At 54.2% G+C, this 136,995-nt stretch overlaps 5 protein-coding genes across 9 annotated transcripts in view; 3 read left to right on the forward strand and 2 right to left on the reverse strand.

Moving 5' to 3' along the window:
• Positions 1–31,928, forward strand: part of TSPEAR (thrombospondin type laminin G domain and EAR repeats) — a 132,991-nt gene extending 101,063 nt beyond the window's left edge. The window contains exons 2-11 of the mRNA XM_040249187.1: positions 8,430–8,668; positions 10,154–10,244; positions 11,257–11,413; positions 12,636–12,767; positions 13,445–13,671; positions 15,764–15,950; positions 16,888–17,117; positions 27,788–27,975; positions 30,316–30,417; positions 31,319–31,928. Of these exons, the coding sequence (XP_040105121.1) occupies positions 8,430–8,668; positions 10,154–10,244; positions 11,257–11,413; positions 12,636–12,767; positions 13,445–13,671; positions 15,764–15,950; positions 16,888–17,117; positions 27,788–27,975; positions 30,316–30,417; positions 31,319–31,472 (1,707 nt within the window). The 3' untranslated portion in view covers positions 31,473–31,928. The remainder of the gene's footprint in view (positions 1–8,429; positions 8,669–10,153; positions 10,245–11,256; positions 11,414–12,635; positions 12,768–13,444; positions 13,672–15,763; positions 15,951–16,887; positions 17,118–27,787; positions 27,976–30,315; positions 30,418–31,318) is intronic.
• On the forward strand, positions 4,664–5,896 carry LOC120869883 (keratin-associated protein 10-1-like). The gene has a single exon (XM_040249204.1). The coding sequence runs from the start codon at positions 4,704–4,706 to the stop codon at positions 5,571–5,573; it is 870 nt and encodes a 289-aa protein (XP_040105138.1). The 5' UTR covers positions 4,664–4,703; the 3' UTR covers positions 5,574–5,896.
• A 10,614-nt stretch (positions 31,929–42,542) lies between the features above and the next one.
• Positions 42,543–47,730, reverse strand: LRRC3 (leucine rich repeat containing 3). The gene is made up of 2 exons (XM_040232103.1): positions 47,584–47,730; positions 42,543–46,900 (listed from the first exon to the last, which is right to left on the reverse strand). The coding sequence occupies exon 2, from the start codon at positions 46,762–46,764 to the stop codon at positions 45,982–45,984; it is 783 nt and encodes a 260-aa protein (XP_040088037.1). The 5' UTR covers positions 46,765–46,900; positions 47,584–47,730; the 3' UTR covers positions 42,543–45,981.
• Positions 47,731–58,151: 10,421 nt separating this feature from the next.
• Positions 58,152–109,735, reverse strand: TRPM2 (transient receptor potential cation channel subfamily M member 2). 4 transcript variants are annotated; one of them, XM_040231640.1, is made up of 33 exons: positions 109,510–109,735; positions 99,291–99,550; positions 98,535–98,623; positions 93,904–94,072; positions 92,605–92,785; positions 91,921–92,081; positions 90,216–90,396; positions 89,629–89,690; positions 87,539–87,610; positions 83,519–83,621; positions 81,542–81,663; positions 81,013–81,348; positions 77,769–77,906; positions 76,380–76,509; positions 76,067–76,212; positions 75,106–75,218; positions 74,521–74,734; positions 73,919–74,037; positions 72,648–72,780; positions 71,993–72,164; positions 69,456–69,639; positions 68,254–68,435; positions 67,901–68,033; positions 67,141–67,228; positions 66,891–66,978; positions 66,129–66,286; positions 65,448–65,524; positions 65,162–65,263; positions 63,442–63,528; positions 62,906–63,011; positions 61,384–61,485; positions 60,090–60,206; positions 58,152–59,441 (listed from the first exon to the last, which is right to left on the reverse strand). In XM_040231640.1, exons 2-33 carry the CDS (start codon positions 99,462–99,464, stop codon positions 59,316–59,318), a joined length of 4,365 nt encoding a protein of 1,454 aa, XP_040087574.1. In that variant the 5' UTR covers positions 99,465–99,550; positions 109,510–109,735; the 3' UTR covers positions 58,152–59,315. The 4 variants fall into 4 exon arrangements, with proteins under 4 accessions (XP_040087574.1, XP_040087564.1, XP_040087584.1 ...); XM_040231630.1 differs by having other exon boundaries at positions 87,539–87,739; XM_040231650.1 differs by lacking the exons at positions 99,291–99,550; positions 109,510–109,735 and adding an exon at positions 98,821–98,955 and having other exon boundaries at positions 87,539–87,739.
• A 6,243-nt stretch (positions 109,736–115,978) lies between these two features.
• On the forward strand, positions 115,979–126,977 carry CFAP410 (cilia and flagella associated protein 410). Of its 2 annotated transcripts, none has more exons than XM_040231960.1 (8): positions 115,979–116,277; positions 118,054–118,072; positions 119,346–119,392; positions 121,920–122,149; positions 122,319–122,490; positions 123,594–123,687; positions 125,763–125,914; positions 125,987–126,977. In XM_040231960.1, the coding sequence occupies exons 1-7, from the start codon at positions 116,201–116,203 to the stop codon at positions 125,892–125,894; spliced, it is 771 nt and encodes a 256-aa protein (XP_040087894.1). In that variant the 5' UTR covers positions 115,979–116,200; the 3' UTR covers positions 125,895–125,914; positions 125,987–126,977. The 2 variants fall into 2 exon arrangements, with proteins under 2 accessions (XP_040087894.1, XP_040087901.1); XM_040231967.1 differs by having other exon boundaries at positions 116,014–116,277; positions 123,597–123,687.
• The last annotated feature ends 10,018 nt before the right edge of the window (positions 126,978–136,995 follow it).

Here is a 136,995-nt window from a genome sequence, read left to right on the forward strand (position 1 = left end):
GTGCTGGGTAGGCAGACACCTGCGGGGCAGTGTGAAGGGCCTTGACTTGGGGCCTCAAATGCAATTGTACCTATTATAATATGCATGCATTGTGCTGAGTTGCTTCAAGCATGTCTGATTCTTTGTGATCTCATGGACTGTAAGCTGCCCAACTCTTCTGTCCATGAGCTTCTCCAGGCAGGAGTACAGGAGTGGGTTTCTATGCCCTCCTCCAGGGGCTCTTCCTGACCCAGGGATCAAATCTGTGTCTGCTGCAGTTCCTGCTGGCAGGCGAATCCTTTACTGCTGAGCCACCGGAAGCCCAGCTGTTATAATAGCCACATTGAAAAGTGAAAAGAGACAGGTAGAGTTTATTTAATTACATTTTATTAACCCAATATATGTAAAATGTTTAAAGAGATGGGAATACCAGACCACCTTACCTGTCTCCTGAGAACCCTGTATGTGGGTCAAGAAGCAACAATTAGACCTGGATATATAACAGTGGACTGGTTCCAAACTGGGAAAGTGGTATCAGGGCTGTATATTGTCACCCTGCTTATTTAGCTTATATGCAGAGTACATCATGCAAAATGGCAGGTGGGATGAAGTACAAGCTGGAATCAAGATGGCTAGGAGAAATATCAACAAGCTCAGTTATGCAGATGATACCACCCTTATGGCAGAAAGTGAAGAGAAACTAAAGAGCCTCTTGATGAGGGTGAAAAAGGAGAGTGAAAAAGCTGATGAAACTCAACATTCAAAAAACTAAGATCATGGCATCTAGTCCCATCATTTCATGGGAAATAGATGGGGAACAATGGAAACAATGACAGGCCTTTATTTTGGGGGGCTAAAAAACCACTGCAGATATTGACTGCATCCATGAAATTAAAAGATGCTTGATCCTTAGAAGAAAAGCTATGACCAACCTAGACAGCATATTAAGAAGCAGAGACATTACTTCACCAACAAAGGTCTGTCTAGTCAAAGCTGTAGTTTTTCCAGTGGTCATGTATGGATGTGAGAGTTGGGAACTGTGGAGAAAGCTGAGTGCCGAAGAATTGATGCTTTTGAATTGTGGTGTTGGAGAAGACTCTTGGGAGTCCCTTTGACAGCAAGGAGATCAAGCCTGAATATTCATTGGAGGGACTGATGCTAAAGCTGAAGCTCCAATACTTTGGCCACCTGATGCGAACAGCTGACTCATTAGAAAAGACTGTAATGTTGGGAAAGATTGATGGTAAAAGGAGTTGAGAGCGGCAGAGGGTGAGATGCTTAGATAGCATCATCGACTCAGTGGGTATGAATTTGAGCAAACTCTAGGAGACAGTGGAGGACAGAGGAGCCTGGCATCCTGCAGTCCATAGGGTTGCAAAGAATTGGACTTAGCGACTGAACAACAACAACCCAAAAGCTTAGCATTTCAATACACCTGATATTAATGAAGTATCAGAACCTCACCAGGGTCACTGCCTGGGAAGGATCAGACACTGTATGTACCAACAGAACACTAAAGTCTAAACTCTGGCTGTTTAGACTTTTCTTCCTTTTCTTCTCACCTCAGTTCAGTTCAGTTCAGTCACTCAGTTGTATCCGACTCTTTGGGACCTCATGAATCACAGCATACCAGGCCTCCCTGTCCATCACCAACTCCTGGAGTTCATTCAAACTAACGTCCATCAAGTTGGTGATGCCATCCCGCCATCTCATTCTCTGTTGTCCCCTTCTCCTCCTGCCCCCAATCCCTCTCAGCATCAGAGAGAGTCTTTTCCAATGAGTCAACTCTTCACATGAGGTGGCCAAAGTATTGGAGTTTCAGCTTTAGCATCAGTCCTTCCAAAGAACACCCAGGACTGATCTCCTTTAGAATGGACTCTTGGATCTCCTTGCCGTTCAAAGCACTCTCAAGAGTCTTCTCCAACACCACAGTTCAAAAGCATCAATTCTTGGCACCTACACCTGCCTAATTCCCCTTGTGCTCCTGTATGTTACATCACTTGGGCCGTTTGTCTTCGTTCTTTCTGGTTTTTGTTTTTAAGACTTTTTTTTAACATGGACCATTTTAAAGTCTTTATTGAATTTGTTACCACATTGCTTCTTTTTTGTCTTTCCGTTTTTCTGGCTGAGGGGAGTGTGGGATCTTGGCTCCCTGACCAGGGACTGAACCCACACCCTGTGTACTGGAAGGTGGATCCTAAACCTGTGGTCCTCCAGAGTACTCCAATCATTTGTCTTGTTTCTTTAAATGTTTCTCCAAGAGGGAAACATGAGTCGAGTGTTTTCCAAGCTCTTCTTTATGTGAAAATACACTGCTGTTCTCTTTACTTGAGAAAGATATAAGGGGCTTCCCAGGTGGCAGTACTGGTAAAGAATTGGCCTGCCAGTGCAGGAGAAAGCTGTAATAATTTGAAAAAAGAAAAAATCAGCCTTAGTCCCCAGTGTTCCCCTAGAAGCTCTGTGTCTTTCACTGTTTAGTGGGAGAGGTTTGGGGTCCAAGCGGTCAGGGTTCATTTCCAGACTGTCAGCCGTTTCTTCCTGCCTGGAGATGGAGCTGCCCTTCATTCAGTTCATTTAAAAACTGCCAATGTATGACTAGAGTGGGCTCTAAAACTCCAAAGCTCTTGAATTCATGAGGCCCTTCCAGTCCAAACACACGCACCTTGGTGCACTCAGCTCAGAGTGGTTCGTGTTCAGTCCTGTCTTTACTGTTCTATCCTGGCTCTTCCTTCTTCCTTGTTAGCAACAGAGAGATCATGTTTGGTGTCAGCGAAACACATGGTCTGTTTATTACATTTTCTCTCATCATATTTGGGGATTTATGCTTTACCTCTGTTGGAGAAAGAAGTGGCACCTCACTCCAGTATTCTTGCCTGGAGAATCCCATGGACAGAGGAACTTGGCAGGCTACAGTCCATGGGGTCACAAAGAGTCGGACACGACTGAGACCCTGAGCAAGCATGCATACTTTACCTCTGTGGTTTGGAGGAACTAGCCGTGTTTGCGCTGAAAACCACAGAGTTGATTTTCTGTGGTGTTAATTTTGCTGTTTCCCGCCTCTGTTGTAAATTTTCAGCACAGCTGCCTGGTGCTAAATTTCCATGGACACATGCTTCCTTCTGCGTGTAGCCCTGAAGTTGGCCTGGGGCAAGGCCTGGGTAAGAGCCTCGATCCTATACAGATGGCTGGCGTCCAGTCCCAGTCCTGATGATGAAACGTTGTTGCTGAAGGAAAAGACCCCGGTATTCTTGGCCTCCAGAGGAGAAGAATTCAATCCGGGGCCAGAGATGAGGCTTGATTGCTCAGAGTTTTTGTGTAATAAAGTTTTATTAAAGTATAAAGGAGATAGAGAAAGCTTCTGACATAGGCATCAGAAGGGGGCAGAAAGAGTACTCCCCTGCTAGTCTTCAGCTGGATGTTATATAGTCACAAGCAGCCTGTTAATGAAAGAAAGGAATGTCTTAAAACTCAGAATGGCACCAGGCCCCTCACCCATAAGATGCATTTTGGGATAATCTCGGCACCAGATGCTTCATCCCGGGCCATAAAACAATTGACTTGAATCTTGTAGAAGGGCAGATTATCATACAAATAGTTTCGTTTACACAGATTAGGGGAACAATATCTGAGTATAACAGACTGGTTTGTCAAGTAGGTTCTGAGCCATTAGACAGAACTGACTTGAAGACAGAGTCTGGGGTAAATGCATAGAACATTAACATAGCTTAAGACAAACATTTCCATAAGAAAAATGCATTGGTTAACTCAAGGTTTGAGAATAGTTAACTTCAGGTGGAACCAAGTGTCATTATGGCAACACAGTATTTTAAGAGAAACCTCCTTTTAAATTTGTATAGAGAAGGAAAAAAATATAACTAGTTTGTTTCCTCCTGCCGTGGCTCCTGCCGCTTAAGAGAGATATAAATGTCTGACACTTGCAGCCTATTTCCTCCATTTGGAGACCCCTGGCCTTCCTGCCTGTTGCCCTCTCAATACTTTGGGCTGTGTGACCTGGAGATGGTTGCTTAACGTCTCTGTGCCTGAGCTTCCTCATCTATTTACAGAAACTTCCTTGCTGGAAACTTCCTTCCTTCCTTCCTTCACTCAGCATTGTTCCTGTTGTTCAGTCGCTCAGTCGTGTCCTGCTCTTTGTGACCCCATGGACTACAGCACAGCAGGCTTCCCTGTCCTTCACCATCTCCCAGAGCTTGCACAAACTCATGTCCATTGAATCAATGATGCCATCTAACCAACTCGTTCGCTGTTGTCCCCTTCTCCTCCTGCTTTAATCTTGCCAAGCATCAGGGTGTTTTCTAATGAGTCAGCTCTTTGAATCAGGTGGCCAAAGGATTGGAGCTTCAGCTTCAGCATCAGTCCTTCCAGTGAATATTCAGGGTTGATTTCCTCTAGGATCTTACCACAGGTATTTTCTGTGTCTTTTCTGGAGCAAACAAAGGAGAAAAGGGAAAACATCCTGCAACATGGGATATTTACGCTCACAGGTTTAATGAGTGAAAACAATTGTGGAAACTATGCCAGCACTAATGAGGGGCTCCTGCCGCCAGCTGTCAACCCCAACAAGGAAGGGAGGGCCTGAGAATCTCCTGTGGGGACAACACAAGCCAGGGGCCAGGTATAAAAGCCCTGCATCCCCAAGCACCCTACACACACAGCTCATACACTCACACACACTCAAACCCTCCTTCAACCCCACCGCCTCCACCATGGCAGCCTCCACCCTGTCCATCTGCTCCTGCAACCTGAGCTATGACTGTCCAGAGAGCTGCTGTGAGCCCCACTGCTGTGCCCCCAGCTGCTGCACCCCAGCCCCCCGCCTTACCCTCCTCTGTGCCCCAGTGAGCTGCGAGTCCAGACCCTGCTGCCAGCCAGCCTGCAGCAGCTCCTGCCCAGCCTTGTGCTGCCAGCAGTCTAGCTGCCAGCCCTCCAGCTGCACCTCCTCCCCCTGCCAGCAGGCCTGCTGTGAGCCCGTCTGCTGCAGGCCTGTCTGCTGTACACCTGTCTGTTGCAGGCCTGTCTGCTGTGAGGCCTCTCCCTGTTCTACCTCCTCATGTTGCCAGCAGTCTAGCTGCCAGCCCTCCTGTTGCACCTCCTCCCCCTGCCAGCAGGCCTGCTGTGAGCCCGTCTGCTGCAGGCCTGTCTGCTGCACACCTATCTGCTGCAGGCCCGTGTGCTGTGAGGCCTCCCCTTGCTCAGCCCCCTCATCCTGCTGCAGACCCTCCTCCTCCGTGTCCCTCCTCTGCCGTCCTGTGTGCCGCCCTGCCTGCTGCGTGCCCATTTCCTCCTGCCAGCCCAGCTGCTGCCGCCCGGCCTCCTCTGTGTCCCTCCTCTGCCGCCCTGTGTGCCGCCCTGCCTGCTGCGTGCCCATTTCCTCCTGCCAGGCCAGCTGCTGCAGACCCTCCTCCTCCGTGTCCCTCCTCTGCCGCCCTGTGTGCCGCCCCGCCTGCTGCGTGCCCATCTCCTCCTGCCAGGCCAGCTGCTGCCGCCCGGCCTCCTCTGTGTCCCTCCTCTGCCAGCCTACATGCTCCCGCCCAGCCTGCTGTGTCTCCATCTCAGCCCCAGAGCCCTGCTGCTGACCTGGCACGTCACTTGAGGGCCAGCCAGCCTCAGGTCCCACCTGTGACTCTGTCCTCCCAGCCTTCCTCTGTCCTGACCTGGGCTGGCTGGCTGCCCTCACTCAGGACAGGGTCCCCGATGTCTCCACTGTCCTGACTGACTGACCTCTCACTTCTGCTCCAGGAACCCCAACCTCACAGCTCCCAGGAATCGTCTCCAGCTGTCTCTGGGTCATTGCCCCCCTGCCCCTCCAGGTCCTCTGTCTGGGTCACTTGGCCTCGACTTCCAGCCTTGGGTGCATCCCCTTGGGCACCGGGATAAATAAACTCAGTTCGTCACCTGACCTGCTCCCTTCCTCTCACCTTCACTGAGGGTAAATCCAGGGTTTTGACCAGACACTGGTCTTCTCCAGCTACAAGTATTTCTAGGGGTGAGTGACAAGCCACTGGAAGGGCAGTGGCCTGACTCCTCTGGGCAGGCACACTGGGTGGGGCTCTTGCCCTCTCTGGGAAGGACCAGGTTGCTCAGGTCCTGTGGTCCTGGGAGGTGAATATGGGGGAAATGGAGGTGCCTGTCCAGCCCGGATGCACTTGCTGTGACATCAGCGTCTTTCCCAACCCCTGCCTTGCCCCAACCACCACCATTTTGTCCCACTGTGCCCTCAGGCACACACTCCTGAGAGCTGGCTCCTAGAGATCCCTTCTAAGGGAAGATAAGCGCAGGGGCCACGAGTGTTCCCTTGGTGCCAGAGTGGCCAGAGGCCAAGTGACCCAAACTGTTCACATGGATGTTACTAAACTAGGTGTTAATTAAACTTGAGGACCATGAAGGCTTTCTGTTTTAGTGTAATACTTGCGTGATATTTCACTCATACTTTCACATGGGCAAAGACTTGCTAAAAGATTATATTCTCTATTTTACATATCTGCTTAGCATGCAGATTTAACCACTTTTGATTCTTTACCTTTTTGTGATATTAGGCTAGAAATCGTTGTTCAGTCATTAAGTTGTGTCCGACTCTTTGTGACTCCATGGACTGCAGCATGCCAGGCTTCCCTGTCCTTCACTATTTCCCAGAATTTGCTCAAACTCATGTCTGTTGAGTTGGTGATGCCATCCAACCATCTCATTCTCTGTCACCCCCTTCTCCTCTTGCCCTCATTCTTTTCCATCACCAGGGTCTTTTTCCAGTGAGTCGGCTCTTCTCTCAAGTGGCCAAAGTATTGGCACTTCAGCTTCAGCATCAGTCCTTCCAATGAATATTCAGGGCTGATTTCCTTTAAGATTGACTGGTTTGATCTCCTTGCTGTCCAAGGAGCTCTCAAGAGTCTTCTCCAGCACCACAGTATGAAAGCATCAATTCTTCGGCACTCAGCCTTCTTTATTTTTAGGCTAGAAATGAACAGACTCTAAGTTGCATTAACAGACAGCCAAGTATGTATGGTGTCTCTGTGGTTCAAGCTGGAAAGTGACGCTCACCTGAGGTTGCTGGTGTTTGGAGATGGTGATCATGTGGGTTGTGAGAGGTTTTTAAAACTGTGGTAAAATACATGTAAAGCGGAATTTCCCTTCTAGCCCTTTTTAAGTGTATGGTTCAGGGCATTAAGGACAGTCACACTGTTGTGCAGTGATCACCACCGCCCACCTCCAGAACCTTTTTCATCCTCCCCAAAATGGACCTCTGCTGCTGCTGCTAAGTCGTTTCTGTCGTGTCCAACTCTGTACGACCCCAGAGACGGCAGCCCACCAGGCTTCCCCGTCCCTGGGATTCTCCAGGCAAGAATACTGGAGTGGGTTGCCATGTCCTTCTCCAATGCATGAAAGTGAAAAGTGAAAGTGAAGTTGCTCAGTCACGTCCGACTCTTAGCGACCCCATGGACTGCAGCCTACAGACACTGAATAATAGCTCCCCAACGCCCCCCAGTCCCTGGTGCCCACTCCACTTCCTGTCTCTGACTCTGACCCGTCAGTGGTCTTATATGAGTGCATTGCACACTAGTTGTCCTTCTGTGACTGGCTTACCTCACTCAGCATAATGTCCTCAAGGTTTATCCACACTGATGTCAGAACTTCCTTTTTAAGGTTGAGTAATATCTCATTGCATGAATGCACCACATCTTACTTATCCGTTTCTTCACTGATAGACATTGGTTGCTGTGATATTTTAACTATTGAGAGTAATGCAGGTAAGAACAGGGGTGTACAGTTGCCTCTTCCGGACACTGCTGTCCGTCCTTTGGGGTGTCTGCCAAAAGTGGAATTGCTGAGTCAAATGCTAATTCCACATACATTTTTTGAGGAGTCTCCTTATTGTTTTTTTAATTTCTTAATTGGAGAGCATATACACTGAGAAATCCACAGTTCAAAAAGGCACAGGTATCCCAACGTTCCTTTCTGCTTTTTATTAATATTACCACCTCTCCATTTTCCATCCCCACCAACAGTGCACAAGGCCTCCAATTTCTCCACATCCTCGCCAACACTTGCAGTTTTCTGTTTCACTGACAGTAGCTGTCCTCAGGGACAGGAGCGGTTTGTTTGGTTTTATCAGACTCTGGTTACTGCCTCAGGCACTACAGTCTGGAGCCCCGGCTCTCACCTGCCCCGACCTGCTCCCCTCCCCTGCCCCTTCACCTGTCCTGCTCACTTACCTGCTCCACCCCCTCACCTGCTCCGCCCCCGCCACCCCTCACCGGCTCCCTCACCTGGCACTTCACCCACCCTGGCCCTTTGCTTGCCCACCCCCAACCCCTCACCTGCCCTGCCCCTTCATCTGCCACGCCCCCTCACCTGCCTTGCCTCTCAATGCCCCGCCCCTCACTTCACTTGCCCCGCCCCTCACCTCACCGGCCCCACCCCCACCCCCTCTCTTGCAGAAGAACGAGTACTTGCTGGCGGTGGTGGCAGAGGAGCGGGACTCGCTGCTGCTGGGCCTGCGCTACTCGCCCACCCAGCTGCACTTCCTCTTCCTCAGCGAGGACGGGGCAGGCGCCTGGCAGACCCGCGTGTCCTTCCGCAGCCCGGCTCTGGTGGACGGCCAGTGGCACGTGCTGGTCTTGGCCGTGTCCGAGGGCTCCTTTTCACTCACTACGGACTGCGGCCCCGCCGTGGACATGTAGGTACTGCGACACCCTGAGAGGGTCGCTTGGGGCTGTGTGCTGCCTGGCAACGTGGGTCCACACAGTCAGCCGGTCCATGTGGCTGCCCCGGGACAGCTCGCAGTGCACTCGTGGACCCGGGCCTAGGGCCTGAGCCCTTGCGGATGCGGTCAGGCTGGAGGAGGAGCGCCAGGCTCCGCCGGTGGACCTGGAGCTGCCCCGCTAGAAAAGCGGTGGGTGCGGGCGCACGGGTGGGAAGGGAGCCGAAGCCTGCCCGCGTCCTGGCTGTGTGGATTGGACTTGACCGAGTGAAAGCACTGCTAAAGTGTTGGTAGCATTGCTTAAAGGCCCAGAGGAAGGTCAGGGTGAACTCTGGCACCAGGAACCCAAAAGGAGCTGCACCCGATCCAGCCCAGGGCTTTCTTCCCACCGTATGTATGTATTTATTTTTGGCTCTGCCTGGTTTCAGTTGCCCCAGCAGGGGGGATCTTTCCTTCTGGTGCAGGCCTCTGTCTAGCTGTGTCCCCCGGCTCCAGAGTTCTGGGGCTCAGTAGTTGTGTCGCACAGGTTTAGTTGCCCCTCAGCATGTGGGATCTTAGTTCTCAGACCAGGGATCAAACCCATGTCCCCTGCATTGGAAGGCAGGTTCTTAACCACTGGATGGCCAGGGAAGTCCTGAGGCACAGGTCTTGCTTTGTGACTTTCAACCCATCATTTAACCTCTCTGACTCAGTTTCCTTTTCTGGGGTGAGGGAATAAATAGTCAGCAAAACTCCCAATTAAAGGTGCAGAACAATCTTCATAGCTTTGACACAACCCCGGGCATGCTACAGACTAAAAATTGTTCAGTCCCAACTCCGGCCACATCTTCCTACACCCCCTGGGTCACCAACAAGGTGAACCCCCTCTAACTCTGACACCATCTGTCCCTTCGCCCTGGGCTCAGAGGAGGGGGGCAGGCTGGGGACCCCGTGTGGACAGAAGCCACTGGAGGCCTCTGTGAGATGGAGAGGGGCCACTGAGCAATTCTGCAGCACACGCTTTTGTAGAAGATCCTGTCCTGAGCCAAAGCACGTCCCCCAAATTCACATCTGCCAGACCCGGGAATGGGGCATCGTTTGGACACAGCATTCCTACAGGGATAACTGAGCTCAGTTGAGGTCACGCTGGAGGAGGGCGGCCATGGGTCAGTGATTGGTGACCCGATGAAAAGAGGAGCAGAGAGGCCACACGATTTGCTCAGAAGCCAGGAGCTCTGGGAGCTGAAAGAGGCTTCCCTCTAAAGAGGGGAAACACCCAGCTGACACCCTGATCTCAGCTTCTGGCTTCTGGCACCATGAGGGAACACACTTCTGTTGTTTAAGGCACCCAGTTGGTGGAGCTGGTCACAGCTGCCCCTAGACACTGATACAGCCTCTCAGTGCTGCCCGCTGTCCTTTCTGTGTAAGTGGGGCTTGAGTCTTCTCTCCCATGGCCCTAAAACCACGCTCCAATGATTTCAGAATGGCTGACATGCCCTTCCCAGCCACCCTGTCTGTGCGAGGAGCCCGGTTCTTCATTGGCAGTCGAAGGAGGACCAAAGGCCGATTCACGGTAAGGATGGAGGCACTGCCCACCAGGCCCTCCCAACACCAGTGCTCCTGGGGGCTGTCACCACTGGCCTGGCACCCTGATGCTCTAATTAAACAGTTGTGTGTGCCAAATGGGAATGGGGAGCGAAAGGGCTCAGAGGAGACCCCTGCTAGCCAGGCACACTCCCCTGCAGGCCTTTTGCACCTGCTGTGCCCTCCTCCTGGAGTGTGAGTCCCCAGTCCTGCCGTGGCGCACTCCAGTGACCTTGGGGCCTTGCCTTGTGCCCTTGTACCATGAAGGCTTTGCCCACCCCTGAGAAGATGCCCCCACACCCACCTCTCTCATCCCCTCTCTGGATGGTCTTTGTAGCCATGACCTCCTTCAGACCAGCTGTGTGTTTGGTCATTGCCTGCCTGTCTCCGCCTTAGAGTGTTGGTGGGGGGACCTTGCTCACTGAGGATATGGGCTTTTGTTTCTTGCTGTGTCCAGTGTTGAGAACCATGCCTTGTACATAAGAGGTGAGATCTGAATATTTGCCAATGGCATGCTTGGATGGATGGATGGATGGATGGACTGCTAGATGGATGGACAGAGTAATAGAAAGATGGATGGTGGATGGACAGATGAGAGGACAGCTAGGTGAACAGATAGATGAATGGATGGATGGATGGATGAATGGGCATTTGGGTGGGTGGATGGATGAATGGGTGACTGGACAAAGAGATGGGTGGATGAACAGAGAGATGAATAGATGGACGGGCAGATAAGTAGACAGTTGGACAGACAAGTGGACATACAGACGAATGACCAATGCACCCAGTCATTCTAGGTCAGTCCACAGGAAGAACCCGTTCCGTGGTGTAATCACCTTAGAACCGTGCACAGCTCTCAACCACTGCTCCCAATGCCCCCTACCTACAGGCAGACTCCTCTCTCTTGGTTACCCCTCCCTCAGGGCCTGGGTAGGCTGAGCCCAGGGGTTGCCGGGCCCTCCAGCAGCACAGGTCTGAGTGCCCTGGCCCTCCCTCTGCAGGGCCTGGTGAGGCAGCTGGTTCTGCTGCCCGGCTCGGATGCCACCCCGAGGCTCTGCCCCTGCGTGAACCCTGAGCTCGCTGTGCTGTCCATCCCCGCCATCCTGCGTGGCCTCACAGGGAAGCCGGAAGACAACGAGGTGCTAAAGTACCCCTATGGTTAGTAGGCCAAAGCTACCCCTCCCCACGCTGACGGTAGACCCCAAGAGCCTGGTCACCCCCGGGTTCCCCAGGCACAAGACAGGAGGGTGCTTACCATGTGGACGAACGGATAGCTGGGGCCTGATGCAGATGACCCCCTCCCTGGGGAGGCAGACGATGCTCTCAGATCCACCTTCTGAAGCCCCACCAGATTGTGCCCTCGACAGACCGCTCATCCTGCCTGGGACCCAGGGCTGAGCTGACACGAATTCCTTCTCTGACTCCCACTTGCCACCTGCTATGCTCCCAGAGCAGCATCTGGGGCCCGTTCTCCCCTTCCATCCAACAGACACCAAACCTCAACGCCCCCAGTGGGGACCCTGATCTTCATGCGGTTCAGTTCTATTTTCTAGGACCCCTCAGCCCAGAAGGTCCCCAGCACTGGCATCTTTCATTTGTGTTTGCACCTCTCCAGTGTAAAGTCGATGTTGACTTTATTTAAGCCATACCCCCTGCCATGGAGAATCCAAAACTCTCTCCGCCAACAACCTCAACTCCTACTCAGGAGGCGGGGAGACCCTGACTCCTTCTAGAGCATCACAGCCCTTGCTTCACAAGTCAGGGGAGCCCCTTGAGCAAGTCGGCTCTTAGACCCAGTCCTGGGCCAGCGTCCCCAAATTCCCAGAGTCTCATGACCTCTGGGGTGTTTTCTGGGCCTTGAGCAGGAGTCTGACCCCCAAGGCCTTTGCCGGGCACTAGGCGAGGTTGAGGATGCTCTATTTCACCGCCTGGCCACTGAGGTCTCAGCTCAGGAGTCCCTGTAGGGAAGCCACGTGGCATCATTAGGACAGGGCTGGATCTGGATGAAGCCGTGATGACCAGGAATGAGGGGGTCAAGGTGCCTGAGAACCAAGCAGTCAGAAATTAGCTGAACCTGTGCCAGTGAGTCTCAGATGGAGGAGAGAGCAAGGCGGCATGATTACTGAGGGTTCTCAGAGGAGCTGGGGTCTGGGGAAGAACTTGGTGGGCAGGCGGCTGGACTTCAGGGGCATATCTAGGTCCTGTGCACAGATGCCGAGGGCAAGCCCTGGGCTCCCGGGTCTCCCTGCTTCCCAGAAGCCTCGTTGACGACCCTGAGTGGTTCGTGGAAGAAGTGCAGGGGTCAGGGGTCACCTGACACCCTTGACTCTGCCTCCCTCTGGGGAGCACATGCTCAAAGGACATTTGTCGCCCCCACCAGAAACCGACATGAAGGTGACGCTGGGATCCCGGCCTCCGTGCACCAAAGCGGAGGATGCCCAGTTCTGGTTCGACGCCAGCCGCAAGGGGCTATACCTGTGCGTGGGCAGCGAGTGGGTCTCCGTGTTAGCAGGTGAGACGTGCAGGTCTCCAGGGGCCTAGGGTGTCTTCTCAGAGCCAGTGTTATGTAGGAATAGGGAATGAACCTCACAGAGCAGCGAGCTTGAGTGTTTCACCTGAAAACAAGCGCCTTTCTGGGCCTGACTCATGGGCTGGCAGGCTCTCATCCATTGTCCCAACTAGGGTAGACCATGGGCCTCCTCCAGGGTGCCCCATCCACTGTCCTCACCCTCTCCTCCCTCTCCAGTCAGATGGGATGTGATGGTGCCCAGAACCCAAGAGTAGTGTTGTTGGCAGGGAGGTAAGGAGAGGAGCCGTCAGAGGGTGGGGGTCCCTGGGAAATGGGAACTGGCTGCAGGGGGCTGTCCAGGAGCCACGGCCTCTACTCTCTAGTTCACATTAGGGCACAGCTTTTTGTGGAAGCCTGGAGCCTTGTGCAATGTCTAGTAAGGACCTGACATGTCACTTCCATCCAGCAAGTGTCCCTGGGGGCTCTGCAAGCCCTAAAGCCCATTCAGGGACCAGAATCTCCTTTGCTGGGCCTCCAGGTGAGGTGGCACAGGGCTTAGGGACACTCCCCTGACCTCAGGCCAAGGGTCATGGCCCAGGGCCCTGGGGTCACTCCCGATGTCGTCCATCAGGGCTTCTGTTCTGGGAAGACTTAACTGGTCTCCATGTCTCTATCACAAGCCAAAGAAAGGCTGGATTACGTGGAGGAGCATCAGAGCCTGTTCACGAACTCAGAGACACTGGGCATCGAGGTCTTCGTCATCCCTGAGACCGGGCTCTTTGTAGCAACCGCCAACCGGAAAACCACATCCGCCATCTACAAGTGGACCGACGGCAAGTTTGCTTCATACCAGGACATCCCCACGCACCAGGCACAGTCCTGGAGACACTTCACCATTGGGAAAAAGGCAAGTTCATGTGTGCAACTGTGTCAGTTTCTATCTTGAAAAAACTCACAAAGTCCAAGGGGTGGGGCTCCTTAGGTAGATTTTGGGCTTTCCTGGTGGCTCAGATGTTAAAGAATCTGCCTGCAATGTGGGAGACCTGGGTTCAATCCCTGGTTTGGGAAGATCTCCTGGAGAAGGGAATGGCTCCAGTATCCTTGCCTGGAGAATTCCATGGACAGAGGAACCTGGTGGGCTGCAGTCCATGGGGGTCTCAAAGAGTCGGACATGACTGAGTGACTTTCACTTTATGTAGGTTTTATGGGGAAAAGCATTTCTACTGGCTTCAGAGCCTCATACAGGTTCTAAATGGCTTTTGAATCAGACACACCTGCGTTTCTTGGTCTGGAATGTGACTGAGAAAATCTGTTCCGTTTCCTACAAAATGGACACAAGACCGCTGCTGAGACATTTCCCACTCTGCAGACCTGCCTCTGCCTCCTCAAAGCTCTGAGATAATATGACCTAAGTTCAGTTCAGTTCAGTCACTCAGTCGTGTCTGACTCTTTGCTACCCCATGGACTGCAGCACACCAAGCTTCTCTGTCCATCACCAACTCCCGGAGCTTGCTCAAACTCATGTCCATCCAGTCAGTGATGCCATCCAACCATCTCATCTTCTGTCATCCCCTTCTCCTCCTGCCTTCAATCTTTCCTAGAATCAGGGTCTTTTCTAATGAGTCAGTTCTTTGCTTCAGATGGCCACAGAGTTGGAGCTTCAGATTCAGCATCAGTCCTTCCAATGAATATTCAGGACTGATTTCCTTTAGGATCGACTGGTTTGATCTCCTTGCAGTCCAAGGGACTCTCAAGAGCCTTCTCCAACACCACAGTTCAAAAGCATCAATTCTTTTGGTGCTCAGCTTTCTTTATCTGACCTAAACGGGAGTGGAAATGGGGCTCCATCTTGGCCTCCCTCTATTGGCCCCATAAACATGGGGGACACGTGCTGTCCTGATGGAGGGGACAGGTAAGATGGTGAGGGATGGACCTGAGGCCTTGGATGGGAGAGCCTGGCAGGCAGCCCCCTTCCTTTCACCAGGACTGTGTTGAGCAGTAGCCCAAGGGTGGGACTGAGAGGGCTGCCCCCTTGAGATAAGCATTTCCTTCCCAGCTCCTTCTAGTCCTCCACTCCAAATGGCAGCGTCCCCGGGCCTCCTCCCATGCCTGCTCTCAAGCCAGTCACCAATGTGCCCAGTTCCAGCCCTGCACACCCCACCCCCAAGGCCCATGCAGTGAGGACAAATCTGTTTCCGGTCCCTGCTGACTGTCAGGGTCCTGAACTCCAGGGCAGCCTGGTGAAGGAATGACTAGCTCTCTGGTCTTATGGTTGATGACATTTTAAAGATTTTTACTTTTTCCTAATAAAAAATGACTATATATCAAAAAATTGGGAAATTCGGAAAAATAAGAAAAATCTGTCAGGTCCCCTAAGAAGACAGAGGGTCCCTGGGGCTGCTTCAGCCACAGCAAGTGAGCCCCTCACCCTAGGCTTCCGGCTTCTGTCACATCACATGACTCGCCACCTGGGCCTCTGGGTTGTGTCACACATAGGGCGTTGCCACATGGTCCTCAAGTGTGTGACACACACGTGCTTCTTGACGGATAGCAAGGTGATGAGATCTCTCCTCCTTGTGTGAGTGATGAACATTGCTGTGCATAAGGCTTTCCCTGGGTTTGGGAGACAGAAACACAGCTAATAGGCTGGTAGACACAGGGCTGGCTGTGGGTCTCAGAGTAATTAAGATCTGGAGTCAGTGCCACGTCCTGGGGCCTGCCCAGGCTGCCAGTCCTGGGCTCATCCTCTGTCCCGGGGCTCAGCCTCTGTCCCGGGGCTGGGCCTCTGTCCCGGGGCTCAGCCTCTGTCCCGGGGCTGGGCCTCTGTCCCGGGCTCGGCCTCTGTCCCGGGGCTCGGCCTCTGTCCCGGAGCTCGACCTATGTCCTGGGGCTCGGCCTCTACCCCGGGGTTCAGCCTGTGTCCCAGGGCTGACATTAAGAAGCCCAGAGCCCAGCCCCTCACTCGGATGGTGAGAGCCCTGTTCTGGTCCTCTCCCCAGGTCTTCCTGGCTGTGGCTAATTTTGAGCCGAATGAGAAGGGTCAGGAGTTCTCGGTCATTTACAAGTGGAGCCAGAGAAGGCTGAGGTTCACGCCATACCAGAGGGTCCCCACCCACAGTGCCCGGGACTGGGAGGCCTTTGAGGTGGCCGGCGAGCACTTCCTGGCCGTGGCCAACCACCGGGAAGGTAGGGGCCGTGACCTTGACTCTAGACTGGGGCGTGATCGCCTGCAGCATTCAGTGTATTTCATTAGAAATGTATAATAAACCTCACCTGGCCCGCATCCTCAGGCTCTGCTGTATGACAGTGGCGTCTGAAGGTGGACATACCTGAGCACCCTCTCACCTGTTCAGGTGGGAGGGGTCCCTGCCCCCATCCATTCTGGGTGCAAACTCTGTGAGATGCAATGGGTACATGGGGATAGGCCTAGGAGGGGCTGGGAAGCCTGGCTTCTGGGCCAGGTGACTGCCCCGAGTGACCGCAGAAGCCCTTTTGGGTGCTATAACTGGAGGGGGACAGGACCCTGGGGGCAGCTGGCCCTGCCAAGTGTCTCCAGCCTCTGCAGGTTCCAAGGCTCAGAGTTTACCTGAGTCTACAACCTGCCAGGGAGCTCTGTGGGGGGCTAGGGAGGAGACTCCACCACCACTCATGGGCAGAGGGACCCCAAGAACCTGCTACCAGGTATCTCCGAGGACAGTGAGTGTTTCAGGAGAGGCTGGCCCAGCGGGGTGTGTATCGGGGAGTGGAGGCCCTAAGGAGCACAGTGTCGGGGAGAGGGCTTCCAGCCCGCACAGGTCTGATCTCTGGGGGGAGGGAACATGAAGGGGAAGGCAGGCAGAGTGAAGGGTGAGGCTGCGGAAGCGGGGAGGAGTCCCACCTCCAACACAGGGCTCTGGAGGCCTCCAAAGCCTGGGCCACTGAGGGTTCTCATGGGGCACAGAGGCAGGAAGGTCACGTGAAGGGTAACGTGGCTGGGGACCCGGGAAGGGTGCAGGAGATCAGGGTCCGGCTGGACTGGACTGGCTGCAGAGCCTGGGGCAGGGTCTGGGGGGACCTGGTCCTAGGGCGCTGGCGTGAGGCTGCAGAAGCCTATCTCCCTCCCACAATGTCGCTCGGCTTCCAGGCGACAACCATAATATTGACAGCGTCATCTACAAGTGGAACCCGGGGACCAGGCTCTTCGAGGCCAACCAGACCATCGCCACTTCGGGCGCCTACGACTGGGAGTTCTTCACGGTGGGGCCCTATGCCTTTCTGGCCGTGGCCAACGCCTTCAACGGCACATCCACGCGACTGCAGTCCAACCTGTACGTGCGGCTGGGCGGCTCCTTCCAGCTCTTCCAGTCCTTCCTGGTGAGGACCCTGCACTCCCCATGGCACCCCCCACCACACACACACCCTTCCCACTCCCAGGCCTGTCCACACCAGGCGCCTCCCCAGAGGTCAGGTGCGGGAGCCTGCAGACGAGGTAGAAGGGCTTGCCTGGCACAGAGTTCCCACCGATACACGTGCTCGGATGAGTCCCCCGGCCCCGACGGGCCCCACAGTCTAACCGGCATTTATGTAGGTGTCAGGCTCTTGTCCTGAGGCAGCTGGCAGCTGGCCCCTGACCTGGCCAGCTGTGGCGACAGCACTGTTCACCTTCTCTGAGGTCTTGTGCCCTTAGCTGGTTCCAGCTGTTGTGGGCTGCCTGGCAAAGCATCAGACTGAGGCAGCGAGAGGCTTTATCAGGTGGGGCAGTGCTGAACGCCCCGGTGAACCATGCGTGTACTGACCAGTCCCAGGCTAGTGGGCAGTGTTGGCAGCCCCTCCTCAGGCCCCACTGTGGTCTAGGATGATGATATGGGGTCCAGACCCTCCTCTGCCTTCCCTTGCCCTCCTCCCTCCAGGCTGCCTGGCTTGTCCCTTTCAGTGTCAGACCCCAGACCAAGCCCCCACATGCTCAGTTGCTAAGTCATGTCCAGCTCTTTACAACCCCATGGACTGTAGCCTACCAGGCTCCTCTGTCCATAGGATTTTCCAGGCAAGAATACAGGAGCAGGTTGCCATTTCCTACTCCCGGGGATCTTTCTGACCCAGGGATCAAACCTGAGTCTCCTGCATTAGCAGGCAGATTCTTTACCACTGAGCCACCTGGGAAGCCCAAGCCCCCACGGATGACTAAAATCAACGGTCGAGGTTGGCATTTGCATCGTCCTGGCCACGTCATAAGCTCGTTCTTGCAGAGCCAAGGGTGCATTTTGACCACTCCCTTCTCAGTGGTGGGCTGGGACAACCTCCGGGCCAGCCCCTGGGGACAGGCCTTGCATGCAGGTCAGACTCTCTTTCCATGCCACAAGCCCACCACATGGCTCACTTCACGCACGGACCCCAGGTGCTGCACAGGACACTTTTCCACAAGTTCCTAGTTGCTTCTTCCCATATCCCTTCCTCCCTCCCTCCCTCCCTCTCCTTTCCTTTGTCGGGGAAGACTATCTCTGCACATGGTAACGTCCCCCAGCTTCTTGCTGGTTCTGCCTGTCCCCAGGCTCCTGTGAGCACTGCGTCCTCCGTGCCTCCTGGGTTTCCACCGTGTGTCGCTGCAAGCTCTCTGCTCAGCGTGTGTCCACGAAGGGCCCTCTTCTCCTGCAGCCCTTCCTCCTGGGCCGTTCTGCCTGTGCCGTCCTGGCCGACTGTCTCTAGAGCTGACAGTGGCCCCTTTTCTGGAACTTTCCTTTACTGCCATCTTTGGCTGGAGCCACCACGTCCAATTCTGATCTCCATTGTCCCAGTTGACCTCAGGTTTTCAGGTGATACCTCAGGGACACCCCCTTCCAGGTACTCCCCCATGCTCCCCAGCGTCCCTGCAGCTGAGCCAGGTCATGTGACCAAAGTCAGCCAATGGGTGTAGAGCAGAGCGAGCCCACATCAGATCTGAACTGAGAGGTCACAGCCCACCCCCACCCTCCGCAGCCACATGGGCCACGTGGCCTGATGGTACAACCACAGGCTGGGGGAGCCACGACCTCGCCAGCTTCATCTCAGTGAGAACCACCGTCTGTGGCAGGAAGTGTGGATGCTCGTGGTGGCCGCGTCCCTCGCCCTGCCTGATGAATGGCGTGCAGGACTTTAGGGTAGAAGCCATTCCCTTGAGAACACGGAGGGCAGCCCCCTGCCTCCCAGGACCCAGGGGTGCAGCGGCCCCCCTGCCCCCCGGGCGCCCCTCCGGTGGCCTTCTCTGCCCTCGGCGCCCACAGGTCTCTCGCAGTGGCTCCCTGCGCCTCCTGACTGCTTTGTCTCAGTGCCTTTTCAACTTGAAGCTGTGCTTTTCCAGGCCTGGGAGATTGTCTTGGTTTTTCTTAATCATTCCATGCCCCACCCCACCCCTGCACACTGGTTAGAGGGCTTTCGGATCTCCTGGGTTGAGTTATCTTTTCAACTTAGACTCTTTCCCTACCTTTATTCTCCGACCATGTTGATGAGCATCTTCTCATAAAGCTAATATCTTTCTAATATCCAAGAACTCTTCCTCTTCATACTGTTCTATACTTACTCTATAAATGCAGTATCTTCTTCAGTACTTTTGAAGATCATTGTAGTTTTTAAAAATTCTGGTTTGTTTCTAGAACCAGCTCGGTTTCTTCCAGTATGAGTTTATGTATATATTTTAGCCTGACTCTCATGCTCCAGGTCGTTTATCATACGTCTGGAGGACCCTTTGTTTTCTGTTGATATTTCCTGTCGAGCATGGCAGGGGTGGCTTTGTCACTGGTGGCTTGTGCCCCAGGGAGCACAAGGGTCTGGTTGAAGCCCTTGATGAGGTGCTATGATAACGACCTTCTAAACTGTCCTTTTGTGCAAACGTAGGAGAGGTCAGATAGGATGATAATCTCCAAACTGCACTCCCCGACCAGCTGCAGGAACCCTCTTCATGTCACGTGCCTGGTGTGACAGCCCAGCTGGGGACCTGTGTGGTTGACCAGAAGGCCGCATGCCGAGCCTTTGTGCTCTCTGGATACTATGGGGAAGCACTCAGCCTGAATCTCTCAAAGTGGTGTTCGTTCCTGCCACTGTCTCTCATGCAGGATGTCTCAGATCCCTTCCAGGTTCTGGCCCATCTCCTTGAATGCTCCCCAGTATCCTGGCTACAGAGCTGTGAGCCCCTGAAACTCTGTATTTTCAGGCAGCATCTGGATCTGGCTCCAGTCTGTGTCCAGCCTCGCCACAGGCCTCAGACATGGGGCACCCTCAGAAGGGAGACTGGGCCGAGGGGCAGAGACAGGCCCAACTGAGCCAGGATGGGGGACATCTGAGCTCCATGCCCTAAACCAGAGCCAGCCCAGGGGTGTGACGCTGGCCGGAAGAGTCAGCCAGAAGTGCAGGGCAGGGGTGGGGGTGGGCAGAACCACAGTGGCTGCGAGAGGGTGCATCTCCAGCTGGTGGGCAGAGCTGCCCCAGGAGCTGACTCTGGGGGCTGCAAGGGGCCATTGCTGATCCCTGTGCCCACACACACCTGAAGACCCTGCCTTCTCTAATGAGCCAAGTCTCTTTGCACCCAATGAATCCCTCAGAGCCCACCAGATCCCATTTTCATGTTCTGCCAGCTGTTTTTATATGGTGTTTAAATCCTCTTAGGTCCTGAAGATGCCTTCATATATTTGCACTTGGTTTGGAGCTTTGCAGCATCTCTCATGGCCTCACATGAGTTTGAAGCAGGAGTTGAAGTTTGAAGTGTGTGTAGAGAGGCGCCAACCTCTAGGAGAGCCCTTTCTGAAGGGATGGCCAGGCAAGGGATGCAGACTGCTGGCATTTTTGGCACTGTGCACACGGACAGCACTGAGAGGGGCACCAGGTGGGTCCCTCACTGGTAGGGTGAGTTCAGCTCATGAGGAAGGCTGTGCTCATGCTGGGTCTGCAGCCCAGGGGTGCTTGGAAGACTAGCTGTCCACCCTCAAGCATTCCCAGGCAACCCCTTCCAGACCTCCCCACCTCTCTCACCAGGAATCCTAGAATCTTCCTTCAGGTGGCAGACCACTTCAGGCTCCAACCACTTGGCCTCACCATCTTGGACCAAAGGAGGTAGAAGCTGGGTGTGTCGGAAGGATGGGACTTCCAACCTCCAGCTGCTGGGACTTCTGCGCCCTGAGCTGTCTGGCTGTGGGATCTGTGGTTACAGTCATCACGTGTAGACCTGGAGTGGAGAGGGTGGGGAAGGGGAGGGGGCGGCAGTGCCCCAAGACTGGGGGTTGTTGCTGGGAGGGGCCACTGGCAGAAATGAGAACAAAGGGCAATGGGGTATTTCTGGCAGGATGTGGGCTGAGGGCTGACAGGGTCTCCAAGAAGAGGGCCAGTGAAGCCCCCTGGGAAACCACTTATCAGGGCAGGGGAGGGACAGGTAGAGGAGCTGCCCAGAGTCATCAGTAGGTTTGAGGAGACAGAGAATGAAGCTGGGGTTTGTCAGAAAGGCAGTCTCCACCAAGAATGTGCATGCATGCTAAGTCACTTCAGTCATGGCCAACTCTGTGCAGCCCCCTGGACTGTAGCCTGCCAGGCTCCTCTGTCCATGGGATTCTCCAGGCAAGAATATTGGAGCGAGTTGCCATGCCCTCCTCCAGGGGATCTTCCCCATTCAGGGGTTGAACCCAGTCTCCTGCATTTAGGCAGATTCTTTACCGTTTGAGCCACCAGGAAAGCCCCAAGAATGTAAATGTCCACAAATGGAGGCAGCAGTCTGTAAGAAGGGTGTTGTGAGAGTGCCCCCAGTGGTCAGCCCTGGAAGGGACCGGCCCGTGTGCTCACCAGGGCCAGGGCACTTCCTCCTATGCTTCTGGTTTGTTCTGTGAGGCTGGAGCTGGCAGTGGACCGGGCAGCCCAGGGAGGAGCAAGGTGTGGAGGGGCCGCTGTACTGGGGGAGAGCTGGAGGGCACCCCAGAGTTGGCCAGGGAGCGTGCTGCCCCCTGCAGTCTCCCAGGAGGAGGCCCCTCTCCCACCGTAGCTGACTGCCCACAGTGTCAAGGGCTGAATCCCCCGGGGTCCTTTGGGACCTGCCTGTCTTCTCCTGGCAGTGCTCCTGGTCCTCCCTCCCCAGGCACTCCGAGACCTGGGTTCTTTGCTCCATCAAAGCCAGAACCCAAGGGCCTCCTGCCCAACAAGGAATCTGCTGATTACGGGGAGCCCACCCACCCTCTAGGGCACTGTCAAGCGCTCCAGGTGCTCTGGCTGCCAAGTCCCAGAAGCACCATCCTCCCTCGAGATGCTCCAGGCCCAGGCAGGCGCAGTGCCAGGGGATTCCAGGGCAGGGCTCAGGGGAATTCCACTCCTTAAAGAAGGGCAGGAATGGTCCGCCCAGCCCAGCAGGTGCCAGGCTGCCTTGCTCCGGTGCCAGGGAGGGCTTGGCAGGGCTGTTTGATGTGGGAATTTCTTCTTCTCTCCCTGACATGTCCCTAATGCGCTCAGAATCCAGGAGTGGCCTGACAGCGGGGCCTCAGGCCAGCTCACCCCTGCCCAGGCTGGTGCAGCCCTGGGCTGGGATTCTCCCCGGTTTACTTCCGAATGGGAGGAGCCCAGCCTCTGGCTGAGGGCGCAGGTGCCGGCCCCAGGCTTCCAGGGAAGCTCACTTCGAGCCAATGACTGGCAGTCAGGCGGCCCCTTGCCGGACTCTGCTAGCCCCTGGCGAATAAAATACAGGACACCTATTTCAGTGTGAAGGAGAAAGCAATGGCATCCCACTCCAGTACTCTTGCCTGGAAAATCCCATGGACAGAGGAGCCTGGTGGGCTACAGTCCATGGGGTCTCGAAGAAGTGGACACGACTGAGCGACTTCACTTTCACTTTTCACTTTCATGCATTGGAGAAGGAAATGGCAACCCACCCCAGTGTTCTTGCCTGGAGAATCCCAGGGGACAGAGGAGCCTGATGGGCTGCTGTCTATGGAGTCGCACAGAGTCAGATAGGACTGAAGCGACTTCGCAGCAGCAGCAGCATTTCAATGTGAAAACCAGACAAACAACGAATCAATTTTTAGTAAAAGCGTGCCCATACACATAGACTGAAACATCATTTTAATCTGAAACTCAAACTGAATGAGGCGCCCTGTACTTGCTGTGTCGGGCGCCCCCACCCCACTGGGTGCACAGAGCAGAGGAGAGGCGAGAGCCCATTAAGCCACGCCCACCTGGATGCTCCTCCACGCCCCCGCCGCTGGCCACGCCCCCGCCCTTCCTCCTGGGCTCTGGCCCTCTTCTCCCAGTTCCCAGGCCCAGACATCCCCTTTTACCGACCCTTGTCTGCAGGCCAACCCCTTGCTGGGGCTCAAGACCGGTGAGCTGAGGGAGGAGTGGCTTGGGGCTGAAAGGAAGCTCTGGTGATCTGGGGGAGACCCCCTTCTCAGACCAGCCCTGGCCGCTTGTTCTGTGTGGGTGTGTACATGTGCAGGTGTGTGCATGTGGGTGCTTGCAGTTATGTGCACATGTATACAGATACATGCGTGCAGGACTGTGTGTAAAATCGCATCCGTGCAGGTGTGTGCACATGTATACACAGGTGCGTGCAGGTATGTGCGTGCGTCTGCGTTTCCCACTGCGGTGGTCTCATCAGCAAAGGGTGGGGCAGAACCGGCGATTCAGTCTGGCCACTCCTGTGGTTTCTGCGACCTGGTTGGGCTGGCACGTGTGTGTCACTCTGCACATTCTTGTGGGCCTCTAACGTCGGTCCTCTGATGAGGCTGGAGGCCCCACGGGCCTGAGTGTCTCCCCAGCTCGGAAGTTGTGGCGTGGCCCCAGGGGACAGAAATAGTGCCACCTCCGAGTCGCGGTGAGGAGAGGATGCTAACCCAGGAAGGCTTCAGCCCAGCTCCTGGTCCGGCAGGGTCGGTGACGCCAGGTGCCCTGGTCCCTGTCCTTGTCCTGTGAGTCACTCTTTTAGCTTGAGCTCCCTTGTTTCCGACCCTCGGACGGGCCCAAGCCTGTTTCTCGGCGCCCGCGCCCCTCGGCTGCGGGACGGGGTTGGGGTGGGGTTGGGGAGGCTGTGGTGTCTGGTCTCCGCGCATCGGGCGGTAGATCGGGCAGCCACGCCCTCTGCTGGACGCGGAGAGAACACCAGGCGAGCGGCCTGGCGGGTACCGGACCCGCGGGGACCAGAGGCCGCCGCTGGGCGGATTGTACAAGCCGGAAAGGGACCTCCGAGGTAGGGTAGTCCGCAGACCCGTCCCCCGCCGGTCGGAGTAAAGGGAAACAGAGCCACTTCCCACGTGGACTGGGAATGCAATTGTCCCTCCAGCGTCGCTGGGCATCGCGGTGACCAGCTCTGGCCAGCCAGGACTACCTACCTCAGGGTAGGCACGGTGTCTCCAGGAAGCAGCTGGGTCCAGAAATTGATCGCTGTGTGGCTTTTAGGCTCAATTCTTTGTACGACCTGAGCGGTTTCCAGATTTTCACTATTATGAATAATTCTACTAAAAGCATCTCATACATGGCTTTCTGTGGGCAAATTGTTTTTACTTTTCTTGAGTAAAAATCTAAGAGTGGAATTCTAGGCCATGAGGTAGGCGGATGTTTAACTTCTGAAGAAATTGCCAAGCAGTTTTCCAAAACAGTTCTACCATTTCATACATTCCCAAAAACAGAGTGAGTGCCAGTCATCCCACACTCTAGCCAACACCCGGTTTTGTCTGTATTTTTAGTCTAACTTACAAGATGTGAAACAGCACTACCGTGTGGTTTTTAAGTCACGGTCCCCTGGTAACTAACGATGGCACATTTCCACCCACCTGCTGGTTTGCCAGAGTCCCTTTTGCAAAATGCATATTCAAGTCTTTGCCCATACTTTAATTTTTTTTTTGCCTTTCATTATTGATATGTAGGAGTTCCTTATACATTAGGTATAAAACAAGTTCTTTGTCACATACATAGCCTTTGATCCCCTTTTTTGTATTAATTCAGTTTGTTGTGCAGTTGTGTGCTTCAGCAATCACAAAATACACGTTCAACTTAGAGCAATCTATTTTTTATTGGAGTATAATTGCTTTACAATGTTGTTATTTTCTGCTGTACAAGGAAGTCGATCAGCTGTGGTATACATATATCCCTTCCCTCTTAGACCTCCCACCCCCATCCCACTGAACTAGGTCATCACGGAGCATCGAGCTGAGTTCCATGTGCTATACAGCAGCTTCCCACTAGGTATCTTTCTTCATGCATGGTGGTGTGTATATATATATATATATATATATATATATATATATCAATCCTAATCTCCCAACTCAACTCACACTCCTCTGCCCCATCCCATATCTACATTGCAATCTATTTTTTATTTTTTAATTAACCGTGTGTGTGTCAGTTGCTCAGTCGTGTCTGACTCTTTGTGATCCCATGGACTGTAGCCCACCAGGCTCCTCTGTCCATGGAATTCTCCAGGCAAGAATGCTGAAGTGGGTTGTCATTTCCGTCTCCAGGGCGTCTTCCCAACCCAGGGATTGAACTCAGGTCTCTTGTATTGCAGGTAGATATGTTACTGTCTGAGCTACTAGGGAAGCCCTTGTGTTAATATGTTCAATTCAAATTTTAAAATTTTTTTAAATTTATATTGGAGTATAGTTGACTAACAATGTTGTATTACTTTCAGGTATACAATCTATTTTTGAATTAATATACTTTAGATATAATGTGATAACCTCACAACTACATGATCTCATTTATCCTTACCTGTCCATTGGGCTATTGGGAGCATGTATAAACTCACATGTCTGCTTAAGGTATGAGCTCCATAGCTTGTCCTCTTGTTTGCTGTAAACAGTGAGTTGTCTTGACGCCCAGCTCATCATTCCCAGCGCCCTCTGTGTGCTTCTTGCAGACACTGTGCTTCTTGTGGAGTTTCACCCTCTGTAGCTTCCTTCAGGACTGCTTGTAAAGCTGGTCTGCTGGCAGTTCATTCTACCACTTTTATCTGAAAGTGACTTTACAGTGAAGGATGTTTTCACTGGTTGTAGAATTCTGGGTTCGTGGTTTCCTTTCATTTCCTTTAAAGATGTTTTTCCATTGACTTTGAGCTTCAGCTGTTTCTGATGAGAGGCTGGGTACCATTGGCACCACTGTTTCCCTATAGCAAATGTCTTTTTCCTCTGGCTGCTTCTGAAATCTTCTCTGTCTATCCTCAGATATTTAATATGATGTGTTGAGGTTATGGGGGGGTTGTATTTATTCTGCTTGGGGTCTCTGATCTTGGATCTGTGGTTTGTTGGTTTTAATCATATTTTGGGAAATTTTAGCCAACATTTACTTAAATGTTTTTCTGCCTCGTTCTCCTTTCCTTTCCTTCTGTGATCCAATTACATGCACATTGTTGTTGCTGTTCAGTCACTAAGTCATGTCCAACTCTTTGTGACTCCACGAACGGCAGCCCGCCAGGCTTCCCTGTTCATCACCATCTCCCAGAGCTTGCTCAAACTCATGTCCATTGAGTCAGTGATGTCATCCAACCATCTCATCCTCTGTCACCTCCTTCTCCTCCTGCCTTCAATCTTTCCCAGCATCAAGGCCTTTTCCAATGAGTTGGTTCTTCTCATCAGGTGGCCAAAGTATTGAAACTTCAACTTCAGCATCAGTCCTTCCAATAAATATTCAGGGTTGCTTTCCTTTAGGATTGACTGGTTTGATCTCCTTGCAGGCTAAGGGACTCTCAACACATCATTTCTTCAGTGCTCAGCCTTCTTTATGGTCCAACTCTCACACCCATACATGACTACTGGAAAAACCATAACTTTGATTATATAGACCTTTGTTGGCAAAGTAATGTCTCTGTTTTTTAATAAGCTGTTTAGGTTTGTCCTAGCTTCATGCACTAGACTGCATTATATTATCATCGAGGCTCTGTTTACTTTGATTGTAAACATTCTCCCCCTTTCTGTGCTTCAAATCAGATAATTTCTATTGGTGTATCTTCTAGTTCACAGATTCTTTCTTCTGGATTGTCTAGGTAGCTTTTGATCCCATGCAATAGATTTGTGAATACAGGCATTTTGCTTTTTAGGTACAGGATTTCTGTTTGACTCCTTTTAGAGTTTTCATAACTCTCCAAATCTCCCCACCTTATTGTTGATTACATACATGTTTGCCTATAGATTCTGATCGCAGTTACTATAAAGTTTGTGTCTGTTCACTCCAGTATTTGAGCTGTGTCAACCTATTTCTACTTGCTGTTTCTTCTCCTGATCATAAGTTCCCCTGCTGTCTAGCTCTCTGGTCAGTTCCACCAGCCGCTCAGCTGTTGTTTGTCCCTGGGTCCCTGGGGTCCTGTCCCCTGTGTGTGCACTTCAGGAGCTAAAATGGACTTGAGATAAGTTAATAAGGAGATACTGGGGCCTCCCCCTACTGGGAGTCCCTCCTTCCTAGGCTAGTCTCCTTTGGTTTCTAGATACTCTGCAAACCCCAAACGCTAAGCTTGGATCTGGACTCGTCTAGTCCTCCCCTTCCCCATGCACTCCTAGCCCAGCATCCCAGAGATGTTGGTCATAAACCTCCTGGAGGGCCCACGTGTAAATCAGCTCATGCAGTTCGAGGTCTGCGGCCAAGGCCTGGCAGCTGGCCATTCGTGTAAGTCCAGCCCCATGGGCCCATGCACACCTCACCCTCCAGGTTGATGAGTGATTTTAGAGGAGTAGCCTACACAGGATGGGCCTGTACAGAGAGCCAGAGGAGAGCCTCAGGCCAGGGAGAGTATGTAGTAGTAAGCAACTCCAGAGGTAGCTAGATGTTGCTTCTGAGTTCATAAGTGGAGGGAGCAGAGAGGGCTCCCTGGAAGAGGTGTTATAGCAGTTGGACCTCCTCCAGGGCACATTGGGGCCTGGGGAAGGGGCAGCACAGGCGGTAAGAAGCTCTCTAGGCAGATGGTCCTTTGACTGGCCTTGGAGGAGGCTGCGAAAGGGCAGCGCCCGCAGGAGGGGCGCCTGCTTGACGCCCGGAGTGCAGGGGCTGGAGCCGCGTGGCTGGCCATCCTGAGGGTCTCTGCCCACAGCGTGCTCTCGGCTTCCCTCTCACGGTCCCAGACGTTTGGCGCCGCAGACTGGGAGGTTTTCCACATTGGGGAGAGGGTCTTCCTCGCCGTGGCGAACAGTCACCGCTACGACGTGGAGATGCGAGTGCAGAACGACTCCTACGTCATCAACTCAGTCATATACGAGCTGAACGTCACCGCGCAGACGTTCGTTCGCTTCCAGGAGATCCGCACCTGCAGGTACGCGGGCGGCGGGCGGCCGGGGCGGGGATCCAGGGGCCCCTGTCCTTCGACCTCCGAAGCCGCCCAGACCGCAGCGCGCACCTGAGCATCTGTGGGGCCGCGGTGCCCACCCCCCAGCCCTCAGGTGTGAAGCGGCCTCGCTCTCCACCCCCGCAGACCTTCCACACGGCCAGCTGAGGGACCGCAGCTCCTGCTGTAGCCTTGACTCTAACTGCTTTTAAAAGCTGTGGTTTGTGTGCTTGTTTTTAGAATTAATCGTTTTTATTTTTTAAATTAAATTTGCATATGCGTACAACCATTTCCACGGTGACTTTAGAACATTTTCGTTACCTTGAAAAGAAACCCCACCCCTCAGCCGGTACTGCCCTCCGCAGCGCCTGGGGCCCACCAGCCTGCTCTCTGTCCCTCTGGGTTTCCCCACCTGGACACTGCATTCAGATGTGTCTGGCTTCTTTCACTTGTCATTTTTTCAAGGTCCATCCACATTGTACCTTAGTGCCTCACTCTTAATGAGTGAGTAATATTCCACTGTGTTTATTTATCACACTTTGTTTACTTTTCATCGGTTGATGGATATTTGTCTATTTCCACCATTTGACCAAACGTGTGTGTGGTTCTGAAGGATTAAAAATATGCTTCACATTACTGTCAGCAGAGTTACTGCCCTGATGCTTTGGAAGTCATGCCAGACCTTGATTTCCTACTGGGTTGAGTCCCAGCAGCTTCTGATGCGAGCATGGGGGCAGACGGTGCAGTCAGCATTTTGCTGCAAAAGCAAGGCTGTGGGCCTTGGTTCCAGAACCAGTTACAGTTGGCAGAATGCTGCGAGTGGGACTGCATGGCTGTGCCATCAGCCCACCTGTGCCACACTGCATGAAGCCCCCCAGTGAGCATGGCCACACTCACCACTTTTTCTTAATGATGAATCACAACTGGCCATGGCTGGAAGCGGCGGAGACAGGATTCCAGATAACAGAAGAAGGAAGAGTCAGGAGCCCCAGAGCCCCCACTCGCCTTGCCCCCCTGCCTGTCCCCAGGTACTTCTGTGGCTGTTTCACACCCAGGGTTCTGTTGGAGCTCCAGGCCAGCGCCCTCAGTGCCCCACTGAGAAGGAACCCAGGGTGACTATCAACCAAGAGAGTGTGACTGTGCTGTCTGAACAGGCTATAACCTTGAGGCTTCTGAATGCAGATGCACTGGCCTGGCCTTGGGCATCTGAGTGACTCCTGCTAGGCTGCAGCCTCAGTTTCCTCATCTGTAAAGTAGGCCCGCAGTAATTAGAGCAGTGACTGGGGACCACAGCTGATGCCCAGGTTGGCCTCCTGGGATAGTCAGGGCTCTAGGATGTCCTTCCCAGAAACCCTCTGTCAGATCCCTGAGAACTAAGATGTGTCTGAGCACAGACTCACCCTTAGCGAGTTCAGGGGCGTTTGTTGAAAACAGGATGCAGTGGTCTGTTTGCAGTAAGAACCACAACTTCCAAATTTAGGGGGATGTCTCTACCTTAGCAGACCTCTGCTGGCACCTGAACTGGAATCAGGGAAGAAGCATGTGACCTCACAGCCAGTGTCCTCAAGTTTTCACCTCCAGGGGGCGCTGCAGACTTTTAGGGACTGGCCACGAGTTTAGGGCTGTTCCTCTATTTCAACCTCTTCCAAGTGAACGACTTTTGCACCCATATTCAAGAGCTTCACTCTTCACTCTTGTTGCCAAGGTGTCCACAGACAGATGAATGTGGTCCATTCGTACAGTAGAATATTGTTCAGCCTCAAAAAAAGGACATCCTGACATCTGACCGCATGGATGAACCTTGAGGACATTATGCTCAGTGACATAAGCCAGACACAGAAGGACAAATACTTTATGATCCACTTACCCGAGGTCCCTGGAGGAGTCAGATCCGTAGGGACAGGAAGTAGATGGTGGGGGCCAGAGGCTGGCGGAGGGGATGGGGAGGGAGTGTTTCCTGGGGACAGAGGTTCAGTTTGGAAGATGGAGAAATTCTGGAGATGGATGTGGTGATGGTTGCATGTCAGTGTGAAGGTACCCAATGCCTTAAGCTTAGTGCTTAATGTCCATTTAAAAATGAATAAAATAGAAAGTTTTGTGTTATGTGTATTTTATTACAATTAAATTTTTTAAGTTTAAAAAGTGAACAACTAATTTGCATTTCCCTGGAATAGACCAACCAGTTGTATGACTGAGGAAACTGCTCCTCCTCCTGTGGATTTTGGTGGTGGGACCTAGCCCCCTGAATCCTGAGATTAGGGGGAGAATCAGCCCCCAAGTCCCCAGACAGCATCTCCAGGTCCTAATTCTGCTCACTTGCTCCCACAGTGCTCTGGACTGGGAGTTCTTCTCAGTGGGAGAAGATTATTTCCTGGTGGTTGCGAACTCCTTCGATGGAAATACCTTCTCGGTAAACAGTATTATTTACAGGTAAAGGCCATGCCCCTGCTAGACATCTCGGTTCAGCTGGGTGGGCCCACCTTCCCCATGAATGACCACAGGCTCAGAGCGAGTCACAGGTCACGGAGCCCTGTGGGTCGCCTGGCACTTGATGCAACTGAGCATGGGCTGAGTCTGGGTCAGGCCCCTGGGTCAGCTACGTGACCGCTAGCCCTGCTGACACTCACAACTTTGGGTTCTGGCTGGAGATGCAGTGAGAGGCTACACTAATGTGAGAGTTATTAGTGTGTTATCCTATTAAATGTTTCCATCCAAGGCTGTGGTAGATCTCTCTATTTTTCATATGTGCTTCAGTAAAATTTTACACTGTCTTAGAGGCACCATGGCATTCTCGCAACCTTCCCTTCCAGGAGTTTTCCGAGTATTGTAAGCACATGTCGATTTTCATCTGTGTATCACAATTAATTGTTGTGTCTGGTCATGCAACCACAGTATCTTATTAGTTTTAATAGTTTTCTAAAGAAATGTCTCATGGGAGTTCTAGAAGTATAACTATGTCTGCAAATAAAAGTGCCTTTGCCTCTGTATTTCTAATGTTTTTAGCTGATCTAAGTTTCTCAGTTATCTAGAAATTCCAGGATGATCTTGAATCGTCTTGGACAGGGCAGGTCCCCCCTTTCCGGGCCTGTTTTCCTCTCTACTGGCTAAGGCCCCTCCTGGCCCAGCTCCTCATGATTGGAACCTGGGGAGGTTTGGGGGCTGGGATACATGGCCCCTCATGCTGTGAGGAGTGGGAGAGGCAGGTGGGACCCTGGTGAGGGTCAGGGAGGGATGGGGTGGGAGCCCCAGGGAGAGGGAGCAGCCCAGACACTCACTCCTCTCGCTGGGGCTGGTGTCCCAGCCTGGAAGCTGACGGCCTCTCTCCCCACAGGTGGCAGGGGTATGAAGGCTTCGTGGCCGTGCACAGCCTCCCAACCTTCGGCTGCAGGGACTGGGAGGCCTTCCGCACAGCGGCCGGCTCCTACCTGGTCTACTCCAGCGCCAAGGAACCGCTGTCCCGGGTGCTGAAGCTGAGGACAGGGTGATGGGCTCAGAGCTCCAGGAGCTAGACCTGCGTGACCACACCCCAGAACCCCACCAGGAACCCCCAAAACCTCTGGGGAGCGGGACAAGCCTAGGAGAAGCTGTGGCTTCCAGAGCCACCAACTCGCTTTCTCTGGCCCTTGTCCAGCCACGACATCGTCACCTGGACAACCATGGTGACCGGATGGGTGGCTCTGTGAGCATCCAAGCTGAAGACCAGAGCTGCTCCTGCAAGTCTGCTGTCCTGCAGGGATTTTGCTTTAAAGGAAAAGTTCATACAAAGTTTTACCTCAAAAACAGCAGGGCCTGGTCACCTTCCCACAGTGTCCACCACGTGACCAGACACTCAGCTTTGGCTGGGGAGCCCCGATGCAGGGACCGGCTTTGTGCTGCCTCACCTATTTGTACCAGCTATTTATTGTGTTCTGTCTATACTGGAATATATTTATGATGCTTCTTACAAAAAGTGCTGCTGTGTCTGTGTGTTTCTGATGGGAACTAGACCCCCAGCGAGCACAGCCCAGGGCCACAGCACTCACTTGTCCACCTCGGCCTGACGTGCCCTCGTGTCCCTGGTCACCAGCACACCTCTCCTCTGCAGGAGCTTCTTCCTCCAGCCTCAGGTTTCCCACAAAAGCGGTGAGGTAGGGCCAGGTCAGGAATCCTAACACACCCACGGGAGATGCCTGGCAGATGGACCCTCATGCCTCTGCCTCCAGGCAGGCCTCCCTGGTCTCCACACGGCCTTGTGGGTGTGCCAGATGGACTTGGAATGCCTCCTTGGGGCCAGCACTTGCCCAGCTCCTCCTGTGTCCAACTACTGACCCTCCACTGGGCGAGGGCTTCCAGCCTCCTGGAGGTGGATGCCAGGTGTGACGTGGGTACACCCTGGGAACCTGGGGAGGAGGATGGAGGTGCCATCACCACCGGGAAGCCCCCTGGGTGGAAGGGAGATCCTGCATGCCAGGAGATTTGCTGGGAAGGCCCTTGGGGTCCAGACCACGGGCAGTAGCCAAGCCAGGCCTGTTCCATCAGCCAGGCCCACCTGCTCTAGGATGGGTTGTGGGAGCCAGGACCTCTGCAGCAGCAAGGCCCCTGCTTGGTTTAACGCTCTGCTATTTCCATCTCAAATTCTCACTGGTTCTTGCACAGGATCACACAGCCAATGGGAGTCCTGGCTGCCTGTAGTCAGCTGCAGGTAAGAACTGGGCTAGCCCAACCACCCAGAAAGGAATCTGTGTGCATCTGCTCCCCCTCCATCCAGGCCAGACTTGGAGTCTCAGCACCGTAACTGGGACCCTCTTCATTTCCCAAAGCAGGGATTTTTCTAGAGACTCCTCCAGGCCAGCAGGTGAGCCACACACCTTGGGGACGCAGAGGCTGACCTTGGTCAAGGATGTCTCCTGCCTGCGAGAATGGCAGAGTGGAGGGTGAGAAGGGGTGCAGGCCACAGGCCCTCTGTGAGAGAGAAGTCCTGGGGCTAGGATGCCCCCAGGGTAATTCCACGGGCAAAGAACCCCCACCCCTTATATACACTCAGTGCTTGGAGAAAGGATGTCCCCGCATGCAAGTCACACTCTCCTCCTGCAGCCCCCAGGTCTCTGCTAGACCCACATCCCCTTGCTGTCACTGTCCCTAAGACCTGGCTTGGTCCCTGCCCTGGGCAGCTGGGGGCCTCATGGGCTGGGTGGGAGGGCTATGGATCTGCTGGTGCAGGTAGGTTGGGCCAAGGGTGCCAGAGAAAAATGTAGGCTCCCCAATTAAGCTTGAAAAGCAGATAAACAATAAGGAAAACAACAGAATGGGAAAGACTAGAGATCTCTTCAAGAAAATTACAGATACCAAGGGAACATTTCATGCAAAGATGGGCTCCATAAAGGACAGAAGTGGTATGGACCTAACAGAAGCAGAAGATATTAAGAGGTGGCAAAAATACACAGAAAAACTGGAAAAAAAAAGATCTTCATGACCCAGATAATCACAATGGTGTGATTACTCACCTAGAGCCAGACATCCTGAAATGTGAAGTCAAGTGTGCCTTAGAAAGCATCACTATGAACAAAGCTAGTGGAGGTGATGGAATTCTAGTAGAGCTATTTCAAATCCTGAAAGATGATGCTGTGAAAATGCTGCACTCAATATGCCAGCAAATTTGGAAAACTCAGCAGTGGCCACAGGACTGGAAAAGGTCAGTTTTCATTCCAATCCCAAAGAAAGGCAATGCCAAAGAATGCTCAAACTACCATACAATTGCACTCATCTCACATGCCAGTAAAGTAATGCTCAAAATTCTCCAAGCCAGGCTTCAGCAATACATGAACCATGAACTTCCAGATGTTCAAGCTGGCTTTAGAAAAGGCAGAAGAACCAGAGATCAAATTGCCCATATCCATTGGATCATGGAAAAAGCAAGAGAGTTCCAGAAAAACATCTATTTCTGCTTTATTGACTATGCCAAAGCCTTTGACTCTGTGGATCACAATAAACTGTGGAAAATTCTGAAAGAGATGGGAATACCAGACCACCTGACCTGCCTCTTGAGAAATCTGTATTCAGGTCAGGAAGCAACAGTTAGAAATGGACATGGAACAACAGACTGTTTCCAAATAGGAAAAGGAATATGTCAAGGTTGTATATTGTCACCCTGCTTATTTAACTTCTATGCAGAGTACATCATGAGAAACACTGGACTGGAAGAAACACGGGCTGGAATCAAGATTGCCGGGAGAAATATCAATAACCTCAGATATGCAGATGACACCATCCTTATGGCAGAAAGTGAAGAGGAACTAAAAAGCCTTTTGATGAAAGTGAAAGAGGAGAGTGAAAAAGTTGACTTAAAGCTCAACATTCAGAAAAACTAAGATCGTGGCATCTGGTGCCATCACTTCATGGGAAATAGATGGGGAAACAGTGGAAACAGTGGCAGACTTTATTTTTGGGGGCTCCAAAATCACTGCAGATGGTGATTGCAGCCATGAAATTAAAAGACGCTTACTCCTTGGAAGAAAAGTTATGACCAAGCTAGATAGCGTATTAAAAAGCAGAGACATTACTTTGCCAACAAAGGTCCGTCTAGTTGAGGCTATGGTTTTTCCTGTGGTCATGTATGGATGTGAGAGTTGGACTGTGAAGAAAGCTGAGTGCCGAAGAATTGATGCTTTTGGACTATGGTGTTGGAGAAGACTCTTGAGAGTCCGTTGGACTGCAAGGAGATCCAACCAGTCCATTCTAAAGGAGACCAGTCCTGGGTGTTCATTGGAAGGACTGATGCTAAAGCTGAAACTCCGATACTTTGGCCACCTCATGCGAAGAGTTGACTCATTGGAAAAGACTCTGATGCTGGGAGGGATTGGGGGCAGGAGGAGAAGGGGACAACAGAGGATGAGATGGCTGGATGGCATCACCGACTTGATGCAGATGAGTTTGGGTGAACTCCGGGAGTTGGTGATGGACAGGGAGGCCTGGCGTGCTGCGATTCATGGGATCACAAACAGTCGGACACTACTGAGTGACTATGAATGCTTTTTTAAAAATTATGTAACCCTAATACTGCATAGAACATACAGTAAAGGGGTATTTGGTGTTTGTCTGAGGTTCAGATTCAAGTGGGCATCCTGTTTTTATTCTGACACTCAATCGCCCACCCTCCCTGAGATGAGTGTGGGGTCTGCTGAGGGTTCTGATTTTAACTGGATCTGAGGCCAGGCCTGAACAGCTGTGAGAGGGAAGAGCAGGGTCCAGGGCTTGGAGGCGTGCAGCCGCAGGCAGGTTTGGCTGGGGGCTGGGAGCTGGGGGCCATGGCACGTCATGTCAAGTGCTCCTTCTGCAGGTGTGCCCCAGGAGTGCCCCCAGAGGCAGGCAACCCTCACAGGAGAGGGGAGGCCCTCTGGGCCAGGAGCACAGCGGGCCTCTGAGACCCATCTCCATGCCTGGGATGGTTGGCTTTTGTGTGTCTGGTGACATGAACGTTAAATCCATGGGCTCTGGGTAAAGGGATTACCCTCTGTGGTGTGGGGGCCTCCCTGAGCACAGGGTCTCCCCAGGAGGCCCCACTAGACCTGGCACTGCCCATCGGTTTCCACCAGGCCCGCCTCCCTGCAGATCTGGGGCTCAGCAGCCTCCACAATCCCCTGACCAATCCTGCCAGCATCTTCTCTCTACACACGGTTTCCCTGGAGAGCCCCCCACCAGCCCCCCCAAGAACGAAATGCCCAAAAGGGCCAAGGTGCCCAGGAGTCAGGACAGCTGTGTTTGCTCCCATTCCCGGATTTGTCCCTAGGAGAGGGGCCCACTGGGCACTGTCCACACTCCCCAAGCACCCACCTATGCAGCTTCTCTTCCCCTGGGGTGATCCAGATGTCCAGCTGGCGCCTAGGGAGGAAGGAAGCCACTGATGTCACCAGCACACCAGCAACACAGAGGGAGCAACCGCCTCCTGTCCCTGCTCGGGGTTTTGTCCTGGCCAAGCAGTGCCACCATGCTATCTCTGCTCTGGTGGGTGGAAACAGAATGCACCAACCAAGATCTCTTTGAGTTATAAGTGCAAACCACAGGAGGAGTGACCGCAGAGAGCATGCCAGTATTTATATCTTTTCAAGTCAGCTCTCAAGCGTCTGTCCCGTTGATAAACATTCCCAAGGCGTGTGCAGCTCCCGGGAGTTAGCATGCTCTGTGATGCAGCCACAATCCTTGTCATTTTGACAACCATGTTGCATTCTTCACAGGAACATCCAGGAATTTGCTGGACTGATCATCTTTTGTTAAACCACGGAGATCAACAGTCTTTTCTGTGATAAACACAAGAACTTCTTTGCACAAATTGCTTTTCTTTGCAGTTCCTTCCTCAGGGTCATGGTTTCCCAGAGAAATACTGTGAGCGGCAGTTTTTACACCTTCTCCTTACCTCCAGGGCTCCCCTCCCCAAAACCCGATCCAGCAGAAGGGTGACCAGGTATGTGACTTGCACCTCTTCCATCAGCACCCCCAGACCGGACTTTACCTACTTCTCAATCTGTCAGGGCAGAACTTCTGGCAAAACTATCTTGTTTTCACCATTGTCAGCAGACCTGCCTTGGGGTTGCTGGACATTTCCTGTAGGCATTAATGTCCTTAATCTCACCACCAACATAGCCCCAGCCTCTGCCACACACACACACACACACACATCTCCACACATTCACACATCCCCCACACATGCTGGCACACTCACAAGCTCCTACACAACTGCACACACACACACATCCCTTCTGGACAGGAGCCGTGTCTGGGCAATTCAGGCTCAGAGCTGAAGCTTGGTGCTGCCCGAGGGTCTGGGCGGCCGTGGCATCTGCTCACACTCGAAGTGTCCACTGTGCACCAGCTGCCCGGGCCAGAGCCGCACACATGACCACACAGTCCCGGCCATGCTTAAACCCTCCAGTGGCTAAAACCCAGAGTCCCAGGTGACCTCCAGGCACTGCACGACTGCCTGGCTGCCTCCCCTGTCCCGCCCAGCCCATTCCTTCCCCAGGCTGACCTGCCTGTCCTTAGCTCCATCACCCCTCAGAGAGACCTCCCAGGCCCATGACCAGAGCGGGTCTCCCACACCCTACGCAGTGCACAGAACACTCCCTTCGCTCTCCACCTGCACACCTCACTGAGCAGCATCTGCAGAAATCCAGATGCTCGTGTTTGTTAACTCATTCGTGTCCACTCCTCCTCTGGAACTTCAGAGCAGTTGCTCCAGGGGCTCCCAGGCCCCTCCCCCCTCCATGGAGCAGGGGCTCTGAGCCCCTCCCCCATCCAAGGAGCAGGTGCTCCAGGGGCTCTCACCCCCCAACCCCAGAGCAGGGCTCCAGGTGTGCACTGCTGAGAAGACCCAGGCCAGCAGGATTGTGAAGAGAACGGCTTTCCTGTCAGACTGAGAGGAGTTACCACCCCAGTTCTTTCACTCACAGTTTTAACTTAGCCAGTTACTGAATCCCCTCAACCTTGGTCGCTGGAGGACCCACCTCCCTCAGGCCATGCCTGGGCCATGTGACGTGGGAGTCCTGCGGCCCAGCACAGCTCCTGGACCGGTGAGCAGACAGCAGCAGCCCTGCATCCTTGCCATCTGCCCACCAGTTTTCCCGAACAAAGTTGGATTTAAAATCCCATTGGATGTTGTGGGGAGGGGGGTGGGAGGGGGGTTCATGTTTGGGAACGCATGTACACCTGTGGTGGATTCATGTCAATCTATGCCAAAACCAATACAGAATTGTAAAGTAAAAATTAAAAATAAATAAATTAATTAAAAAAATAAAATAAAATCCCATTGGAAAGAAAATGCTGAGCCTGTCGCATTTTTGATGGTAGATTTACTGATTTAAACCACATGCTAGTGAATCAAAGTCGTCAGTTAGCACATAATACCCAAAGATGGTTTCTCCTCTGACAGAAAGACGGTCAATATTAGGAGAGCCCTTGAAACCATCTGCTATGCCAGCAGCATGAGAGCAAACCCAGAGGAAGAAAAAGGGCGTCTCAGAGAGTCTGTGTCTCTTTTCATGACTCGAATGTTATTTTAAAATTTGTAAAGGCCCTTATCTTTGCTTAATTTTGATTTATTTAATTTTATTTAATTAAAAATGCACCAACCTTAAGGGTTCTATTCAGTGAGTTTTGCTAATTGTACACATATGTGGAACCACCCTCAACAAAGCCAGGAGCATTTCCACCCCCCAGGAGTCTCCTGTGCCCCTTCCGGTCACCCCCTCACACACACACACACACACACACACACACGATCTGCTTTCTGTCTCCAGAAGCCCTGCCCGCCTCAGGCATCCCTCCCATGGCACCATGAAGGGCACTGTCTGTGTCCCTCTCTCAACTTAGTGTTTCTGACACTCATCTGAGCTGTTGCACCTGCAGGCTCTCTGCTCTCATTGCTGCTTTTTGCCATTTGCTTGTGGCTTCAGTCCATCATATCAATAGCCCATTGCCCTTCCTATTTATCTGCTCTGGGGTTGTTTCTGTTTGGGGCTGCTATAAACATCACTGGATAATTTGTGTGCACAGGTGTTTATTTCCCTTGGTAAACATCTGGGAGCAGGGGCCATTGGGTAAGTGATGGCTTCGCTTTGTAACAAACCTCCAAGCGGTTCTTCAGCTTGGGGACCCGCTTCCACATTTATAATTCCCATAATAACAAAGAAGTTCTCAGACCAGCAGCTTCCAATGGGGTATTTACCACGGGACCCTCGAGCCCTCAGATTATAATCATGGATGTGCCCGGCAGCCTTGTGGCACCACTGTTTGTGTATCAAAGTCCAGCCAGTCCTGGCCTCTGTGGTGAGAGCAAAGGGCAGAGAGACAGGATGTGAGAAAGACAAAGGGTGATGCCCTCTGGACAGTCTCTCTGTTGATAGAACCTACTAGAATCAGCATGAGAACTTTGTGAGCTCATTTGACCATTAAAGGCGTATAAGAATCTGAGCCCACCCTACCTGTCTTACTTCACTTCCGTGGAGAGAGGACAGCAGACCAGCACCACTTGTGTGTTTACAAAACCACAGAAGCCCCCGCCTTAGACTTGTGTCTCTGGGACAGAATTATCACGCACTTAGTGGCTTAAAACAACAGGGACTGCACTGCCTCGCAGTCCTGGAGTCAGGGGTCCCACCCAGGTGTCACTGGGCCAAAGTCAAGGTGGGGGCAGGGCTGGTCCCTTCTGGGGCTCCAGGAGTGAACGTTCCCTCCTCTTCCAGCTTCTAGAAGCATCCACATCCTGGGTCTCAGTACTTCCTCCACCTCCAAGACCACAGTGGGCAGTGGAGTCTTCTTCACCTGCCCTCTCTCTGAATTGCTCCCTGTGCCTTTCCTTCCACCAAACGGTGCAAAACAGACTTAAATTGGTGAATCACACCCACAGCACCTCTAGCCAGCGTCACAGCCACAGGCACTCCAGGGCCGGCTGTGGTGACCAGGACCTGTGTGGGTCCTTCTCCTTCTCCTGGGGCTGCTAAACTGTAAAAATCTGAGCGAAGCAGTTCTGTTTACAAGTTACTGGCGTGGAAAGCCTCAGTCTTGACGTCCTGATCACTGTGACACCCAGACTGACTGGCTCTGATTCCAAGGTGACTTCTCAGCCCAGGGCAAGGACGGGAGGTTGGTGCTTGATCCAGTGGTCCCTGGGAGAAGGCTACACCCGGGGAGCCTGGCGGGGAACTGGACGCATCTGACCGTATTCAGGGCTGCCCTCTGGCAGCACCGCTCTCCACGGCTGGTGACCATCTTGCAGGGACAGCAGGACCCAGGACTTCCAGCCAAGCAAAGTCCACCCTGGCTGAGGTGGGGGCAGGGGAATGCCAGCTGAGCCGAGACAGCGGGGTCCTAAGTGCTCTCGGGAGCAGAACGGTGGGTGCCCACCCAAGGGGACCCCCTCCAGCTCCCCCATGTGGGTGAAGGGGCTGCCCTGGTAGAGCCTGGCAGGAGCAGCAGCTCGGAGCTGTGCCAAGGGGCCTGAGTGCCCAGCCTGCACACCATCTCAGAAGACGGGCCCCTGAGAGAATTCCATCATAGAGGTTACCTTGCCCAGAGAAGTCTCCGGGCCTCATTGCTAACCTGCTGAGGGTCTGAGTGAGTGTGGGGTGGGGCAGCGTGAAGCAGGGAGGATACAAAGACAGGGTGAGCATTCTTGTGGGTCCCTGCCCCAGGCTGACCGGGTGCTGGGAGCGGGTGTGACTTGATGAGATAAGGGACTCTCAACAGGTGACAGACAGCTCAGCGTCCTCTGTTCTGAGAGCTACATACCTGCTACAACCATAAGTCTGGCAACTGTGGTCATTGAGTCTTGACATAAATGCATTTTTCCTTCAGGGTTTTCTCAGCATCTTAACTGCTCCCATGTCACTGCCTGGCTGTGGAGGCTTCATAGGCGTCTTCTGGACGTCTCTCTGCCATCCACTGCTGCCCGGCAACCTGGTCACAGCCCCGCTGGGCGTTCAGCAGCTTGACAGCCTTGGGAAAGTCCTTTCAGTGCTCCAGGCCTTGGCTGCCCCCTCCATTAGGGAGGGTCGACTGCTAACGTGGGCTCCCGAGTCAGCATCCCAGCCCAGCGGCCCCTCTCTCTGCATCTCTCTCTCCTGCTTCTGCTGCCCTTCCTCCAAAGACCCCTCTCCTCCAAGAGCTGCTGGGCTCACAGGGGAGGTCAGCCGTGGGCTTGTCTCTCTGGGGAACTGTCTCCCCATCTCCCTTTGTACACAACCCCAGATGGGCACAGGGCTGCTTCTGACTGCAGAGCCACCCCCGCAGCACCCTCTGTGGCCAGTGCTATCACCATGGGTACAGATGTAGACCCTGGCAGGCCTGGGTCCCAGCAGGGGCTTCCCCTCTCCTGGCCAGCGCAGCTGCCAGCAGGGAGGGGACCTGCGAGGCCGCTGACTCTGGCCCTTCTCCAAACCAGGGCGAAACCCAGGACTCACTTCTTTGTTTTGACAACACTCCAGGGCCCAAGTGAGAACTTCCAGGCCTGGGTGTCAGAAGGCCTGGATTCCAGCTCCACTCTGCCCACAAGCCAACTCCTGTGTCTGTCATTTCTTCCCCTGGACCTTGGAGTCTTGGGTTTCTTGTCTGAAAATAGAAGTATTACCGACTGTGCCAGGGCCTGTTGGGAATTCCCTGAGGCGCCCTGCCCGGCAGTACCCGCCACCCACATGCCTTCACAGCCACTTCCCCCTCCCAGCAGGCAGCCTGCCCAGGGTGCCCTCTGGGCCTGAGTGCTGATTCCTACACAAGGTTCCTACAAGGCTGTGTGGCTCGGCCACTGCTGAGACCAGACCTCACCCCGTCAGTCAGCACGTCCTCCGTAGTGGCCCCGCCACGTACAGCCTCCCCATGCCCGGCCTACCTTCACGCACTCTGGACTGGGCGCCCACCCAGAGGCCCTTCCTCCAAGCTGGGTCCAAGCTGCTGCCCCCTGAAGAGCCTTCCCTCCTGAAACACGGCCTCCTACTCCTGACCCCACCCCTACCCCCAGCCTGCACTCAGGAAGCCCCCACATCTGCCCCCAGGGCCCCAGGTTAGGGGCTGACGAGTCCTCCCCTCCCTTCCCACCATGTGTTCAGGAGTGTGTGTGCACGTTTGCACAGTGTAGGTGTACGGTGTGCACGCGTGTGGTGGTGGGGGGCCATGGAGGCTGGCAGACTCTGACTTCCCGCCCCACTGCAGCCCCCACACTTAGGCCCTTCATCTGGAGAGTGTCTTCTGGCCGCCGTGTGAGGTGAGTTCCTAAAGTCACTCCTGGCCACTTGGCCAAGGCAGGGAGCACGCACTGACCCCAAGGACCAGGGCTCAGTGAGGATGAGCAGGGTGGCCACAGGGCGAGGCTGGCCATCTGCTCTGGGCACGCTGGCCACTCTCAAACTGGGGAGACTGTTTGAGAAGCTGCTGTAACAAAGGACCCACATTCAACAGCCTAAACAGCACAAATTTGTTTTCTCAAAATTCTGGAGGTCAGAGGCTGACATGGGTCTTCCTGGGCTAAACCAAGGTATGTGGGGCCGCTCCCTCCCAGAGACTCCAGAGAACACCCTGTCCCAGCCTCTCCCAGCTTCCTGGGCACCCGCACCCCCTGCAGTCCTCGCTGCTGCCCAGCCCCGATCTTCACAGGCTCCCAGAACCAGGGCCTGGATGTCTTTAGGGGCCACTGTTCCCTCAGAACCAGCCTGAAGCAGGGACGGTATGAAAGTAGAACCCGCTTGCTGGGTGCCCGTGGTGCTCCCGAGGGACCCCAGAAGCAGTGCCAACAGCCTCCCTGGGCAGGAGGGAGGATCCTGACTGTAGCTGCTGTCAAGGGCCTTGAAACAGACTCTCCCGTAGGCAACCTCAAGCCTCCATCATGACGTCAGCTGGCTCACAAAATTCCTAAAGCGTGACAACTGGCCATCACAAGCCGGTCCAGCCGTCCAGGCAGGCCCAGCACCTACCACACCCCATCCTGACCCGGCTCTTCCAGCCCTCGGCTTGTGGGGCTGGCAGCTCCAGGACTTGGCGAGGTTGGCATGAGGGCAGGTCAGACCTGGTGGGGTCACCAAGCGGCAACAACGGAGTCCACTCCAGCAGACATGAGCTCAGAGGTTTATTGAGGGTTCAAAGACAATAGGGAGGACAATGAGTGGAATTGGGTTTGGGGCTAAGCTTCCAGGTAACCACCGCAGGCTCCTGCCAAGAGTCCAGACCATTCCACCTCCTCCATGGTCCGCCGGACCTGCTCTCCAGACTCAGGCTAGGATCCTGGAGAACCCGCTGCAAGGGAGCCCAGGGAGTGCCGGGCAGGCAGGTGGCCAGCAGGGCGGGTGCACAGTGCCGCCCCAGGACGGTGCTCTGGGAGTGCCCCCGGCCTGTGCCCACCATTGCTGCTGTGCCCACTGGAGGTTCCGGGAAGGTGGCTCCATGCCAGGGACAGCCTGTGTCCCAGTGGCTCTGCTGGGGGCTCACAGTACACCTGCTCATTCCCCACTGCTGGACCACCTGAGAGAGCCTGGGGTCCCAAAGTCCAAAGAGGACTGTCAGGGCTTGTCAGGAGAATGAAAGTGTGGGGATCCCTGCCTAGGGTAAGGATCAAGGTCAAGGGTGGGGCTCTGGTTTCCAAGGGGACTGTCCATGCTGAGGCCGGGGACCAAGCCAGCACGAAGATCCACCCCAGCCCAGAATGGTGGGCAAGCGGATCGGGCTCCTAGGGGGCTGCCTCTCCCCTTTCCTCTGCCCTTAGGCCTCCCAGAATCGAGACCCCAACTCCTGTGAGAAGGAAGACAGGCCCAGCTGAGGTGGCTGTCGGGCCAGTCTGCTCATGCCACCCCTCAGCCCCATAAACTCCCCCAAAATCATCCCGCCCTGACCCCCAGACCCTGTGAAGAGCTGCCTCCCAAGGAAGGAGGGGCTTGGTGGACAGGGCTGAGCAGGGTTGCATGCAGATGGCTCTTTGTGGACTGACTGTGACGAGAGCTGGGGTCCACCCACGCCCCACAAGGGCTGCTGCCTCCCTGCCACCTGACTGAGGCCCCCTCTTTGCCACGTCCCCACCACTGTCAACACCAGTCCCCTCGACTGGACTGGCCGGACCCTGGGCTCTGCAGAACCAGGAGGCAGGCAGATGCTTCCTCAGGGTGCTGAGGTGGGAGGCCAGTCCGAGGGCCCCTGGAGGTGGTGGGGTGTCCAGGCTCACACATGGCACCAAGAGATGCTGGGTGTCATCTGCAGGAGTCCCTTAAGGAGGGGAGGGACAGACAGAGAAACGAGGGGGCAAGGGGCGAGGGGAGGGCTGGGTTCCCAGGCCAGGGCCTACGGGGGCTCCAGCGAGCAGGAAGGAGTTTCTGCTCCTGGGAGTGGGATCCTGGTGGTCTTGGGAGGGAGGTACCCTCTGCCAGGAGACTGCACAAAGGCTGAGAAGCCCAGAAAGGCCAGGAGGGCCTGGTAGCCCCCTGCTGCTGGGCTCAGGACAAGAGGGCCCTTCTGGGGTGCTCTGGGGTCCTGGGCTCACTTCCTCTTTCCAGCTGTGTGGAGAAGAGCCAGCAGGCCCACACCCGGGGGAAAGCTGGCAGGGCACTGGGTGCCAGGCAGCAGCAAAGGATGAGGGAAAGCCCTGCGTGTGCCCCGTGTGTGCCCAGAAGAGCAGCTGGGGGCGTGAGGCTCTGGGCTGATTCCGGGTGAGAGCAGCGAGGAGAGGCCCTGGAGGTGCCCAGGCTGACTGGCCCCTGCAGGACCTGAACTGAGGCAGCAGGACCCTAGCATCTGTCCCCACCTCCATCCAGGCCTCAATTCCCTCTCTCCTCCTGACCCAGGGACTCAGGGTCACGTCCACAAACCTTTTGTGGCAGGACCCCTCCCTGCTGTGTGCACCCCGGGATGGATGCGGGAGGGGGCCCAATTCATCCAGGGACCCACGGAGCCTGTGTCCCCCGGTCAGTTGGCCCACACTCACCTACACCCATGGCGTCTGTCCCACAAGTGGACTGACTCAGGCTGGTTGCTTGGCTTTAGCGGTCACTAGAAGGATGGGCAGGCCATCAGTTTCCTGAGGACTGGGGTCATTCAGAGCATCATCTGAGCCCTGCCCTCCACCCCCGCACCCTAGTGGGCAGCGGGCAGAGAGGCGCCCACCCCACGCTCAGCACGGAGCCCCCTGTTCACACGGTGCTTGCTGTGCCCCCAGCAAGGCAGGTGGGGCGCTGGGGCGTGGATGAGGGTTGGCATATGCTGGTCATTTTCTCTTTAACGCCACAACTGAAAAGTCATGACCTTGCTCAGATGTGCTTTTCAGGTTTCTGCTGCCGCTTCTGGTCCCTCAGCTGCGAGCACTGCGTCTATGCATCAGCGCATAAATGTGCTTCCTGTGGCCGGTCACGCGACGCTTTCCCAGTACAGACCTTCATACACCTTTGCCCTTCCTGTCCTTTATACCTCAGATCCACGAGCAGTGTACCCCTAGTTTGCTCCCCCTTGAAATATCTGAAGTAGTTTAAAATATAAACACTCATACAAAAAGGCTGTTAAAAAATAAAACTGGAAAAACACAGTTAGGGTACGTAGGTGGAGGTAAGGTCTACCCTGAACATGAATTAGATAGGAAAACCGAGCGGTAAAGTCGCTCTGAGATTCCTGGCAGCAAAGCTGAGAAGGAGAGAGAGAGTTCCTGTTCCTGGAGAGAGGAAGCAGCCCGCCTTGAAGCATCAGACATTGGTCTTCCCTTTGGCTCTCAACCACTGGAAAGGAGCTGCTTCGGTGAGTAGAAAAGCAAGGCACGTGGCGACCCCCGATGATGGGCTCCCTGGCGGGACACAGCCCGAGGGGCGGGAGTCCGGCAAGGCTACCCTTGTCTGGCTGCTGACACGGCTTCCCATGAGCCTCGCTGGATCTGTCTCAGGTCCTCTCCGAGGTTTAATTATTTTTTTGGGTTTTGATTTTTTTTTCCTTCTCGCTGGACTGAAATTTGGTACATGTTACTCTTAACAAACACTCTGAGAATAAACAAGAGTTGTTCAAAGGTTACACATTCCACTTACCTCTCTAGAAAAACCTGGTCTCTACCACTTAGCTCTGCAGGGAGCCTGTGGTCAGATGTGTCTGGGACATACTGGGGAAGCAGAGGTGAACCAGCTCCACAGTGTAGATGACCTGTAGCTTCAACTGACAAGCTGCACCCCACCTCCTTGGGGAGCCTCACTCACGGGCAGGCACTCTTTTGTCCCTGAATGCTTGTCGACCCTATGGGCACCCCGTGGGACAGGCTCCCAGAGTGGAAGGAACACATCAGATGGACTGTCTGGCTTTATGTCCTGAATGGACCACTTCCTGCCTCAGACCTCCCTTTTCTCTGAGCCCATTTCCCCAACCATCAGTGGGTCAGATGGATAAACTGCTGGACCTGAAGGAAAATGCTCTGTGGGAGTGGAGCACTGGGCAGAAGCAGCCGCGTCACCAGCTCCCTGAGGGACACCAGGGGCAGAGCCAGTCCCATCTGCCACGGCAGCAGCAGGAAGCGGGTGGGCACTAGGGCGCAGGGCTGGTGGGGTCCTTGGACACGGGGGTGCTGGGCAGGGACTTGAGGTACTCCAGGTGCCTCCTGGCATCCTCCTGGTTCTGTCGCACGTAGTACACAACATAGGTGATCACCATGGCGAACCAGCCGAACATGGTGACCAGCATGGCCACATCGGTGGTCTTGTGGTGGACGCTGCAGAAGCTGACGCCAGAGTCGAGGGCCTGGATCAGCGGCTTCCCCACGTACTCCTCCTGCACCGAGGTGTGGCAGGCGATCTCGTCCACTGAGTCGGGGTCCAGCTTCAGCTCCCACAGGGCCTCTTGCAGGGCGCACTCGCAGTGCAGCGGGTTGTGCGCCAGGCGGATCTTGGCGCTGAGCTTGCCCAGTGCGTCCTTGGGGATCCTCCGGAGGCGGTTGTGAGATAGGTCCAGCAGCCTCAGGCCCCCAGCTAGGCCTGAGAAGGCGGCAGGGCCGATGGTCTCAATGGCGTTCTGCGACAGGTCCAGCTCTCTCAGCTGGTGCAGGTGCTGGAAGGCCCCATTGGGGATGCGGGCGATCTTGTTGGCATCGAGCTTCAGGAGCACTGTGTCTGCGGGGATGTCCTTGGGGACCTCCTGCAGGCCCCTCGCGCTGCAGTGGACAGCCACCGCCCCCGCATGGTCAGGGCACTGGCAGTTTTGTGGGCAAGAGGCACCTAGCCTCAGGCAGAAGAGCAGGAGCAGGCAGGGCCCTCCTGCAGGGACCGGCAGGGAGGAGGGGCTTTGTCTGCCCATTGGGCCCATGCTGACCATCTGGGTACAGACAGGATGCTGCTGTCACTCAGGGCTGCAGGTTACATGCTGCCCCACGGCCTGGTCGTCGATGCGCAAGGACCATCGCGTAGATGTAAACTCTCCTCCCTCACATGCCTGGTGTCCTCTTTTGGCTCTAAAAGAGAGGAGCGATCAGCACTGCTGGCCGTGGTTCGGCTGGGGACCTGAGGGCACACTCTGACTTCCAGACACTCTTGACCAGAGGGGGTCTCTGTGATTTACTGCCTCCTGCCCTGGACACACCCACCGCACACCCTGGGGGGTCAATGGCTTGGACAGCAGCAGGTAAAGGGAGTCCACCCCTTTCTATCAGCTCAAGGCTGGAAAGCAGAAAGACTGGGGCTGCAGGGTTTTCTTAAGAAACTGGAATGTAGGGGTGATGGTTGGCGATGCCTGAGAACCAGGCGGGCAGTCTCATCGCCTTGGGGCTAGGCTGTTGTCAGAAGAAGCTCAGCACTTTGCTAATCGTGACAATTCCTTTGACAGTTATTAATATTAAAGCTCTTCTCTGTCGGTCCTATTGGGAACAACTACCCGCACCGGCGCCTTTTATTTCAATTATGTTTGAAAAAGAGAAAATAAGAAAAGAGAAAAGCCAAGCCCTGGGCGCGCGGCCCGCGCTGGGCGTGGAGTTGCGGGGCCGCGCGGGGCCTGGGCAGGCGGGGCTCGGGCCCCGGGGACCCCGGATATTGGACATAGGGACCCCGGGGCCCCAGATCCTAGGGACCCCCGGGATTCCAGGGAGGAGGATGGACGGGGGCAGGGTGTCCACGCTCTGGGGTAGGGCGGGGCCTTTACCTGCGCGGCCGCGACAGGAGACTGCTGTGCTTGAGGATCCCTGCCGCTCGGAGCCCGACCCTGCGCCACGCCCGAGAGCGGCCGCTATCCCGAGGCCTGAGCCCACGTCCGCGGCCGCTCGGGAGACACGCGGCTCGGCCTGAGCTCGTGGGGCGGTGCCTGCGGGCGAGAGGCGGGGCGGGGCGGGCCTGGGCGGGGTCTGGGGGCGGAGCTGTGGTACGGGGCGGGGCCTGAACGACGCAGGGCTTGAGGCTTAGGGGCGGGGCATGGGCGGAGCCTGTGTGCAGGACGCGGCCTGGACAACGCGAGTCGTAAAGACGAGGGGCGGAGCCTTGGGAGGGGCCGTAGAGGCTGCACGGGGCGGGGCATGGGGGCGTGGCCTGTGGGAAGGCGTGGAACAGACCTGGGAGCAGGATTTTAGATGGGAGTGTGTCTCTTAGGATGTGGGCGGGGCCTTGGGGGTGATAGAGCCCCGCCCCTGCCCAAGTCCAACCCTGCCCCTGGCCCCCAGGTTGGGGACCATGAAGGCGATGGAAGGGATAAGGTGATGGGGAATGGAGGTGCCAGCAGGGAGACTGGAGACCCTTGGGTCAGTGCGAAGACCCTGCTGAGCCTCCCTCTCAGGTCTGTGCCAGCGGCAGCCAAAGCGTTAATGGGGTTAGGTCTCCGTCCCCCTGAGTCTCTTCCTGCCTACCCCCCATATCCGTACTCCCACCCCTCCATCCCGCGTCTTAGGGCCCTTGCATGGGCATTCCGAGGAGCGTAGGGAATGTGGGGATCGAACCTTTTAAACTCGACCTGAGCCATTCTTAGGGTTTTTTTTTAAATGACAACTTGATTGTGGTGTAATTGTTATATGATCAAACACATATTCAAATTTGATGTTTTGACGTTTGTATACACCCGTGAAACCATCACCACAAAATACTTCAAAGTTTCACCTTTTCAATCCATCCCCTCTGATGCCCATCACCAGGCAAGCACAGATCCACTCTGTCACTAGATCGGTTTGCATTTCCTGTAATTTATATAAATGGAATCATAGATATGTACGTTTTGTCTAGCTTCTTTCACTCAGTGATTACTTTGGGTTCACCAGGTGCTGGTGCATTTATCAATGGTTATTCCTTTTAGTGCTGAGTAATGAGGCATTGCATGAATGTTCCACAGTTTGTATATCCACTCACCTGCTTGTGGAGTTCTGGGTTGTTTCCAGTTGTCTGCTATTACAACCAGAGCTGATATGAACATTGTGTACAATCTTTGTTTGGACAAATACTCTTGATTTCTCAGATAAATATCTAGGAATGGATTGTCTGGCTCTCATTGTGGCTTATGTTTAACTTCTAAGAAACTGCCAAAAAGTGAGTGTACAATTTTACATTCCTGTTCTGTGTATGCTCCAGAGCAGCACCAGGACTTGGTTGGTCACTGTTTTTAATTTTAGAGATTCTAATAAGTGCGTAGGAGTACATTTCATTGTGGTTTTAATTTGTATTTCACTCAGAACTTGAATGTCTTTATCTGTTTGTTTGCTGTCTATCTTCTTTAAGGAAGTGTTTTGTTCAAATCTTATACCCTCTTTTAATTGAGTTGTTTTCTTATTGTTGAGTTTTGAGAATTCCTTATGTATTCTGGATACAAATCCTTTACCAGACATGTGATTTGTATATATTCCTCTGATTCTGTGGATTGTCTTTTCATTTTGTTAAAAGTTTTTCAAAGAGAAATTTTTAATTCTGATGAAGTTCAATGTATCAATGTTTTCATTTTTATGGCTCATCCTTCTGGTGTCATAAGTAACAAATCTTACATATTGCACTTACAGTTTACATTTGGTGTGAGATACGATTTGAAGTTTATTTTTTGTACAAATATATGTCTAGTTTTCCAGGACTGTTTTTTTTTTTTTAATGATCCCTTTTCTACTGAATTATCTTTGCATCTTTGTTGAAAATCAGAGGTCTGTATTTGTATGAGTCTATTCTGTATTTTCTATATTCAGTTGGTCTATTTGTCTATTTTTATGCAAATGTTCCAAGCTGTCTTCATTACTGAAGCTTTACAGTAATTCTTGAAGCCAAGTAATATAAATCTTCTAACTTTTTTCTTTCATAAAGTTCTTTTGGTCATCCAGGACCCTTTGCTTTGCCTCATGAATTTTAGAATCAGCTTGACAAATTCTACCAAAAGAGTTTAGTGGGATTTTGTTTAGGATTGCCTTGAATCTACAGATCAGTTTAAGAGAATTAACATCTTGACAATATTGAGTATTCCATTCTATGAACATGGTATATCTTCTCATTTAGAGCTTCTTTTATTTCTTTCGTATGTGTTTTGTAGTTTTTGGTTTCACACATCTTTTGTCAGATTTATCTAATTTTTTAATGTTATTGTAGATGGTATTATAAGTTCAATGTATCTTTGTTAAAAGCTAATATATGGAAATAAAATTGGCACTTGCATACTGATCTGGATTTTACTAAACTCACTTATTAGTTACTAGAACTAATGAGTAGACACCCTTTTAGTAGACACCTTGAGATTTTCTGCATACATCAACACAATTGTGTTATCTATAAGTAAAAGGAGTATTACACTTTTCTTCCCAGTCTGAATGTCTTTTACTTCATTTTCATGCCTAATTGCACTGGCTAGAGCCCTAGTTCAGTAATGAAAAGGAGGAGTGAGAGCAGATATCTTGTTCCTCTGGACCCTAGGGGGGAACATTCAATCTTTCACCATTAGGAATAATGTTGACTGTAGGGTTTTGTAGCTGTCCTTATCAGTATAAGGAAGCTTCCTTCAATTACTAGTGATTACTTATTTTCCATCTACTTGCTACTTAATAATTGAGGGAGGTGTACTGAGGTTCCTGAGATCTGTCTGTTACTCCTTGGAGTTCTATCAGGTTTTTGTTTCATGCATTTTGAAGCTTTATATTCAGATTAGTATGTCCTCTTGATTAATTGACCACTTTATCATTATGAAAAGAGCCTCCTTATCCCCAGATTCTTTGCCCTGAATTCTACTTTTCTGACATTAGTAGCCACTCCAACTCTCTTTTTTGATGGATTAACATCAAAAGATGAGTTACCTTCCTCCACTCTTTTTGCTTTTAACTTCCTGTGTCTTTTAAAAAAAAATTATTGGAGTGTGGTTGATTTACAATGCTGTGTTGGTTCGAGTATACAAGCAAAGTGAATCAGTTATACATATACTTATGTCTTTTTTTTTTTTTTAAGAATTCTTTTCCTCTATAGGCCATTGCAGAGAACTGAGTAGAGTTCCCTGTGCTGATTAAATTGGGAGATTAGGATAAAATAGGTAACTAAATGTGCTGAGGGGACTACAGAGGATGAGAAGTTTGGATTGCATCACCAACTCAATGGTTAGTTATCTATTTTATATATTATAGTGTATATCTGCATAGTTATCTATTTTATTCTAATCTCCCAATTTATCCCTCCTCCCTCCTGTGTCTTTATATTTAGTTTCCTTAAGGATTTCCATAGATTCAAAGTATCATCCTCAATATATTTATGAACTGCAAAGGGAGAAATAATAGATTTACAGTGAAGAAACACAGCAGAAACTACCTTATATACGTGACTAAGGTTAATATCAGTAACAAGACAGGCTGGCATCAGGTAGCTCCTGATGCATGGACTGAGAAAGATACAACATCACTTCTGTGGTATTCTTGCCAAAAAGGCACAATCTCTTTCCAATCATAAGGACACACCAGACACACCCAAATTGAAAGGCATTTTACAAAGTGACTTATCAGTTCCAAAATGGAAAGATGATAAAAGATGAGAAAAGACTGACTCACTGTAACAAACTGGAAAAGACTAAGGAAAAATAGCAGCTGAATGGGATGTGGGGTCCTAGAATAGACCTGGGCACAGTGGGAAATGGGGTCACACTAAGTGGTGGTATAGGTGACATCCTGGCTCCGGCCACCCACATCCTCGGGGTGATGAGCTCCTGTCTGTCCCATTTCTGCCCCATTTGTCCCTCGGCTCTGTTCCCTTTCCCTCTTTTCCTACCCTCTTTTGGACTGTTTTATGAGCCCATTTTCTCTGTGTAGTTAACTCTTAGCTGGGACTCTGCTCTGTCGCTGGTTGCTTTAGGGTGTGGTATTGACTATCATTTCTCATCACAGTCCCCAGGGGTCACGTCAGCTCACCCTACCTCCCGAGTAGGGTGGGAGTCCTGAGGGCATGCTCTCCCCTGGCAGTGTAGTGGCCATGCGGTGGACGTCTACATGTGTAGGAACCCCTCAAATCTTACTGTCAAGTGTCTTTTAAGAGATTAAAGTAAGATGAGCTATGAAACTGCTGCAATGTTTTTATTATATAGTAGATTGAAGTGAGGAGCCCCCAAATTATGAATATGTTAAATATTTAAGTTAAACAAATCAATGTGATTATCACCCAAAACTACAGTGTGGGTGTGGATACATCCTGACATTATTATGCAGTAGGGGAAGGGCCAAACACTCAAGAGTTCCCTCTGTGACTTCTCTTCATGGAAAGTTCCAGAATAGGCAATACGCCTCGGTGGCAGAGGCGGGAAGGGGAAGGGGCTCGAGGTGGGTTCTGGGCCTGGGTGTTCTGTGTCATGATCTGAGTGCTGGTCATCAACATCAGTGAAAAACCCTCCAAGCTGCTAGGCTTCAGATGTGTGCAGGTAACTGAGGGCATGTAATTCCTCAGTAAAAGAAAGCAGGGATGTGCTGGCTATGTGTGTGTGTTCACAGGTGGTCACACATGTGGGTGGTGAACACAGCAATGGATGGATGGGTAGATGGACCCATTTAGGGCATGATGCTGTCCTCCTGGTCCTCATGGGCTGGGGCTTCACTGGATGATGACATCAGAGTCCCTGCAGCAGTTGATGGCAGCCAGCCAGGCCCAGGCCACAGGGCCCTGTGAAAGCCTGGCTCACTGTCCACTCTGGACCACAAGTTTGCTCTCAGAAACACCAGCAGCCTTCCGATGCCATCCTGGCCACATGGTCCGCCCACTCACTGTAGCTGCCCTCATAACTGTAATTGGGCTCCAGGTCGATTATCTCATCCATTTATCCGCCCAGAATCCAGGCCTCCTGACCCAAGGGACAAAACACGAGGCTCCCACTGGTTAATTGCTTCCCCGTTTGGCAGGTTATTTTGCTAGTGAGGGCTGCGTGTGTCTCCCTGGGGATGAGCCGGGAGGAGCTGCAGCCACAGCAGTGGGATGAACAAACATCCCAAGGTCCAGACGCTGCCTCCCCAGGCAGAGGCCTCAGAGCAGCCTGGGACGGGCCCTTCTGGGGTGTGGCCGGCTGGCTTAGTGTGTGCCGACACCTTGCTCTCCCACCTTCCCATCCACTGTGCCCAGCTCCACCCTTAGCAGCCCTGGCTTCCACTCTGACCCCTGCTGGTCCCAGTTCCTGTCCTCTCCCAGCTGAGGGAACCCTAAGCCAGAACCCTTGGCTTGCAGTGCACTGCTGACTGCAGCCTGCTCATGGGCAGGGGCTGGACCCACTCAAAGAGAGAAAACCTAGGACCCCCGGCAAAACCCGCTGCCCAGAACCACACAGGCAGGCCTGAGCTCGCAAAGAGCCTCCATGGATGGACTGCCAATGGTAAAACTATCCTCAGCAGCTTGGGCCATTCTCAGCTCCTTCTAAGCCCCCCAGATTCCTGGATCTCCCGGAATTCCTAGATTTCTGGGCCTGAGCAGCACCCCCACCTACAGCACCCCCACTTCCAGTAGATCTGGGAATTCCACAGCAGTCTCTCCTGCCCTGCGCCAGTACACACACCCACTCCCCTGGTCTCTCACTGTTCCTCTTGTCCAAGTGTTGTTGATTTTGTTGCTCTTCTTCAAGAATTGAGTTTTGAATATATTCACCATGCCAGTTCTTAATTTTTCCCTCTTTGGTTACATCTGATTTAGTCCCTGTCTGAGCCCCTGTCTGAGCCCCTGAGCCTCTGTTGATTCTGTAGCTATTTTTTGAGCTTTTTGAGCCATAAACTCAGATAATTTACTTTCACTCTTGATTTTCAAATAAGTGCATTTAAGGTCTTAACTGTTCCTTTCTAAAACTTCCAGCCACATCCCTGAGGCTGTTTCTTGGACCCTCTCATTGTCTTGTTCTAGCTGCCCCAGTGCAGGTCTCTGGCAGAGGTAGAGGGCGTGGAAACACGCACAGCCCCCCGACTCTGGGCATTCCCTAAGTGGCACCCAGCCCGCAGGTCTCTCTTGCTCTGAATCCTAGGCAGTGGGGTGCCCTGGACCTAGTTAGTGCTCACCGGAAACCCAGGGCCAGCGACTGCTCTGCCCCTGGAGACACGGCCCCTCCCCATTGGTCCTCTTGCCCAGGAAACTAGATGCAGAGTAAGGACAGGATCCAGAGTAAGGACAGAAGCCCCCATCCACGAAGGGCTGAGGGTGGGAGTGGGGACCAGTGTCCTGCCCTGGATACCACTTGGGCTCCCTCCCAGCTGGTCAGGGGACCAGTCAGTCACTCACATCCCAGGCAGACACCTGGGCCCACCTAGGTATTTCCTGTCCTCTTCCGGTGCATGGCCGCCTCCTAACAGCACTCTTCCGGTGCTGTGGGTGGAGTGTGGCTGCAGTGATGGAGCTGCCTTGGGAAGTTGCTGAGACCCCCTTGGTGGTGTGATGGACGCTCACTGCTGTGAATATTCCATGTCTGAGAACCACGTGTCACCTCTGGACCTTGTTGTTGGGGTGGGTACACAATCACACACACACACCATATAACGTGCGTACATAGATGTGTATGTTATACATCCTTTATTATACAAATATGTACTATACATATTGTACCCAAGTAAATATATTGCACACAATCTATATACAGACAAATATGTGTGGAAGTGAGACATAATGTACATGTATAACACGTATTTATATATTAATACGCACATGTATTTATAAATACACACCACCCTTATGGCAGAAAGTGAAGAGGAACTAAAAAGCCTCTTGAAAGTGAAAGAGGAGAGTGAAAAAGTTGGCTTAAAGCTTAATATTCAGAAAACGAAGATCATGGCATCCGGTCCCATCACTTCATGGGAAATAGATGGGGAAACAGTGGAAACAGTGGCAGACTTTATTTTTTGGGGCTCCAAAATCACTGCAGATGGTGACTGCAGCCATCAAATTAAAAGACGCTTACTCCTTGGAAGGAAAGTTATGACCAACCTAGATAGTATATTGAAAAGCAGAGATATTACTTTGCCAACAAAGGTCCATCTAGTCAAGGCTATGGTTTTTCCAATGGTCATCTATGGATGTGAGAGAAAGCTGAGCACGGAAGAATTGATGCTTTTGAACTGTGGTGTTGGAGAAGACTCTTGAGAGTCCGTTGGACTGCAAGGAGATCCAACCAGTCCATTCTGAAGGAGATCAGCCCTGGGATTTCTTTGGAAGGAATAATGCTAAAGCTGAAACTCCAATACTTTGGCCACCTCATGCGAAGAGTTGACTCATTGGAAAAGACTCTGATGCTGGGAGGGGTTGGGGGCAGGTGGAGAAGGGGACGACTGAGGATGAGATGGCTGGATGGCATCACCGACTTGATGGACATGAGTTTGAGTAAACTCTGGGAGATGGTGATGGACAGGGAGGCCTGGCGTACTGTGATTCATGGGGTCGCAAAGAGTCAGACACGACTGAACGAATGAACTGAACTGAACTGAACTGAACTGAAGCACATGTAATATATAGGTAAGGGGCTTTCCTGGTGGCTCAGATAGTAAAGAATCTGTCTGCAATGCAGGACACCTGGGTTCAATCCCTATATCAGAAAGATCCCCTGGAGAAGTGAATGGCTATCCACTCCAGTATTCTTGCCTGGAGAATTCCATGGACAGAGGAGCCTGGCAAGCTACAGTCCACGTGATCGAAAAGAGTCAGACATGACTGAGCAACTAACAGTTTCACAATATTTAGGTAAGCATGCTCACAAACACTGCATAGAATGACCTGAATCCTGTTGATTGCGTTATTCAAATTTTGCCCTATTTTTTGTTAGCTCCTTGATTTCTAAAAGAAAAATCTTAAACATTACTGTGAGTTTGCCCATTTCTCCTGGAATTTCTATCAATTTTGCATTTCATATTTTAAAAGATATGATGCTAGATGGAAGTTTGTGTTCAGTTGAGTCTTGACTCTTGTGACCCCATGGACTATAGCCTGCCAGCCTCCTCTGTCCATGGGATTCCCCATGGGAATGGATTGGAGTGGGTTGCCATTTCCTTCTCCAGGGTATCTTCTTGACCCAGGGATTGAACCCACTTCTACATTGGCAAGCGGGGTCTTTACCACTGAGTCACCTGGGAAGATGGATAGCAGTTCACAAAACTGCTGCCTTCTTAATGGATTGGTACTTTTTCCCGCTCAAATTCCCGTTTGTTCTTAAAAGGACAAACTCAAACCTTAAGTTCTGTCCTCTGCTGGACCTGCACCCACACCTTTTCTTTGGAGACTGTTTGCTAGGCTGACTCCCTACTATTGTCAGCTAAAACATGTCTCTTTGGGGTGATAGAGGAAAATATACAGAAAAGAAGAGAAATTTCTTGTTATCTTTTATCCCCATATGAGACTCACACTTTGTGTGTGTCATAATTGCTAATACGTTTTGATGATTTCCTGCCATCTTATTCCATGTGAAGCATCTCCTACTGCTATTTTCTCTCTTTGACTAAGTTTCTGCTTGGTTCCTCTGGTGGTTAGATGTTATTCCTTTCTCTCCATCCTCTGGAGGTTACCTGGGCTGTGATACACATTTGCAGGTCTCACTGCCTGCGTTCTTCCCCCAGCACTGTGACGGTCAACATCTGTTTCTTCCTTGTGACAAGAGGAGACCTTATCTCTACTTGTATTGGCTGCATTCATTCCTCTGCCAGCTCCCAGGGACACAAGCTGGGATTTCTACAAGAATGATCATTAAATTTTCTTTTTACATCATGCCTCAACAGTGGTAAAACTTAGCCCTACATTTAGTAGTTTCTTTGCTTCCACAGAGCTCAGTCTATGTGTGAAACAGGTCCTTCCCTCTCATGTTCTCTGCCTGCCTTTCGTCTGTAGAAAAATGTTAGCCATGAACAAGTTTAATCAGAGGAGTGAAAAAATACAAAAGCAGAGGCAAACAGTCAAATGGGACAAAACAAAAATAGTCAGGAAGCTGAGTCAAGGACCTTTAGTTCTTCCTCCAGTGCTATAGAGAATATTCTGAGCCATCTCCTGTGAGCTGTCCTGTAGATACTGAAACCCCTACCAGGTGGAGAAGTTAACTATTGATGCATAATGACCAGAGTATAGCTATGACACAAGCTGCCACAGTTCCAAGAACTGGCCTCAAGGAAATGGGAACAAGCCGACCCTGGAACTGAAGATTAATGTACTTGAGACAATCAGGGTGACGCTGCTCAGACCACTGAAGACCAATCATCAGATGACAGTCAGAGCTGACTGCTGTTTCTGTGTGGAGTCCCTCCCTCTGTCCATGAACGCTCTTGCCACTGATTGTCAGTAAAGTGGGGGAAGTCAGCTTTTGGACAGGTGTCCACCCTTCCCCCCACCCTGTTGCTAGCCTCCAAAATAAAACAAACTTTCTTCTCCACCAACCTGGCGTCTTTATTGTTTTTTGAGCAGTAAGCAACTAGACCCCACTTTTGATTATGTGTGTGTGTGTGTGTTTGTGTGATGGACTAAATGTCTGTGTTGTTGTTTAGTTGCTAACTCACATCCAACTCTTTTGTGACCCCAACGGACTACAGCCCACCAGGCTCCTCTGCCTATGGGATTTCCCAGGCAAGAATACTGGAGTGAGCATTTCCTTCTCCAGAGGATCTTCCTGATGAGGGATCAAGCCCACGTCTCCTGCACTGCAGGCAGATTCTTTACCATTGAGCCACCAGGGAAGCCAGATGTTTGTGTCCTGTTTGTGTTGGACACCTGTTTGTATCCCTTCCCCAGATCCCTATGTTGAAGCTCCAATCCCATGTGGCTGTATTTGGAGCAAGGGCCTCTAAGGAAGTAAGGTTAAATGAAGTCATAGGGTGGGGCCCAGACATAGCAGCATTAGTGCCCCTGGTAAGAGGAGAACTAGAGACCCCTTGTTCCCTGCACACTCCAAGGAAAGACCACATGAGGAGGTGGAATGAGGCGGCCAGGGACAAGCCGAGGCAGAGGTTTCAGCAGGAACCACCCTACCCACACCTGACCTCCAGTGCCAGCCTCTAGAACTGTGGGAAAGTGAGTGGTCTGGCTGTGGTCCTTTGTTACGCAGCCCAAGCTAACTAAGACAGTGTGTTTCGCTTTTCTGTAATTCTTCTTTGACAAGTTCTTTCGGAAAGGATGCATGAGAAGTAAAGAATCTGCCTGCAATGCAAGAGACCCGGGTTTGATCCTTGGGAGGGGGAAGATCCCCTGGAGAAGGGCATGGCCACCCACTCTCGTATTCTTGCCTGGAGAATTCCATGGATAGAGGAAGAGTGAGTTACAGTCCATGGGGTCACAGAGAGTCGGACACAACTGAGCGAGTAACTTTCTTTATGACTTTTAAATGTCTTTATTTGGTGCTGCCACTTAAGCGCTAGTTTGGCTGGATCTGTAATTCTTGATTTAAAAAACAAACAAACAAGTACCCCACAGTGCCTGAGCACATGCAGGGTAGGGGCAGGGGAAGGCATGAGCGGCTGAGCCCCAGGTTGGAGGCTGGAGCTGGGGCCTAGGAAAATGAGGAAGAGGGAAGGGAGGGGTGTGTGTGTGTGTGTGTGTGTGTGTGTGTGTGTGTGTGTGTTGGGAAGGTTGTTGATTGGAGGAGCAGTCATGAGTTTGGACTAGGGGGCTGTAGGGTGTCCACGGGAGATCCCCTTGGGCCCCGGGAAGCTTGGTTGATGCTGGAAGAGGTCTTGTGAGTCAGACACAATCCCCCACCACTGCTCATGTCTGCAACTCCATCTGAGGGACAAACAAGGGACCAGTGATGCTGGTGGGAAAGGCGGGTTTGGTGCGGGGTTTGCACAGCATCCCAAGGCTGCAGACGGTCTGTGAGTTACTGATGCTAAATTGGGGGGCCCCTCAGTCCACACCCATGACCCACTCCTCCCTGGAGGAGGGAGGAGGGAGCACCACATGCAGGAGAGGTCCTACCCCCGGTGCTTCTGCGTCCTCCCCGCCTGGACCCGGAACAGCACACAGGCAGAGACCTCTGCAACTCAGGAGGAGGTGGGAGCTTGCCCTCCTGCCCCACCACGGGGCTCAGCCCTGACGGTCATGGGAACTGGAGTCCCAGGCTGCCCCAGGCCAGGTGAGGGTCCGAGTTAGGGCACAGTGGAGGCCCTCTTGGGGTCGTGGGCCTGAGGAGGAGGCCACAGGGAGCGCTGACTCTCCAGGGAGCACTGGCCTGGGGCAGATGCACTGCTGGGGGTGGACGTGCTGCTCAGAGGATGTGGCCAGGAGGGCATCCACAGGCCGCCAGCAGGCTCGGGAGAGGCAGTGTTGGCTGGCGGAGTGCCAGTGGCTACCTTGACCCTGAGGCCCTGCCTCATGGCCAGAGCCTGCCTGGGCCCTGCTCAACTCTCCTCCCAGGGTACCCCAGTGCCACCAGCTCATGAGCTGGCCGTGAGGGGCAGACACTCCCAGTGGGCCGTAGATGGGCCTGCCCCGCTGGCCCCCACAGGGCCACACAGGCTGCGTCTCCAGTCAGTAGTAGGCCCCGAACAAGGCGGCCACTTTCTGGAGGATGACCTTGTGGTCGTCATACAGGGAGATGCGCTCATCCACCACCTGCCAGCGAATGGCCATCCCCTCGTCACAGGAGTGCAGATGCTGCGGAAACAGAGGTGAGTCCTGAGTCCCTCCCGAGCAGCCCTGCCCTCACCCCCACACCCCAAACCCGTAGATGGTAGGAGGGTGGTGGGGACCCCAAGGCCTGGCTCCCAGCCCTGCTACCGACTGGCTAGTGACCGCTGCCTTTGTACTTCTCCTGAATGGTGCTAAGATCACCCCCTTCAGGCACAAATCAGAAAATTCTTGTGAAGCCCCAGAAACCTTGAAAGCGTCGGGGGTGGGTGGGTACAGCCTTATTCTATGGTTTTCTGTCCTGCAGACAAGGCCTGGGTTTTGTTCCCTGGGACTTCCTGGCCCAGTTCCAGATTTGGGGTCTGTAGGGGGATCAAAGTACACAGGACGATATCCCCATAAGAGTGCATGAACCAGCCTCACCTGGGCACGAGCCTGGAGGCCCCAGGGTCTCCTTCTGCCCCACCCACCTGCTGCTGCCCTCTGGCCTCTCCTGGTTGCCCCCATGGACTCTCTGGTACAACTCAGACCCCACAGCCCCCTTCTCTGGTCCTGGACAGCTCTGGCCCCAGGCCAGGGAACCCCTCAGACCCCTCCCTTCAGGCCCCAGGGCCCCTCCAGAGCACCGATGACCCCAGCCCCTGTTCCTCCAAGCCTGAAACCCAGGCCACATACAGAGTTCAGCCTCTTGAGCTCCACATCACTCTGGTCTGGGAAGTGGATGCTCACGGCCACCGTCTCGATCCAGGCATTGTCCGTGTTCCTGGGGTCATCCATGTATCCTTTGTATACCTGGGAGGTAGCAAAGGTGTGATGGACCTCCGATCCCCTGGTTTTCTCCCAGAGGGAGGGCCCCAAGCCTTCTCTGGGTCTGGGCCACTGTGAGCACAGCTGTCCACCATGCCCCAGCCCCACCTGGCCTCTCCCTGCCTCGTCCTTCTGCCCCCAGCACAGCCTTCAACTTGACTGACCCATCACAGGGGCCCACGTCCTCACTCGTCACCCTCTTGGTCTTTGGCCTGGCATCCAGACCTGCCTCGACTGCCCTTGGAAGGATTAAAAAGGACGGGTGGACCTCCAGACAGTAGGCTAAGTGAAAGAAGCCAGATACCGAAGGCCGCACGCTAAATGATTCCACCGACAATAAATGTCCAGAACAGGCAAATCCACAGAGACAGAAGGCAGCCTCGTGGGCGCCAGGGGCTGGAGGGGGTTGAGGGGGGTGACTGCTCAAGGGTACGGGCTCCCTTTTGGGGGTGACAGCACATTCTTGAGCTAGACAGAGGTGGGGACCACACCAGACTGTCTATGCACCAAACACCACTGAACTGCTCACTTCAAAAAGGCTCATATATGTTGTTTAGATTTAACCTCAACAAATAAAGTTTAATTGTTTTTTACTAAGTAGAGAAAAGGGAGACGGTGATGCTCCTTCAGGGGCTGCAGCAGACAAACCATGCGGAACTGCTGGGTATGTAGGTCAAGTCATAAATATCAGCAATTGCCTACTTCATCCTGAGATGCAACAGAGGCAGAACCAACGACTCAGACACCCACTTGGAGGACTGCTTAAGTAAATCATGGCACAGAATGCTACGTGGTTGTGAAAAAGAGCAAGGTGGATTCGGAAATACAGACCTAAAACTACGGTTTTTGCAAATTCACTGAAAAAGCAAGTTATGTGTTTGTGCCCAGCTGTGCTCAGGGCAAGAGTGAATGTGAGCCAGACACCAGGCCTGCCCTGGCCCAAGAGCCCTCCTTGATCTCGGGAGAAAGCCCAGACAGGGAAGGAAGGCGAGGGGCCCAGAGCCAGGCCACATGGTCCCAGTTCTCCCTCCAGGAGCTGTGGGCAGTGAGCTCGGAGCAGGCTCCCCTCCCCCGGCTCCTGCAGCCTGCCCAGCAGCCAGCACGGCCACACACCCCAGGGCCCAGACGCACGGGTGGGAACAAAGTGGAAGAGCCACCTCACCTCCATGCCCTGAGTCAGCAGGCTCTCAAAGGAAGACCAGAATTCTCTTCGCAGGACCTGCTTTAGCTTCCAGGGCAGCATCTCTCCTGGCTCCCGGGAGCCCTGAGCAGAGAGGGAGGTGGGGGCAGGTGGGCAGGGCGGTTTGGGACCTCTGTCCTCTGGCCACCCACTCGGCATGGGCAGCAGGCCAGCCCCCTGGAGCCTCAGGCAGATGAGCCTCTGGCAGCAGCTGCCTCGGGGCCAGAGTGACATTGCCCAGAGCCCACTGTCCATGTCAGCCCGTGAGGCCAGGTGTCACAGCCTTTGAGGGGTACTGGGCGCTGTGAGGGAGCCAGCACCCTGAACTCTGCCACCTGGCCACGAGCCAGAGGGCTGCGTCTTGTGTGTGCACATCCCCAACCCACCTCCAGCCTCGGCTCCAGTGCGCTGGGCTCCTGGCCACTCCTGATGCACCCTGCCCTGGACACGGGCCTGCACCTGCACTCCCCTCTGCACCCGTCTAGGGTGCCTGTCATCCACACCACATCTACTGCTCCAGCCTGGGAGACTCCCTGCCCTGCACTGCCTGGGGCGGCGGGAACTTCAGCTGTTCCTCAGGGGACACTGCTTGGAAGATGTCAAGAGAGACTGGAGAGGGAGGTTGAAGGGTGCTGGAGAATCCTCGGAGGGAGGCAGCCCAGCCTGGGCTCACCTTCCCTCACCTGGAGGGCACGGCGGTTATGGCTAAAGGAGCCGGACCATCCAGAGCCCTGGAATCCTGGCTGGGGTCTGAAGACCCTCAGGGGGTCTGCCCGATGCACACTCATTAACTTGCTGCCCCACTGGGTGGATGCCGGGAAAACCCAGTAGCTTTGTGCTGAGCTGGGATAGATTATGGACTCCAGGGGCAGACTCAGGGGAGGGGCCCCTCAGAGCTGCACCAGGACACTGGCCTGGGGCCTGTGGGTGCACAGTCCTCCTGTCTGGACCTGCCTGTTCTGACCCCAGAGTAATGACAGGGTTTGGGAGAGAAGAAGGCAGATGGACGGGTCAGAATCCGAGTGGCTGGGCTGCTTGGACAGGACAGGCCCAGCAGAACACGTCCCAGTTATGTCACCATGAGCCCATCAGTCCTGCAAATAGCTGCCCCGAGCTGAGGACACGTGTCTGCCCTGCTCTGCCCCCAGCAACACTGTCCTGCCCTCGGGGCTCAGCTCAGGCCCCAGGGCCAGGGTAGGTGCGTGCTCAAGACGGCCCCCCCCAACCCTGAGCTCTGCAGGGGCAGCCACAGCCCTGAGCCTGGTGCCTGGACCCAGCAGGTGCTCAGTCAGTGCTTACGCTCCAAAGAGCGCCTGAACCCATCTTCACAACCACCAAACGAAGAGCCAGGAGACAGCAGTCCTTCTAAGGCAAGGACCAGCCTTTGTCATTCAGAACGGGGACAGCTTCCAAGCTGTCCAGGGCAGCGACCGCTGGTGGCTGGTGACCTGTTGGTGGCAGAGAAGGCAAACGAGTGCAGGGCCTGGGACAGCGGGGGCCTCACCCCAGGCAACATCCAGTGCTCGGAGGGGCCACGCTTCACCACCAGCACCTCCAGCATCTTCTTGACGTTCTTCCTGCAGATGGCACCATCCAGGCTCCGCCTCCAGCTGCAGAAGGATGTGAGGGGAAAGGTCAGCCTGCCCCTGCCCCCACCCCCACCTGGGAGGCCACCTGCTAGGCCACTAGCACCTGCTCCACGGGAGAGGAACCATCTGCTCCCATAACCTCCAGTCTGACCAGAACGGGTCAGCCTTGTTGGACAGTATTTTTCTACCAAAAGCCTTAAAGAAGCCCATGCCCTGGACCCACTCCTTCCCGCTCTGTCACACTGGAAGTGAAGGGTGAACTGGTATGGATATTTGTCTGCATAGTGACAAAGTCCTCCCCAAGGGGCCTCTGAAGGAGGGGACCCACAGGGAAGTGAGGCAGCCTGTGGGGAAGAAGGGTTTGGGCTCTGCTGGGGGCACCCACATTCATCCCCTGCCCCACCACGGGGTGGGGTGCTGGCCAACACTGGGCTCATCAGGGGCTACTCACCGGGTGATCACAGGCTGCAGCGTGTGATTGGGGCCGAAGTAGCTGAGATCCCCGCGGCCACGCAGTCCCGTGCGACCCATGGGATTCCTGGGTAGACAGGGGTCAGCTCAGCCTCCTGCCAGTGGCTGGAGACCCCAGCCAGGGCAGCAGGCAGGGGCTCTGCAGGGGCTGTGTGCCAGCTCTACCCAAAGCTGCCCTGGCTCAGGGTTCTTGGAGCCCAGGCAGCTCCCCTGGACAGGACCAGGGAGGAGGCCCAGACCAGACCCCAGAGCCCAAGGGCCCCTTGACCAGGCTGGGTGACTCTGCGTCATGCACTGGGCCTGTCCACTGCAAACTCCGTCCCTCGGGGGCTCCAGGGTGGGCGGCGGCTACCTTGGGGTGGGCTGGAGAGGAAAGGGGCCTCTGGGAGCAGAAACCAGCCCCACCCAGACGTCCCCCACAAAGAGCGCCTGACTGACTCTGGCGCCGTGCCCGAGGGCCTCCGCGGCCTGTGAGCATCGATGGTCCCTTCTCTGCCTGTGACTCTCGGCCGGCCTGTGAGCTGGCGTCGACGGCTCCCTCCTCTGCCTGTGACTCTCGGCCGGCCTGTGAGCTGGCATTGACGGCTCCCTCCTCTGCCTGTGACTCTCGGCCCTGCTCTCTTCCTGCACACTGTATCCTCCCGCCCATGCCCTCCCCCATCCAGGGCTGGAAACACTCCTGGTCACCTCAGTTTCCCTGCCCCACTCATCTCTACCACCCCATCCCGCAGCTTCTACCCCAGTGGTCACCCCTCCCTGATCCAGAACATTCCCAGAGGCCCACCACACACCTCTTCCACAGGCAGTTTCCCTCAACAACCACCTGCTCCATGGGGTCTCCAAACCCCAGCTGACTGTGGTCCTGTCCCCTGCCTCCGGCCTGGTGGTGCAGCCTCCCCAGCGACCCTCAGACCCCAGGCCAGCACACAGTAGGCATCCACCAAGCACCTGCTGGGCCTGATGCCACGGGTCCCCTTTCATCTCTATGTTGATTCCACATCCGTGCAGTGGGGCATAACGTCCCTACAGCACAGACCTGGAAATGTAAGCCCAGCAGCCCTTTAACATTGCCCCTGTTTTATTCTCACAATGGGGTCCACGTTTTACCCTGTTTCTACACCTCGGGAATGGAGGTCCTAAAAGTTGTGTCAGAGAACCAGGGCGCAGTGCCCAGGCCAGCAGGGCCAGCTCACAGTTTCCAGCCCTCCACGCGTGTCCAGGGAGACTGCCAAGTGTGGGCCTCCGGGGCTGGTAAGAAAGTACTTTATGCTGATGTGTCTTTCCTCCATACTTTGTTTGTTTTTATCAGAAAAATTTAAATCAACCCTGAAAGTTCATTGGAAAGACTGATGCTGAAGCCGAAGCTCTAATACTTTGGCCACTTGATGCAAAGAGCTTGAAAAGACCCTGATGCTGGGAAAGATTGAGGGAAGGAGGAGAAAGGAAGCAGAGGATGAGATGGTTGCACGGCATCATTGACTCAATGGACATGAGTTTGGGCAAACTCCAGGAGATAATGAAGGACAGGGAAGCCTGGCATGCTGCAGTCCATGGGGTCCCAAAGAGTTGGACATGACTGAGAGACTGAACAACAAATCAGAAAAACACCAGCTTTGCTGGAGAGGAAGCCTGACCCCAGGAGGAAAACTGCAGAGGTGGCTGAGGAGGGCTGGAGAAGGGCGGGGGGAGGGTACACTCACAGAGGGAGCCCGTCCTGCACTGCGTAGACTCCATGGAAGCTGCGCCGGTCCAGTGGTCCATCCACCGAATTGTAGCTGATCCTGGACAGAGGTTCCAGGGCACTGGAAGGGAGAGGAGAGGTCGCATCCACAACAGAGATGGCGGGAGGCAGAGCAGCCACAGTGACCCATTGTCCACACAGAGGTTCCTCCCTGGGCACAGGCGCCCCCAACCACACGCCTCCCAGCATGCCCCAGCCCCCGGGGAGGATGGGGTGCCCACCCAGGCAGGAAGCAGGGTACTCACTCCCCCGCGGGATCCACCAGGTCCCTGTCCTTCCTGTCAGCCGTGTAGAAGGGCGGGTTGTACATGAGGAACTCCGTCTGCGGGACACAGGGACTCAGACGGTCACCACCCCAGGCTGGCCGTCACCCAGGACAGCTGACTGCAGAGCCCTGGGAGGGCCCAAAGGACATGGAAGTCCCAGCTGGGCTGACCTCAGGACACACACACCTGGGCCAGCCGTGGTCAAGGGGAGTCTCCCCAGGCGGGAGGAAGGGGGGCTGGGCTGGACTCCAGAGGGAGGAGTACCCTGGCAGAGACTGGGGAGGAGTGACAGCCCGGGATATGCCAGGAAAACCATAGAGAAGGCCTGGGGGGGGGCATACCCCCAGGCCTCCTCCTTCGCTCCCTCTCACTCTCCACCTCTGTCCTCCCCAGCATTCAGAAAGGGGATAGGGACTGTTCTCTGGGGACAGGGGCTTGAGGACAAGCGGAGCAGTGGGCCCTGTGTGGATAGCAGCCCCAGTGTCCAGGTTCATGGCCCAGCTTCATCCCTTGGGTCTCACGGACCACGCTTCCCTCTTCATCTGTCCTTCGTTGCCCTTTGGGGCTGTGGTGGGCTCAGCCACCCTGGGGCCCAGACCACTCCCCGCCAGGACTCTGGGCCCCTGCAGCCTGGTGGGTGAGGCCAGGACAGGCACTCACTTCCCAGGGCACCTTCTCGTTGGGCACCGGGAACCGCAGGACAGAGCAACTCGGGTAGAGCAGGTGACGGGCATTCACGTGGTAGGCGTCACCTGGGTCTTCTGCCTTTGATCCGCTGTCCAGCTCAGGGTCCCGCCCCACCGAGGCCTTCTGGGGTGCTGGGAATGGGGACAGGGACAGGGCCACCCTCTGAGGTCCTTTCCCCCAAACTTCCGGGCCGCCTCCACCTCCCTGAGCCCAGTTTGAAAGCCAGCCCCAAAGAGAGCACCCTCCCCAGGGTTCCCATCACTGCAGCCCAGGAGGACCAAGGCCTGGGCTCAGGCCCCTGTTGCCTGGGGCAGCTCCCAGCAGAGCTCTTGGTAATGAGCGGGATGCACAAGCCCTTCCAGAAGCCTGCCCGGATGAAAGGGCAGATGGCTCCTTTGGGGCCAGCAACAGCCCAGGAGGGTTGCTCGTGACCATTTCTTGGCCAGCTGCAAATCTGGGAGCAAAGACGTGCTTTCTGTCACCTAGTCAAAGTGACTGGGTCTCAGGTCTGCTGGACCTGATGCACACGGGGAGGTCAGGGGGTCTGGGCCAGGCTACCTCTGGAATTCTCCAGCCTGGTCAAGCCTTGGGACTTGGCCACACTCAGCACATGTAGCCGTGGGGTGGGTCAAGCATCCCAAGGTGCTGGGGCTGCTCCTCTCCACTCCACAGACCCCCGGACACAAGAGAGCACAGGTGGGTAGAGACCAGCCGCTGGCACAGTCACCCACTCACCCAGAGTGGGGACACCTTCTTCTGAGCCAAAGCCACTGTCCCTCAGGGCCTTCACAATCCAGTGCAATGCTGTGGCTGTCTGGGCCACCTGGAATGCACGTTCAAAACAGGATTGGTCAATAGGTGCCCGCACACAGGATGCCCTGCTCCCCACCCCCCTCTTCCCCAGGCAGCCACCCGACACCCAGGGCTTGGCCAGAAGGGCCATCAGAACCGTGCCCAGAAACAGAGGTCCCAGCCCGGAGCCCACCTGTTCCTCCAGGGAGGCCAGTCTCTGCTCCACGGCGCCTGACTGCTTCAGACGTGCCATTTCCAGCAGGCGCACCATGGTGTCCACCCTGCAAGAGTACACAGCTGAGTCCTGCGGCCAGCCAGGGGTCTGGGCGTGAGTGGAGAGAGCCTGGTGCCCTTTGCAGGTGGGCAGCTTATCACATCCAGCAGCACAGGCTCCTTCGGCTCTAGTTTCAGGCTTCTTCCTCTTGATTTGAATGGATTTACACTCTACGGTTCTATAGAGAATGAGCACCGCCTAGTGGTCCAGGGGGAAGATGGGCCACCAGCGATGCCCCAGGCTCACAGGGCCACCCGACAGCCCAGGGGCGTGGCCGGGCCAGAGGTGCGGGTGTGCAGAGCACACACACCTGGTTCCTCACCTCTATATGCCTACAGGCTGTCAGTCACAAACTCAGGAAGGACAGAGCGGCCTCTGGGCAGAGGAGGGGACGCGCCGGGGGGGGGATTTTGGAAGGAGGAGGGGACACTGTGGTTTGGGAAATGTTTGCTGGTTTTGGTCTTAGTTTGCTACAATGTAGGAATTGCACCCAAGTGGGCGTATGTGTTCATAGGAAGAACACTTCCACAGCCAAGCATCCATCCAAACACCCTGGTCTTTTCCCCTGGTGTTTCTAAGCCGCTTTCTCCCAGAGCCTCCTGCTCCACAACAAAGTGACAGGCATTTCAGGGACCACAGGGCTGCACCGTCAGCCCTGCCGAGATCCCCGGCCCCGTACTTGTCACTGACGTCCTGGATCTTCTGCTCCGGCCTCTGCTTCTGCTGGAACTGCTGTTCCTGCAGGTAGTTCTCCTTCAGGTAGATCTCCCAGGACAGGAGGGCCGCCTCCTCGTTCTTCTCTAGCTTGTTCTCTGTCCGGGGAGGGGAGCCTCTGACCCACTGGGGGCCCCGCAGGGAGGGGCGGAAGAGCCCATCCACGCCCAACCCCAGTGGGCTGGCGGCAGTCCGGGGGCCTGAGCGGACTGCATGTCCCCTCCCCCACCCTGAGCTTCCAGGATGCTCAGAGGAGCTGCCCCCCAATCCCAGCTGCACCCCAGACACGGCTCTGGGGATGAGGGAGGGACAGCTTACTGAACTGCTTATGCCGCTTGGCAGGGATCTTCAGCACGACCCTCTTGATGAAGAGGTGCAGGTGGCTGAGGAGGATGAAGGGGGGCGGCGCGGGGGGCCTGCCCTGGTACTCCTCGATCAGGTTGTGGCGCTGGAACTTCCAGATCTGGTCCGTGCGCTCCTGCACCTGCTGGAAGGTGTAGCTGCAGGGGGCGGGGAGCACTGGTTACTGCAAGCACGGGCCATGCAAGCTGGGTTATGCACAACTTTGTCGCTGCCTGAGTGTGCGCCCTGACAGCCTACAAAGGCACGCCAGGGAGGGCGACCCAGACACAGGAAAGGCAGCTGAGCACCCTGGGGACCCAGAGGAGAATGAAGAAAGAAGACCTAGATTTTAGAGCCCATAAACCTCGCTAGAAAACAAAACAGACCCTCATGTGTTGGGAGATGGATGGTGTCCTGCACTGGACCCGAAAAGGGTCTGATTCCCCTAAATCTGACAAACAGAAGGGACAGTGTCTTTAACAGGCCGACACGCTCATTCTCCACATCCTGTGTCTCATGCGGGTAGAGGTCAACTGGCCCGGATCCCTGACAGAGATCCTCAGAGGCGGGGAGGGAGGCTGGGCAGGGCTGAGACACAGCCGCTGCCCGTCGGGCCTCTGGCCTCTGTCTATCATAGCCCAGCACCGGGGCAGGGTCTCTCACTGTTCAGAGCACACGGTAAGTCAGCAAGTTGTGACCTCATCACCCTAGCTGACGAAGAGAAGAGAAACAGTGCCCAAACTGGCCATGGATTCCAGGGGCTCTTCTGCAGAGGCCAGGAGGGGCCTGAGGGGGTGGTGATGCCCTGAGCCACAGGGCCGGCCTCCTGGGCACCACAGTCCTGCCTTATATGGAGAGCAAAGAGGTCATCTTGCCTCACAGGATTCTTAACAAGTGTGACACGCATGCCTCCACCACCAGAGATGACCTCAGCCAAATCGCTGCCCCTCATCCACCTCCCTCTGCTGGGGTGGGAAGAGTGAGACTTCAGCGCCCCCGCCCATGGTCTCTGAGCACAGGGCCCACGGGCTGCCCCCCAGCAGTAGTGCCCAGGTTGGATGCCACAGTCAGCAGGTCAGCCCGGGCTGAGCCAGGTCCTGGGTCCCAGGCTCCACGCCATCCACTCCACCCTGGCGGGGAGCAGGCAGCGGTGTGTGCACCCCGCATGTGGCACTCACTTGAACATGGCAATGAGCAGGTTGAGCAGCAGGATGTTGGCGAAGAGCAGGTAGAGGCAGAGCAGGAGGACAGTCAGCCACTCAGGGAACACGGGCTCCTGCCGCACCTGGTCAATCTCGGGGCACTTGGGCTTGTAGGGGTCCGTGCCGTTGGGGCTGCACTGGTCTGGTCTGAAGTTCACACCTGGGTCGGAATGAGGGGGTAAGTGAGTCCAGAAAGCCACGTGGAGTCACAGGGGCCCTTGGGCAATAACTTCACAGGCCTGGAACCCCGCACATCTGGGTGACCTCAGCTGTCAGCTCAAGCCCGAGGGAAGCCAGGAACGGCTGACCATCTACACCAAGCATTCTCACGGGCAGGAAGTCCCGCTGCCAGGAAAGCCCAAGAGCCAGACCTGCACTGCAGGCTGGCACATGCCTCCCTGGGATCCAGGCACCCCACCAGGGCACTTCCTGGGGGTGTGTCATCCACAGGAGAGACTATGTCATCTAAGTCACAGGTCCTAACCCTGGGAGCAGAATGTGGCAGAAAAGACGTCAAAGAGAAAATGAACAACTGTCGTAAAGAAAAGGGACACATCAGAAAGGAAAAGTGCTGCAGAGGCAACATAGAAATGTTGGAACATGTGACTACAAACCAAAACACAGCTCCACATTTGCAGAAAAGTAAAGGATACATAATATTACAAAACATAACTATATACTCAGTGCCTTTAAAAATCTGTAAGATAAGGGCTTCCCTGGTGGTCCAGTGGTTAGTAATCTGCCTTGCAATGCAGGGGACATGGGTTAAATTCCTGGTCCAGAAAGATTCCACATCCCTCGGGGCAACTAAGCCTGTGAACTAACACTACTGAAGCCCCCACATCCTAGAGCCCGTGCTCCACAACGAAGGAAGCCAACACAGTGAGAAGCCCAAGACTGCTACCAGGGAGCAGCCTCCACTCATTCTGTCTAGAGAAAGCCTCATGCAGTGGGGAAGACCCAGCGCAACACTGAAGACCCAGCACAGCACTGAAGACCCAGCACAGCACTGAAGACCCAGCACAGCACTGAAGACCCAAGCAGCCAAAATTAAGTACTTAAAAAAGATATCCAGATTGGAAAGGAACAAGTATTTGCAGATGACATGATCATAACAAATCCCCCAAAAGGCACCTAAAAACTATTAGAACTAATACAGAAATTCATCAAGGTTTCAGAATACAATTCCATATACAAAATATAGTGTTTTTCTATACAGTAAACAATCCAATTAATAAAACAATTCTACTTACAACAGCATGAAAAAGAATAAAAACATTTAGGAATAAATTTAACAAAAGAAGTACAACTTACATACTGAAAAATAAAATATCAATGGAAAGAAATTAAAGATCTAAATAAGTAGAAGAAACCCCATGTTTATAATAAAAATCCTGGATGTCTTTTTTGGAGAAATTGATTAGATCACCTGAAAATTCATGTGGACCCAAGGGACCCAGAGGCCAAAACAATCATGAAAAAAAGAACAAAGCTGAAGGACTCACACTTCCTATAAACCTATGCTGGCCAGGACCATGGTGCTGGAGCCAGGATAGACACATGGATAATAGGAATAGAACAGACAAACCCTCTTGTTAACAGTCAACTGATGTCTGGGTCGGGAAGATCACCTGGAGGAATTAAATATGGATAACAGTACGGATGACTCGAAAACATTACACTGAGTAAAAGAGGCAAGACACAAAGAACTACATATCATATGATCCACTTTATGTGAAGCGTCCAGAAAAGGCACCTTCTACCCCGATGCTGGGGAAAAGTGAGGGCAGGAGAAGGGAGACAGAAGATGAGGTGGTTGGATGGCATCATCGACTCGGTGGACACGAATCTGAACCAGCTCCAGGAGACAGTGAAGGACAGAGAAGCCTGGTGTGCTGCAGTTCATGGGGTCGCAAAGAGTCTGACATGACTTTGCTACTGAACAACACCATCAACTACAGAGACAGTAGACAACAGGTCACCTGCGTTTGGGGGGCGGGGGTGACTACTAAACGGTGTGGGGTGACTTTTGGAACAAGCTTTCTAAAATTAGATTCTGTAAATATACTAAAAACCATGGAAGTGGCCACTTTTTACAGGCGAGTTTTATGGTATGTGAATTAATCTCAGTGAAGCCGTGGCATAAAACAAACTCTATGTTGTCTCCACCCAGAAAAGGAAGACTTATGTCTGACTGCAGTGGGAGGAACAGAAGGAATCGGGTGGCATTTAATGGGGGGGGGGCGGTGTCAGCTGATGCCCCAGGCCACATCCCTGAGCCACTCTGACCTCCCTGCAGCTGCAAGGTACAGCCCAGCTGTGGCCAGCTGATGCCTGCCCCACTCAACTGATGGGCCCCCAAGTGCACCCATCTCTTCCTTCAGGAGCCACAGCTCCAGGCAGTGCTGAGCGAGTGGGATGTGCCCAGTCCTCCCCTCTCCCACTTCTGTGACCCTGGAGGAACCCCACAAGGGTGGCACCTCCTTTTCCACAGCTGCCAGGGCCCCTCCTACCATCAATGTAGGTTGGGAGCTGCCCGAAGATGGTGAGATACGAGTGGTAGACGGCCCCCCGGAAGATCCACTCCACCCGCCTCTCGTTGTGGATGAGGATGGCCTGCTTGGCCACCCCGAAGGACACGACCCACACGGCCAGTAAGAAGAGAAAGAAGAAGACGTCCTTCATCTGTGGGAGGGGGGCACAAGTTGCAGCCACACCACCCCACACTGTCCCTGCCCACAGGAGGGTCCCCACGGGCCCTGCAGTGGACGAGACTCCATCAACCCTCACAGCATGGCTGCATGGAGCCAGGAGCTCCAGGGGACAGCCTAAAGGGGCGCTGGGCACCCCATGAAGAGTAGGAAGGGTTGTGACCATGACCCAAGAAGGGGAGTGACAGGAGCTATAACAGGGATCAGGAATGAGCTGTGGATATCAGGGAGGGCTGCCTGGAAGAGGCAACATTCAGGCAAGACCCGAGACAGGCACGCTAGGGTGTGGAAGCAGAGTGGTGACTTGGGGTCCTGTGGGGTGTGCTGTGCCCCAGGGCACCTCAGGCCCCCCTTACCATGGCTCCAGGGTGGTTCAGAGCCCCCCTTACCATCCACCCTGGAGTGCCTCGGGCCCCCCCTTACCATCCTCCCCAGGTTGCTTTGGGCACCCCCTTACCATCCGCTTCACAATGATAATCTTGGGCCCCAGCGTCTTGCTGATGGTGAAGATGTGCATGAGCCGCAGACAGAACATGGTGAAGTCCAGGGAGAGGATGACGCGCCCGGTGTACAGCAGCGAAGGCATGAGTCTGCACGGGAGCAGGGCCTCAGCTGGCCGCCCCGGGCCTGGCCCCAGCCCCCTGCCCAGCTGCCCTGGCCCCATGTACAGCCTGACGGGAAGCAGGGCCTCAGCTGGCCACCCCAGGCCTGGCCCAAGCCCCCTGCCCAGCTGCCCCGGCCCCATGTACAGCCTGATGGGGAACAGGGCCTCACCTGGCCACCTTAGGCCTGGCCCTAGCCCCCTGCCCAGCTGCCCCGGCCCCATGTACAGCCTGACGGGAAGCAGGGCCTCAGCTGGCCACCTTAGGCCTGGCCCTAGACCCCTGCCCAGCTGCCCCAGCCCTGTATACAGCCTGATGGGGAACAGGGCCTCAGCTGGCCGTCCCAGGCCTGGCCCCAGCCCCCTGCCCAGCTGCCCCAGCCCCATGTACAGTCTGATGGGGAACAGGGCCTCAGCTGGCCGCCCCAGGCCTGGCCCCAGCCCCCTGCCCAGCTGCCCCGGCCCCATGTACAGCCTGATGGGAAGCAGGGCCTCAGCTGGCTGCCTTGGGCCTGGCCCAAGCCCCCTGCCCAGCTGCCCCGGCCCCATGAACAGCCTGATGGGGAGCAGGGCCTCAGCTGGCTGCCCCAGACCTGACCCTAAACCCCTGCCCAGCTGCCCCGGCCCCATGTACAGCCTGACAGGGACCAGGGCCTCAGCTGGCTGCTCCAGGCCTGGCCCCAGCCCCAGTGTGACCCCAGACCCCAAAGCACTAAAACTGGGTGTAAGTTCAGGGGCAGAGCCTCCAGGAGGGCCCGGAAGCCCAGCCTCAGGCAGAGAAGCTGGGCCTCATGGGCACCCTGGGAAGCAGCAGGCTGGCCCAGCCCCTCCTGCTCATGAAGGGGTCATGCAGGGCAGACATGTGGCTTTGATGGGCTGTGGAGATGTCAGGGCCCTCAGCTGGGACACGGGCACTCCCACCAGACAGCTCCCCATGGTGACAGAGCCCGCGTCTCTGCCCCGGCTCCTCCCTGTCTCCGCGTGGGCAGGGCACCCTCGGCACAGACATATCCAGAGTGGTGCTGAAACCGCGAGGGGCCCCAGCTCCCAGCCTCACCCCAGCCCAGCCCTGTGGGGGCTGCTCCCTTGATAGGATGGAAGGGCCACCAGGAGGGGAGGCCGCTCACCGGCAGGTCAGCCCCGCAATGAAGAGCAGGATTGCGCACACGTCCAGCTTGTTCCAGAAGTCACTGAAGTACACGAGCACCGCCTTCCGCAGCCCGCTCCCGTCGGGGTCATAGAAGAGCTGGAGGGATGAGCACAGACATGCGGGGCTGTGGGTCATCCTTCTCAGTTCCCCACCAGCAAACCGGCGCCACTTCCTGGGCAGCTGAGAGTTGGGGAGGGGCTGCTGGCCAGAGAGGTGGCCCCCGCTGAGCCCAGCTCCCCTCCCAAGAGGGGACCCCCACATTTTGCAGTGTCCTTCACAGGGGAGCCAGGGACTCACAAAATCCAGGACACCACTCAGTGATGTCACCCTTGGGGTGATAAGAGAGCGTTTCAAGAAAAAACCAATGCCTTGGGGGGTCGGGTGGAGGAGGAACAAGGGCGGAAGTGGCTAGCAGACCACAGGCCACACTTTCCAAGGGGCCTCGCCCAGCTTTCAGCGCCCACGTGGGGCTCACTGTGCATGGCATGGGGCTGAGAGCCACCGTAAGAAAGTGACCGAGCCCAGGATGCTCCTGGCGGTAGGAGGGTCTGCAGGTGGAGTGGGAGGGGGCTGGCCCACCTGCCGCAGCTCCTCGCACACCAGGGAAAAGAGCCAGACGTAGATGAGGCACTCGCAGCTGGAGGGCTGGGGCTGGAAGTCCACCATGAGCACGTAGGCAAAGAGGCAGAGGAAGGCGAAGTAGGACAGGATGTTCATGTGGAAGACGACCACGGGCGCGCTGAAGAAGGCGCGGACGCGGGCCAGGCCCCCCTCCGCCTGCTGCTGCCTGTTCCTGTGGAAGACATGGGCAGGGGAGACCACGGCCGTGAAGGGCCAGCTCAGCCACGGGTCACACCACAGAAGGGAGGCCCAGGACTCGTGGCTGGCCACCCACCTTGCACGCATTGCTGTGGTAGGGGCTCAGCCACGGCCCTGCAAAGAGGTCCCTGAAGGGCCCTCGGGTTCCTTTAGGGCTATCCCCAAATCCTCAGGCCATGGTGGGACTCGCCCCCGGTGGATACTGGGCGACGGCAGTTCTCACCCCTCCCCAGCGTGAATCCCCTCCATCCTGGGACCGGTGGCAGCAGTGAAGACCCCCAGAGGGGGCATTTGGGAAGGGAGGTCTGGCCCCAAGCCCCAGCGGCCCCGCAGCCGGGCCGGCACCTGAAGGAGACGAGGCCAGTGTAGAGCAGCGGGAAGAACAACATGCACAGGACCACGCGCCAGAGCCCATTGTCCACGCTGAGCCGGCCCCACCACACCTTGGTCAGGTAGGCCTGCGGACAGAGGGAGGGTTTCAGGGCGATGGGCCCCCCGCCCGCCCTGACCCTGTGCTCCCTGAGACTCCCGAGGAGGAGCGACTCTGCCGGCTCAAGCACGGCGCTCTGCCAGGCCCACAGGTGACGTGATGGGCAGTGCGGTGGGCAGCTCTGGTCTGGTCCTGAGTCTGCCAGCCCAGGAAGAGGCTTTGGGGGCAGGACTGGGCTCTCCCAGACCAGAAAGTGGGGCTCAAACCCGGAGCCGGGCTCTGTCCCCTTGCCCCACTCTCACCAGCTGGCCCCCTGAGCTCTCCCTGGGGGTGGGCAGTGTGGGCAGAACTCCTCCCCGCCAAGCCCCTGGGATCCAGCATGGCCAACTCAGCAGGTGGTGACAGGATGAGGCTGTGCTCCAAGGAAGCACCAGGGCTCTGAGGGGCCCCCAGTGCACCACACGTTTCGTGTCACCAAGGCAACGCCGCCGCATCCTGTGCTTGCTGCTCCAGGAGGATGTCCTGCCGCCTCCATGTATCCCTCCTGAGACCCCAGGTAGCAGGGGTGAGGGGAGCTGAGGCCTGGCCCTGGAGGCCTGCTGGGGGCTCCCAGGTAGGGACATCCATCCCATGCAGAGGTGAGCCACCGCCTTCACAACTAACCAGGCGCTCTCACTCAGCATCGGCTCTCTCCTTGGCAAACAGTGAGGAGAGGGTGTGCCTGTCTGCAGCAGATGACCGATGGTCAGCGCCATCCGTGGGTCCCCACAGGACCTGACATAGTGACCTCTTGTACTGTCCGTGTGCACAAGAGGCTGCATCCGCTCCTGCAGCACCAAGGCAGGTATTTCCGGAAGGAGGCCCCCAGAACATCACCTGGATGCCCCCGTGAGACATGAACTTCATGTCCTTGGCCTCCAGGGCCAGCTGCAGGCAGGTGGTCCTGCCCCAGGCCTCCGACACACGGACCAGCAGCTTCTGAGCGCTCTCCTCATCCTTCCGGTAGCACTCAGTGAAGACCCCTGGATGGGAGAAGGTCTCGTCACAGCAGCCGGACCCTCACCAGGGGGAGCGGCAGACAGTGGCAGAGCGCAGCCCCTCCAGACAGCACAGCATGCACAGGGATGGGGCGAGGACCCAGGGTCACCCATGAGGGCCCGGGGCTGAGGCTGCGGCCCCAGAAGCTCACCAATGGCTCTCTGTTCATACTCGTCTGCGAGCGCCAGCATCTCCTCCAAGCTGTCCGTGTCTTCCTCCTCCTTGGACAACTCCTTCAGGATCTTGCTGCAGGCCAAGGCTGCGGCGATGCAGTCCTGGCTCTGGGTTCCCGGGGGAGCCACCATGAGGCTCTGGATGGTCCTGCCCCGGGACCCCCAACACGCCACCACCCAGGCAGATGAGAACAGAGGCCCTGAGACAGCACAGGCTGCAGAGTGAGGACTCAGTGTGGCTCCTCCCACATAAACCTCTAGGCTCACCCCAGGTCACACGCGAGCCCTGCTGGTGGTCAGGCTCCTGCACAGGCCAGGCAGCCCCCTTGCTCCCCAAGAACAGACTGGACATAGGCACTCAAACAGTCATATTGGCACAAGGCCCAGAGCTCTCCAGGCATCTGGTCAACCCCATGCAAGGAGCATTCCCAAAGAGGAGAAACGAGGACCTGGCCATCACATGGCCCTGTCCAAGGCCAAGGGCCTCACCCTCAGTGGCACCCCCAGGCCCAGGCACCAGAGGGGGGCCAAGAGAATCTCACAGGAGGCTCTCAATACTCAGCCCAGAGGCTCTGGCTCTGAGGGCAGTACTGGCCTGGGTGAGGGGTTGGTGTCAGAGCCTGGAAACCTGAGTTTGGTTTTTCTGGCCAATAAGCCCCACTGGGCATACTTGAGGCTACAGTCAGGCCGGCTCTGTCACCCACCCTCTCCTCCAAGCACCTTGAGAGAGGGCATACCTCTAAGAACCGTGGTGAGGGTTGGGGGGACGGGTGTCGCCAGAGCCTTGCCAGGACCCTGAGGGAGCCGGCTCTGAGAGCAGCCTGGAAATGCTGACTCAGAAAAGCAAGGCCTCTCTGAGAAAAATTATGAAACTTTACTTTCCTATTAAGAGGAAAGCCAGCTTGAAATAAAGGAAAACCATGCAGGGAGTCCTGGCCTGCAGTGTTCTGCTTCTTAGGGAGCCGCCTAGCCAGTCCCTGCCATGGGTGATAAAGCCCCATGCGGGGCCCAATGCCTAGTAATCACCCAGCCAGTCCCCTTCATTGGTGATAAAGTCCCATGCAGGCCCAGTGACCAGGAGCTGCCCAGCCAGTCCCCTTCATTGAAAATGAAGCCATACTCAGGCCCAGTTACCAGGAGCTGTCCAGCTGACTGGTGGGAGTTCCCAGACAGCCCAGCAACAGCCACAGGCGACAGCATCTGGGAAGCACCCATTTTAGTAACAGATCATGCCTGAGCCCCCCAACCATCAGTGGGAAGAGAAACAGCCCCTCCAGGGGTGGAACATGCCTACAGAGTCCACTGACCCGGGCAGCCATGGGGCTGGAGCCCTGTCACTGGTCCACTGATAGTTGCAGTCTGCTGACCTGAGCCCAGATGATTTCTGCCAGCTCCCGATGGTTCTGCACGATGGCCCAAATGAGAAGATCCCGGACTGGATCTATGGTGAAGGTAGCTTGGCCTGATGAACGCTTGTACAAGGACTGGCGACTCACTCTCTGCACCTGTGATCAGCAGACAGTCAGCGCCCCCACCTGGCGGGGAGGGGCACCTGTTGAGGGTGCAGGACCTGAGCTCGGCCCCACTATCCTCGGAGGACAAGCCCTGAGCCCTGAAAGCCACTTTTCCAACAACACTCAGATGGTTCTCATGAACACTCATGAACACTGGGGTTCCTTAAGCATCACTCTGGAGACATGAAGAAACACCCAGAAAGTGCAACGCTCAGTTACCACCTACATCATTTGTAGACCCCTGCTACTCGCCAGGCATCCCAACGTTCTTTAGTCTTATGTGATAGCATCAAAGTCTTTTTCTATGAAGTAAAATTCTAAGACAGTCTGTTAATAGATTCGTGCTGTGACCTCTTCAAGGGAACTTGCAGTGTCTCCTGCAGAGAAGACCAGCAAGAAGGACCAGACAGAGCCACGTGTGAGTGGGAGGGCTCTGGCCCCAGACACACGCAGTCTACAGTGATACAGTCTACAGTGATTCCAGGCTTCCTGGCCCATCGGTAAACAAACACATCCTCAGACGATTCCATCCTCTGGAAGCAATTCCCAAAGAACACATTTCCCACATCACACACAAAACTACACTTTAAGTGATTTCAGAAATTGTCTGAAGGCTCATCTTTATGAAAAAAAAAAAAGAAAGAAAAATTAATTCATCTTCTTAAATTACAGACATGGTTCAATATGAGCTTCTATTTGGGACTTTCATAAGCACCTTCTAACTAGGCATCGTAAATATACTGGAATCAAGAAAACTAGAACCATGAATGTAGAGAACCAAGCCACAGCCGCTTCAGTCTCAGGGGTTCGGCACAGCTCACCTAGGACAATGCATGGATTTGCAAGCCTGAAGAAAGTACATAATTTTCTAGCAGGAAGAAAACAAAATCACTGTGATCTGAGAAGAGACAGAAAACCTAAACAGCAGGACCATCAGGAAAGAAAACTAGAAAGTTATCAGAATTACTACCCAAAAAGGCACTGGACCCTGCTGGACTCCCAGGGGATTCTGCCAAGTGTGTAGGAGGCAGTGAACTCCAGCCACATAAACTGTCCCAGAGGGCAGAGAAAGAAGAAACTCTTCCCAATGTTCTTACAAAGCTAACATAAAATTGATACCAGTACCTGACATATACAACTGTCCCCAAATAAAACTACAATTAAAGACAACATTCTCACGCACTAATTCCTTTCAGTCTTGTCTGATTCTTTGCGACCCCATGAACTGTAGCCTGCCAGGCTCCTCTGTCCATGGGATTTCCCAGGCAACAATACTAGAGTGGGTTGCCATGCCCTCCTCCAGGGCCTCTTCCAGGGGTTGAACCAACGCTTCTTACATCTCCTGCTTTGGCTGGTGGGTTCTTTACCACTAGTACCACTGCAAACCCCTAAAAATGTTGGGAATCCAGCATCGGATTAAATGCATGTTACTCTGAAATCAAGTTGAGATTCAAAATAGGGATAAAAAATAATAATGACTTATAATTCACCAAATTCATATGTCAAAGAAGAAGAGCATTTCAACTTCTCAGAAGGCATCTGACAAAGTTCAGCCCTGAGGTGTCATTTGTAAAACCTTATTGAATCTTGAGAGGAGTTTCACCCACATAAATATACCACAGATGCCAGCATTATACTTAATGCTTAGAAACTGCAGGATCCCCATCAAATAAAGATTCAGACTAGAAAACTCCTTCTATTATTGCCACCCATGTGCATCTCATGCAGACACAGATGAGCTATGCTGACCTAGCCACACAAACAACAATGGTGTGAGCAGGGCTCAGGGGAAGGGGCACAGGGGACAGCATTTTCCTGCATAATTTTTTGTACTGTTGGAAGTTTTTGGAAAGGGAGCTCCTGTACTGAATTGTGTCCACCACTTTCATATGCTGAAGCCCCAACCCTAGTGTGACTGTATTTGGAGATGAGATTTTACACATGGGCTGGATGAAACACAGCTGGAATCAAGACTGCCAGGAGAAATATCAACAACCTCAGATATGCAGATAACACTACCCTTATGGCAGAAAGAGAACTAAAGAGCCTCTTGATGAAGGTGAAAGAGGAGAGTAAAAAATCTGGCTTAAAACCCAACATTCAAAAAACTAGGATCATGGCATCTGGTCCTACCGCTTCATGGCAAATAGATAGTTTAATAATGGAAACAGTGACAGACTTTATTTTCTTGGGCTCCAAAATCACTGCAGACAGTGACTGCAGCCATGAAATTAGAAGATGCTTGCTTCTTGGAAGAAAAGCTATGACAAACCTAGACAGCTTATTAAAAAGCAGAGACGTTACTTTGCCGACAAAGGTACATATAGTCAAAGCTATGGTTTTTTCAAGTAGTATGGATGTGGGAGCTGGACCATAAAGAAGATTGAGTGCCAAAGGATTGATGCTTTTGAACTGTGGTATTGAAGACTCTTGAGAGTCCCTTGGACTGCAAGGAGATCCAACCAGTCAATCCTAAAGGAAATCAGTCCTGAATATTCATTGGAAGGACTGAGGCTGAAGCTTTCACTCCAATACTTTGGCCACCTGATATGAAGAGATGACTCATTGGAAAGACCCTACTGCTGGGAAAGATTGAGGGCAGTAGGAGAAGGGCACAACAGAGGACAAGATTGTTGGATGGTATTATCGACTCAATGGACAGGAGTTTGAGTAAGCTCCAAGAGATGGTGAAGGACAGGGAAGCCTGGTATGCTGCAGTCCATGGGGTTGCAAAGAATTGGAGACAACTGAGCGACTGAACAACAACTTTATGCACATGATTAAAGTTAAGGGAGGTCATAGAAGTGGGGCCTGATCCAACAGGACCCTAGCCTTAGGGTGCCTAGGAGAAAAGGAAGCCACACTGGATGCCCTAAGGATGGAGCCAGAGAGTGCTCGGCCCTCTGCAGGCCAGGAGGAGAGGCCTCACCAGAAGCTCACCTGTCAGCACCAAGACCTTGACTTCTAGCCTCTAGAGAAGGGAAAAGAAGATGCCCGCCATGTAACCTGCCCCATCTGTGTAATGACAGCGAGAGCCAACTTTCCCGATAACAATAAAAGCTCGTGTTTCAGAGCTCCAAAGCTGGCCAGCACTCACACTGATTTTGACGCTGGGCACTGGGAGGAGGTGCTGCCGGTTGCTGGAGTGGGGCCGGGAGTACAGCGGCTGCGTGGAGTCCCCGAGGAGCTCCCGGAGCACCTGGGCCACATGCTGCAGGAGCACGCTGGGGTCCAGGCGCTCGGGCTCCCCAGCAAGCACCTTGTCCAGCTTGCAGTGGAACAGACAGGTGGGCTCCAGGTTCTGGTACAGGTAGAACAGGGTGGCCTGGGAGACGAACTCCTTCAGTTGCACCCCGTTCTCCAGGAAGAGCTTCACGAACTCGGGCTTGTTGGTGATGAGGGCAGCCACCATCATGGGGTACAGCTCTGAGGGCTGAGAGTGGGGCATGAGGGCCATGTACTTGGTCATCAGCCTTCGGGTCCCAGTCTTGGCACCCCCAAGACAGGGATGCTGTCGTCTCCCATTTCGGGAGGAGGAGGCATGCCGGTCGCCCTCACCAAGGACAGGGCCGGAGTCTGGACAAGCCCCAGCAAGGCCCCCCTAGGGCAGCCCCCGGCAGTCTCACCTTCCACTGTCGCTCATCGGTGAAGATCTCACTCCGGGCAATGTCCACGCGGTTCCACGCCACCGCCAGGTTCAGCTGTTGGTCCCAGTTCTCATGGCCAAAGTGGTCGAGGCTCCAAGAAGCTGTAGGTAGAAGCAGATGCACTGGGGACTCCAATCTGGGCTTCAGAGCCACTTCAAAGCCCAGCAAAGTCAGGGTGGGGTCAGCAAGCGTCTCCTTCATTTCAGCTGAATAGATAAGGTGCTCAGTCAGGAACCACACACCACCCCCCGCCCCCCACCACACACATGCCTTCATACAATCACTTTTCCTTTCAGGGTACCATCTGACCATCTCTGGGTTTCCGTCTCCACTCTTGCTTACCCCAGCCCCCAGCCCTGGCCCCAGGTCCTGCCCAAGCCCCCCGCCCTAAGTTTGAAGGAGACACAGTTCTCTGGAAGGCAGGCACCTTCACATTCACTTTCAAAGCTTAGACCACGGAAGCCAGCACATGTCCTTCTTTGCCTTTGCAGAACCACCACCTCACCCATGTTCTCAGTGCAACTATTTGCCCAGCTAGTTTCAGCTCTTTCTGGTCTAGCAATTTAAAACATGGGTTGTTATTTAGGGAAGAAGAAAAAAGAACTCTGACCCTTACCTCACAACACACATAAAAAGTAACCTGAGATGAATCACAAACCTACATGTAAAGGCTGTGGCTACCGAAGAAAGTATTTGCAACTGCAGGAAAGGAAAAGATCTCTTGGGATGCGAAGAACATAAATAATGAAGGAAAAAAACTGGTAAACTAAAATGTTACCAATAAGCTTTCTCTAGGACTTTCCTCGTGGTCCAGCGTTAAGACTTCAAACTTCCACTGCAGAGGGTTGTGGGTTCGATCCCAGTTGGGGAACTAAGATCCCACAGACCATCCGGTGTGGCAGAAAAATTGAATAGATTCATGTATATCCCTTCTGCTCCCTAAAGATACCTTGGAGGACATATAAAAGCAGACCATGAACCAAGAGAAAACATCCCAGCATATAGGTGCAACACAGGATTTGCACAAGGATATACCAAGAACTCCTAAATCTCCACAAAAGAGACAAATAACCAATTAAACATGGACAAAAGATCTGACAGACACTATCAAGATGAAATGCAAATGGCCAACAAGCCCGGAGACAACAAATTCAAACCACACAGTGGTCTGGCTTCACACCCACCAGGAGGGCTACAGCTTCAAGGACTGACAGGACCAAGTGTGGGTGAGGGTGCAGAGCAGCCTGGACCCACACCCACAGCGTGGGGACCAGTGCACAGAAACAGTGAACGAGCTGACCCCCTACCATGAACGCTTCCCGCTCTGCCATCGCTGCTGGCCTGGGGCCGGCCTCCCTCTAGGGTGAGGGGCCATTCAGCTCAGAACAAATGTTCCTGGGCACCAGGGATGTCACGTCCAGGTCCATGCTGGCAGGAAGGACAGGGAAGCATGGGTCTCGCCTCAGAATTGGGAGAGGAAGGAAGAGTAAAGTGTGGGTCTCGGGAGAACAAGCCGAAGGGCAGAAGTCAGACTGAGGAGTGGAAGCTGGCCAAGAGCGCTACTGGTCTCACGGATGCCTAATTTTGGAGTCTCCCCTGCACTTGGACTCTGTCACTGGAGGCACAGGAGTTAGACAGGAGACAGAACGTGGGGAGACAGGAGCAGACTTCCGAGGCTCGCTCTTCCTACCCTAGAATTTTACGAGGAACTGTGATGACCATGAAGGGGTAAATCAGTACAGGCTGCACTCAGATTTCAGGTAAGAAGGTGAGTTGAGAAAGGCACCTACACCCCAACATCAGTGATGGGCACCACCTGCCCAGGGGGAGCGTGAGGTGGCCTGGCGAGGTCCAGCTGGTCTCTGACCAGCACGGCTGCCCACGGGTGGTATTTCTGGCTCCTCTGGACGAGGACTCTGGCTCCTCCCCCACATCCTCGCCTCACCTGACCCTCACCTTTCAGCAAGGCCTGCAGGATGGCCACGTCCACGTCCTGCTGGCCGTCCTTCCCTTCCCGGAACACAGTGAGCAGCTGCCGCCTCCGGACGATGTCTTGAATCTGCAACAGGCGTTTTCTGCATGAAGTTCCCCCCACCTCTTCAAATGGCACCTGCAGAACCAAGGCCCCGGACACAGAACCGGAGCCCCAAGCAGGAGTCCCGCCTGCCGTGTGGCCAGGACCACCACCTCATCCCCGCGCCGCTGGGGTGATGAAGATAAAGATGATGATGAAGACGGTGATGAAGATGAAGATGCGTGAGGACCAAACACATGGTGTTTCCGAGTGGCCTTTGGGGTAGAATCTCCACCTCACTGATCAGTGGTATCTGTTCAACACCCAGCGACGCTTGACTAAAGACCTCGGCCTGGGCCTCTGCATGGGCCCTGCCTACCTACCTATCAATCACCAATCTATCTATCCTCTGTTTCCTGTCCCCTTTCTATCTAGCCGTCATCCATCTCATCTACCTATCATCTCTGCTGCCAGAACTGCCACAGTTGGAGAAGACTCGAGAGTCCCTTGGACTGCAAGGTGATCAAACCAGTCAATCCTAAAGGAAATCAACCCTGAATGTTCACTGGAAGGACTGATGTTGAAGCTGAAGCTCCAATACTTTGGCTACCTGATGGGAAGAGCCAACTCACTGGAAAAGACCCTGATGCTGGGAAAGATTGAAGGCAGGAAGAAAGGGGATGACAGAGGATGAGATGGTTGGATGGTATCACCGACTCAATGGACATGAGTTTGAGCAAGCTCCGGGAGATGGTGAAGGACAGGGAAGCCTGGAGTGCTGCAGTCCATGGGGTCACAAAGAGCTGGACACGACTGAACGACCGAATGACAAGACCTGCCACCAGTCACTGCTCCCTTGAACTTTCACCCTGAGGCGGGGGTGGGCCTCAGCTGGTTCCTTACACCCCAAAACTTCAGACTCCACTCCCAGCTCCCAGGCCACCATGCCCAGCCCCTCCTGCCTTCCCTGCCTTCCCCCACCCCCTTCCCCTCAGCCTGGACATGGCTCTTGCCTCTGTACCCTCTATAAAGACTTCTCCCACCTAGAGGGCCCCTCATACACCCTGCCTCCACCTCTAAGACCCCAACCTTCCCCATCCCTCAGGATCCTGCTTTCATGTCAACTCCAAAATGCCCAAAATGTCTCTCTTCCCAACCCCACCCCATCCTCCAGCCAAAACCTCTCCTGGATTTAACCCTACTCCTGATTCACAAGACGGAATAGCTACTGCACGTGTGCATTGACCCGGTATTAAGTACTTTCCCAGGTGACCCTGCTCCATCTTCTGAGTCTAAGCCCCAATCACCCCTGATCTGCAGACAAGAGAGCGAGACTTCTGAGAGAGGGCCAGCACTCCTCCTGACACCAGCGATGTGGTGGTGGCTGCGGGTCAGCAAGAAGACCCTCAGGGCAAATATCTGCAATCCTCCCGGGGCTGCACCCATGTACCCACCATGGGGCAGAGCAGCCCCAAGGCCTGTGGAATGAATCAGTGATCACAGCTCTGGGGGGCCCCTCCCCACTGAACAGGAGCCACCATCACGGGCAGCCCCCTGGCTGAAGACTGGCATGTATGAAACAGCATTTTCAGGCCTTGACTCAGCAATGGATTGATAACACAAGCTCCTTTAAACCTCAGCAGATTAGACCCACTTCTGAGAATCGCCTAAATAATTTACAAGCTAACTGAGGGAAGGCCAAAGGCCTGCCAGCCAATACCCTCCAGCTCCAAGAAGAGCTGACCTGACATCCACAGTGAAAACATCCCCCAGAACCTTAAGAGGTCCGCTGAGGGCACAAGAAGACAGACGAGAGAGGGTCTCTGTGCTGCCCATGGAATCTGTCCTGCTCGCCCTGGGCTGCCTGCTGCCCTCCCCCCACCCAGCTTCCATCGGGGGCCCCAGCCCTCTGCTTGGTCTTTGGCTGGTGGGCATAGACCGTCCACAAGGCCTGAAATTGGACGTGGTTAGAACCAAGCTGCTCCACAGACTTGCCCTGAAAGGAGCACGTCAGGCACCTAAACTGTGAACCTCCAGGAGATTTAACAATCTGGTTTAGCATCTACGGAGTACATGACCGACACAGACCCCAGCTGCTTTGTCAGCCCCAACTCACTATTGGGGAAACCGAGGGTCAGAGAGGCCCTGACTGCCTCCATCCCACAAAGAATCCTGCCAGGAAACAGGGGTCAGGGGACCTCAGGACAGGTGAGCCCAGGCCCTGGGGGCTCAGAGCACGGCTGGACTGCAGGGTTGGTAGGACCACTGGGGCTGGAGGGTGGCGGTGGCAGAGGGGTCTCTCTACCAGCCAAAGGCTTCCTGGATGTCGAGGGCTCACCTAGCCACTCTCCTTCACACCTTCTCCCTCTTTGGAGGCTGGGGCCAGGCCATGCATCCCTCTGCAGAGCTCAACAGGACCCCCAAAATCTGCACTGGGAATTTGACCAATTCTGAGGCCCATTCCAAATGCCCCAGATGATCCAACTGACTCAAAGGACATGAAAGAGAAGCTCCTTCTTTCCAGGACTTGGAGAGACATCCCATTTACACTCCTGCACCACCTCCCCTCCCAGCCCAGCAAGAAGCCTGTCTGTAAAGTTTTCAGAAGAAGCCTTGCAAGGGCTTCCCCCGCCTGTACCCGGTGTCATCTCCCACTCTAGCCATGGAAGAGCAAACTACTGATGCATTTTACAGCAAAATTACTGAAATGCAGGGCAATCGTGGTCCTGGGCTATAACAGCCATGCTCTCCCCACGGGTCAGGAGAAGGGTCCAAGCCAGACCATTTGGGGTGGGGGCACCCATGAGGCTCACTGCTCAGGAGTTGAGGAGATGGGCAGAAAGCCATGTCCCAGAGACCCCCGCCCACTCCCTCGACCAGAGCAGCCCACTGTCATCCAGTTCATATGGTAACGTTCCAGAAAAACCTTTGGAATCCAGTAGGCTAGCTAGAAAATGTCACACTAGAAAGAGAGAAAGAAAAGAGACAATGAAGACAACAGGCTAATGGTTCAGGTCCCAGCCATCCAGACAGCCCGAGTCTGGTTGACAGTGATGAACCAGAGCTGACTGCTCAGTTCTGGTGCCCAGGCTGGGTTCGCGCAGGGTACTAACAGCAGGGAGCTGTGAAGGTAAACAGAAACCCTCTACGACCTGTGCTCTTTCCCAAGAAGCTAAAACGGTCCCCAAACAAGGAGAGGACAGGCAGGCACGTGAAGCAAGGCTGAGTCCTCTTTGAATGATCTGTCCCCGGGACATGTAGCCACAGGGTCCTGTCCCCAGCTCCCTGTGCTTCCACTCAGCATCTCCTCCCACGGTGGGGGTGGGGGTTCCCTCCTTGGGTGGAACCAGCTCCCTCCCAGAATTAGAGTCTCCAAAACCACTGGCAATGGGATTCCCTCTGGAATGCTGGTCCTAGGATGAGCCAGGCCACAGATGCCTCTATCTGGGGGTGCATGTGAAACCACCCCCAGATCACCACATGGTCCCCAGAGCCACTCGGGGGCCCCCATCTGATACATCTATATATCTCCCCACCTTGACAACCCCAGAAGGTGGACCCTGCTACCCACTGCTGTCACTTGCAGCACCCCAGCTGCCTGAATCTGGGCTCCCCACCCCTCAACCACCCCCAGGGCCTCAGCACCAGCCTCGTGCCCACCCAGTGCACAGGGTCCTCCTTCCAAGATGGCCGTGCCTCGCACCCTGTGTTACCTGCCCACCTGGAGTTCTGCAGGTGGAGGCCCAGCACAACCTCCCTTGCAGGGCAGCCTGCTGCCTCAGCCAACAGCTCCCTGCCTGCCCAGCTCACAGCCCCCACCCCTGCAGATGGCTCCCATGCCCAGGTCGGCCAGGAGCTCTGAGTCTCCGTTATGCGTGCCCTGGTCCTGCTGGCCAGGCTGACAGCATCTAACCTGTGGCTGCAGGTTCACACCTGGTGACTGACGCACCCATCAGCCTCACCTTTTTGGTCCACTCCACGATCTTACTTTCAGTGAAGGTCTCAAACATCCCCTGGAAGAACATGCTCAGCTTCTGCTGAATCAGGGAGATCGTGATCTCAGAGATGGGCAGGCCGGCTACCTGCGCAATGACATCAGCCACACGGCCCGAGCCCTCCACAACCACGCAGGGGGTGCCGTTGGTGATAGCGTTGTAGATGGTCTGCAACACAGGGGCCAGTATGAGCCCACCCACACCCACCCCTCCTAAAGCAGAGGGTTCTCGGAGAGCCCTGCTGTTTGGCTACTGTGAAGGTTTGTTGTTGTTTTAGTCGCTCAGTCGTGGTCGGTTCTTTGTGACCCCATGGACTGCAGCCTGCCAGGCTCCTCTGTCCATGGGATTCTCCAGGCAAGAATACTGGAGTGGGTTGCCATTTCCTTCTCCAGGGGATCTGACCCAGGGATCGGACCTGCGTCTCCTGCATTGGCAGGGGGATTCTTTACCACTGAGCCACCAGGAAAGCCCCGCTGGGAAGTTTACTGAAGACATTTACTTGGTGCGTTCCTCTGCTCAGAGGGGCGGGCACTGATCCTGATATACATGGGGTACACACCCGACATGCCACCTCTCTCAGGCCTGTCACTTGACTCCACTGTCATGAAAGATTGGTACGTTTCCACCCCCTTAACGTGTGGACACGAGAGCCATCCCCAGAAAGAAGGGGGCACTGCCTGGGCCAGAGTTCCACACCCTCCTTGAGACCCAGGGTGAGACAAGGACATGGAGGGAGACCCCCAGAGATCAGGGTGAGAGCACCGTGAGGAATGGGCACCACCACAGCAGGAAGGATGTTTTGCTCTGGGCACTGCTGCGGGAGAGTCTCGGAGGGAATAGGGGGAATCAGACACATTCTGCCCGCCGAGGTACCCCAGGACCTACGCTGACCCCCTGAGGTTACTAAACATAAACAGAACGTCATGCTCTGCCCCAATTCAAGACATGGGCAGGGCCAGGCTCCCTCCAGTGGCTAGAAGCTGAACTGCCTGCCTCCTCCAGCTCTGGTGGATGCCACTTGCTTGGCTTGTGCCTGCATCGCTGCAGCCTCTGCTCTTGGTCACGTGACCGCCTCCTCGTCTAGGGACACTTGTCATGGCATTTAGGACCCGCCTGGATGGTCGGTGCTAAGATCCTTAGCTTCAGCACATGACCAAAGGCTGTGTTTCCAGATGACAGAACATTCCCAGCCCCCAGGGTTTAGGACCTGATATCTTGGCGGAGAGTATCACTTATCCTGCCTGCTAGAGCACCCATTCCTGGCGTGAAAGATGCAGAGCTGTCTGTCTGTCCCGCCCATCTCTCTCCATCCCCAGGGCGGCTTCCCTGCCGAGTACATCATGGATGAGGGAGGCCAAGGGCACCTGACCTGCCTGGACAGCAACCACTCCCACTTCATCCTTGCGGATGATGGGACCCATAGCCGCCGTCACGTGGCCAAGAGCAGAGACTGGAGCGATGTGGGCACAAGCCAAGAAAGTGGCATCCACCAGAGCTGGAGAAGGCAGGGAGTTCAGCTTCTCCAGGGCAATCCTGCAACTGCAATCATCCTACAATCCTATGGCAGAGGTCAGTTTGGCCCGAGTTCCATGAGGCAGGCACATTCCCTGCCGGACAGCGGTTCAGCATGAAGCTCCGTGGCCGTGTGTCAGAACCTGCTTTACATTCAGCTGCTAAATGTAAAGGGGCTGGGGGTGGGGGTTGCTGAGGGCTGTATTTTGAGGACCTCTCCTGGGAGCCTGAGTGCAGAGCTATAGAAGCCCCCCACAGGCTGTCCAGGGTTTCTACAGGTGAGGACTGCAGTCCCTCTGGAACTCCTCTTTGCTCTGTGCTGGTCAAGCCCCAGGGCTGACCCTCCCATGGCAGGGCCTCTCAGAAGGCTCCGACCCACCCACCCAGAGAGACTGCGCATGGTAAACGCACCTCCCTCCGTCAGTGGACAGGCTCTCTGCCCCCTCTTGCCGACAGCCTCCCTGGGAGGCAGGTCACAGTACTCTGGGCAGTTACTCACCCACCACAGAACTTGACCCAAGAGGCCCATCCCCAGTAGGACTCACATTCAGTGTGCCGGGGCCCCCTTCCAGCACCACGCAGACAATCGGGATCTTGATAGCCACGCCTAGGATGAAGCAGGGAGCACAGTTGAGGACCGTGGGCTCCAAGCATCCCCTGGGGCCCTCCCCACTCCTGCCAGCTGCAGCCTAACAACACTCTGGGAACCCCAATATTCAGCGGAACTTGAAAACCTCAGCTCAAAGGTGTCCAACCAACCAGCAAAACACGTGCAGAACCCTGTGTTTTTGACCTCCCAGCTCCCTAGGGTCCATCCCACCCCAACCACAGAGGAAATGAGGGCAAAGCCTGAGCTTTGACTCCTCTACACTCTGGTTTCCGAACTGAGATGTGTGTAGTGAAGGGACCGCAGGGTGCTCTGTGTCCTGAGTGCCTGCCTGGCCTTTCCTTCTGTTAAAGGGGCATGAAAAGATGACCCCCTGACCAAGTATACAGATGTCCAGGTGTGCTCTGACGGCTGCCCCAGCACCCCACCCACCAAATGTCCTGGCTACAGCCGGCTGAGCCCCAGACCCCTGGACCAGCCCGCTCCCGTCTCCTCCAAGTGCCCTGGTAAGCGGGCCCCGCTCACCTCCCCTCTCCTTGGTCTGCTGCGATATGAACTTCTCCAGCTTTGTCCTCAGGGGAATCTCGACCCCATAGCGGCCGTGGGTCCCGTCGTCCACAAGGATGAAGTGGGAGTGGTTGCTGTCCAGGCAGGTCAGGTGCCCTTGGCCTCCCTCATCCATGATGTACTTGGCAGGGAAGCCGCCCTGGGGATGGAGAGAGATGGGCGGGACAGACAGACAGCTCTGCATCTTTCACGCCAGGAATGGGTGCTCTAGCAGGCAGGATAAGTGATACTCTCCGCCAAGATATCAGGTCCTAAACCCTGGGGGCTGGGAATGTTCTGTCATCTGGAAACACAGCCTTTGGTCATGTGCTGAAGCTAAGGATCTTAGCACCGACCATCCAGGCGGGTCCTAAATGCCATGACAAGTGTCCCTAGACGAGGAGGCGGTCACGTGACCAAGAGCAGAGGCTGCAGCGATGCAGGCACAAGCCAAGCAAGTGGCATCCACCAGAGCTGGAGGAGGCAGGCAGTTCAGCTTCTAGCCACTGGAGGGAGCCTGGCCCTGCCCACGTCTCAATTCTGGCCAAGTGGTACTGGTGTCAGTCTTCTGGTGTTCAGAAATGTGAGAGTACACTTCGGTTGCTTTAAGCCATCAGTTCTGTGGTCACTTGGGACACAGGTCCAGGAGAGGTGGCTATGGACCCGTGCACACGGCCCCTGGATGCCACAGAGGAGGGCAGGTGGTGCCTCCGGAAGTCCTCTGAACTCAAGATGGGGAGAAAAGTGAAGCATGATGTTGGAAGTCAGTCAGTATCTCTGGGCCTCAAATTTCCACTCTGTGTAACGACAGTCAAGACAGAGCCCATCCAGTCCACTAAGCACATCTGTGACGTGGACATGGAAGGACAGCAGCCGAGGGGCTGGCTGCCTGGTGACCAGCGTCTGCGACTGACGTGAGGAGTCACTTTGCAGAGGACGCCCTCCCCAGGAAGTGAACGCACATCTCCCCCGCCGCAGGAAGGCCGGAGCCTCGTTCATCAGTCAAACCTCGTGGGACAGTCGTCATCACACCTCCTCGGTGTGTCAAGGAGAACTTTATTTTGGGGTCAGTGTTTCCCTCTAAACTTCTGTGTGCTCATTATGCCAAATCTGCTGTGTCCTCAAAAAATCTTACTGGGTGAATTCAGTTCTCTTTTCCAATTCACATCCCTACATTTAAGCAATTGTTTCTCAGGCCTGCACCCAGGTGAATGGACGCAGGAAGGCTCTGTCTTCAAGCTCAGAAGAGAAGCTCATGGGAGGGGAATCAGGGAACCATTGAGCCCCGGGCTAAAAGGCCAGGCTCTGGGATCTGAAAACCCAGATGTAGGCTGTATGCTCCCAGCCAAGCTACACCTTTGCAAAGTCCATTTCTCATCAGACTGGAGTTAGGAGGGCCCCCAGACCAGTGGCAGCTCTGGCAACTCTTATGTGGACCCATCCTATGATCTTGAGGAAGGAAACCAGAGTCCAGGCAAGGTGCTTACTCTCCTGGGGTCACCAGGGTCTGGGGGGTTGGGGGGATTTGAGCCTGGGTCTCCCACGTCCCTATCCAGCCACTTCCCGTGACACTGCACTTACCCTGGTGTCCAAGCGGTGGCCTGTTCCCTGAGCACTGGCTAAGATCCTACCCCACCACCTCCCTGCTGTGCTCTGACCCACCCAGAAGCAGACTCCAGCTCACCATGGGGTGGATCAGGCTCTCCCGGTTGTGCAGGGCGCCCCACGTGGCGATCCCGATGGTGACCACTTCCCTTTCGCAGAAGCTGCCACTCAGCTGCCGCACCGCCTCGCCCACCTGCTTCATCACGCCAGTGTGGGACCCCCCGGTGATAACCCAGGCCCCTGGGGAGGAGCAGAGGGACACCTGGTGCCATGCAGACTCTCTGCTCCAAGGCTTTCAAACTCAGTGTCAGGTGTGAGCCCCACCACGATCAGGTCTTCCTGCGGCAGCCGGGACCCACGATGTCCCACGATGCTCAGTTAGGTGGGGGCAGGACGGCGACCCCGTCTCTGACTGTAGGCCCTGTCCTCTCCCCCACCTCCCTGTTGCCTCCCTCTGTCCTGCTCTCAGGAACACGGCATCTCAGAACTTTCTCTAAATGCTTCTGTTTGGAAGCATCATTAGTGGGGAGCCAGCCAGAGCTGTGTCTACACTGTGAGCAAGCCAGGTACAGTGGTAGGAAATGGGTGAGTCTGATCAGACACTCCCCACCTGGCCCGGGCCTGGGCCCAACTCGGTGGCCCACAAGGGCTGGCCAGTCCAAGGCCCTGACTCTGCCTTCCAGGGGTCCTCTCGGCTGCCCAGCACTCCCAGGCCTGAGCACCACCCATGGTCTGGGCCTCCGTCCCTCTGTCCCTGCTGTACCTGAGGTCTGGGCCACCTTGAGGAGTCCTCTTCGGAAAATGCTCTTCAGCCTGGGCTTCATGTTGAAGTCCTTGGCCCCGCCAGTCACGGAGATGAGCAGGTTGGGGGCATCCAGGCCCCACTGCTGGGTCATGAGCTGGTAAATCAGGCTGGGGGGAGTGTCCTGGGAGAGGCGGACGTACTGCAGGGAGGTCAGAAGACCCCGGGGGTCAGTGGGTGGCCAACCTAGGCCCCAGAGTCTGGCCACCCTGCCCCAGCCATGCCTGACAGCCCCAGGCAGGCAGGTGGACGGATGCTCACACTGGGTCCAGACGAAGCAAGAGTGGCTGCCCCCAAGCAGGTCACCAAGTGAGAGAAAGGGGAGGCAAGCGCTGAGAAGAGAGGTCGCCACGGGGGAGGAAGGGGAGCAGCCCCGGGTCTCTCTGTTGAGGGTGCCCCAGCCTGAGCCCCACGGCCTGACTCCAGTCTCCCCATAAGGCAATGTGGTGATGCATCAACAGCAGCTCATGGAGGGGCGGGGCTTGGAGGTGGTGCTGAGGAAGGCGGCTCTGGGGCCAAGTTCACCTTGTACAACGTGCTTTATTTAGCCTCTTTGGCCATGTGGGCAGCGACTCTGAGAAATCGAGGAGGAGGGTCACACCCAGCCAATAAGAGGCTGGGGTCCCAGAACTGCAGCACAGAAACAAGTGACCCCACCAGACCCGTCAGGGCAGAGCTATCCACGAGCTGGAACCCTCCAGAAGGTGGGTTAAAGCCAGGGGGCTGAGACTCTGATTCAGCAGGGTGGGGGTGGGGCCCTAGTCTGCTTGGCAACACTGCTGGCCCAGTGACCACCCTGAGATTCGAGATGCCGGCCGGGTCTTGCCCCCCGCTGTTCCCCTCCACACCCCCGTGCCCCCAGGCAGGCCTGGGGCCCTGACCCACCCTGCCCCACCACCTGCAGGGCTCTCACCTCTACCACTGGCTCTCCCTGCCAGCCCCAAGGCCTCCCCACTGCCCATCACCCCCGCCGGCATGCCCTGTGCTCCCCTGCTCCCTCCTGGCAGTGACAAAAGCCATTCAGGCCACCCGCTGAACTTGCCACTGTGCCCCGCCCACACCTCTCCTGGAGCCTTGGCAACAAATCCCCTGAGGGCACCATGTAGCTCTATTTGCCATGCAGAGCCCTCCACCCCACCCACAGCACTGGGCAGGTGGGTTCTGCAGCCTCTCACTCCCTCCCTAAGGAGGTCCGGCCACCGCAGTCACCTACGGTGGGCTCTGGTCCATAGTAAGAACAATGGGGTCATGGAAACCAACCTTTCCCGCTTTCTGGCCCAAGCCCATGAAGACGATGTCACCGAAGGCATCTGTTGGCATCTCTCTGACATGCTTTTTCGGGTCCCACTCCTGGCCCTGGAAGGTGTGGGGCCACGTGGCCTCCTCCAGGTGCTTCTCACGTGGGTAGCCACACTCACACACCACCTTCCTGCAAAGGCCACGGGGTCACCAGGGGCAACTGATGCCTGCACCTCTCCTCGGCAGGGATAAAGGAGGCCCAGCGGAGTCATGACTAGCACCCCAGCCACGGAGTCAGAGGAGACACATAACCGTCAAACTTCTAAAATCTAACGACAAAAATCTTGAAAGTCAGAAATGATACTTTACCTGTTGGAGGAAAATAATTGCACAACTGATTCTGAGTCAGAAGCCAGAAATCAGTGCCAAGGAAGAATCCACACAACATTTTTCTAAAGATGAAAACTACCAACCCAGAATTCTGCATCCAGCAAAAATATCTTTCCACATGAAAGGGATGTCAAGACACTCTCAGATGAAAGAAAACCAGGGAACTGGTCAACAAACAAACCTCCCCAAAGAAGATGGCTAGAGGAAGTTCTCTAAACAAAGGAAATGATAAAAGGAGGAATTCTGGAATATTAGCATGTTGTCAAGCAGGGGATTTTTTTAGACACTAACGCCTAGGCCGGCTGTTTGTTCTGTAAGTGAATATTGAAACATCTTTAGTCAACAGTGTTCAGGTGAGGAAAGATATGTTAAGATATGCTGCTCTGTCTCCTGTCAATAACTTGTTGAAAACAAAGAAAGAAGAATGGAAAGAGTAAAACTGTGGGTGCGTGAATAAACACATTTTCCTCCTCTTGAATTTTCTGAAGTATGTTTGACAGTTGAAGCACAATTGCACCATGACCTAATATGTATGTGGAGGAAATTCTGTAAACAGTTATAATATAAATGGGGAAGGGTAAAGCGTTGTAAAAGGTGGGAATGTTTCTACATTTCCCACAAACTGGTGAATGTCAACACCGGGAGACTAGGATGAGTTCCCAATACACACCGATATCTCGAACCCAGGTCTCCTGCATTGCAGACAGACGCTTTACAGTCTGAGCCACTAGGGAAGCCCATATCAGTAATATGTGATAAGTTAAATATATATAATGTAGTACCTGGAACAACCACTAAAAAGCTATAGAAGAGATATAGGCAAAAATAGCACAGATAAACCAAATGGAACTCTAAGAAAAGTTCAAGTAACCCACAGAAAGGCAGGAAAAGAAAAATAGAGAAATATAAACAAACAAAAAAATACAATGGCAAACTTAAGTCCTCATATACCAATGAAAGGGAAAGTGCTGGTCACTCAGTCGTGTCCAGCTCTTTGCACCCTCATGGACTCCTCTGTCCATTCTCCAGGCAAGAATACTGGAGTGGGTTGTCATTTCCTCCTCCAGAGCATCTTCCTGACCCAGAGATCAAACCCATGTCTCCTGTGTCTCCTGCATTGCAGGGAGATTCTTTACCACTGAGCCACCAGGGAAGCCCCAGAGATTGGCAAAGTGGATAAAAAAATAATAAGATCCAATTATTTGTCATCTACCGAAACCTCCTACAAGTACTGTGATCTAGGCTAGTTGGCTCCTCTGCAGCAAACAGGAGCCTAGGACCAACACACACAACTCGAACGGATCACAAAGGCATTCCACTGGGAGACAAAAGCCAGCCTTGACACATCACCTCGTGAAGGATTCCTCTTTTATGACTTTCAGCACCTGAAACAATTGCAGGAAGGAAGAGCAGATGAGTGATTGCCAGGGGTTATGAATGGTGGGGTAGAAGAAGTGACCACTGGTGGGACCGTGGGGTCCATCTGCAGTATCTTTACAATTTCTTATAAATCTATAGTTATTTCAAAATAAAAAGGTCAAAAAAGCACACGGTATAGGCTCAAAGCAGAAACATCTAGATCTGGGACTAGAGGGATGCACATGGCCCCCCAGAGAGAACACCCCATCATCTCTTTTCAACTGCCACCTCCTCCCTTGCCTCCTTTGTCCTGGTGGGTTGAAATCGTTTTACTCCTTTAATGCCGTTCTTGGGAGGAGAGAGAGGAGACAGCAACTATCTTCTTCACAGCTTGTTAAATTGGAAATCTACACATTTTTTTAGAGTCCTACTTTAGCTAGTAACAGGTGACCTAGAAGACAAGATACAAATGAGACCAAATCAAAAAATCTGACACCAGGTGAGACCTGAGCCCAACGACACCAGGGGAAAACACGACCGGACCTAGAGAGAAAAAATGGGTTTCCCTGTAGTTTATGGAATGTGGCCTTAGGGGCTCCAACTCTCAACTTCTCAATCATTAAATGGGAGAAAAAAAATACATTCTCTGACCCCTCACCTGCAGAATTTGTGAGGGCCAAATAAGGTTCTAGATGAAAGATAACTTATAAAATTTGTGCAGGTTAACTAACCGTGCAGAGGACCAAGGCTGGATCAAGAGGCCAAGGCCCACCCTGTGCTCTGTCTCCCGGGCTCCTGGGTTCAGTACCCCTGTCCCACTGCTCAGGCCGGGGCCTCCTCAGGCCAGGGAGCACTGGCCCAGCCACTAGGAACTCCAAGCCCACCTTCTTCTATGACTCCTTGTGTGTAGGCATGCTAAATTGCTTCAATTGTGTCCAATTCCTTATAACCTTACAGACCATAGCCTGCCAGTTTCCTCTGCCCATGGAATTCTCCAGACAAGAGTATTGGAGTGGGTTGCCATACCCTCCTCCAGGGGATCTTTCCGACACAGGGATAGAAATTGCATCTCTTCTGTCTCCTGCATTGGGAAATTGGTTGTTTACCACTACCGCCACCTGGGAAGCTCTCATGACCCCTTGGGGGACCCAAATCACTTTTAGACCTGTAGGGCTCCCCTGAGCACCACCCGTGAGCACCTCCATTCAGGAAGGAGGAAGCTGGGTCCAAGGTGGGGAAGGGGACCACCAGGACAAGGACTCCGTCTTGCATCCTTGCCCAAGGCCACCCCAAACTTTCTCATAAATTGTAACAGCCTAGAATAGACCACACCCTCCCCTCCTCTCTTTCAACCATCCCCCAGTGAGACTAGGTCTTCAATCAACAGAGTGTTCCCAAGCCTGATACAGAGCAGGAAACTACAGATTGTTGACCCAGAAGCTGAATAATCAGAGAACTTTCACAGCACTCTTGGCCCATGTGGGTAAGTGGGGCTCCGCCCCCTTTCCCCTCCCCTCACCAGCATGAGGAAGAAGCTGCCACAGGGAGTTATGCACACTCAAGTAACAGCCCGCCCCACCTCCCCCCAACCCCTACACAGCCCCCATGGCTGTTCCTCGCATGGGTCCTGGTACCAAGAAAGGTGTTTCAGAAGTTTCAGAGCCAAGCATATCCTGAGCACCATTCCTTCAAAGAGGGACAGAAACACTGAACAAGGAAGGAGCCCCATTTCTGTCTCAGATACAAACTGTACCCCAACCCTCACTGACCCCTGTGGATGTTTCTCTGCTATTTGTTCAGAATTCAGAGGACAGGAGGGGCTGAGGTTGGACAGATGGCACCCCTTGAACCTCTACCAACTAGACCCGGGCTCCACAATAACCTTCTTCAAAGGGTTTTGGAGCCAATGATTCCTGCAAGGAAACCTGGGGCTACTGTTGTAAGCCTACTTTAAAAACTAAAATCGGAGACCTCAGTGCAAAGCCCTCTGCACATGGTCAGAGCAATCGGCCTAAACTTGAACTCTGATCACTACTGAATACAACCTTGAGGCTGTCAGCTGGATCATGATGGCAAACTTCTCTGATGCGGGGGTCCCCCATGGCCTCCGAGAAGGAAGAGGGGCTGTCGTCTGAAGAGGAGCCAAGCTGGAGCGTGAACCCCCAAATGGGGCACTTTTTGTGACAACATCCCAGGCACATCCCAGGAGGAACAGCATCATCGTCAGTGATCATGCACCTCTGGCTCCAGATTATCATCCTCTTCCATCACCCAGACACGGCATGCCCCTCCCCTCTGTGTTGTTCACAGTCTGAGCTGGACGCTGGCTATCTGTCCAGTGGGGAAGTAATAAAGTGACTCAGCCACGGTCAGAGCTCAGAACTCATCTGAGAAAACCACAAAGCCACATAATAGCAGCGCAGCAGCAAAGACAAATAGAGAGTGTGGTGGAGGGAGGGGTTACATCCTGGGTGTGGTCAAGGAGGGCTCCATGGTGGAGGTGGCATCACCAGGTGACAAAGGAGCAGAAGTGAGGCCTGTTTCCTGCAGAGTGAGGACTAGGGTGTATCTGGAGGGGAATGCTCCGAGCACCCCAGGCTGGAATATACACTGGAACCGTCCCCTGCTGAGACTCGGTCAGCCCTGCCCTGGTCAGCTACTCCATGTGGGAACAGGGAAAGAAATGTGTTAGTCGGTCAGTCATGTCTGACTCTGTGACCCCATAGACTATAACCCACCAGGCTCCTCTGTCCATGGGATTCTCCAGGCCAGCATACTGGAGTGGGTTGCCACTCCCTTCTCCAGGGGATCTTCCCAACCCAGGGATCAAACCCGGGTCTCCTGCAATGCAGGCAGATTCTGTACTGTCTGAACCACCAGTGGGAACAGAACAAGCCACTCACCCAGCGTCAGACAGTTTGGAGCTTTCCACAAAGTGTATGCATTCTTTCTTCTTGATGTTGTCAGGAATCCATGAACTCAGGTTTTCTTGCTGAGGGTAAAAAGGTCACTGAGAGATTCTCAGGCAGTTAGATCAGTGCCATTCCAAAAACCACACCCCACACCTCATTCAGGCCCACCCGTGCGCCCTGACACCCTTCAGGGTCTTCCTTCAGAGATAGGACACCAAGCCCTCCCCCACCACCTGCCGGAGACCCTCAGATGCAGACCCCAGAGGGAGGAGGGAACCTGGGGAACCGCTCCTCCCGGGCCCCTGGGATTCCACAGCCCTTTACAGTTTGTAGGTCAGCACTGCCTTTCTCAGGAACAGCAGTGTGGTGCAAAGGTGACCACATCCATGGGACCAGGCTGAGACGTGAGACACCATCTTCACACCCAACCAGTGGTGTGTGACATTCAAATGTCCCCAACACAAGCCTGCCTGGGGCTTTCCGTGCAGCCAACCCAGGCCTCAGCTGGTGCCCGGGCCTTCCTTGTCAGGTAAAGGATGCAAAGGCATTGCACAACAAGGCGGATGGCTGTAGGGGCTTACCCAGCACTTTCCCAATTGGAACCAGGACAGGAACCAACCGAGGGGCACAGACCTGGGCCCCCAGTGCTCTCTCCAAGTCCCCCCTGCTAGGTTGTGGTCCCCAGCAAAACTAGGTGGTCACTGTGCCCCACCAGGGTCCTGGCAGACCCAGTGACCCCAGACCTACCTTTTCACAGCTGCTGAAGAGGCAGTGTGGCCTCCTGCTCCTGCAGAGGCTGATGCTGCTCTGCTGGAGGTTGGGGACCATGGCCAGGTTGGCCACCCTCCTGGGCTGCATCCCAAAGCCGTCTTCCTCCTTGGAGCTGGCCTGATCCTGACGCCTCTTCGTCAGTGACTCCATCCTGATGCCCGGCTCAGGCTCCGCAGGACGGGCTTGGTCCTGCTACATCAAAATAAGCTTCTCTCTGGCTTTCGAAGCCAGGGGGCCTGGAAGTGAGGTAGGAGGTGGGTGGGCCCCAAGGTGAGCAATTAGATATTTTGAGGAAATTCTCCTAACGTCTCAAGGAGAAGTTACCTTGGCAGGAGCGGAGAGGAGCTAAGCTCTAATGGAATAAAAACAAGACAACCACAGTTTTCGTCCTTGAGGTCGAGGAGACTCCCCTCAACCCCTCTGCACAAGCGCACAGAGATGTTCGGTGGGGGTCCAAAAGGAAGGAGCACTAGCCCATAATATGTCCTGTCAACCTCTCAGAGACCCTCATGCTGGAATCCTTCTTGGCTAGAAGATGCACCCGCACGTAGGGGAGGGCCCTGAGTCAGCCCAGATATGGGCAGAAAGTAGGATAATCAGCCAGAGGAAAACAAAGACCCAGAAAACAGCCCCATATAAGCAATCTAAGCTGCCCCCGCTGCACACAATTCTGTGAACCTGACCATGTGTCTATTTGCAAGCATTCTGTTCTTAATACACGCTTTACTTGTCCCCCTGCTTTTCATCTCTTTGCTGATTTCTTTCTTCAAAATAGTCAAGAACCGAACCACTAGTTACTGACTCTAGCCACTGGTCCCTGGTGGTCCAGTGGTTAGGATTCAGTGCACTCATCGTCACAGCCCAGGTTCCATTCCCGCTCAGGGAATGAGATCCCACTTGAAGCTGTGACACCGCAAGACCACCCAAGTTGAGAAGCCAGCCCCTGGGCTGCTGCAGTGGGCCAGGGGGGATGAGTCAGGTGCTTCCTCCTGTGGGGCCCCACTGCCTTCTGGTTTGCACATTTTTCTGACTGCCCGAGCTCTGGCCTCATCAGGTGTGGGCAGTCGGGAGGCACGTGTACAGCCACGGGGCCCAGGCGCCCATTCATCCTCTTGGGTCACCAAGGGCCAGAGAAAGAGTACCATGCCCACCCCCACTGCTCCTGTATGCCCGGTGATGCCCAGGAGCCCAAGACCAGGGGCGAAACCGCCCGGTCCTCACACGCAGTGCTCACGATGGGGTCCCAGCCTCCTGCGTCCAGTCATGGGTCACTTCTTCTGTTTTTCCAGGAGAAAAGCCCCCACTGCCCACAGAGCTCATTTTGGGAGTGGACTTGCGCTCTGTGACGTGGCCCCTCCAAGTAGAACAGATCCTGTTTTCTGAAACCCTTGCTCTGACCCGGTCTCCATCACTGGGGCCTCGGTAAGCAGTATGACTACTTCCCTCAGGTTACGAATGTGAAAATAAATACGTGCAGACCCCACAAGTTTCCCTGGAGACACGATGTCCACAGTGACATCTCATGACATCACCCATATCACCCAAGGTGTCATCCAGGGAGGCCCCCACTGCCACCGGCTGCTCCAAGGGTGTGAACAGGGGCAGAGGATGGGTCATGAGGTCTCCCTCCCTCTCCCACCACGAAGCCCCTTCTGGCCACATCACCCTCCCCCATACAAGACGGTCACTGACGGTCACTGATAGTCTTTTCTCTGCCCATTGTGGTGTCCAGCATAGGTGGCCCCAAAATGTGCCTCAGAGACGTACTGATTATTTTGAATTTAAAAATTTAAGAAGAACTGACTAATTGGAAAATACCCTTATGCTGGGAAAGATTGAAGGCAGGAGGAGAAGAGGATGACAGAGGATGAGATGGTTGGGTGACATCACTGACTCAATGGACATGAGTTTGAGCAAGCTCCAGGAGTTGGTGATGGACAGGAAAGCCTGGCATATTGCAGTCCATGGGGTCATGAAGAGTCAGACACGACTGAGCAACTGAACTGAAGGAATTTTAAGGATGAGATGTTAGATAGCATCACTGACTCAATGGACATGAAATTAAGCAAACTCCAGGAGATGGTGAAAAACAGGGAAGCCTGGCGTGCTGCAGTCTATGGGGTAACAAAGTTGGATACTACTTAGCAACTGAACAATGACAAAAATTCCTTAAGAGACAACCAATGAAAGAGGGACACTCTTACCCTCCCTTCTGTCTCCTTGGGAGCAGGGCATAAACCTCTCCTGTGAGAGGTGCACCCCTGCACCCAGAGACAGAAGGACCCTATCACCAGAGATGCAGACTTGGGGCCAAGAAGCCTGTGTAAACCAACCTCGCGACTTCTTTCATCGACTAAAGCCCAAACTCTTTAGATCCTCCACTCACTGGGTACCCCAAACTCAAGTTTCACTGCCCTGTCGATTCTTCACTGGTGTATTGTTTCTTTTTCTAAATAGTATAAAAGCTGCCTGCTTTGCCCACTTCTTAGGTCCCATTCCTATGGGACCTTCAGGTGCACGAAATTAAATGTTTCTTTTTCTCCTGCTAATCAGTCTTGTGTCAGTTTTACTATTATTATTAGTTCAGCCATAAGAACCCAAGACAGGCAGCGGAGGAAGTTTCCCCTCCCAACACTTTTCATCTAGCTTTGACACGTGATCACTGTGCTCTGGTGGAGGGAGGCTGGGATCTGCCAAGGAGTGAGGCACCTGCCATCACCTGGCCTCCCTGGCCCACCCTCTTCTGGGCCATTCAGTTCAGTGCCGGGCACTTGGGGCACTTGGGGTTCAGGGCCCAGGCCACCTCTCACCTCTTTGTCCTCACTCCTCCCCCTGGGCAGCTCCTGCCCCCTTGCTTCCGGGCCAGGGTCACTCCCAGACATGCCCATACCTGTGGAGAGGAAGGGAGCCAAACCTCCCTCCCGTGGAGGCACCACAACAACACAGGACATTGTTTCCAGGAGTGGGTGCTGATGCTACAGACACCTACAGACGCCCAGGCAGCTTTGGAACTGAGCAACGTGCAGAGTGGAAGAGTTCAGAGGAGTGCTAGAAAAAGCCTCCATCACCACGGACAGATAGAACGAGTGCGGTGACAGCTCGGGACAGGGGAGCTGTAGGGAGTGCCCCAGCCTCCTTCGAGAAACCTACATGGTCACCAGCAGATGTTAGTAGAAAGGGGGATGGGGAAGGCCATTCTGATGAGTCTCAGATGGAAACAGGAACCATGTTATTGCAAACTGAAGGAAAGGCAATCGTGTTATAAAGAGGTAAAGAGCTTGGTGAGCTGCTTCTTTCCTGGGGTTTTGTGAGAGACAGAACTTGTGAGTGATGAAATTTGACCAAGGAAACATGTAGGCAAAGTGTTGAAAGTGCAGCAAAGCTTCTCTTGAGTACTTACAGCAAAATGCAAGAAGAGAGAAATGACCTAAAGACAGACTTCTGATCACAAAGGATTCAGAGCTTAGAGAGTTGGAGATGCTCAGCCTATTGGCATGGAAAGGGTTGAGAAAGCTTATTCAGGGAAGAACACAGAGAGTATGGCTGGACTTGCTCGGGACGGAGGTGGGCTGGCTGTTTTCATCCAGCAGGGAGACTAGACAGCATCTTAACAAAGTCAACAGAGGCCAGGACTTGCCTCTGTGACAAGGGAGGATGGGCCCCAAGGCATCTCACAGCTCAGGAGGCAGCCCTCCCAGCACAGGCCCAGAGGGAAAGGGCACACAGGGCAGAATGCTCTCCTGGGGGCCCAGCTGCCCTGTGCCCCTCCAATCTTGGCCTCCTCAGCAGCCCCAGGAGTGGCCTGGTGTGGCACGGGGTGACCCTGTATGACGGCCTGCACTCTGACCAGTGCTGTCTTTGACCAGGGATGTGCACACCCACAGGGCTGGGGGCGGGAGATTACACATGGTTATTTCCACTCAGAGTTGAAGGATGGAGGTGCCCAAAGCCTGTGGCAGAGGGCAATGTGTGGGGCAGGGCTGCCCCAGACCGGGAGAGCCCCTGGCCTGCGATTCCAGCCCGGGAGGGTGCAGTAGGCTCTGCACAGCAAAGCCTCGGGGCAGGACCATCCCCCAGTGGGCCTTAAGGCTTTGGGCTCACTTAGGACCTGTCAAACTCACTGCAGATGGTGACTGCAGCCATGAAATTAAAAGACGCTTACTCCTTGGAAGAAAAGTTATAACCAACCTAGACAGTATATTCAAAAGCAGAGACATTACTTTGCCAACTAAGGTCCGTCTAGTCAAGGCTATGGTTTTTCCTGTGGTCATGTATGGATGTGAGAGTTGGACTGTGAAGAAGGCTGAGCGCCGAAGCATTGATGCGTTTGAACTGTGGTGTTGGAGAAGACTCTTGAGGGTCCCTTGGACTGCAAGGAGATCCAACCAGTCCATTCTGAAGGAGATCAACCCTAGGATTTCTTTGGAAGGAATGATGCTGAAGCTGAAACTCCAGTACTTTGGCCACCTCATGCGAAGAGTTGACTCATTGGAAAAGACTCTGATGCTGGGAGAGATTGGGGAAAGGAGGAGAAGGGGAGGACCCAGGATGAGATGGCTGGATGGCATCACGGACTCGATGGACATGAGTCTGAGTGAACTCCGGGAGATGGTGATGGACAGAGAGGCCTGGCGTGCTGTGATTCATGGGGTCGCAAAGAGTCGGACACGACTTGAGCGACTGAACTGAACTGAGGACCTGTCACCCTGCCTTCTTTCCCACTTCCCCTTTCAGAATGGGAATATTCACCCTCTGCCTGGCCTTCCACTCTGTTCTGGAAGCACACAGCTTATTGAAACCAAGCAGGACCCTATAAGGGGGCCTTCCCAGGGCAGGTGTGTTACTGACATCCTCTGTTGTACATTTCCTGAGTGGTTTTACACGCGTGAAAGCCCCACCTCCACCAAATGGAAGATGTTAATTACTTGATGATCACAAGCATGTAGCCCCCAGACCTACTGGAGCCTGAGGACTGATGATGTTAGCCCCTGAGACCCTGCCCTGTTGCCATCAACCAGTGAGAGATCAGAGAGCCGTGCACGAGCTGATCACATACCCTGTGATCACTGCCCCCCTGCCCCAATGGCCTGGATTTTAAAAATGCTTTCCTGAAGCCTTCAGGGGCTCCAGATATGGGGGGCACAAACTACCCATCTGTCCTTGTTCAGCCCTGCGGTAAACCTTCCTCTGCTCCAATGCTGACGTTTCGGTTCCTTTGGCCTCCTGTGTGTCCATCGAGCACATGAGCTGGAGCTCAGTGCCACGGACCGTCTGGTTCCCCAGGCTCACGGCTGGAGAGGACTATGCACCAGGATCAGTCCACCTCAGGTCTCCCACATCTGATTTAGGGGAGACTTTGGAGTGGATGCTGGAGTGAGTTAAGATTTGGGGGCTGTTGAGATGGAGTGAGTATATTTTGCAAGTGGGAAGGACATAATTTTAGGGGGCCAGAATGGGATGGTCTGTGTTCCCCTAAAATTCCTATGGGGCCATTTAGGAGGTGGTTGGGTCAGGAGGGTGGAGCCTACATGAATGGGATCAATGCCCTTGTAAAAGAGACCCCCGAGAGCCCCCGGCCCCTTCCTTCACATGAGAACACAGGAATCTGCTCCCAAAGTGGGCCCTCACTGACCACGCAGTCTTAGATATCCAGTCTCCAGAACCACCAACCACACAGTCTTGGATGGCCAGCCTCCAGAATTGTGAGAAAGAAATGTCTGCTGCTTATGAGCCCCTGAACGTGGTCTTTGTATAGCAGCCAGGATGCACTGAGACACGCAGTGAGCGGCGCTGGCCCAGCGGTCCTCAGGAGCCGCCTGGCACACCACTCGTGGCAAAGGGGGCTTACGCTCGAGTGGCCTTTACAGGGCCACCTGCTGTCCTAGCCGGCAGCTTGCCAGGCCTCACAATCAGCTTCTCAGGGGAGCAGATCAGCAGGAAATGTTCTAGGTGACAGAAGAGGAAAAGAAGGCTCTGAGAATCTCACAACTGGGCAGCTAATCTGTAAGGGAACCGGGACTCTCCAGGGCTCAGTCCTGCAGCCAGGGTCCCCAGCCTCCAGGATCTACTGCCTGATGATCGGAGGTGGAGCTGATGTAATAATAATACAGAGGGCACAATAAATGTAATGCACTTGAATCATTCCAAAAGCATTCCCCCATCCCGGTCCGTGGGGAAATTATCTTCTATGAAATTGGTCCCTGGTGCCAAAAGGTCAGGGACCACTGTTCTATGGGACAAGTGACAGAAGGAGGAGCAATAAAGGACTCGGTCTCAAGAAACTCAAGTGTGTTTGCCCAGATTCAGTTTTCGGATTCACAGGTGCCCATCTCAGCACACTCACTAGAGGCTTGTGTACATCTTCTCAATCCCAGCTGCTAACAGGTTCCTAGGAAACGTGTCAAACATCATTCTTTACACCTACCACTCATCAGACTTTGAAGGGCAAAGTCATGTGTAACCATTCCCATGCCTAGCCACAGGGGGAGTCTGGCCTGACCTCCCCCTTCCTTCCCTCCACCCACACCCCCCACACCACACCCAGACCCTCGCCCAAGAGTCTAGGCCCTGGGAGAGTCCAGAAAACCAGGCTGACAATGAACTTACAACCCCACATCAAACCTTCTCTGGGGTTCTTCTCCCCAGAATCAAACCGTCAGTTGCTCTCTTCACATATCACCTAAAAGCAAATTTGGCCACCCTGTTTTATAGCAAAAATTCTCCATGAGCAATTAGCAATCTCAGATATGCAGATGACACCATTCTAATGACAGAAATTGAAAAGGAACTAAAGAGCCTCTTAATGAGGGTGAAAGAGGAGAGTGGAAAAGCTGGCTGAAAATTCAACATTCAAAAAGTGAAGATCATGGCAGCCAGTCCCATCACTTCATGGCAAATAGATGGGGAAACAATGGAAACAGTGACAGATTTTATTGTCTCAGGCTTCAAAATCACTGCAGACAGTGACTGCAGCTACAAAATTAAAGACACTTGTTCCTTGGAAGAAAAGCTATCACAAACCTAGACAGTGTATTAAAAAGCAGAGATACCACTTTGCCAACAAAGTTCTGTATGGTCAAAGCTATGATTTTTCTAGTAGTCATGAACAGATGTGAGAGTTGGACCACAAAGACAGCTGAGTGAGGAAGAATTGATGATTTTGAACTGTGATGTTGGAGAAGACTCTTGAGAGTCCCTTGAATTGCAACGAGATGAAACCAGTCAATCCCAAAGGAAGTCAATCCAAAATATTCATTGGAAGGACTGATGCTGAAGCTGAAGCTCCAGTACTTAGGCTACCTGATGCAAAGAGCCAACTCATTAGAAAAGACCCTGATGCTGAGAAAGATTGAGGGCAGGAGCAGAAGGGGGCAACAGAGGATGAGATGGTTGGAGGGCTTAACTAACTCAATGGACATGAGTTTGAGCAAGCTCCAGGAGATGGTGAAGGACAGGGAAGCCTGGTGTGCTGCAGTCCGTGGGGTCACAAAGAGTTGAACATGATTTAGGGATGGAACAACAACAACAATTAGCACAGGTATGTTGCTGCTGCTGCTGCTAAGTCACTTCAGTCGTGTCCGACTCTGTGCGACCCCATAGATAGCAGCCCACCAGGCTCTGCCGTCTCCGGGATTCTCCAGGCAAGAACACTGGAGTGGGTTGCCATTTCCTTCTCCAATACACGAAAGTGAAAAGTGAACGTGAAGTCGCTCAGTCATGTCCAACTCTTCACGACCCCATGGACTTCAGCCTACCAGGCTCCTCCGTCCGTGGGATTTTCCAAGCAAGAGTACTGGAGTGGGTTGCCATTGCCTTCTCTGATGCCCGTTTATGAGATCTCCTGTAAAAACAGTACTGCCATACTGAAAAACAAGCAAACACCATCTACTCATCAGTCAGTTCATGGTATGTTCTGTACTCTTCTGACCTTCAGATTCAAAATATCTAGGAAGCCAAGGAAATTACAAACTACAGAGGCCCTAGATTTCTCTGGGCCTTTGCAATAGTGTTCCAGGAAGAACGTAAATTCTCATAATAAAATACAGTATTTTTAAGAAAAGTATCAATTTCACTTTGAATTTTTTTTGTTTTGTTTTTGGAGGAACTGTATTAAAGCCAACTGAGTATATTATGCACACAGTTTAAAAATCACATGATTTAACATAAAACAAGAGAGTCAGAATAAATCCACTGCTTGTAACAGGCTACATTCAACCACATCGTGGAATGACTGTCCTTTTCTAAGAAAAAGTCTGAAGAGTAAGTGATTGGGCAAACCTCAGAGAGGACAAGTGAAAGTGAAATCACTCAGTTGTGTCCGACTTTTTGCGACTCTGTGGACTATAGCCTACCGGGCTCCTCCATCCATGGGATTTTCCAGGCATAGGTACTGGAGTGGGTTGCCATTAAGAACTCCTTAAATGGGCTCTGAGCACAGTAAGATTTTTAATAATTCTTTCATAGTTTGGAGTTTGGGGGAATCTCTGGGCTTCTTAGGTGGCTAATTCAAATATAATTCACACTGTCCAAACGTTCAAGAAGGCTCCTGGAACACACCGCATTCCAGCAGTTCAGGTTTGTCAGCCCAGTGGAGAGAGAGCACCCACCTCACACAACAAATCTGCTCATTCTACATTAATCAACAGTTTTCTCATGGCATTCTGCATTTGTTTAGTGTATGAATAAAACATTAAAATTGCTATTTAGAATATAAAACACTGTAGTTCTTACAAACGGTAAAGTTATGCTGGGCTGTAGTTTAGGATACTAAGGCTGTTATTTACAGAATAAAATTCATTGCTGCTGCTGCTAAGTCGCTTCAGTCGTGCCCGACTCTATGCGACCCTATAGACAGCAGCCCACCAGGCTCCGCCTTCATTATCACTACACAGATATTGAACAAGAATGGTCTGTATTCAAAGATAAAGTTGCCACAGGAGACTGTTGATACAGGAAATATGGCTGGAGTGATAGAGGATGCATATTAAAATTCATATATTGAAAAGGAAAAATGTACTTAAAAGGGATATTTAATATTCCAAGAGCATCAACTAGAATTGTAAGGTCATATTTGCTGACATCTCAGTTATAACCCTCCATTTTCAGTGCCTTCAGTTCAATCCAAAAATTGTCTGCAGACCCCAATCTACTGTACTTTATGAGGCCTGTGTTGACAAATGATTTTTTGGTAATGTTCAACATATTGAAACTATCAGGAAAAAGACCAAGGCCAATTTGAGTATTTTCCCTCACAGGCCTAGCAAATTTTGAAATGAATAGTAGGGATTTAGAGAAAACTCTAAAAGTAAATGACTTCCAAGAAGAGAGAGAATCTGACCACTAGGCCTGAATATAGTAACAACACCCACACCTACAATTGTCATCCAGCACAGAACAAGACAAAACGACAAAACGTGAGGCTGTGGCCCTAGAGAGGAGTAGGGGGCTGACGGGAGCACGGGGCCAGTGCTCCCCTGAGGACTCACCCAGACAGGGCTCCTCCTGGTACCCCGCCCTCCCCATCCCAGAAGACTCACCGGTAAACAGAACCATGTGCTGGTCTGGGCACACTGGCTGCGGCCCTGTGTGCGCCCCCTCTCCACTCCGCTAACCCTGTAGCTGCTCCCTGCGCTCCTCCTCCAGCATCCTTTGAAATCCTGGCTGTGACAGCACTTCCAAGACTAAAAATAGCCACACGCGGGTGAGGGGCAAAGGAACCGCCAACCACGGAACTGGGCCGGGAGGTCTTGGGGGCGGGGGTCAGAGGAAGAGCCTGAGATGGCCAAGTCCCAGATGTCCCCTAGTCGCGACACGGCGCCTCCGGACAGACCGCGCCCAGCCATGTCGCAGCGTCTGCGCCCCCCACCGCAGCCCAGCGGACACCCGCACCCGACCAGCCGCCTGCCTGCCGCAGCAGTCCCGCACCCCCGCTGCAACCCCGCACCGCAGCCCGAGCCGCGCCCAGCCCTCTGCACCCCGGCGCACTCACACTTTGGAGCTTGCTGCAGTCTTCCCCGAACCCCAGCTCCCGCCCCCGCGCCCGGACCCAGCCGCATCCCTTTGCCCACGCACCCCAGCCTGGGATCCGATCCTTGTGCCGGCCAGCCCTCCCCCTGGATCCTGGGGCATCCTCCCCTTGATACGCGCCTCCGCAGCTCCTCGGTTCCCTCTACCCCGGGCCGGCGTGCGAACCCACCCGCTGAGAAAGGCCAGCGCTCCCGCGTCACTCGCGCCGCCGCCGCTGAGCAGGACCGCAGCCCTGGCCCCGTGGGGCTCCCGCAGCGTGCTCCGCGTCACGGCCCCGGAGAGCGCAGTCCGCCCGGTCCTGCACTCCAGACCCGAGCCCAGGAGGAGAGACTAGCCCTCTGGAGCGCGGTCCACCTCCCCAGATCCGCTCCCAAGAGGCTGGCGCTAAGGGTGAACCGGAGGAAGCGATTCTCATCAAGTCCTAACCGCAGGGAGGTGGGGCGCAGGACTGGACAGGGCTGTGTCGAAGAATGGGGGCCCGGAGACTGGGTGAACCACTTCCCCTACTGGTCTGCTCCTGCCCTCCCCCATCTTCCTAGGGGCCCCAAGCCAGGAGCCCATTCCCTGTACGGCAGGATCCAAGGCACCAGGAGGAGCTCCGCACAGGGTTCACGCCAGCAGCTGCTGCCCCGGACCCACGGTTGCCTCATCTCCACCCTGGCTGCACCTTTCCAGTCCCCCGACTGGAGCACAGAGAAGACTGAATGCTAACTCCCAAAAAACTGATCGAAGCTTTTCCTACAACCCCAAATTCCCTCACCACAAATCTCTCACCCCACAGCGGCCCTCTGCCCTCTCCTTCCTGGCTGCCACCCCAATGCGGCCTCATGATCTAGGGAAGTGAACAGGGTCCTGTGCCTCCTCTGATTGCAGGGCCAGTGGCTGCCAGCTGACCCTCATTTCCTCCTCTGGGTGCATGGACGCAGTGTCCAGACCTCTGCCTAGAACATCCTCCTCTGGAGGGTCTTTCGCCTCCATCTGCCTCTGCCTCTCGCAAAGCTGCCAGGTGCGTTGACCAAAGTGCCCTAGGTGCACTGGCCAATGGCTGGCCCCTGTCTCACTTGCCCGCCACCCAGAGGTTTCCAAGCAACTTGGGGTAAGTGTCAGAACCCATCAGAGCTCCTTTTACAGCACTCGATCGTTTTCTCAAGGTACTTTGAAAATGACTGGAGTCTCTCTTCCAAGCTGGTTGACACCAGCAATGATGGCTGTTACCCAACAGCTCTCATCTGCAGGGCTGCCCACTGCAGGGGCACAGCGCCTAGGCATCATGGCTGGTCCACAAGACTGCAGCTTTGGTCTGCAGGACTTCACACTGCAGGGGCACAGGCTCCATCCGCCACAGCTGCATCCTCAGAGCAGCAGGAGCTCAGTGAGTGGCCATCACAGGAGTTATCCTGCTACACAGACAGCCACAACCCCTAAGAGGCATCTCAGACCCTAGTCAACAGGTGAAGGAAGCGGAGACCCACCCGTGTCCACAGCTGCTTGTCAGCAGCTCTGTACACACTCTCACCCAGGGCCCCTTCCCCGATGCCCTCTGGCCCGAGAGTCACCTCACGTCTAAAAGCATACTAAAGGGAAGTTAATATTTCATGACACAGCAGTAACTGCAGAGCTGTCGGACAGGCTGGCTTTCATTTCCCTGTATCCCAGGGCCTCCATGGGAACATCACTTAAGGCCAAGTATCTCATGAACCAGGCTTCTGACAAAACATCCGTGCCCATAGTTTACCCCCCTGGGGCTCCTTCCCTTCTAGAAAACCACATATTTCACAAGCAGGTCATGCTCCATTGGCCAGACACCACTGCAAAAGCAATTATGAAACTTCTTTTCCATAAAAATAAAAAGTAGGAACCATAGAGTACAAGATCATCGAGTACTGATCCTGAGGGGTGTTTCGAGTTCAGATAAAGGAAATGCAGGGTAGAGGACTTTGTTCCAGCACAGACATCATGCCAAAAACATAAAGCCCCTTCCTCTGGCAGCCAGAGAAAACCACAGTCACTGAAAAAGTTACTAGCATGGCGTGCGCTTGTGAATAATACATTGAAATAGAGAGGCAAGGCTGTTGGCTCCTTGGAGGAGGAGCTGGGGAGGGTTGGCAGAGGAAGGCAGGGAGAGTCTGGGGGCTGGGAGTCCCAGCCCCTAGACCTGGTCTGTCTGTGGTGAGGCTTCATGAGAAGCCTAGAGAGGGGCTACAGACTTTTTTATAGGGGGCCAGATGGTAAATCATTAGGTTTTGCACCTCCATTTGAACTACTCAACTCTGTCCTTGCAGCCAGAGAGCAGCCATTGGCAAAACACAAGCAGGTAGGTCTGTGTGCCAATAAAACTTTATTTACAAGAACAAGCAGAGGGCCTGGCTATGTGCCAATAACACTTTATCTACCAAAACAGGCAGTGGCTGGATCTGGCCTGTGGGCTGTAGGTTGCTGAACCCTGGTCGAGAGAGAGGATGAAGAGTAGTGGGCCTAATGCTGGAGGACAACATTGTTTTCCTTCATCACTTCATCGATGAGGTCAACAGATGGTCTCCACCCTAGAAATGTCTAATCAGAAAAGACTGCCCATGGAAGTAAGTGGGTGTGGTGTGCTGCCCAGGAGCGTAAAGACTGTGGACACCCTAGTGGCTGAAAGTTCTATTCTTTCCATTCCAGAAAGTTCTACCAGATTGCCCATACATTCTGGAGTGACAGTGATGAGAATGCAGGTAGAAATGACCCAGACAGTCAGGACATGGAATAAAATGAATAAACACAGGCCACTCTTCTCTCTACAAGTCCTTTCTGTGCTTTGCCACAGAGTCCATCTGTCCATCTCGACGGCTTTCTGCACTGGCCAGGGTCACTGTCAGCGGAGGAGGGCAGAAAGGCTCGATCACTCAGCCTGGGCCCCCCCCACACTAAGCACCATGCTAAGTTCCCACGTCTGTTTGCAGACTTTGTGATCCAGGGTGGGAGGAAATCTTTTCAACCCCAGTGGATGATGAGGGAGCAGTGACTTGGAACCTGCCAGAGCTGGCATCAAAGGCACCTGCAGACCCTGTATGCTCATCAGTCAGCCAGCCCACGGGCACCGCCTGCAGCCTTGCTACAGGGAGACCATGTCTAGGTGCTGGGTCTCCAGGGAGAAGAGCCCAGGCCCATAGTCCAGGGGGAGAACAGCATAAAGCACAAGGGACATGATAAACATTGAGGTCAGCAGGGCAGGAACTGGAGGTCACAGGGTTGGTGGGAGTAGCTGGGAAGGCCTTTCTCAGCAGGGTGGATAGAGGGAGTGATCCACTTTCTGAGGAAGTGATGGATCCAGCCACAACAATCAAAGAAAGACATCTGGATCCAGGGAAGAGCAGGTGCAAAGGCCCTGAGGTGAACCCAAGTCCTATGTTCGAGGACCATCAGGAAGTGTGACAGGGGAGTGTGGCACAAGATGAGGGGAGGGGGTGGGGCGCATCACACAGGGCCTTGGGGCCCCTGAAGTGGGTCCCCTGGTCTGATGCGATGTGCGGGACCGATCCTGTGCTGGTGGATCAAACCACAGTGAGCCCCAAGACTGTGGTACTGGCTGTGTCCCCACAGGCAGGAAGCTGAGCCCAGACCCGGAACGTGTCCATCCTGCTAGAGCACATCACTGCCCAGTCTCTCCGAGGGACGATGCCATGTTCAGCCTCCATCCTAGCCACCACGGCCACATCCTGTCTCACCCACCAGCCAGCACCAGGCTGGCTGAGGAAAGAGACTGATGGCCACCAATGGGCTGTCTCCCTGCGGTCCAGTGCCTCACCCATGGTGGGCGCCCAGCGGCCTCACAGTGGGGTATGAGCACTTCCACCCAGCAGCCCACACCCACCACCCCTTCCAGACCTCCCTGCCCCTGATTCTCCATCTCTCTGCTTTGGTCCCCCCACCACCAGAGGGTCAGGCCATCCCTACCTGTCTGTGAGTCCACGCAGTCCAACGTCAGCACACTGCCCTCCACACAGAGCAGAGGGACAGGCGCTCCACGTGGCGGCCAGGCCCCTGGACCTCTTGCTCACCTACAGGTCTTGCTGGTATGCCAAGGTGGCAAGGCTGTTTCCTTTCATTGTTCCTGCACCTGGTAACCTTGAGACATGAGGGTCGTCACCCCAGACCAAGATGGGGACTGCTCACTACTGGCTGGAAAAGTGGTGGATCCGCAGCCCCCTGATCCCTCTTGGTACCATGTGCTCCCACGGCACAGGCAGTGAGCATCCATGGAGCCCCCCGAGTTGCTCCTGTGAAATTCGGGTGTGGGGGCCCTGATGCATATGTGTCCGTGCCATGAGGAACAAACCGTCCTTTGCCTCTGACCCAGGAGTTGCAGTCTCCTGCCAGCACTCACCAAGGAGTAACAGGCTGACTCACTGGCCTGCTAGAGGGATCAAGGGCTTCCCTGGTGGCTCAGACGGTAAAGAATCTGCCTGCAGCGCATGAGACCAGGTTCAATCCCTGGGTTGGGAAGAAGGGACTGGCAACCCAGTCCAGTATTCTTGCTTGGAGAATCCCATGGACAGAGGAGCCCGGGGCAGGTTACAATCCATGGGGTCGCAAAGAGTCTGGACTGAGTGACTAACACCTTCAGCGGGATCAAACCAAATCCCATGCCAGCCCCCTGCTCAAAGTGCTGCCTGTTGCAGGCATTGGCCTTCGTGAGTCTTTTGGGACCACCAGAGGGAGACATTCTGCAGCTAGCACCGAGCCAGCCATCCTTCACCAGCTGATCAGAGGAGCCCCCATGCGGCCACACAGGCTAGTAAACCAGGGCAGGTGGCATGTGGGTCTGGGACATCTGTACTCCAGCTGGCCGTGCTCTCTGCCTGAACCCCTCACACCGGTTCTACTCACTTAAGACTGTTGCTGGGGCCACCCACTGTACAGCAGAACCCAGGCATGGATGAGGGGGCTCGGGCCAAGACTTGACTGATAAACCCTTCACAACAACACATGTCCCTGCAAAATACAGCACACTGGACGAAATACAGGAAATGCAGCAGTTAAACTACTGTGGGGATGCTTTTCTCTTTTAGAATCCCCTGTATTGTTTTTATAATAAAACTAGCGGGGCTACAGCAAAATTCCACTCTTCCCCATTGAATCACGGCCCCTGGTTGTGCCAGGAGTCCCTTGTACAGGCAAGTCCTCCACCAGTCTCCAGGGCCCTGGGCTTCGGATATTGCCGTGACACCTTGGCGAAGCCACCTCTGACCCTTGTGAAAGAAAAAAATTATCCTGACACTTGTTAAAAGGGTGAGGAAGACTTTATTCAAGACTATTGCACTTAGACTGGGCTCAACTCCAAATTCAACAAGGATTAGGGGGATTTACAGAAAAGGAGCAATGAGGCATCAGTGGATGGAAAGTTACTAGGAGTCCAACCTAGAGAGCATATTAAAAAGGAGAGACTTTGCCAACAAAGGTCCATCTAGTCAAGGCTATGGTTTTTCCAGTAGTCATGTATGGATGTGAGAGCTGAGAGCCGAAGAATTGATGCTTTTGAACTGTGGTGTTGGAGAAGACTCTTGAGAGTCCCTTGGACTGCAAGGAGAGCCAACCAGTCCATCCTAAAGGAAATCAGTCCTGAATGTTCATTGGAAGGATTGATGTTGAAGCTGAAACTCCAATACTTTTGCCACCTGATGTGAAGAGCTGACTCATTTGAAAAGACCTTGATGCTGGGAAAGATTGAAGGCGGGAGGAGAAGGGGACAAGAGAAGATGAAATGGTTGGATGGTATCACTGACTCAATGGACATGAGTTTGAATAAACTCCGGGAGTTGGTGATGGACAGGGAGTCCTGGCGTGCTGCAGAACATAGGGTAGCAAAGAGTCGGACACGACTAAGCGACTGAACTGAACTGAGGAGACCTCAAGGGCAGAGGATCTTACGAACGACAGGCCAAGAATATTACATACCACTTGTAAGGGAGGGAAGAGGAATAAAATCAGACAGTGAGGGTGCGCAGAGATCAGGGTGGGGATAACAACAGGATCTTTGCTGAGACTGGGCTGGACAGGCCAAACACAGGACCAGGGTCCAGTGGGAAAGGCGTCCGAGAGGAGGCTGAGTTTGGTCTTGTCACCTCTTAGGTCTGAGATCACGGACACCTGTCTTAAGGTACTTTGCAGCCCAAGCAACCCTTTGATTTCTAAAATGTCTGACTACTTGTGGGGTCTCTGTTACCTTTGACACCTGCCTTCTTTCCTTAAACGCTGAGAGGGAGAGGAATCAGCGCAGCCCTAGAACTCTTCTAGATTTCTCGTTTCAACACTTCAAACCTTCCTAATTCAAGGCAGTTAAGAGAGTTGGTGATGGACAGGGAGGCCTGGCGTGCTGCGGTTTATGGGGTCGCAAAGAGTCGGACACGACTGAGCGACTGAACTGAACTGAAAGAGACCATCACTTCTAACTCACCAGCCTCGGGGCCAGGACTGGGGGGCCGCGGTAGGAGTTCGGGGTTCGGGGTAGGGATGGGTACCCGGCTTAGGATCTAGGACTCGGGTGAGGTCTCTCGTAGCCGACTGGCGCCTCCAATCGCTGCAGAGCTACGTCAGAGCCCTGCGTCACCATCACTGCGCACGCGCAGGACTGGGCGAGCGGCTCCAGGAGCTGGTCGGAGCAGGTTGGGGAGGACCCAAGACGCGAGGCGGAAGCCCAAGCGGCCGCACTGCACTCGCGCCGGCCCGTCCCCTTAGAGAGGGCCAATGGGCTCTCAGGACGCGCACCTAACGACGCGGGCTCCGCCCCTTGGAGACGCGCTCAGGCCTGGCCAGCATAGGCCGAGGTAGCGAGAGATTTGAGAACTTTGCGGGGTCTCGAGTCCTAGCGGCTCGCCGCCATGAAGCTGACGCGGAAAATGGTCCTGTCCCGGGCTAAGGCCTCGGAGCTTCACAGCGTGAGGAAGCTCAACTGCTGGTGAGGACCAGAGGCCAGAGCCCGTTCCCGCGCGTCCTCCCCGCTGCCCGGCAACCCTTCCCCGGACCCCCGCCCTGGGGCATGGCTGGGAAGAGCTTTCTAGAAATGGAGACCCCTGTCCAAAACCTCCGCCCTGGAGCGGGGACCCCTGCCCGCCACCTCTTCTCTGGAGCGGGGTCTGCAAGGGCCTGCGGAGGATGCAGAGGGGTTCGGAATCTAGGAGGGGCACCTGGGCCTCACCTTCTTGGCTCATGTCTGGTCCGCCCAGCCTCTCGGAGGTGTTGCATAAGCTCAGGGGGCCTTTGGCAAGACCATTCCAGAATTTTCGTCCCTCCTGACCGGGTGGTGTTTCACACACAACTCCAAACCTGCCCTCCTTGCACAAGACAATTGGAATTCCCTTGAAGACTGGCTCTTGGGCTTCTAGATGGCTGTAGTGGGGCAGACAGTCCTCTGTAGAGAGGTGTCTTTTCTGAAATTGCCAGCAGCCCTGGGAGCCAAGCCTGCTGATGAGATGGGAGATCAAGATGGTTAACACCCTTTCTAGGGCAAAGAAAGGAAACTGAGGCTCCAAAGTGATGCTTCAGTAAACACTGTTGTAATTGAGCCCTGGGTAGGGATGCGTTGTCCCCAGGGGACTCACTGTCTAGGAGGTAATGGTTAGAGATACAGGTGTGGGGTCAGTGCAGCCTCAAAGACAGGACTGCCAGGGCTAGCTGAGCCAAGGAAGGACCAGGAGTGCTCCTGAACTCCTGAAAGGTCTGCCCGTGTTGACTGGAGACTCCAAACAGGGTTCCGAGCGCCTCCGTGCCCTGGACAGTTCAGGTGGCACTCAGCCAGAAGCGGACAATCCTCCTGCTGGTGTCAAGCAGATTGACTGCAGTGAGATCTGCCTGCTCATTAAAAGCCTTTCTCTTTGCCCCGCACATCTGGTGTTTTGGCCACAGCATTCCTGTCATTTGTTTTCCACAATGCATGCCTTTGTTCTTGAGCAATCAGCCTTCCCCTCAGGAGGGAGGCACAACGACTGCATTTCAGGCTTTCTGAAGTGTGTTTCATCAGTCATAAGTTCAGCCTTTGAACTTGTCCTGTTGCAAAGACTCCCTTGTTTATGTATGTTAGGGAATTATCCCTGGGCACAGCAGCCTTGAGAAAGAGTAAGTCTTTGTGTCCTTCACACGGGGCAGCCTCTGCCACTGCTTAGTCTGAAGAGCAGCCACCAGCATCAAATTGTTTTGTCCAAGATCAACCAGGAAATGATTTGGGGCACCTTTGTCACTTATCTGGGAAAGTTTTCTTTTACTTTGTCGTTGAAATCATAGACCTTTTTTTTTTTTCTCACGTATAGATTCTTTTTTAAAAACTCAGGTATTTAATTTTTGGCTGCGCTGCGTCTTTGTTGCTACCTGCAGGTTTTTTCTCTAGTTGTGGCAAGCGGGGGCCATACGCCAGTTGCAGAACGTAGGCTTTTCTCATCACAGTGGTTTCACTTGTTGCAGAGCACGGGCTGTAGGCGCATGGGCTGCAGCTCACAGCCTCTAGAGCACAGGCTCTTTAGTTGCGGTGCACAAGCTTAGTTACATGTGGAATCTTCCCAGACCAGGATAGAAGTCATGTCGCCGGCACTGGCAGGCGGATTCTTATCCACTGTACCACCAGGGGAGTCCAAAGTTGTAGACTCTTAAAGTTTGTAGACGTTTGTCATTAATTTTTGTTTTTTAGTTTTTTTATTCATCTTCGACAAACTAGAAGTACGTATGTCTTTTCTCTCCCCAGGGGCAGCCGTCTCACTGATGTAAGTACCATGCTGGTCATCTCCAAATGGTCCCTGATCCCTGGGAGGAGGGTTAAGTAGACAGACCCACACCCATCCCATTCAGGCCCCTGTCCATTTGTTACTTTAGCAGCTTTCGTAAGGAAGAACCACGTGTGAAAAGAAGTTCTGTAACCCCAAGTTAATTCCGAAGTCCCTTCACACATCCTCATGCGGATGAGTAGCAGGCCTCATGGAGGAGGGGGCTGATTCCGGATGCAGACCACTCTCACCTGAGGAAGGGCCCCGTGGGCTTGGTTGACTTTAAGGAACAGTGCACTTGGCTTGGCGGAAGGGGTCTTGATAAAAACTTTTTAATAGATTCTTGGACTTCATGTCCCTAAGGAGGTTCCTCACTTCAGCCCCTTCCCTGGTCAGATCCATCTTCACTCCCTATTCCCGTGGCAGGAAGAGATGAGGGCTGGGCAGGGGCAGAGAGAGGAGCTGGGCGGAGCTGAGTGTCTGTGACTCGGTTTCTTCCCAATTCCACCCCCCACCCCACCCCCGAGTCCTGGGATGAATGTCTCCAGCTCACACAGAGTGGGGTCCCCAGCAGTTGGTTCTTATCAACTTCTGTTTTGGAACTTGAACTGTACCTATCCTGAAAAGCAAAGTTGGACATGCTGAGTGTCGGAGCCCTCCAGAAAAGCCTGTTGTGCCTGATTCTGTAGCAGCAAAAACACTACTGTAACAGAAAACAGATCCAGTGCAAATGTGAAGCATTCTGACCAGACAGCTTGTTGATGTCAGGAGTCCCCTCTGGCCCCATGCCCACTGTCTGGCAGACAGACACAGACATGTTCGGGGCTCCACTGCTCAACAGCCTTACAGGTTACGGGTCTTCATGGACCAGTATGTGCCCCACTGCCCCTTTCCCCTAAGTCAGTGTTAACGTGTTCTCAGGTCTAGTTTTGAGCCTGTCTCCATATCAGAACAGCTCTGTTGGTAAGAAGGGGCTTCTGTCCTTTCCTAGGATGCTGATCAGGGACAGTAGGGAGAAAGGCTGTCTGTCCACTGAGGTCTCCTCACTGAGGTCCTTTGATGATATCTACAATTAGGAATGCCCCATCTCGATGGCTGGCAGCGTTCGGTGGCCCTGTGTGTTCCTAGTCAGGGGAAGGGGGAGGCTCCTCCGCTTGGGCCCTTGTCAGGGGGTGGGCAGCAGCTCCCCCTGGGTTCTTTTGGCTGCTGGAGAGATGTGATGTCACATGCCAGCATCCTGTGATGTTTGCAGTCATGTTCTTTTCCTTCATAGATCTCCATATGCCGGGAAATGCCCAGCCTGGAAGTGATCACCCTCAGGTACCGAACCCTGGCTGGCCACCCCTCCTAAGTCACCGGGGCTGGAAGATGAGAGTGTCCAGATCAGGGCTGGTCAATAACCTGAATAACTGATTATCCTTTGATAACTCCCAACCGTGGTGTGGGAGGCCTGCTTCTGCAGGCCACACCAAGGTAGCACCAGGGCTTGGCTACTCCTTCCTGGAGGGCACCCAGGCCTCCCCCAGAGCTTGCCCTGCCTATCCCGGTGTCATGGGGTGCCACCCCAGGGTGGCTGTGTCTGTCCCAGCGCCCCCAGTGTCAGCCTTGTCTCCCTGCTGGTTCCATCAGTGCCTAGAGCTCTGCCATCCTCCCTGCGCCGCCTGGTCTGTCCTTGATCACAGTCACTCTTCCAGGGTCATACACCTTTTCACAGACTAAGGGAACCTTGAATGAGCCAAATGCTGCCTTTGGGGCTCCGGGCTCCGGGCGGCGTGGGGGCATTTGGAAGGTGAGGGAAAGAGGAAGTCTCTCCCCACCTGAACTCTGACCCACCCACTCTGGGTCTGGGGAGGAGGCTGCCCCTGCAGACGTTGGAGTGCTTTCTGCAGGTCCCTATGTGTAAACCTTGTGGAGATTGAAGCGCTGCAATGAAGCCTAACTCCTTGCTTGGCAGCTCAGAAGGTCTCAGGACTCGCCCTGCATGTGAGGTTGTGTGGGGTCGCAGGCCCTGGGTCCCATGCAGGTCCTGAGACTTAACTTCCTCGTCACACTGGCCACCCTGTCCTTCCTGACCCCACTTGTTCTTTGTGCCTTCGGCGGTCACCCTGGGTGCCTTCTGCCACCCACCTTGTGCTCACCCACCCCCGGCCCTGACCCGACAGGCTGGGGCTGGCACCTGCTTGCAGGATAAAGGAATGAATGAAGGAGTGGGCCCGGAGCCCCTCTCCCTGCCTGGGCCCAACTCGGCCCTTGTGCCTCAGCTGCCCCGGCTGTAAGACAGTGACTGTAGAGGTGGGGTTGAGGAGGAATGGATGCAGTGGGGAAGACGGAGCAGCCAGTGTGTGCAAGCGCCTGGCATCTGCTGTCACTTACCTGTCATGATTGTCAGTGAAGCTGTCAGGGGGATGTGCGCCTAGAAGGCCTTACCCGACAAAAAAGGCCTTACCTTTCAGTCCCCAAATAGTAGGAAACTTGGAGCAGGTGTGGACTTAACCCCATCTCTGCCGAGCGCTATCTGAGGGCTCTGGGGCAAGTCCCCAGCCTCTGAGCCCAAGGCCCCTCGTACTGCAGGGGTTCTCATCACTGTGGCCTGAAGAGGGACGGGGCTGTGGCCTGGACTCCTAGCCTTTCTGGAACTGGGTCCCCCCGCAGCTAAGCCACTGACCCCAGGCCGCTGGGTGGCAGTCCTGTGCAATGACATCGTTTTGGTTTGGTCTCAGTCCCCGTGGGTGGGAAGGCTTAGTCGGGTCTGGCTGCTCTAACGGGATTTCAGTCATTTGTCCCTCATAGTTCGGAGGCCACAAGTCCAAGACCAGTGTCTGGTGAGGGCGCCCTGTGTCCTCACCTGGTGGAAGGTTCGGACAGCTCTGGGGGTCCGTTTCATAAGGGCGCTGGCCCCGCTCATGGGGTCCCCCGCCTCCTCACACCACTGCACTGGGGGTCAGGATCTCAACATGTGGATCTGAGGACACAGTTGGTCTGTAGCAATAGCAGCCACAGCCCAGTGGTCAAGGAGGGGTCTCTCGGCCCCTGCCAGCTCAAGCCCTCGACCTCGAGCCTCCACCCCAACAGCCTGTGTGGCTCCCCCATCGCGAGGATCCCAGAGCCTGGGTTCACGTGTGCTGAGATGGTGGCACCCTTGTCCTGCTGCTTCATTGACAGTGTTGGGTGTGGTGGGAGTGACCCTAGGGATGAATGAGGACGTCCCTGCCCTGCCCAGCCCAGCCCAGCCCAGCATCCAACGGGGAGTGGTCCAGACAGTCTGGCAGGATGGGCAGGTTCCCCCCTGGCCTGAGGCTTATGGTCAGCCACTCCCTCAAACTGAGCCTGCATTCATGGCTGGTCCATCTGGGTGTGCAGGAGGTGACCCTGCTCTGTTAGCTCAAACCTGCAGGTCTCTGCCTGGTGTCTGGATGATTTCCTCTTTCCGGTTCACTCAGTTTAATTCTGTAGTTAATTCTTTTGTGAACATGGGGTTTGGAAGTTCAGTGCTCAGGTCTTGGTCGTGTGGGGTTTGAGTGGGCTTGCTTAGGTTCATCGTGGGTTTTCCTGGCTACTGCCCTTTTTGGGCTCACTGGTGTGTACCATGGAGTCCTCAGTCCCCTGTCCTGTCGGGGGGAGGACTCCCACCCTGACATGGACTCCCACCCTGACATGGACACCTCGCAGCCTCAGCAGAGTAGGGGCTGCCGCTCCCACTGCAGCTGGAGGGTGAAACTTTCTCTTGGGCCTGGGGGCTCCCTTGCCCTCCACCCTAGGGCGAGGGCAGATGAGCACCAGCTGGCAGCGCTTGTCTGCATGGTGGGGTGGGGCCCCCGGACCAGTGCTGACAGCCACGTCCACGCAGCGTCAACAGCATCTCCAGCCTGGAGCCCGTGAGCTGCTGCCGGCAGCTGAGCGAGCTGTACCTGCGCAAGAACTGCATCCCCAGCCTCGCAGAGCTCGTCCACCTGAAGGGCCTCCCGCGCCTGCGAGTGCTCTGGCTGGCCGAGAACCCCTGCTGTGGCACCTGCCCCCATCTCTACCGCATGACTGTCCTGCGCACCCTGCCGCAGCTGCAGAAGCTGGACAACCAGGGTGGGTGCCCTTACATCCCCCCGCCCCATCACAGGTGCCCGAGAGGCCGGCCTCCTGAGAGCTGAGCCACCTCTCCGAAGGGGACCAGGCTGAGCCGAGGGGACAGCCAGGCTGGGCCGGGTGGGCTTATGTGCAGTGAGGCCACTCATGCTTCTGCACCACCCCCCAGCTGTGACAGAGGAAGAGGTGTCCCGGGCGCTGATGGAGGGAGAGGAGGTCACAGCCCCCAGCAGAGAGGACTTGGGGAACGGCCCACCCGAGCTGTCCTACACCCTGAGTGCTGTGGACGCCGCCACTGAGACGACACAGGATCCTCTGAGCCTCGGCGAGGGGGAGGCCAGGTGTGGTCTGTGGGCCTCCCCAGCCCTCCCGCGACTGCACTTCTGGGACTGGGGTTTGGGGGTGTGTGTGCTTGTTTCTGGTCTGGCTCTGGGCCCCAGCCTGGTGTCAGCCGCATGGCTGAGAGAAGGCCCAGGGCAGAGAGCTCATGCCAAGTGCAAGACCAGCCCTCCTGGGGAGCAGTGGACTCAGGTGGTGAGCTGGTGGAGGTATGGGGCCAGCTGTGCGGGAGGGAAACCCTGTGGCCCTGGCTACGTGAGCCACTGGTCAGGAGTCCTGGGGATGGCAGGGCGTGCAGGCTGAGGAAGGGCCCTTTCTGACCCACAGGGTACCTCAGCTGATGGATGTTTGAGGGCAGAAACTGGACATAAGGAACATGGTGAAGACCATTGTTCTCAGTGGGGCCCAGGCCAGACATCCACCTGCAAATGAGGGCCACCTGCTGGCGCTCCCGCAGCATGGGAGGAGGGCGCGTGGCTCTCCCGCTGCGTGGTGGGAGGGGGCATGGCTGTCCCTTGGCATGGGAGGAGGGCGCGTGGCTCTCCCGCCGCGTGGTGGGAGGGGGCGTGGCTGTCCCTTGGCATGGGAGGAGGGCGGCGTGGCTTTCCCTTGGCATGGGAGGAGGGCGCGTGGCTCTCCCGCTGCATGGGAGGAGGGCGCGTGGCTCTCCCGCTGCGTGGTGGGAGGGGGCGTGGCTCTCCCGCAGCATGGGAGGAGGGCGCGTGGCTCTCCCGCTGCGTGGTGGGAGGGGGCGTGGCTGCCCCTCGGTGCCGCGGGAGGGGCGTGGCTGTTGCCTGGCAGGCCAGCTGCAGGCCCCCCTGCACGTGCGGGGCTCTCATGTGGTGTGTGTCAGTGTCCCCATCCTGTGTGAGCTCCAGGGGGAGGGAGGTGACCCTGGGGCTGAGAGAAGTCGTGCTGCCCCACGCCCCTGTCCACTGCTCCCAGCCCCCAGAAGCAGAGTCTGGAGTGGCGGTTTCCCTGCAGATGGGTAGGGTCTACTTTTAGGAGTCTTTTCTTCCCTGTGCCCTGGGGTGCCAGGCCCAGACCCACAGATGTGTGAACAGTGAGTCGCCTCGGGCCTCATGCCCCGCTGTCCTCCTGCCAGCAGCGACCAGGGGCAGCTTGGCCTGAAGCCCACCTCCCGGGACCGGTTTCCTCCATTCTCACAGCGGGAGGCCGCAAGCAGTCGCACCAGCAGGGTGAGTGTGATGAGGCCACCTGGTGGGAGGTGGCCCCGGTTCCCCCTCACCAGAGTGTGGACACTGGGGGCTGAGAGCTGAGGGACGGGGCTGGAGACACTGCAGTGAAGCGCATAGCCAGGCCCCAGGGGGTGGGAAGCCAGCCATCTGGGTCCAGTGTCTCGTCCAGATCTAAGCTGGTCGGACATGGCAAGCAGAGAGGGGGTGCCTGTGTGGGCGATGGGGTCCCCAGTGCAGGGGGCTGTGCTGAGGTGGTCCTGGGGGGTGGGAAGGTCACTGTGGCAGTGCTCAACCTGGAGAGATTGCTGCTTGGGAAGAGCCCTCCTGCCTGCTGTCGGAAGTGGGGATGCTCCAGCAGGGGCAGGGGCAGGGCAGTGTCCCTGTGCGGGGACCACACAGCGGGCCCCCGGGCTCCACAGGCTTCCCTGTGAGGATCACAGGTGTTGGCTGAATGCAGGTCACGTGGGCGGCGGCGGTACAGTGAAGACAAGCTCCCTCCAGGGTCTCCATCTGCTGCTTAAGTCACTGTGGCTTGTGCCCGGGCTCGTCCCTGCTCACGGGCCGCCCTACCTCTGAAGGGCGGAGCCATCTCTCCCTCTGTGTCCTCTGGCTGGCACAGCAGCTTCCCTGTGTCCCCCCTCCCGCCAGCAGGTTCGGAGTCTTCCCCTGACCTGGTCTTTGGCAGGGGGAACTTGGAGGGGACCTCGCCACCTGGGCACAGGGGGAGGGAGCTGTCCGAACAGGACTGGGGTCTGTGGGGGTGGACGGGACCCCCTGGCACCTGCTCCAGCCCTTGATCGGCCTGACCCATGCCATAGGGTGCTGTAGGCTCACAAAGGCTGGCGCCACGTCCAAGCAGGGCTGCCCGAAGCCACAGCAGGGCCTCCCTCACTCATTTGTGCAGTGACAACTTGAAATGGGCACAGAGTTCACCAGAGGTACAGAGGTGAACACACTGAGGCCCTGTCCCCACCAGAAGGCGTCCCCCAAAGGCTGTGGTGGGTGTGACTGTGGGCCGAAGGCCGGTCCAGAGAGCAGTCAGTGGGCCTGTGGCCAGTCTCCCTCACCCGGCCCCGCCCCAGTGGGCCACTGCCCTCTGGGACCACAGCCTGCTCTTCCGCGAGGTGGCTGTGTGGGACAGCTCCGGGTCCCCACCTTCCACACGTTTCAGGAGGAGCCCAAGGTGTGTACTGTCACCGGTGGCAGGTCTGCCCAGCGGCTGGGCTGAGGCCAGGAGCTCCCCACCCTACCCCCATGGCAGGGCCTCTGCCGAGAGTGGACCAGGGACTGAAGGTACTGGTTCAACTCCGTGCCTGCCACAGATACATACAAAGGACTATCACACCTGCTCAAACAGGATGCTTGCTCTGAAAGCAGAGGACAGAAGGGTCTGGCCCTGCTTCCAGGGGTCCCTGTGGTCACCCAGGCTGGGTGACCCTGAGGCATCCAGCCCCCCACAAGCTTCTGAGTGCAGGTGCTGGTGGCCAGGAAGACCTGGGGACACAGGGAGCTAGCAAGATTTGAGGGAGCAAGAGCCTTAGGGCGTTGCAGAGGCCAGGGGCCAGCATCCCAAGCGTGCCCACGTGAGCCACGTGCTCTGGCTTGTGGCCATCCCTCCAGCCATCCCACAAGAAGGATCAGTTCAAATAGCCCCTTCGTGTAAAATCCTTCCCGGATTTTCCCAGTAGACATGGCGTTTCTCTGCTCAAATGCGGATGGGACTCGGGTGTGGTCGTGTGGATGTGTGTGCGCATCACACACTACGCCCATGTGCATTTGAACACACGTTCCTGAACACCTGCTTCTGGTCTCTGCTCCATCGCTGACCAGCTGTGTGATGAGGGCCCCTTACTCAGCCTCTCTGGGCCTCGGGGCCGTGAGCAGGAGGTGAGTCAGTTTGTAGGAAGTCCCTGCAGGCGGCGAGCGCTGTACCCCAGCCATGGCCACAGCTTCCATCCGCCCAGGTCTGTCTGGAAGGCTGCCCCCCGAAGGCTGTGCTCTGGTGGTGTGTGTGTGGTGTGGGTGGCTCAGCGTCACAGGTGTGGCGCTCAGGCAGTGACTCTCTGTGTCCCCAGAACAACATCCTGACGGCCATCCTGATGCTGCTGCGAGAGCTGGACATTGAGGGACTAGAGGCCGTCCACCAGACCGTGGTCAGCCGGCTCCAGGCCCTGCACAAGCAGCAGTTGCAGGAGGACATGGAGTGACCCCAGTTCAGTGGGACCCTGTGCTGAAGCCCAGTGTCTTCCCGAACCTGGAAAGGGGGCTCCCAGCCACAGCCTCTGCAGGCCAACCCCAGGCTGAGCCCAGGCACAGGGCTGCATCCCCGGGAAGCCGGGCTCTTGTTGCAGACGGCGCCCAGCAGGGGCAGGAGAGGCTGCCGGGCAGACCGCCCTGCGCCCTCTGCTGGGAGGGTCGTGGCTGGGTGCCTCCTGTCTCCCAGGACCACCTTCGTGTGGCTCCTCCTCGGGGTGGGCTTTGCAGCCGTCCTAATAAATGCTTTCCCTAAGTCTGGTGTAGGAGCAGGCACGTCCTCCATGACAGGTTCACTCTTGTTAAGGTGACGGCATTGCTCATGTGTTTTCTCCATGCCAGTTGTGACTCGGTCATGGGATGGATTTCTGTCAACCGCAGCGAACTTCCAGAATGAAGGCAGCCGTAGAGACAGGCCGCCTGCTGCCTCCAGGACATTTTCTCTGCAGAGCACTTTGTGTCCCTTGTCGAGAGTCCCACATGACACAGGGGTCTATGCTGCCCCTGCATGAGGGGCTGGACAGCGGGGACCCGGTCAGAAGCAGCAGCTGCATGGGAAGGGACAGCTTCTGGAAACCATGCCTTAAGTTTTCTTCCGTTGGGAAGCGTCGCTGGCAGGGAAGCCACAGTCCCGGGGGCTGTCCTGGGGCCACAGTGCAGGGAGAGGAGGGGCCATCTGAGCCATTAGGGAGCGCCTGCCTGTTCTTCCTGGGGTGGAAGTGGCAGGCACTGGCATCCAGTGGGAGCTGAGGGTGCACAGACCCAAGGGGGGCTGACTGAGCACCTGGAAGACCCCTGACTCCGGGAAGAGGGAGCTGCACCCACTGAGGCTCGTCTACCCTGGGAGCCCCGGGGAAGGCGTGGTTCATCTGTGGGTCTCCCTGTAGTTCTCAGGGCAGGGGTGGGCTCTGGCCTTGGGAAGTGAGGACTCGCCACATGGGGGCATCCAGAATGGATGGCCTCTGCGGTGCATGTGCCTTCTCTTGTAATTATGAGATGTTGGATGCTCCCAATAAAGTCCATCCTGGTGAGAACAAGCTGGGTGTGTTTGTGTGATATTAACACCCTCCCTCTCCCCACCCACTGGGCACTGCTCACACCCACCACCCCAGCCCCACGCCCTGGTACACCTCAGTCGGGGGCCCTTGACTTGCACCCTGGTTGGAATAAATACCTGCCTCAGCCCCTTGACTCTTCATCACCCCCACATCCCACCTTCTCTGACTCCCTAGTCAGGGCCTCCCGTCAACTCGCTGGGTCCCACTCACAGCCACCTGCCTGCTCAGTGCCCTTTTGAAGCCCTCAGGCTGGACTGAGGACAAAGCGCTTCTACCCCTGGCCTGGACTCCAGGCCTCCGATCGGTAATGTTCACGTCACAGCTCCTACTCTGAGTTTGTCCCCAGGTGACACTGAGAGCAGGGTTTCTGAGCAAAGCAGGTGTTGGCATTACAACCTGTGTGTGTGTCCTGCGGGTCCCAGTTATGGAGGGGAGGGCTGAGACCCAAGAGGGCATGTTCATCTGAAGTGCTCGTCAGTGTTGCCGGAGGTCAGCCATGCACCACGCGCTCCCTGTGAGCTGCTGCTCAGGAACGAGGGCAGTCACTATCTCAGACCCCACCTCAGGGTCCACCGAGCCAGTTGCTAGCATGCTGCATGGAGGGCCCAACACTCATCTGGCAGGACAGGTGGGGCCTGGGCCTGACCTGGCTGAGGCACTGACGGCCAGGCCACAGTGCAGCCAGAGCCAGGGGATGGCTGGTGTCCCCCCACCAGAGCCTCCCACGTGGAGGTGACCACATCTTAGACTGCCAGATGGATGGGGACCCCAAGAGCCTCTACAGCACAGTTTTGAGCTGCAGCCCCTCCCTCTACCCTGCCCCACCCCCACAGTGAGTCAGAAGGGGAGCTCAGAGTTCTGGGGAGACACTCTCAGGGTGCCCTCTGATCATGTTGACTGGGGGCACCTTCCAGAAGGAGCAGGAGGGAACAAGCCTTCCAGGGGCCACTGACCCACCATGTCCCCAAGCCCAGGGCTGTTCTGTTTGCAGGAGGACGCTGGGCCACCCTCCGATAGTCATTCCCTGGGGCAGCATTCATGGATGCCTCCGTCCCTGAGCCTGTGGGATACTCACAGGTCCCATCTTGTCTGGGAAACCAGACAAGAAACAAGGGCCCCTGCTGCCAGCATCCTCCCAGGACAGTGGTTCTCCAGGGCTCTGTGAATGGACACGGGCTCCAGGGTGTTCCTGTGAAGCCTGTGGTTCCAAAGGGACCCACCAAAGCCTGGGAGGACCTGGGTATGCTGTGCAGGCAAGATGTGACTGTGGCATCTTCTCGGGCCAAAAAGAGTGCCAGCCCAGCTGGGAGTGGCAGTGCATGGTGGCCCGGTTGAGTGAGGCCAACAGTCTGCTAGGATGAGAGTCGTGCCTGCCCTGCGCTCCTCAGCCAGGGCACATGGGCACGTGGGACCCCGAGCTGGGTCCGCACTCTGCTGTCACCAACCCGAGAGTCTTCACGCTTGTTCAACAAGGGGCCTGCTCCCTGGGAAGTCGGTGTCTTTCTGCTTCTGCAGGACTGTCACTTTTGACATTTAGGAAAAAGCACTGTTTCTGCATAAAGGCAAAGCTGCCCATCACAGCATCATGCAAGAAAGGTGGGCGGCCACGACTCAGCCTGAGGAGCACCACAGATACCCCTCCCCCTCCTCAGGGACTGGTGGGTGGGGCAGGGTTGAAGAGACAAACCTGTGAACCTTGGCCAGGCCAGGGGTGTAGTGTCTGCATCAATACTTCCTCAAGATGTCAACAAGTAGGAAAGCCAAGACTGTCACTCAACGCCCCCACACACCCAGTGGGCGGGACTGCTGACAGATGCGGACCCTGACGGGTGGGCACCCCAACTCCACCATCAGACCGAGACAGACACTGCCTGTGGCCTTGATGTCCCCTGGCTAGACTCTCCGGAGCCTGCAACAGAGTCTGAGGGCCTCCCCTGCCCTCAGGGGAGGTTCCTCCCACTGCCCCTTCGGAGTGCACCTGCGCAGGAGCCTCTGGAACAATCATCCAGAAACACTCCAGCACCTGCTGAGCCTGCCGCAGGCAGAATTACAGAGAAGGGCTCCAGTTAAACTTGCTGCACAAACGTCTGCTTCGGTGGATGCTGTTCAAATTTCCATCACCCCTGCAAGAATGACTCATGGGCTGCCTTCCCTGGAAGCCTCATGGAAATAGCAGGGTTTGGTAGGGCCTGAAATAATAGTCTTCAGATCGTAAGAAAAAGCTCGAGGCAGCTGAGACAGAAAAACGATGCACTTGGGGTCGCGTTCATCCCAGAGCCTTTCCTGGCTGCCTCCCCGGTGGGCACCAGGCTCAGGGAGGGGATGTGGCTTGTGGAGAGCTGCCCTGGGCCTGGGAGCAGCTGTCAATGTTGAGAGGGGCTCTGGGTTCAAACTCTCCCCTCCCTTCCCAGCAGGGTGGCCCTAGACCAAGGGGGCTGAGCAGGAGTTGTGGGCACTGGGGGTTCAGGCTGCTTCCCAAGGCAGGTAGGGTGATTGCCTCTGCTCTCTGGACCACGTGGACACCTGCCCAGCACCCCTGTGTGCAGCAGACCTCACTCAGCCCCTCCCAGGCCCCTCCTCAGCCTCAGGCAGCCAGAGGGGGATGCGTGACCTGTGGCTCACCCTGCTCCTGGGCCCACAGCTCCTCCGTCAGCTGTGTCCCCTGTGGTGTGTCCTTGGCCGTACACACCACCCCACCCTGTTCTGAGAAACTGCAGTGCACACACTCCCCTGCAAGTGAGGCCCATGCTTGTTGTCTGGGGGAGGGGGCTGGATTCTCAGGTGCCCCAAGGTCCTGACCCCTTGTGTGTCCACCAGACAAGACCCCACCCCTAAGTGGGAGGGCAGTCTGAGTGTGGATATGATGCCTTATATGGCCAAGGTGAAGAGGTTCACAGATGTAGTGAAGGCCGTCATCAGGTGAAAGTGAAAAGTGAAAGTTGCTCAGTCGTGTCCAACTCTTTGTGACCCCAGTATAGTCCATGGGATTCTCCAGGCCAGAATACTGGAGTGGGTAGCCTTTCCCTTCTCCAGGGGATCTTCTCAACCTGGGAATCAAACCCAGGTATCCTGCACTGCAGGCAGATTCTTTACCAGCTCAGCCACCAGGGAAGCCCCTCTTCAGGTGACTCTGCCTTAATGAAAGGGAGTGTCCTAGTGGGCATGCCCTGATCACGTGACCTCAGTCCCCCTGACAGGCATCCTCAGATCAGGGCTAAGAAGGCTGCGGTCCCTCCCTCCCTGAGCTCAGGAGCAGCAAACACTGGAATTCTGTCAACAGGCAGCTCACTGAGGTCCTGGTGAGACCATACATGGCCAAACAGGGATGCCCCTTTGCTTGGGGAGCCCAGGGCTGGCTGAGAGGAGGAAAGCGGGTGACGGGGAGGAGCAGAGCAGCGGTTGGGCCGGACCCCTAGGCTCTCCTGCAGCTGCTGCAGTCTCACTCTCTGCTTCCCGGCTGCACGTCAGGTGGCCGGTGGCACCGCTGACGTCCTTCAGCCTGGGAGGCAGCTCCCTATGTGCCCCGCACTGGCACGCCCCAGGTAGGGAGGCTGAGCAGCTCCAAGGAGGCAGGTGGCAGGCCTGGAGGAAGTGTCCTAGCTGGCAGAGGCTAGCATGGGGCCGGGTCCTCCCCTGCTACTGAGGCAACTGCTGCCTGCCAAGATGCCACGCTGGCCCAGGCACTGCCCAGTGTTGGCCTCACCCGCGCCCAGCTCCCCTTGACCCCTGCAGTGATAGGGGCCGGGCCACCCCAGGACACCCAGTGCCCAGCCTGGAGAAGCGAGAAAGCCTGCGAGGCCAATATTCCAGGGTTTTACCAGCATCTGCAGACTCTGCACATTTCAGCAAAACCAACCCCAAAACCCTGGAAAAACCCAGGGTCCGTGGGGACATGAAGGAACCAGAGAAGGTGGCCCCCAGCCTCAGCCTTAGAGCCGGTCAGCCAGTCAAGACCTGACCAGGAGGCCCCCCAACCCGGGGACTCCCAATTGGCCTGTGGACCCTCCAAGGTCAGTTCAGTTCAGTCACTCAGTCGTGTCCGACTCTGCAACCCCATGAATCGCAGCACACCCGGCCTCTCTGTCCATCACCAACTCCCAGAGTTCACTCAGACTCACGTCCATCGAGTCCGTGATGCCATCCAGCCATCTCATCCTCTGTCATCCCCTTCTCCTCCTCCCCCCAATCCCTCCCAGCATCAGAGTCTTTTCCAATGAGTCAACTCTTCGCATGAGGTGGCCAAAGTACTGCAGTTTCAGCTTCAGCATCATTCCTTCCAAAGAAATCCCAGGGTTGATCTCCTTCAGAATGGACTGGTTGGATCTCCTTGGAGTCCAAGGGACTCTCAAGAGTCTTCTCCAACACCACAGTTCAAACGCATCAATTCTCCCGCGCTCAGCTTTCTTCACAGTCCAACTCTCACATCCATACATGACTACTGGAAAAACCATAGCCTTGACTAGACGGACCTTAGTCGGCAAAGTAATGGCTCTGCTTTTCACTATGCTATCTAGGAGGGTCATAACTTTCCTTCCAAGGAGTAAGTGTCTTTTAATTTCATGGCTGCAGTCACCATCTGCAGTGATTTTGGAGCCCAAAAAAATAAAGTCTGACACTGTTTCCACTGTTTCCCCATCTATTTCCCATGAAGTGATGGGACTGGATGCCATGATCTTCGTTTTCTGAATGTTGAGCTTTAAGCCAACTTTTTCACTCTCCTCTTTCACTTTCATCAAGAGGCATTTTAGTTCCTCTTCACTTTCTGCCATAAGGGTGGTGTCATCTGCATATCTGAGCTTATTGATATTTCTCCCAGCAATCTTGATTCCAGCTTGTGCTTCTTCCAGTCCAGCGTTTCTCATGATGTATTCTGCATATAAGTTAAATAATCATGGTGACAATATACAGCCTTGACGTACTCTTTTTCCTATTTGAAACCAGTCTGTTGTTCCATGTCCAGTTCTAACTGTTGCTTCCTGACCTGCATACAGATTTCTTAAGAGGCAGGTCAGGTGGTCTGGTATTCCCATCTCTTTCAGAATTTTCCACAGTTTATTGTGATCCACACAGTCAAAGGCTTTGGCATAGTCAATGAAGCAGAAATAGATGTTTTTCTGGAACTCTCTTGCTTTTTCATGATCCAGTGGATGTTGGCAATTTGATCTCTGGTTCCTCTGCCTTTTCTAAATCCAGCTTGAACATCAGGAACTTCACGGTTTACGTATTGCTGAAGCCTGGCTTGAAGAATTTTGAACATTACTTTATTAGCATGTGAGATGAGTGCAATTGTATGGTAGTTTGAGCATTCTTTGGCATTGCCTTTCTTTGGGATTGGAATGAAAACTGCCCTTTTCCAGTCCTGTGGCCACTGCTGAGTTTTCCAAATTTGCTGGCATATTGAGTGCAGCACTTTCACAGCATCATCTTTCAGGATTTGAAATCTAAAGAACAGTGAGAAGTAAATTGTGGATAGTAGATGCAGAAGAATGAGAGGTGGTGGGCTTTGGGAATTGACTGGGGGATGGTGGAAAGTGATTGTGGATTTTCGGAAGACGAATTGTAGACCGTGGAACATCAACGTTGATAACATGAAAATTCTAGTTATAAGAACACATCCCAGGAACATAATCAGTCTTTGGACTAGATATACCAAAAAAGAATGTTTTTTACAGAGTTACTTGTTATAGCAGAAACCGAGAAATGTTACTGAAGGTCCAAACACAAAGGGACAATTCAGTCCATTCAGAGGTAGGTTTAGGTTGATGTTCTATGAGTAAGGGTGGGGGGAGGTCTTGGGGAGAGGGCATGGACACGAATGATGACTAGTGAAGCTGTTGTTATGGGAGACATTACAGGGGCTTCCTGCGTTACTAAGGATACACTCCTATGTGTGCGTGCATGAAACATACCTGCCAAGCATGGCTAATGATGGAACCGTCCATGAACTGAGGATTATAATTTAGCCAATTCAGAGAAACGGTACGCACAGCAGATGGATGATACAGATGGATAGATGGTAGATAGAGATAGAGAGACAGGCAGTAGATGCAAACACAGATACACATAAATGTGTGTGTGTGCCAGGGTCCAGCCCTGGTGGATCCAGGGAATTTGAAGGTGGGGACGGCGTGGGCGTCTTTGGAAATAACTTATTTAATTACAGATAGAGAGGGATTAGAATATTAGCAGAGAAAAAGAGGCTGAATAACTTGGTTCGCATGGAATAGCAATCACCACCTACGCAGGCCGCAGGTGTCTTCCCGTTCTCCCCAAGGAGAGGAGGCACTGAGGCCCCCCCGGTCCGATCTTAGAAGCCCAGGCAAAATTAATAGGCTTGGTGGGTACGCACGCACCAGATGGGAATTCGGCCAGAAAATAGTAGGAGAGAAAAAGGGGCTGAATAACTTGGTTTACGTGGGATACCAATAAAATTCCAAGACAAGGAATTTGCACCATCTACGTTGGGCCACCAGTGCCACTTGAATATCGGAAGGTGCCCCTCCTTGGGCTACTTCTCGTGTGGGCTTGAAAACCGGGACAAGTAAGTAGACTTGGAGGGCACCCATGCTCCCAATGGGAATTCAGCCAGAAAAACGGGGAGCAGAAAAGAACGACATGAGGAAATCAGTCTTTCTGGAAACTGATCCGATTTCTTTATTTTGGGGTTTGCTTATATGCCTTTTGTTACACATAGGGATGAATACAGAGTCACGCAGGGGTCAGCAGTCCTGACCTTTATCAAAATCAAGTGCTTCACATAAAAAGGTCTTAGGGATTTTACATCTTCTGGCCATGAGTGAGACCTGCTGACGTTTTATGATCCTTTCTTTCTGATATCCAAAAACCTTATTTTTTCCAAGGGTGTATTTTCTTAAACCAGGCACCACCTTCCAAATAAAGTTACATTCCTATAGGGTGAGGGTGTAGTGAGTTACAATCAAGAAAGGAATTTATTTAACCCAAGGTTAACATAATTAATCTTAAAGGTTAATACTTATTTCTCTTATATACATAAAGGTTAATGCTTATTTCTCCTATATGCTAGTTATATTCATTATAAGGGCAGGAACATGGAGATATAGCAGCAAACATCAGCCCAACAAATGAAAATCCTTTCACCAATGTTCCCCTTAAGATCTATTTAGTCTTAAAATAGTGATAAAGTTACATTTTTACATAGCAAGGACACAGTGATTTATAACAAAGTACAGTGATCTATTACAAAAGAGAAAATCCATTAACTCAGAAAGTCTAGTATTGCTAACATCAAAAACTACTATATTTCCTTTTCTATATTCCAAATACATTGATTAATATATTCCCAGGTGCCTAAGGATATGGAAGCCTGGCGGCAATCATTGACTCAACAAGAAGAAAAAGCCCTATGCTAATTAAGACTCTCAAAATACTCCAAAACTCCCTGTGCTGTTTATGGTTGAGAGATAGTAAACAATCATGTGCGTAGTGGCAGGAGTATGGATAATCCTGTCACACAAGACAGTCTGTCAGCCGAGAGGTTTGACCTGAGACATCCTTGTCACACCGAGGGTAGGGAATTACCAGCAATTATTGGCACAATAAATGAAAAACCCTTCACCAATATAATTCCTAACCAACCCACTATACTAATAATTTCCAACTCCCCAAAAGAACTTGCCTTTAGTAAGTCTAAAACATCTCATGCCTCTCAGATTTGGAGGCTGTAAACAATCACATGTGGCTGGACGAACCTATACAGGCGGGCTAGATAACCTTCAGAGGAGTCCGTAAGCTGAAACACTCTTGTCATGCCCAGGAATTTTTATTGCCTTGGAGCTGCATGTTTACTCCTTCTCCGAGAGAAATGGTTATTGGGGAGAGCCCCCAGTAAAGTCAGAGGTGTAGGTGAGAGCATAAAACAGACTCTGGTTTTGGGGGTAGATGTTTGGGAACAGGGGGTTTCCTGAGGCTTGATCACACCTTTGCGTATGCCAAGCCTCCTTCCTCATGACCTTTGCCATGGGCTGGCCCCCGGCATGTGTGTGGACATATATAGATTTTATATATTTTTATATAATAGTTAACAATAAAAATTTTAAATACCTTTTATAATATTATCCAAAAACATAAAGTACTAAGATAAATTTAAGACAAGTTGTGTAGGGCATATAGAGTAAAAAATATGAATCTAGTAAATGAACAAATGCCTAATACATTAATTACAATAAACTGTAATGGCAACCCACTGCAGTGTTCTTGCCAGGAGAATCCCATGGAAGAGGAGCCTGGTGGGACTACACACCAGAGGGTGGCAGAGAGTCAGACACACTGAGAGACGGAGCGCAGAGAGACCGAGATTATAAAATGGACCCAAATTACTGGGCATCTACAGTATTTACATCATGAACTCCGTATTGCAAAATTCAGAATTAAATTGAAGAACACGGGAAACCTCTAGACCAGGTATGACAGAAATCAAATCCCTCACGATTGTACAGTGGAAGTGACAAACATATTCAAGGGATTAGATCTGATAGACTGTCCTGAAGAACTATGGACAGAGGTTTGTAACATTGTACAGGAGGTGGTGATCAAAACCATCCCCAAGAAGAAGAAATGCAAAAAGGCAAAATGGTTGTCTGAGGAGGCCTTACAAATAAGAGAAAACAAGAGAAGTGAAAGGCAAAGGAGGAAAGGAAAGATATATCCATCTGAATGCAGAGTTCCAAAGAATAGCAAGGAAAGATAAGAAAGCCTTCCAAAGTGATCAATGCAAAGAAATAGAAGCAAACAATGGAATGGGAAAGACAAGAGATCTCCTCCAGAAAACCAGAGATACCAAGGGAACGTTTCATGCAAAGACGGGCACAGTAAAGACAGAAATGGTACAAACCTAACCAAAGCAGAGGATATTAAGAAGAGGTGGCAAGAATACACAGAAAAACTATACAAAAAATACCTTAATGACGCGGATGACCACAATGGTGTGGTCACTCAGATACATCCAGACATCCTCGAGTGTGAAGTGTAGTGGGCCTTAGGAAGCATCACTACAAACAAAGCTAGTAGAGGTGATGGAATTCCAGCTGAGCTATTGCAAACCCTCAAAGATGATGCTGTTAAAGTGCCGTACTCGATAGGCCAGCAAACTTGGAAAAGTCAGCAGTGGCAACAGGTCTGGAAAAGGTCAGTTTTCATTCCAATCCCAAAGAAGGGCAATGCCAAACAATTTTCAAGCTACCAAGAATTGCACACATCTCACACACTAGCAAAGTAATGCTCAAAATTCTCCAAGCGAGGTTTCAACAGTACATGAACCGAGAACTTCCAGATGTTCAAGCTGGATTTAGGAAAGGCAGAGGAATCGGAGATCAAATTACCAACCTCTGCTAGATAGTAGAAGAAGTAAGAGAATGCCAGGAAAACATCCATTTCAGCTTCATTGACTCTGCTAAAGCCTTTAGCTGTGTGGATCACAAGACACTGTGGAAAATTCTTCAAGAGATGGGACTACCAGACCACCTTATCTGCCTCCTGAGAAGTCTGTATGCAGATCAAGAATCAACAGAAGAGGTGTGGAACAACAGAGTGGCTCCTAATTGGGAAAGGAATACATCAAGGCATATACTGTCACATTGCATATTTAATTCATATGCAGAGTACCTCATGTGAAATTCCACACTGGATGAATCACAAGCTGGAATTAAGATTACTGGGAGAAATAGCAAAACCTCAGATACCCAGATGACACCACCCTTCTGGTGGAAGGCAAAGAGGAACTAAAGAGCCTCTTGATGAAGGTGAAAGAGGAGAGTGAAAAAGCTGGTTTAAAACTCAACATTCAAAAAGCTAAGATCATAGTATCCAGTCCCATCACTTCATGGCAAATAGATGGGGAAACCATGAAAACAGTGAGAGGCTTTATTTTCTTGGGCTCCAAAATCACTGCAGATGGTGAGTGCAGCCATTAAATTGAAAGATGCATGCTTCTTGGAAGAAAACCTATGACCAACCTAGA

The sequence above is a fragment of the Oryx dammah genome, unplaced genomic scaffold, assembly GCF_014754425.2.
Source record: "Oryx dammah isolate SB20612 unplaced genomic scaffold, SCBI_Odam_1.1 HiC_scaffold_2, whole genome shotgun sequence".
Classification (NCBI taxonomy): domain Eukaryota; kingdom Metazoa; phylum Chordata; class Mammalia; order Artiodactyla; family Bovidae; genus Oryx; species Oryx dammah.

What these genes read in the sequence shown, in the direction of transcription:
- LRRC3 (XM_040232103.1), bottom strand. Translation starts at nt 46,764, where the DNA reads ATGGTCAGCATGGGCCCAATGGGCAGACAAAGCCCCTCCTCCCTGCCG.
- TRPM2 (XM_040231630.1), bottom strand. Translation starts at nt 99,464, where the DNA reads ATGGAGTCACTGACGAAGAGGCGTCAGGATCAGGCCAGCTCCAAGGAG. An exon ending in AGAGCCTGATCCACCCCATG is followed by an intron (nt 90,397 to 91,920) that starts GTGAGCTGGAGT and finishes CTCCATCCCCAG; the next exon opens with GGCGGCTTCCCTGCCAAGTA. An exon ending in GCTCCCAACCTACATTGATG is followed by an intron (nt 69,640 to 71,992) that starts GTAGGAGGGGCC and finishes ATTCCGACCCAG; the next exon opens with GTGTGAACTTCAGACCAGAC.
- CFAP410 (XM_040231960.1), top strand. Translation starts at nt 116,201, where the DNA reads ATGAAGCTGACGCGGAAAATGGTCCTGTCCCGGGCTAAGGCCTCGGAG. An exon ending in CTGGAAGTGATCACCCTCAG is followed by an intron (nt 119,393 to 121,919) that starts GTACCGAACCCT and finishes ACGTCCACGCAG; the next exon opens with CGTCAACAGCATCTCCAGCC. An exon ending in CAAGCAGTCGCACCAGCAGG is followed by an intron (nt 123,688 to 125,762) that starts GTGAGTGTGATG and finishes CTGTGTCCCCAG; the next exon opens with AACAACATCCTGACGGCCAT.
- LOC120869883 (XM_040249204.1), top strand. Translation starts at nt 4,704, where the DNA reads ATGGCAGCCTCCACCCTGTCCATCTGCTCCTGCAACCTGAGCTATGAC.